The 101441-nt window shown below is 64.4% G+C and overlaps 2 protein-coding genes across 5 annotated transcripts; one reads left to right on the forward strand and one right to left on the reverse strand.

The window, feature by feature from the left end:
• The first annotated feature begins 6750 nt into the window (after window positions 1-6750).
• Window positions 6751-36836, forward strand: HK3 (hexokinase 3). The gene is given in 21 exon segments (XM_037907348.2): window positions 6751-6834; window positions 7227-7309; window positions 11624-11768; window positions 11860-12022; window positions 12623-12771; window positions 13023-13142; window positions 14848-14943; window positions 15225-15324; window positions 21529-21712; window positions 22093-22248; window positions 24935-25168; window positions 25602-25906; window positions 26269-26417; window positions 26700-26819; window positions 27909-28004; window positions 28493-28592; window positions 29737-29792; window positions 29794-29921; window positions 30380-30535; window positions 30726-30959; window positions 36422-36836. Coding segments are annotated over 21 exon segments (2988 nt in total). The 5' UTR covers window positions 6751-6765; the 3' UTR covers window positions 36567-36836.
• On the reverse strand, window positions 36819-99414 carry UNC5A (unc-5 netrin receptor A). 4 transcript variants are annotated; one of them, XM_043521243.1, is made up of 16 exons: window positions 99228-99414; window positions 70608-70829; window positions 64360-64503; window positions 63987-64090; window positions 63208-63388; window positions 62752-62919; window positions 61761-61925; window positions 50039-50227; window positions 49494-49793; window positions 49150-49237; window positions 48846-49014; window positions 47536-47769; window positions 40400-40549; window positions 39912-40076; window positions 39040-39218; window positions 36819-37560 (listed from the first exon to the last, which is right to left on the reverse strand). In XM_043521243.1, exons 1-16 carry the CDS (start codon window positions 99295-99297, stop codon window positions 37395-37397), a joined length of 2694 nt encoding a protein of 897 aa, XP_043377178.1. In that variant the 5' UTR covers window positions 99298-99414; the 3' UTR covers window positions 36819-37394. The 4 variants fall into 4 exon arrangements, with proteins under 4 accessions (XP_043377178.1, XP_037763277.1, XP_037763278.2 ...); XM_037907349.2 differs by lacking the exon at window positions 99228-99414 and adding an exon at window positions 90886-90906; XM_037907350.2 differs by lacking the exon at window positions 62752-62919.
• Between the last annotated feature and the right edge of the window lie 2027 nt (window positions 99415-101441).

Consider the following 101441-nt stretch of genomic DNA (forward strand, 5'->3'; position numbering starts at 1 on the left):
TTTTGCTGTTTGGCTTCGCTCACATTCTGTACCTGATTCTGCACGGTCATTCTACAGCCAGTATCACCTATTTGACTGGTATCCTCACTGCCCTTCCTCCTTATGTCCATTCTCCTACCTACGGCTGTATCCTTTCTTATTTCGTTTTCTTTCCTCTCAATGTTAAAATCTAACAAGGAGATTACCTGGAAATCTCCCAGCCATCTCCCCCAGATTCCTAGTTTAAAGCTCTTTTAATCAGTTGTGCCAGCCTCCATCCTAGAAGTCTATTTCCCTCCTCACTCAGAGTGAAGTCCGTCCGGAGAGGACAGTCCTCTGTCCATGAATGCCTCCCAGTGGCCATACATCCCAAAGCCCTCCTTATAGCACCACTGCTGAGCCATCCATTGAGCATCATAATCTTGTCACACCTTTGTTGCCCTCTCTAGGAACAGGCAAAATCCCACTGAAGGCCACCTGAGCCTCGATTTCCTTAAGCGTCTTCCCCAGCCTGGCGTAGTCGCCCTTGATACGTTCCAGTGAGAATCTAGCCATATAATTTGTTCCCACATGAAGGATAATCAGTGGATTCTTTCCTGCTCCCCTTAGGATCTTATTCAGCCTCAGGTCCACATCCTGTATCTTAGTACCCGGCATACAGCACACCGTTCTGTTCTCTGGATGTTACAGGCCTGTCTATTCTTCTCAGTAAGGAATCCCCGGATCACCTAGCCCTGCCTTTCCCTGGTGATGATGCTATTCTCCAGTCTATCCCCCGTTCCCTCTGGCTGCAAGTCCTCTCGATTCCAATTCTCCCTTGTAATCCTCTTCAACCCATCCTGTATCCTCCTGGGGCTCATATTTGGTGTTGTCTCCATTGACTCTTCCCCTTTTCCTATAGGACTAGCCACTCTTCTCTTCTTCCTTGCCCTTCTCACCTTCAGTGTCCACCTGCCGTACCCCTTCTTCATTTTCCAACTCTTCAAACCTGTTCTTGAGCTCTGTTTCTCCTTCACTAGCCTGTCTTTTCCTCTGCCTGGTGTGACGCAGCAGGGAGGGGGGAGTGTTGACCTGGGAATGTGGCAGGGGAGTTTCACTGGGGATGGGATACCTGAGAGCCTGTCACCTGAGCCAGGAGGAGGAGGGGTAGGTAACACCTCTGCCTAGGAAACTGGACAAAGGCTGCAGGAGGAACCCTGCTGGAAGGGTTTTGGTTTCAGTTTGGGGCTGGGTGGTTTCAGTTTTGGGCAGGGAACCTCAAGGCTGGGGTCTAAGCTCCCTGCCCCCCAGAAGGACTTGACTGAGGGGTCCTGGTTGTACCCACAAGCTCTGTTTTAGACTGTGTTCCTGTTGTCCAATAAACCTTCTGTTTTACTGGCTGGCTGAGATTCTCAGTGAATCCCAGGAAGAGGGGTGCAGGGCCTCGACTCCCCCACACTCTGTGACAACTGGTGGCAGAGGTGGGATGTACTGCACCCTGTAGATGGCGCTTCCTGCAGTAAGTGACTGGGGAGCAGTAAAACGAAGGGGGATTGACAGGGACCAGGCGTGCTGAAGATTCAGAGAGAGACGGTTTCCAGGGGGTGGTTAGCCTCCTGGGAGTATGTGACCAGAGAGAAGAACTTCTGCACTAACAGGGTCCCCCGGGGGATTGCAGCGAGCGGTCCCGGGACGGAGGAGTCTGCAGCTCGACCCTGGCAAAGAGGTGGTGACCTCGAGGAGGACTGGCACACTAGGGGTTTTTCCTGGAAACCGTGGAAAGTTGCACAGGCCTGCGAGTGCCCAGCAGGGAGATGTACGCTAAACGCCTTAACAGCAACCTGGTGGAGCTGTGCAGGCAGAGGGGGCTGCGCATCCGGAGGTCCACCAAGGAAACAGCTGATTGCCCAGTTGGAGGAGAGGGATCGCTTGGATGACCCGATCCCTGTCCCTGAGGGAAGCCGCCCGGGGGATGCAGCGTGGGCCCTGGGGCCTGACCGGGCTGGGAGGGGTCAGACTGCTGCCCAGGACATCCCGAGACCCTTCCTACCTTTGCCTAGGGGAGGGGTTAGGGGAAGCCCAGTGAATACCGAGGGCACCCTGACCCCAGCAGCCAGCAGGGGATCCTCCCGGCGGAGCTCCCCATCCCTGGAGCGGAGGCGGCTGGAATGGGAGAGGGAGATGAGAATGAGGGAGCTGGAGGATCATGAAAAGCAACGTCAGCATGAGTGGGAGGAGAAGGAGAAACAGAGGCAGCATGAAGAGAAGCAGAGACAGCATGAGCTGGAGCTGGCCAGGCTGAGGAGCAGTGGGGCCCCGCTGCGGCTGAGGGAGGGGGGACCCAAGACTGCAAGGAGCTTTGATAAGTGCCTCCTGGCCCAGCGGAAGGAGGGGGAGGACATAGATAGCTTCCTGACGGCCTTTGAGAATGCCTGCGAGATGCACAGGGTTGACCCTGCAGACAGGCTCCGGTTCCTCACCCCCTTACTGGACCCCAAAGCCGTGGAGGTGTACAGCCGGATGACAGGGGCAGAGGCAGGGACTATGAACTGTTCAAACAGGCCCTGCTCCGTGAGTTTGGGCCGACCCCCGAGATGTACCGGAGAAGGTTCCGGGGTCAGCGTAAAACGCCTGAGGTCACCTACCTACAACTGGTCAACCGGATGCAGGGATATGCCCGCAAGTGGACAGCGGGGGCCCAAGCTAAAGAGGACCTGCTTGACCTGATCGTACTGGAGCACCTGTATGAACAGTGCCCTTCCGACCTGAGGCTGTGGCTGGTGGACAAAAAGCTCGCGAACCCCCAGCACGCAGGGCAGCTGGCCGACGAGTTTGTGAACAGTCGGTCAGGGGGTAGCAGGGAGGAGTCCCAAAGGAACAGGCCCCCCACGATGCAAAGAGAGAGTCACCATGGGACCTCCCAGCGGGGAAATAGGGAGAACCCCCTCCCAAGGGGAACGCCTGGTGTCGGGCCCCTCCGACCCGCTCGAGGGGACCAAAGTGACCTGAGCTGCTATCACTGTGGCCAGAGAGGCCACGTACGGACCCAGTGCCCCAGGCTCAGGGACAGACTGAGCAGACTGAACCCGCACAGGGTTAACTGGGTAGGGACCCATCCAGATGAGGGGCAGGCTTCCCAGGCAAGGGGGGCTGGCAGCTTATCCCCTGCTCAGGAGGGAAGAGTACCCCAGCCAGCTCCCTCCAGAGGGCTGGATGCTCTGGACTCAGGGTTCTCGGTTTACAGGGTGGGCGTGGGACTGTCCCTGCAGAGCGAGTGCCTTGTTCCCCTGGAGGTGGATGGGAGGAAGGTCAATGGATACTGGGACACGGGCGCGGAGGTGACACTGGCCCGGCCTGAGGTGGTGGCCCCAGATCGGGTGGTGCCCAACACCTACCTGACCCTGACGGGGGTGGGCGGGACCCCATTTAAGGTGCCTGTGGCAAGGGTACACCTGAAATGGGGGGCCAAGGAGGGCCCCACGGACGTGGGGGTGCACCACCATTTGCCCACTGAGGCTTTGATGGGGGGAGACCTAAAGGACTGGCCAAGCAACCCCCAGACCGCCCTGGTTGTGACCCGTAGCCAGAGCCGGCGAGGGGCACTGCACCCTGCCCTCGGGGAGGGTACCACACCGGAGGCGCAGGACCCTACCCTGGTGGGGAGGGAGCGCCGAGGGGCACGGCTCAGAGAGGCGGAGGCCTCAGACGTGGCCACTGAGGGGGAACCGGGCCCCATCCCTTCCCCAGCCACTGAGTTCCAGGCCGAGTTGCAGAAAGATCCCTCCTTGCGGAAGCTCAGGGACCTGGCCGACCTCAGTGTGGGACGGACCATGAGGAGAGGCTGCCAGGAGAGGTTCCTGTGGGAGAAGGGGTTCCTGTACCGAGAATGGGCTCCCCCAGGGGAAGGGGAGTCCTGTGGGATCAGGAGGCAGCTGGTGGTCCCCCAGAAGTATCGCCGCAAGCTCCTGTCCCTGGCCCATGACATCCCCCTCGCAGGGCACCAGGGAATCCGGCGCACCCGGCAGAGGTTGCTACAGAACTTTTACTGGCCCGGGGTCTTTACCACGGTCCGGCAGTATTGCCGATCCTGTGACCCCTGTCAGAGGGTGGGGAAGGCCCGGGACAAGGGGAAAGCGGCCTTGAGACCTTTGCCCATCATAGAGGAGCCTTTCCAGAAGGTGGCCATGGACATCGTGGGGCCTCTCAGCAAGACGACCCGGTCGGGGAAGAAATACATTCTGGTGGTGGTAGATTTCGCCACCCGCTACCCTGAGGCAGTGCCCTTAGCTTCCATTGAAGCAGACACCGTGGCGGATGCGCTCCTGACCATTTTCAGCCGAGTGGGGTTCCCCAAGGAAGTCTTGACAGACCAAGGATCCAACTTCATGTCGGCCCTGCTCCGGTGCTTGTGGGAGAAATGTGGGGTCCGGCACGACTGGGCCTCAGCGTATCACCCCCAGTCCAATGGGCTGGTGGAGAGGTTTAACGGGACGCTAAAGATGATGCTGAAAACCTTTATGAACCAGCACCCGCAGGATTGGGACAAGTACTTACCTCACCTGCTGTTCGCGTACAGGGAGGTGGCCCAGGAGTCTACCGGATTTTCACCTTTCGAACTGTTATATGGCAGGAGGGTAAGGGGCCCCCTGGACCTGATGAGAGACGAATGGGAGGGGAAGGCCACTCCCGATGGAGAGTCAGTGGTGGAGTATGTCCTGATCTTCCGAGAGAGACTGGCTGAGCAGGGAGATGACCCTTTAGTAGATCTATTCGCTGGGACCAGAGCTGGTTCCCCCCTGGAAACAGTTCCCCTCTCGGATCAGCTCACCCCTGCCCAGCAAGCTGAGGTCAGGGGGGTGCTGCATCCCTACCGACAGCTGTTTTCCAACCAGCCTGGACGCACTAATCTGACTGTCCACCGGGTGCAGACAGGGTCGCACCCGCCGATAAGATGCTCCCCCTTCCGAGTCACAGGGAAAACTGCTCAGGACCTGGAAAGAGAGGTCCGGGACATGCTGGCTTTGGGGGTGATCCAGCCATCGGCCAGCCCTTGGGCCTCGCCGGTGGTGCTGGTCCCCAAAAAGGACGGGTCGGTCCGGTTCTGTGTGGACTATCGGAAGCTCAATGCCATCACTGTATCTGATGCCTACCCCATGCCCAGGCCGGACGAGCTCCTAGACAAGCTGGGAGGAGCTCGGTACCTTACCACCATGGACCTTACAAAGGGCTACTGGCAAGTGCCGCTGGATGCAGATGCCCGGCTGAAATCGGCCTTTATCACCCCTCTGGGGCTCTATGAGTTCCTGACCCTGCCTTTCGGCCTCAAGGGAGCGCCGGCCACCTTCCAGCGCCTGGTGGATCAGCTCCTGAGGGGGATGGAGAGTTTTGCCGTGGCGTATATTGATGACATCTGTGTCTTTAGCCAGACCTGGGAGGACAACATGTCCCAGGTTAGACAAGTGCTGGACCGACTCCAGGGGGCTGGGCTGACTGTCAAAGCGGAGAAGTGCAAGGTGGGGATGGCTGAAGTATCTTACCTGGGCCATCGGGTGGGGAGCGGCCGCCTAAAGCCGGAACCAGCCAAGGTGGAGGTGATCAGAGACTGGCCCTCTCCCCACACCAAAAAGCAGGTCCAAGCCTTTACTGGGATGGTGGGGTCCTATTGAAGATTTGTGCCCCACTTTAGCACCATAGCCACCCCCATCACTGAGCTATGCAAGAAGGGGAAGCCAGACAAGGTGGTCTGGACCGAGCAGTGCCAGGAGGCTTTCCGCGCGCTGAAGGAGGCTCTGGTCAGTGGCCCAGTTCTGGCAAACCCAGACTTTGACAAGCCCTTTGTGATGTTCACCGACGCCTCAGACACGGGACTGGGGGCGGTGTTAATGCAGGAGGATGAAAAGGGGGAGAGACACCCCATCGTGTACCTGAGCAAGAAGTTGCTACCCCGGGAGCAACACTACGCGGCCATCGAGAAGGAGTGCCTGGCCATGGTGTGGGCCCTCAAGAAACTAGAGCCCTATCTCTTCGGGCGACACTTCACCGTCTACACCGACCACTCTCCCCTGACCTGGCTGCACCAGATGAAAGGAGCCAACGCCAAGCTCCTGAGATGGAGCCTGCTCCTGCAGGATTACGACATGGACGTGGTCCACGTGAAGGGAAGTGCCAACCTGATAGCGGATGCGCTGTCCTGGAGAGGGGGCCCCGAACTTCCCCAGGTCACTGGTCACAGTGACCCCGCTCAGTTCAGTCTTGAAGGGGGGAGAGATGTGACACAGCAGGGAGGGGGGAGTGTTGACCTGGGAATGTGGCAGGGGAGTTTAATTGGGGATGGGAGACCCGAGAGCCTGTCACCTGAGCCAGGAGGGGGATTGGGGCCAGGTGACACCTTTGCCAGGGAAACTGGACAAAGGTGGGAGGAGGAGCTGGGGGGAGGCTGGGGGAGATGGCTGGAGGGGTTTCCAGTTTTGGGGAGTTGGCTGGGGAAGAGGAGGGAGCCCCAAGACTGGGGTCTAATCTCTCTGCCCCTCAGAAGGGCCTGACTAAGGGATCCTGTTTATGCCTGCAATCTCTGGGTTCCTGTCACCTCTAATAAACCTTCTGTTCTACTGGCTGGCTGAGAGTCCCGGTGAATCGCAGGAAGTGGGGGTGCAGGGCCCTGACTCCCCCTCATGCCATGACACATTCTTACTGGAGCACGTCCGTGCGTCTGGAACATGCGTAACACTGACAGACCCTGGTCGTCGGCAGGCAGGATCGAACCTGGGACCCCTGGAGCTCAGTGCAGGAGCAAGCTGAGGCTGTAGAATGGACTCATTCAACCCTCTCTACGTGGTCCCGGTGCCACTAGATGGGCCAGAACTCCACATCCAGCAGGTGTGTGGGCTACACCTGCAGGCACCTGTGATTAACCTGGGCTGGGCAGGTGTGAGTTCCTGCGGCAGAGGGGGGTCCTGTGCATGGCCCCGGGCCCTGGGCTGCTCCAGGCTTTCCTGAGCAGGCGTGCATGGGAGCTGGGAGGAGAACCCAGGCATCCAGCGGGTGCCTGTGCAGGGCTGGGCACGGCTGTCTCTGGTGGATTCAGTGAGCCCAGGGGTGATGCCCCTACGCCAGGAAGCGAAGTGTGTGGCTGGGAGGGCAAGACCCGCGCTGTCCACGGGGGCTGCGTGGAGCAGCAGGCAGACGAAAGGGCGGAGTACGTGCAGGAAGGGAGTATGTGTGGTAAAACTTTATAGCTTGTCACAGGCTACTTTCACTTTTGATATTAGGCGACAGCTGGGAGAGTGAGTGGAGCGAGCACACGCAGCAGTGCCAGGAGCGCCCGCAGCCCCGAGCGCCCACCCCAGCCCCGGTGAGTCAGGGCTGGGCACCAAGCAAGGTGCCAGCACATTATGGCAGGGCTGGTGATTGTCACCTGGGCAGGCTGCAGCCGTAGGGGGGTGGGGAGGGAGATACTGGGCTCTGGCGTCGGCTTGGTCGGGGGGCCGCTTTCACGTCTGACCCTAACGGTGCCAGCTGCTGCTCTGGCATATGGGGAGGTGCCGGCTCAGACACGAATTCATGAGGGCACCCTCCCACAGGCCCGGTGTGAGGAGCTGTCGGGCCATGTTGCAGGCCGGTGAGCAGGGGCGCAAGTGCCAGGTTCCTCAGGGCGGGGCCGGGATGCTCCGAGCCTGTAGAGCCGGATCCGCACCCACCGATTTACCCGGCAGCTCCTCAACAAAGGGGCGATCTGGGGCAGCCCCGCTGGCTCCCTGAGCCCCTGGGCAGGGCTTTGCCAGGCTGGCACTGAGCCCTGGTATGTGACTACGGTCAGGTCCCAAAGCCCAGCGCCCTGGGTTCAAACCCTGCTCTCCCTGCCGAGCCACCCGCTGCTACCAACTGCCAGTTGGGAGGGGGAGGGCTCATTAATGAGGCTGCCTAATTAATGGCACAAATAATCGCTGAGCTAATTAAAACATTGGGCTCAAATCTACAAGTGCTAATTGGAAGTGAAGGTAAATGCAAATTGGCCTGGAAATAGTCTGTCCCGGCTCGGCAGGGGGCAGCCCCACACTCCGCCTCCTCCCCCGCAGTCTGAGCCGGCCCCATGTGCCAGACGCCCCGCCAAGGAGCCACGGTTCTGCCGCCCTCTCCTCTGCCGGGGCACTGGGAGGGCGGCGCCAGGATCGGGTGCTCGGGCTGCCTGCGGGCGCCTGGCCCCCTCAGTGACCACGGCCCTCTCGCCCTGTGGCCCCCAGCCACTGCTTCGGGACAGACCTGGCTCCGGGGCTGCAGCGCCCGAGGAGCAGCTGGGGCTGGTGTCCCGGAGTCCCCGGGCGATGCTCTAGAACTGCTCCCCATGAAGCCAGGCAGGACCTGGGGCAGTCTCCTCTCTGGGAGCAGCCTGTCTGCAGGACACACAGCTCACCTGGCTCCACCTTCCTGGGTCTGACCTCGGAGCCTTCAGCCTCCTCTGCCCCTCCGTGCGCTTCCCACAGCGAGTCCGCCCAGGCGGGGCTCCTGGGGAAGCCAGAGGGTCCTGCCCCCCAACTCCGCAGTCAGACGTGACCCTCAGCCAGCCAGTAAAACAGAAGGTTTATTAGACGACAGGAACATGGTCTAACACAGAGCTTGTAGGTGCAGAGAACAGGACCCCTCAGCCGGGTCCATTTTGGGGGGCAGTGAGCCAGACAACCACGTCTGCCCTTCACTCCATGTCCCCAGCCAGCCCCAAACTGAAACTCCCCCCAACCCCTCCTCCTCTGGGCTTTGTCCCTTTCCCGGGCCAGGAGGGCACCGGATTCCTTTGTTCTCCAACCCTTTAGCTCTCACCTTGCAGGGGGGAAGGGCCCAGGCCATCAGTTGCCAGGAAACAGGGTGTCGGCCATTCTCTGTGTCGAGACCCCTGCCCACACCTGCCCCCTAGGGCTCTGCAAGGATCATACAACCTTATCCCACCCCCTAGACACTTAAGAACTGCCTAGGGGAAACTGAGGCACCCCCACAATATTCAGAGGAAACATTAAGAACAGTCCCGCTTCATCACAGAGCCTCAGCCTGCAAACTGGCTCCCAGGCTGCCCCCACTTGCTCTGCCCGGCCACACAGTCCTGCAGCCCCCTGGGCCATGGCAGCGTGAGTGCTGGGGCTGGTGTGGCCTCGGCCCTGGGCCGCATGACAGAACCAGGAGGGGAGGGCTCTGGCAACCCCAGTCAGGGCATGTCTCTCCCTGGTGCCCTGCCCTGGGGTGGGACTGGAGCCTGCTGTCAGAGCTGGCGAGAGACCCTGGGCCAGGTAGGCAGGTGCCCACCTGGGCTTTGCCCCTCGTGCCTGCTGGTGCACGCGGGGCTCTGGCTGGGGCTGGGCCCCCTGCAGGGACCCTGGGGAGGGGGGATGGCAGCTGCTTTCAGGGGCCGGGGAGGGGGTGCAAGGCAGACGGTGGCCAGGCGAGGACTGACCCCTGGCTGCCCCCAGGTTAGGGCTGAAATCAGGCCTGGGCGAGGGTGGGGGGGAAGGGGCAGGGCGAGGTGGGGAGGGGCAGGGCGAGGCAACGGGCAGTTACACAAGAACACAGTGACAAGCAGTTTCCTGTTCCCTGCCAGCTCGCCCTGTTCCCAGAAAGGGCCGGGCCTGACCCTTCCTGGGCTGCGTGGGTAGGGGAGGAAGCTGTGGGGTGAAGCTAGTGCCAGCCCCACAGCCAAGCCCTGGAGGGCAGCTGCTGCGCCGTGGCAGGGGAGCTGGTCTCTCCGGCAGCTCGTGCTGTTCACGCATCGCCAGGGCCAGGTCCATGCTGGGCACCAGTGGGTGTCCTGGGGGTGGCGCTGGCCGGGGGTGCTGTGTGCCCCCAGGCTGTGAGTGGGTCTATCGCTTGGTGCAGGGGGTGCAGCGTCATCAAGCCTTAGCTCCCCAAAGCCGCAGCCCCGGGCTGGGTTATCGCTGGGGGCAGCCAGGAGGTGACAGCACCAGGCAGGGTTCGGTGGTTTGCCTCGGCTTGCCAGACTCACCTCTGGGCTCCTGCCACTGGGGTGGATTGTCACCAGCTCCAGGTTGAGTTCCCGTGGCCCGGAGGGCAGTGCCCGGGGCGAGTTGTCCTGAAGGACCCAAGTTCCCCCGGCCCATGTCCTGTGGCCTTCCTCAGTGGTACTGGGGGGGTTGCCGAGGCAAAGCTCCGGCTGGTGTGCCCATGAAGTGGCCATTCTGGGTCAGGCACCTGCTTTCCTCAGGTGGCTGTTGGTGCCCAGGTGGGCGCACAGTGCCATGGGGGCTGCGTTTCTGTGAGTGGCTCTGGGACAGTCGGGCAGCGTGTGCCTGTGTCACGGCCTCCCAGGCCGCGGGCTCTCGGCTCCTGTTACGAATTATACCTGGTAGGACACGCACACAAGTGCTACGAATTACACCTTGTAGGACACGCACACAAGTGCTACGAATTACACCTGATAGGTCACGCACAGTTCGAATCTAGGCTGAGGCACAGAAATAAAGTCCACAACTGCAGAGTTCCCAAAAGACACTAAGTTTATTACGCTCGAGCGTGGTGCCCCCCTGCTAGCCAGGAGGGGACCCTGAATACAGATTATACAAAGGTTATATACTTTTTAGCAAAGCATGTTGCCCTCGTGCATCGGAAACCTTAGCCAATAAACAAACCCTTGTCTTATTTACCACCTATCCCTGCTTGGTGCATTCCTCGTGCTAAACTAGTATGTTAATTACACAGCATGGTCCTAAAGCCATGCATCAGTAACTTTTATTATCAGGATGGGAGGCCTCACATCAAGGCCAAGCGACAGGGAGTTAGAGACTGACAAAAACCAGATACTGGGAATCAAGGCAGGCTGGAGACAAGGAGGAGGATTTTCACAGGGATTCAGTATCTAAGGATCACTCCTCCTGGTGTATGATGTGCTGGCATTTAAACAATGGTGGGCCCCAAACCAAAATGGAGTCACATGTGCTAACTTTTCCTTAACACTCCGTACGGCCTTTGGGAGGAACCCCCTTCAGAGTGACAGCCCTTCTCGGGGGTCCGCTCTCTCTCGGGGGTTAACCCGTAGGCCCCTCTGGCTCCCAGCACTTCACCCCTCTGAGCCTGCAGCATGCCTGGGCTCTGACATGGGCCCCCTCAGGGAGTCCACTCGCCTCCACCCCCAGAGGGAATAATGCCCACGCCGATCTCCAGCCTGCAGTGACTCTCAGCCAGCATCAAACAGGAGGTTTTTGAACATCTGAACCCAGCCCAGGCCGCTCTGAGGGCCCTGGGGCCTGGCCAGTCTCAGCACCATCCACCTGGGCATGTGCTGGGTGTGTGCCAGGCTTTATGCTCTCCAGTTAATCAGTGCTCAGGGATCTGTCGCCCTCTGCACTCACAGGGGTGAGGCTGAGGATTCGCATCCTGCCGGGGCTGAGGCACTGGGGTGAGGTGTGGGGGCTCATGCTGGGGCCGCTCCACATGAATTATTGCAGCTGCTGAGCTCTGGGGGCGCTGGCAGGGGCTGGCAGCTGGGGAGCCCCCGTGGCCCCCTGATTGCGGAGGGGCTCTGGGCTCTAGGGCAGGGCACTTGCAGGTGCCTGATCTTCCCAGAGCATGCCGGGTGCCTGGCCTGCAGGGTGGGGGCTGGGGGCCATAGGCTGGCTCTGCAGCTGCCCCTTGGCACAGGGAGCTCACCCTGCTCTCTGCCCCTCAGGCCCCAGATGAGTTCCGGCCAGGAGAAGCCTTTGGTGGGGAAGCCCCCCGCGAACCAGCTGAGCCCCACGTGCCCTGGCCATGGGCTGGCTGGTGTCAGCGAGAGCAGCAGCCCCCAGGCCCAGAGCCGGCACCTCACCACAAAGGTAAACCCCCACTCGCTGCCCCCCACTCGCTGCCCTGCTGCCAGCGGGCTCTGCTGGGGTGCTCCCTGACCAGCCCTGCCTCCCCTCCCAGATGCAGAGCTCCCTGCAGCCCCTGTGCCTGTCCCTGGAGAAGCTCCATCGGGTCAAGGACAGCATGCTGGAGGCCATGGACCGGGGGCTGAGCCGCCGGACACACGCCCAAGCCACAGTGTGCATGCTGCCCACCTTCATCCGCTCCACCCCGGACGGCACCGGTAAGGGACCGGCTGTGGGGGCCCGGGGCTGGGGGCCCTCCTGGTACCAGCCCCAGGCTCCCCATCCATGGCCAGTGCTCTGGGGTGCTCCAGAGCTTGGGTGTCAGCACCTGCCCCCCCATTCCAGCTGGGCTGTGGCTGGGGGAGGGGAGCCATGCTGGGCCCCACACTAAGAACAGGGGCTTAGAGCTGCAGCCCAGAGGCAGGGCCCATCCCATCGTGTGCAACTGCTGGGGGCCTGCACTCCTGCCTGCTTGCATGCCCATGGGCACCTTTGTCCCCGTCGCTGACCACGCCGCCCCTGGCATCAGGCCTGCCCTGGGGACCTGCAAGCCCAGCGCTGCAGCCTGGTCAGTGAGCTGCGCCCAAGAGACCCCGGTGGGGGTGCAGAGCCAGCACTGGGGGGGACGCGGCAGCACAAGCCGGTGATTGGAGCCCATCAGGGATGGTACCGCTGAGCGACTGGGTCCCTGGATCTGCCGGGCATGAGCGGCTCCTGCAGAAGCCAGGCAGGGCGCAGAGCACCGGCGACCTGGGGGTGCCCCCTGTATGCCGGGCTGGGGCGCCCGGGCCCTGACGCCACGTCTGCTTGTCGGGCAGAGAGAGGCGAATTCCTGGTGCTGGAGCTGGGAGACACCCATCTGCGGGTGCTGCTGGTGGAGCTGTCGGGGGACACGCGCCAGACGGTGACGGTGAAGGACCGGCGCTTTCCTGTGTCAGACGCAATCTCCCAGGGCCCTGGCGAGAAGGTACGGGGGCAGGGCCCCCTCGTGCCTCCTGGACACGGGGTGACCCACCTGGCAAGTGGGGGAGCAGGAGGTGGGACTGCGGCTGGCTCCATGCCAGCCAGGTCTCCGGGCCACCCCCAGAGGGTGCGCCAGGAGTGGGCAGCCTGGGGCTGGTGGGAGCTGGGAGCAGAGCCGGGAGCCGGCAGAGGGGCAGGCCTGGCCACGGGCGCGGGGCGGCCTCTGCCCTGCTAATTCCCAGCCTTGCTCCCCAGCTCTTTGCCTTCATGGCGACAAGCCTGTGTGAGTTCCTGGACGGGCTCCGCTTGCCCCAGAGGGCCTTCCAGCTGGGCTTCTCCTTCCCCTTCTCCTGCAGGCAGACGCGGCTGGACCAGGTGAGCCCATCGCTCGGGGCCTGCGGGGAGCGCGGTAGGGGGGTTGGCCGGGAGCACTGGGGGCTCCCAGCTGGGGGCGCTGAAGGGGGGGTTGGCCGGGAGCGTCGGCTGGGGGCTCCCAGCAGGGGGCGCTGAAGGGGGGTGGATGCGAGCATCGGCTGGGGGCTCCCAGCAGGGGGCGCTGAAGGGGGGGTTGGCTGCGAGCGTCGGCTGGGGGCTCCCAGTAGGGGGCGCTGAAGGGGGGGTTGGCCGGGAGCGTCGGCTGGGGGCTCCCAGTAGGGGGCGCTGAAGGGGGGGTTGGCCGGGAGCGTCGGCTGGGGGCTCCCAGCAGGGGGCGCTGAAGGGGGGTGGCCGGGAGCGTCGGCTGGGGGCTCCCAGCAGGGGGCGCTGAAGGGGGGGTTGGCCGGGAGCGTCGGCTGGGGGCTCCCAGCAGGGGGCGCTGAAGGGGGTTGGCCGGGAGCACTGGGGGCTCCCAGCAGGGGGCGCTGAAGGGGGGGTTGGCCGAGAGCACTGGGGGCTCCCAGCTGGGGGCGCTGAAGGGGGGGTTGGCCGGGAGCGTCGGCTGGGGGCTCCCAGCAGGGGGCGCTGAAGGGGGTTGGCTGGGAGCACTGGGGGCTCCCAGCAGGGGGCGCTGAAGGGGGGGTTGGCCGGGAGCGTCGGCTGGGGGCTCCCAGCAGGGGGCGCTGAAGGGGGGATGGCCGGGAGCGTCGGCTGGGGGCTCCCAGCAGGGGGCGCTGAAGGGGGATGGCCGGGAGCGTCGGCTGGGGGCTCCCAGCAGGGGGTGCTGAAGGGGGGGGTGGCCGGGAGCGTCGGCTGGGGGCTCCCAGCAGGGGGCGCTGAAGCGGGGTGGCCGGGAGCGTCGGCTGGGGGCTCCCAGCAGGGGGCGCTGAAGAGGGGTGGCTGCGAGCGTCGGCTGGGGGCTCCCAGCAGGGGGCGCTGAAGGGGGGGTTGGCCGGGAGTGTCGGCTGGGGGCTCCCAGCAGGGGGTGCTGAAGGGGGGGTTGGCCGGGAGCGTCGGCTGGGGGCTCCCAGCAGGGGCGGCTGAAGGGGGGTGGCCGGGAGCGTCGGCTGGGGGCTCCCAGCAGGGGGCGCTGAAGGGGGGTGGCCGGGAGCGTCGGCTGGGGGCTCCCAGCAGGGGGCGCTGAAGGGGGGTGGCCGGGAGCGTCGGCTGGGGGCTCCCAGCAGGGGGCGCTGAAGGGGGGGTGGCTGCGAGCGTCGGCTGGGGGCTCCCAGCAGGGGGCGCTGAAGGGGGGGTTGGCCGGGAGCGTCGGCTGGGGGCTCCCAGCAGGGGGCGCTGAAGGGGGGGTTGGCCGGGAGCGTCGGCTGGGGGCTCCCAGCAGGGGGCGCTGAAGGGGGGTGGCTGCGAGCGTCGGCTGGGGGCTCCCAGCAGGGGGCGCTGAAGGGGGGGTTGGCCGGGAGCGTCGGCTGGGGGCTCCCAGCAGGGGGCGCTGAAGGGGGGGTTGGCCGGGAGTGTCAGCTGGGGGCTCCCAGCAGGGGGCGCTGAAGGGGGTGGCTGCGAGCGTCGGCTGGGGGCTCCCAGCAGGGGGCGCTGAAGGGGGTGGCTGCGAGCGTCGGCTGGGGGCTCCCAGCAGGGGGTGCTGAAGGGGGGGTTGGCCGGGAGCGTCGGCTGGGGGCTCCCAGCAGGGGGCGCTGCGGGACGTGGGGCAGGGCTGGCTGACCGCAGTGCCTGGGCTCTTTCCCTGCAGAGCTACCTGATTTCCTGGGCCAAACGCTTCAAGTGCCCTGGTGTGGAGGGGAGAGACGTGGTGGAGTTACTGCAAAATGCCATCAACAAGCAAGATGTAAGAGGGAGTCCCAGGGGGAGGGGGAGTACAGGGTGGGGACCCCCTGGGTAGGGCTGGCAGTGTGTGGCGGGGCCCCCTGGGTGGGGTGGGGCAGTGTGGGGCGGGGTGGGGGCCCCCTGAGTGGGGCAGTGTGGGTGGGGCAGGGTGGAGGTCCCATGAGCGGGGCAATGTGGGGCGGGTTGGGGGCCCCCGGGTGGGGTGGGGCAGTGTGGGGCGGGGGCTCCATGGACGGATTATGGTGGTGGCTGCTGATCGTGCCCCCTCTCTCTGCCGGCCAGCGCTACCGCATCGAGGTCATCGCTGTGGTGAACGACACCACTGGCACCATGATGAGCTGCGAGGCCAGTGCAGAGCCGTGCGAGGTCGGCCTGGTTGTCGGTGAGTGGCCCCGTCCTGGCCGGGACGCCCCGGGAGCCTGGCAGAGCCAGATGGGCCAGACGTGGCCCGGGGCTGGCTCCAGCATTGCCTGGCACAGACTGGCCATGCATCTGTGACGCAGCCGGGAGGGGGGAGTGTTGACCTGGGAATGTGGCAGGGGAGTTTCACTGGGGATGGGAGACCTGAGAGCCTGTAACCTGAGCCAGGATGGGGAGGGGGAGGTAACACCTCTGCCCGGGAAACTGGACAAAGGCTGCAGGAGGGAGCCTGCTGGGGGGGGTTAGGTTTCAGTTTGGTGCTGGGGGGTGGAACGCAGGGAACCCCAGGGCTAGGGGTCTAAGCTCTCTGCTCCCCCAGAAGGACTTGACTGAGGGGTCCTGGGTGTACCCACAAGCTCTGTTTTGGACTGTGTTCCTGTTGTCCAATAAACCTTCTGTTTTACTGGCTGGCTGAGAGTCTCAGTGAATCCCAGGAAGAGGGGTGCAGGGCCTGGACTCCCCGCACTCCGTGACAACTGGTGGCAGAGGTGGGATGTACTGCACCCCGTGAATGGCGCCTCCTGCAGTAAGTGACTGGGGAACAGTAAAACGAAGAGGAATTGACAGGGACCAGGCGTCTGAAGATTTAGAGAGAGACGGTTTCAGGGGGCAGTTATCCCCTGGGAGTGTGTGACCAGAGAGAAGGACTTTTGCAGTAATCGGGTCCCCCAGGGGATTGCAGCGAGCGGTCCAGGGGCGGAGGAGTCTGCAGCTCGACCCTGGCAAAGAGGTGATGACCTCGAGAAGGGCTGGCACACGAGGGGTTTTTCCTGGAAACCTTGGAAAGCTGCCCGGCCTGCGAGTGGCCAGCAGGGAGATGTACGCTAAACGCCTTACGAGCGACCTGGTGGAGCTGTGCAGGCAGAGGGGGCTGCGCATTGGGAGGTCCACCAAGAAACAGCTGATTGCCCAGTTGGAGGAGAGGGATCGCTTGGATGACCCGATCCCTGTCCCTGAGGGAAGCTGCCCGGTGGAGGCAGCGTGGGCCCTGAGGCCTGACCGGGCTGGGAGGGGTCAGACTGCTGCCGAGGACATCCCGAGACCTTTCCTACCTATTCCTGGGGGAGGGGTTGGGGGAAGCCTGGCGAATACCGAGGGCACCCTGACCCCGGCATCCAGCAAGGGATCCTCCCGGCGGAGCTCCCCATCCCTGGAGCGGAGGCGGCTGGAATGGGAGAGGGAGATGAAAATGAGGGAGCTGGAGAATCATGAAAAGCAACGTCAGCATGAGTGGGAGGAGAAGGAGAAACAGAGGCAGCATGAAGAGAAGCAGAGACAGCATGAGCTGGAGCTGGCCAGGCTGAGGAGCAGTGGGGCCCCGGCTGCGGTGAGTGAGGGGGGACCCAAGACTGCAAGGGGCTTTGATAAGTGCCTCCTGGCCCAGCGGAAGGAGGGGGAGGACATCGATAGCTTCCTGACGGCCTTTGAGAATGCCTGCGAGCTGCACAGGGTTGACCCTGCAGACAGGCTCCAGTTCCTCACCCCCTTACTGGACCCCAAAGCCGTGGAGGTGTACAGCCGAATGACAGGGGCGGAGGCAGGGGACTATGAACTGTTCAAACAGGCCCTGCTCCGTGAGTTTGGGCTGACCCCCGAGATGTACCGGAGAAGGTTCCGGGGTCAGCGTAAAACGCCTGAGGTCACCTACCTACAACTGGTCAACAGGATGCAGGGATATGCCCGCAAGTGGACAGCGGGGGCCCAAACTAAAGAGGACCTGCTTGACCTGATCGTACTGGAGCAACTGTATGAACAGTGCCCTTCCGACCTGAGGCTGTGGCTGGTGGACAAAAAGCTCGAAAACCCCCAGCACGCAGGGCAGCTGGCCGACGAGTTTGTGAACAGTCGGTCAGGGGGTAGCCGGGAGGAATCCCGAAAGAACAGGCCCCCCCCAATGCGGAGAGAGAGTCACCATGGGACCTCCCAGCGGGGAAATAGGGAGAACCCCCTCCCAAGGGGAACGCCTGGCATCGGGCCCCTCCGACCCGCTCGAGGGGACCAACGTGACCTGAGCTGCTATCACTGTGGCCAGAGAGGCCACGTACGGACCCAGTGCCCCAGGCTCAGGGACAGCCTGAGCAGACTGAACCCACACAGGGTTAACTGGGTAGGGACCCAGCTGGACGAGGGGCAGACGGCCCAGGCAAGGGGGGCTGCCAGCTTACCACCTGCTCCGGAGGGAAGAGTACCCCCAGCCAGCCCCGCCAGAGGGCTGGAGGCTCTGGACTCAGGGTTCTCGGTTTACAGGGTGGGCGCGGGGCTGTCCCTCCGGAGAGAGTGCCTTGTTCCCCTGGAGGTGGATGGGAGGAAGGTCCAGGGATACTGGGATATGGGCGTGGAGGTGACGCTGGCCCGGCCCGAGGTGGTGGTCCCAGATCGGGTGGTGCCCAACAACTACCTGACCCTGATGGTGGTGGGCGGGACCCCATCCAAGGTGCCCGTGGCAAGGGTACACCTGAAATGGGGGGCCAAGGAGGGCCCCAAGGATGTGGGGGTGCACCACCATTTGCCCACTGAGGTGTTGATGGGGGGGGACCTAGAGGGCTGGCCAAGCAAGCCCCAGACCGCCCTGGTTGTGACCCGTAGCCAGAGCCAGCATTGCGCCCTGACCTTGGGATGGGTACCACACCGGAGGCGCAGGACCCTACCCTGGTGGGGAGGGAGCGCCGAGGGGCACGGCTCAGAGAGGCGGAGGCCTCAGACCTGGCCACTGAGGGGGAACCGGGCCCCATCCCTTCCCCAGCCGCTGAGTTCCAGGCCGAGTTGAGGAAAGATCCCTCCTTGTGGAAGCTCAGGGACCTGGCCGACCTCAGTGTGGGACGGACCATGAGGAGAGGCTGCCAGGAGAGGTGCCTGTGGGAGAAGGGGTTCCTGTACCGAGAATGGGCTCCTCCAGGGGAAGGGGAGTCCTGTGGGATCCGGAGGCAGCTGGTGGTGCCCCAGAAGTATCGCCGCACGCGCCTGTACCTGGCCCATGACATCCCCCTCGCAGGGCACCAGGGAATCCGGCGCACCCGGCAGAGGTTGCTACAGAACTTTTACTGGCCCGGGGTCTTTACCACTGTCCGGCAGTATTGCCGATCCTGTGACCCCTGTCAAAGGGTGGGGAAGGCCCGGGACAAGGGGAAAGCGGCTTTGAGACCTTTGCCCATCATAGAGGAACCTTTCCAGAAGGTGGCCATGGACATCGTGGGGCCTCTCAGCAAGACGACCCGGTCGGGGAAGAAATACATTCTGGTGGTGGTAGATTTTGCCACCCGCTACCCCGAGGCAGTGCCCTTAGCTTCCATTGAAGCAGACACCGTGGCGGATGCGCTCCTGACCATTTTCAGCCGAGTGGGGTTCCCCAAGGAAGTCTTGACAGACCAAGGCTCCAACTTCATGTCGGCCCTGCTCCGGTGCTTGTGGGAGAAATGTGGGGTCCGGCACGACTGGGCCTCAGCGTATCACCCCCAGTCCAATGGGCTGGTGGAGAGGTTCAATGGGACGCTAAAGATGATGCTGAAAACCTTTATGAACCAGCACCCGTAGGATTGGGACAAGTACTTACCTCACCTGCTGTGCGCATATAGGGAGGTGCCCCAGGAGTCTACCAGATTTTCACCTTTCAGACTGTTATATGGCAGGAGGGTGAGGGGCCCCCTGGACCTGATGAGAGACGAGTGGGATGGGAAGGCCACTCCCGATGGAGAGTCAGTGGTGGAGTTGTCACGGAGTGTGGGGGAGTCCAGGCCCTGCACCCCTCTTCCTGGGATTCACTGAGACTCTCAGCCAGCCAGTAAAACAGAAGGTTTATTGGACAACAGAAACACAGTCCAAAACAGAGCTTGTGGGTACACCCAGGACCCCTCAGTGAAGTCCTTCTGGGGGAGCAGGGAGCTTAGACCCCAGCCCTGGGGTTCCCTGTGTTCCTCCACCCAGCCCCAACCTGAAACTAAACCCACCCAGCAGGTTCCCTGCTGCAGCCTCCGTCCACATTCCTGGGCAGAGGTGTTACCTCCCCCTCCCCCTCCTGGCTCAGGTAACGGCTCTCAGGTCTCCCGTCCCCAGGGCACATTCCCAGGTCAACACTCCCCCCTCCCTGCTGCGTCACATCATCACAGGAGTATGTCCTGATCTTCTGAGAGACACTTGCTGAACTCATGGGCCTGGCCAGGGAGAATCTGGCCAGAGCCCAGAAGAAGAAGAAGATCTGGTATGACCGCACGGCGCAGGCCCGTGCCTACGCCACCGGGGATCAGGTGATGGTTCTCATCCCCGTGAGAAAGAACAAACTACAGGCCGCCGGGTGTACCATGTGAATATGATGAAGCCATATTATGCCCGGGGAATGTGGTGTTGGCCACGTGTGGACATTGGGAGGAGCAGGGAGACAACCTTTTGATAAATATATTCCCTGAGACCAGGGCTGGCTCCCCACTGGAAACAATCCCTCTTGGCTCAGCTAACCCCTGCCCAGCAAGCTGAGATCAGAGGGGTGCTGCATCTGGACCCACAGCTGTTTTCCAACCAGCCTGGATGCACTAATCTGACTGTCCACCGGGTGCAGACATGATCGTGCCCAAAAAGGACAGGTTGATCCGGTTCTGTGTGGACTATCGGAAGCTCAATACCATCACTGTATCCGATGCCTACCCCATGCCCAGGCCGGACGAGCTCCTAGACAAGCTGGGAGGAGCTCGGTACCTTACCACCATGGACCTTACAAAGGGCTACTGGCAAGTGCCGCTGGATGCAGATGCCCGGCTGAAATCGGCCTTTATCACCCCTCTGGGGCTCTGTGAGTTCCTGACCCTGCCTTTGGGCCTCAAGGGAGCGCCGGCCACCTTCCAGCGCCTGGTGGACCAGCTACTGAGGGGGATGGAGAGTTTTGCTGTAGTGTAATTTGACATCTGTGTCTTTAGCCAGACCTGGGAGGACCATGTGTCCCAGGTTAGACAAGTGCTGGACCAACTCCAGGGGGCTGGGCTGACTGTAAAAGCGGAAAAGTGCAAGGTGGGGATGGCTGAAGTTTCTTACCTGGGCCATCGGGTGGGGAGCGGCCGCCTAAAGCCGGAACCGGCCAAGGTGGAGGTGATCAGAGACTGGCCCGCTCCCCACACCAAAAAGCAGGTCCAAGCCTTTATTGGGATGGCAGGATACTACCGAAGATTTGTGCCCCACTTTAGCGCCATAGCCACCCCCATCACTGAGCTATGCAAGAAGGGGAAGCCAGACAAGGTGGCCTGGACCGAGCAGTGCCAGGAGGCCTTCCGGGCGCTGAAGGAGGCTCTGGTCAGTGGCCCAGTTCTGGCAAACCCAGACTTTGACAAGCCCTTTGTGGTGTTCACCGACGCCTCAGACACGGGGCTGGGGGCAGTGTTAATGCAGGAGGATGGAAAGGGGGAGAGACACCCCATCGTGTACCTGAGCAAGAAGTTGCTACCCCGGGAGCAACACTACGCGGCCATCGAGAAGGAGTGCCTGGCCATGGTGTGGGCCCTCAAGAAACTAGAGCCCTATCTCTTCGGGCGACACTTCACCGTCTACACCGACCACTCTCCCCTGACCTGGCTGCACCAGATGAAAGGAGCCAACGCCAAGCTCCTGAGGTGGAGCCTGCTCCTGCAGGATTACGACATGGACGTGGTCCATGTGAAGGGAAGTGCCAACCTGATAGCGGATGCGCTGTCCCGGAGAGGGGGCCCCGAACTTCCCCAGGTCACTGGTCACAGTGACCCCGCTCAATTCAGTCTCGAAGGGGGGAGAGATGTGACACAGCAGGGAGGGGGGAGTGTTGACCTGGGAATCTGGCAGGGGAGTTTCACTGGGGATGGGAGACCTGAGAGCCTGTCACCTGAGCCAGGAGGGAAACTGGACAAAGGCTGCAGGAGGGAGCCGGCGGGGGGGAGGGGGGGGTTAGTTTCAGTTTGGTGCTGGGTGGAGGAACGCAGGGAACCCCAGGGCTGGGGTCTAAGCTCCCTGCCCCCTAGAAGGACTTGACTGAGGGGTCCTGGGTGTACCCACAAGCTCTGTTTTAGACTGTGTTCCTGTGGTCCAATAAACCTTCTGTTTTACTGGCTGGCTGAGAGTCACAGTGAATCCCAGGAAGAGGGGTGCAGGCCCCGGACTCCCCCGCACTCCGTGACAGCATCCCAGCCCCTCACTGCTCTCCTGTACCCGGCAGACGCTGGCACCAACAGCTGCTTCATGGCGGAGGCGTGGCGCGTGGAGGCGGTGGAGGAGAGCCTGGGCCGGATGGGCGTGGTCACCGGCTGGGGTTCCTTCGGGGACGACGGCAGCTTGAGCGACATGCTGAGCCCCTACGACCGGCTGGTGGACGAGACCTCCCTGAACCCAGGGAAGGAGAGGTGGGGTCAGGGGCAGGGGGCGTCCCTGGCAGGGGAAGGGCGCAGAGCATTGGCTTCCTCTGGTTCCCCATCGGTGGCATCTGCTCCCCAGTGCCTGAGCCAGGCTGCCCATGCCCCGGGCTCTCTGGGCCTGCCGGGCCCAGCCCTACAGCCGCCCATGCCCCGGGCTCTCCGGGTGTGCCACACCCAGCCCCATGGCTGCCTATGCCCCGGGATCTCCGGGTGTGCCAGGCCCAGCCCCACGGCCGCCCATGCCCTGGGCTGTGCTGTGCTGGGTTGTGGCCATGCCCAGGGAGCAGTGGCCCTGTGGCCACGCCGAGTGGCTGGTGCATGGCCCTGCCTGCCCAGCGCGCTGCTCACGCCCCTTCGCCCCCGCTCAGGTTCGAGAAGATGATCAGTGGCTTGTACTTGGGCGAGATCGTCCGGCACATTCTAGCCGAGCTGGCCACTCAGGGCGGGCTCTTCAGTGGGCGCACGACCCCTGCCCTCCTGACCAAGGGGTCGGTCCAGACCCGGGACATCCTGGAGATCACAGAGTAAGTGGGTCCCCGAGGCGTGGGATACACCAGCAGCACCCCCTGCTGGCCAGACCTGGCCTGCCCTGTGCACAGAGCCTGGCAGCCAAAAGCTGCTGAGACCTGCAACCTCATTCCACTTGTGACCGAGTGACACATGAGCCCACCTGTGCAAGTGGAGAGCAAGTGCCCCCGTCCCCGCACCCCAATGTCAGGGCTCTGCCCCTGCGCCCTCCCGGCACCCTAGGGGTGCTGGGCACACAGCCAGATGGAAGACTCTGTGACCCCTGTGCCCTCCCCTGCCCGAGGGGCACCGGGCCTGGAGACTGATGGCAGGGCTCTGCCCCGTGCCCTCCCCATGCCCTGGGGGTGCCAGGCCTGGAGGCCGATGGCAGGGCTCTGCCCTGTGCCCTCCCCGTGCCCCAAGGGCCCCAGGCCTGGAGGCCGATGGCAGGGCTCTGCCCCGTGCCCTCCCCGTGCCCCAAGGGCCCCAGGCCTGGAGGCCGATGGCAGGGCTCTGCCCCGTGCCCTCCCCGTGCCCCAAGGGCCCCAGGCCTGGAGGCCGATGGCAGGGCTCTGCCCCTGTGCCCTCCCCCTGCCCCAGGGGCCCCAGGCCTGGAGGCCGATGGCAGGGCTCTGTCCCTGTGCCCTCCCCGTGCCCCAAGGGCCCCAGGCCTGGAGGCCGATGGCAGGACTCTGCCCCGTGCCCTCCCCGTGCCCCAAGGGCCCCAGGCCGGAGGCTGATGGCAGGGCTCTGCCCCGTGCCCTTCCCGTGCCCCAGGGGCCCCAGGCCTGGAGGCAATGGCAGGGCTCTGCCCCGTGCCCTCCCCGTGCCCCAAGGGCCCCAGGCCTGGAGGCTAATGGCAGGGCTCTTCCCTGTGCCCTCCCTCTGCCCCAGGGGCCCCAGGCCTGGAGGTGATGGCAGGGCTCTGCCCCGTGCCCTCCCCGTGCCCCAAGGGCCCCAGGCCTGGAGGCCGATGGCAGGGCTCTGCCCCGTGCCCTCCCCGTGCCCCAAGGGCCCCAGGCCTGGAGGCCGATGGCAGGGCTCTGCCCCGTGCCCTCCCCGTGCCCCAAGGGCCCCAGGCCTGGAGGCCGATGGCAGGGCTCTGCCCCTGTGCCCTCCCCCTGCCCCAGGGGCCCCAGGCCTGGAGGCCGATGGCAGGGCTCTGTCCCTGTGCCCTCCCCGTGCCCCAAGGGCCCCAGGCCTGGAGGCCGATGGCAGGCCTCTGCCCCGTGCCCTCCCCGTGCCCCAAGGGCCCCAGGCCGGAGGCTGATGGCAGGGCTCTGCCCCGTGCCCTTCCCGTGCCCCAGGGGCCCCAGGCCTGGAGGCAATGGCAGGGCTCTGCCCCGTGCCCTCCCCGTGCCCCAAGGGCCCCAGGCCTGGAGGCTAATGGCAGGGCTCTTCCCTGTGCCCTCCCTCTGCCCCAGGGGCCCCAGGCCTGGAGGTGATGGCAGGGCTCTGCCCCGTGCCCTCCCCGTGCCCCAAGGGCCCCAGGCCTGGAGGCCGATGGCAGGGCTCTGCCCTGTGCCCTCCCCGTGCCCCAAGGGCCCCAGGCCTGGAGGCCGATGGCAGGGCTCTGCCCCGTGCCCTCCCCGTGCCCCAAGGGCCCCAGGCCTGGAGGCCGATGGCAGGGCTCTGCCCCTGTGCCCTCCCCCTGCCCCAGGGGCCCCAGGCCTGGAGGCCGATGGCAGGGCTCTGCCCCTGTGCCCTCCCCTGCCCCAGGGGCCCCAGGCTTGGAGGCTGATGGCAGGGCTCTGCCCCGTGCCCTCCCGTGCCCGAGGGGCCCCAGGCCTGGAGGCCGATGGCAGGGCTCTGCCCCGTGCCCTCCCCTGCCCGAGGGGCCCCAGGCCTGGAGGCCGATGGCAGGGCTCTGTCCCGTGCCCTCCCCGTGCCCCAGGGGCACCAGGCCGGAGGCTGATGGCAGGGCTCTGTCCCGTGCCCTCCCCGTGCCCCAAGGGCCCCAGGCCGGAGGCTGATGGCAGGGCTCTGCCCCTGTGCTCTCCCCTGCCCCAGGGGCCCCAGGCCTGGAGGCCGATGGCAGGGCTCTGCCCCGAGCCCTCCCCGTGCCCCAAGGGCCCCAGGCCTGAAGGCTGATGGCAGGGCTCTGCCCCTGTGCCCTCCCCGTGCCCCAGGGGCCCCAGGCCTGGAGGCTGATGGCAGGGCTCTGCCCCGAGCCCTCCCCGTGCCCCAAGGGCCCCAGGCCTGGAGGCTGATGGCAGGGCTCTGCCCCGAGCCCTCCCCGTGCCCCAAGGGCCCCAGGCCGGAGGCTGATGGCAGGGCTCTGCCCCTGTGCCCTCCCCGTGCCCCAAGGGCCCCAGGCCTGGAGGCTGATGGCAGGGCTCTGCCCCTGTGCCCTCCCCGTGCCCCAAGGGCCCCAGACCGGAGGCTGATGGCAGGACTCTGCCCCTGTGCCCTCCCCGTGCCCCAAGGGCCCCAGGCCGGAGGCTGATGGCAGGGCTCTGTCCCGTGCCCTCCCCGTGCCCCAGGGGCCCCAGGCCTGGAGGTGATGGCAGGGCTCTGCCCCGTGCCCTCCCCGTGCCCCAGGGGCCCCAGGCCTGGAGGCTGATGGCAGGGCTCTTCCCTGTGCCCTCCCCGTGCCCCAGGGGCCCCAGGCCTGGAGGCTGATGGCAGGGCTCTGCCCCGTGCCCCAGGGGCCCCAGGCCGGAGGCTGATGGCAGGGCTCTGCCCCTGTGCTCTCCTTCGCAGCGAGCAGGTGGGACTGGCCAGGGCGCAGCGTCTCCTGTGGCAGCTGGGGCTGGAGGCGAGCGACCAGGACTGCTTCAGCATGCAGCAGGTGTGCAGCGCCGTCTGCATTCGCGCCGCCGGCCTGTGTGCCGCCGGCCTGGCCGCCATCCTCAGCCACATGCGCAGGAGCCGGGAGCTGACCCGCCTGAAGACCAGCGTGGCCGTGGACGGAGCCGTGGTCCGGGACCACGCCAAGTAAGGGCCCCAGGACGGCGCCGGGCACCAGGGAACACGGGGCCTGCTCCCAGCCGTGCCGGCCGCCCCTCCGAGGGGCGGAGCTGTGGGGACTCGGGTAGTGGGGCTGGTGCCCTGCCCTGGGCTCCGTGGCCCCAGCCGGGCCCCATGGCGACAGGAGGGAGCTGTGGGCCCAGCACCCCGGTGGGGGCTACGCTCCAGCCGGCTGGGGGCCTGGCTCCCCCACTCTGCCCCGCTGCTGCCCCCTGCTCTAGGCCTGGCCCCTCGCCTGGCCTGGCCCCTTAGCCCCTCCAGACACTCCTGCGAGGCTGGGCCTGGCTCCTCGCCCCTCTCCCTGCCCCTCGGCTGCCGGTGCTCAGGGCGGGCCCCGTGGGCAGCTGGCTGCTCAGCCAGTCCTGCCAGCCCTGTGCCAGGCTCTCCCTCGGCTCCCCAGGTTCAGCCAGACGCTGCAGCAGCTGGTGAAGCAGCTGGCCCCCGAGTGCGACGTCACCTTGGTGCAGGCGGAGGATGGCAGCGGCAAGGGGATTGCCATGGTGACCGCAGTGGCATCTAGGCTGGCAGCCCAGCGCCTCCAGGTGAACCAAAGCCTGGCGCTGCTGAAGCTCTCGCCCGAGGCCCTGGGCAAGGTGCAGGCCTTGCTGAGACGGGAGATGGAGCTGGGGCTGAAGAAGGAGACGCAGGCCACGTCCTCCATCCGCATGCTGCCCACCTACATCTGTGCCACGCCCGACGGCTCGGGTGAGGGGCCGGCGGGCTGGGGATCTGCGGGGGGCATTGGCAGGGGGAGGCTGCGTGGGGTCGTTCCTGCCTTGGTGTGGCTGGGGCCTGGACTGGCAGCCCAAGGGTGGGCACAGCCCGGGCAGCCGCAGCACCAGCTCCCCCCAGTGCTTCATCCCAGCCTGGGGTCCCTGCGGGGAGATGGGGGCACCTGGGCCTGGTCAGTCTGTGGCCTCCGCGGGGCGAAGGGTGGGGGCCTGCAGGGCTAGGTACGGGGCCGGGGGTGCGCCAGGCCGGCAGGCTCTGGGTGCCGGGAGCAGGGAGCTGGTGCCGTGGCCCAGCCCAGCGCCTGCCTGGCTCTGACCTCTCCGTGCCCGTTGCAGAGAGAGGCGACTTCTTGGCTCTGGACCTGGGCAGGACGAACTTCCGGGTGCTGCTGGTGCAGGTGGGCGCCCGGGAGCAGGGCGGCGTGCGGATCGTCAGCGAGGTGTACTCCATCCCGCCCCAGGTGGCCCAGGGCCTGGGCAGCCAGGTACTGCGGGCACACGGGTCCTGGGGTACGGGCGCCAGCTGGGGGGCTTCCTTCCCGCTCCGGGGGGGCTGGAAATGCTGCCCCTGCTGCTGGGTGGGCTGGGGCTGCCTGGGGTGAGCGCCACCCTGCTCCCAGAGAAATGAGTCTCCCCCTCTCACTTCCCAGCCCCTAGGCAGGGCCTGGCTTGGGGCTGAGCCCCCAGCGTCCAATGGCCCCAGGTGGGTGCCAGTGCCCTGGGCAGGCTGCACCCCCACTGACCCCGCCCCCGCCAAATCTCTGCAGCTGTTTGACCACATCGTGGAGTGCATCGCGGAGTTCCAGGCCAAGCAGGGCATGACGGGCCAGACGCTGCCGCTCGGCTTCACCTTCTCCTTCCCCTGCCAGCAGACCAGCCTGGACCAGGTGAGGGGCCGGGGCATCCGGCGCTGCGCTGGCTGAGGGGACGTTGCGCAGACACCCTGCCCGGGGCAATTCAGCCGCTGCCCCGAGCTTCCCCCTTGTGGGGCTAGGCAGGGGAAACGTTCGGGCCGCAGCCCCAGGAGAAGGCCGGGACGTGCCGGGGGGAGGCTGCGGGGGCTGCGGCCCCAGGAGGAGGCCGGGACGTGCCAGGGGAGGCTGGGGGGGCCGTGGCCCCAGGAGGAGGCCGGGACGTGCCAGGGGGAGGCCACGGGGGCCGTGGCCCCAGGAGGAGGCTGGGACGTGCCGGGGGGAGGCTGCGGGGGCTGTGGCCCCAGGAGGAGGCCGGGACGTGCCAGGGGAGGCTGGGGGGGCCGTGGCCCCAGGAGGAGGCTGGGACGTGCCGGGGGGAGGCTGGGGGAGCCCTGTGGCCCCAGGAGGAGGCCGGGACGTGCCAGGGGAGGCTGGGGGGGCTGTGGCCCCAGGAGGAGGCCGGGATGTGCCGGGGGGAGGCTGGGAGGGCTGTGGCCCCAGGAGGAGGCCGGGACGTGCCGGGGGGAGGCTGGGGGGGCTGCGGCCCCAGGAGGAGGCTGGGATGTGCCGGGGAGAGGCTGGGGGGCCGCGACCCCAGGAGGAGGCCGGGATGTGCCGGGGGGAGGCTGGGGCGGCTGTGGCCCCAGGAGGAGGCCGGGACGTGCCAGGGGAGACTGCGGGGGCTGTGGCCCCAGGAGGAGGCCAGGACGTGCCAGGGGAGGCTGGGGGGGCCGTGGCCCCAGGAGGAGGCCGGGATGTGCAGGGGGGGAGGCTGGGGCGGCTGTGGCCCCAGGAGGAGGCCGGGACGTGCCGGGGAGAGGCTGGGGGGCCGCGACCCCAGGAGGAGGCCGGGACGTGCCAGGGGAGGCTGGGGGGGCTGTGGCCAGGGAAGGCAGCGTTTCCGTCCCTGCCTGTCTTCCCAGCACCGCTGGTGTGCAGCAGCCTGATGCGAACGCCAGCGGGCTGGGTGGGTGCCCGGCAGACAGGTGGGACTAGCCAGGTTGCTTCTAAGTGGAGTGTTCTGTCGCTTGTTAACTCTGAACACTAATGACTGGTCCCCAGGGCATCCTGCTGAGCTGGACCAAAGGATTCAACGCCTCGGGCTGTGTGGGGCAGGACGTGGTGAAGCTGCTCCGGGAGGCGGTGAAGCGCAAAAATGTATGGCACGGGGGCCTGGGCAGGGGGCCCGTGAGCCGGGCGGGGCGGGACGGGGCGGGGCGTTGTACTGGGCAGGTGGGCAGGGGTGGGGGGAGGCATCGTAGCGCCCGGCCGGGCATCGGGCCAGGCAGGGCGTTAGGTTCCCGGGTGGGGGGGTCAACGGGGGCATTGTGCGAGGCCGGGCATCGCGCCAGGAGCATCGGGCAGGGGGTTAGGTTGCCGGCGGGCTCAGGGCTGTGTGATGCTCTGTCTCAGCCTGACGGTGCCCGGCGATGGCCTCGCACAGGACGCGGGCGTGACGGGGGCAGGGCCGGAGCCCTGTGTCCCTCGCCCCAGTCAGCAGGTGGGGAGCAGGTGGGGAGCAGCTCCCCCCAGGGAGGCGCAGAGGGAGGGGCCGTTTCCCAGGAGACGGGGAGGGCAGTGTGCCCGTGCCGTTGCCCTGGTGATGGGGAATTGTGTTACCGAGTAACGGGTCTCATTCTTCCTAGCACTTTGCGCTGGACGTGGTTGCCATAGTGAACGACACCGTGGGAACCATGATGTCGTGCGGCTACGACGACCCCAGCTGTGAGGTCGGCCTCATTGTGGGTAAGGGGCAGCCCCCCCAGTGCGCAGCGGGCAGGCACACCCCCCCAGTGCCCAGCGGGCAGGCGCACCCCCCCCCAGTGCGCAGCGGGCAGGCACACCCCCCCAATGCCCAGCGAGCAGGCGCCCCCCCAGTACCCAGCGAGCAGGCGCACCCCCCAGGGCCCAGCGGGCAGGCGCACCCCCCAGTGCCCAGCGGGCAGGCGCACCCCCCCAGTGCCCAGCGGGCAGGCGCACCCCCCCCAGTGCCCAGCGGGCAGGCACACCCCCCCAATGCCCAGCGAGCAGGCGCCCCCCCAGTACCCAGCGAGCAGGCGCACCCCCCAGGGCCCAGCGGGCAGGCGCCACCCCCCAGTGCCCAGCGGGCAGGCGCACCCCCCCCAGTGCGCAGCGGGCAGGCGCACCCCCAGTGCCCAGCGAGCAGGCGCACCCCCCAGGGCCCAGCGGGCAGGCGCCCCCCCAGTACCCAGCGGGCAGGCGCCCCCCCAGTGCCCAGCGGGCAGGCGCACCCCCCCAGTGCCCAGCGGGCAGGCGCACCCCCAGTGCCCAGCGAGCAGGCGCACCCCCCCAGGCCCCAGCGGGCAGGCGCACCCCCCCAGTGCCCAGCGAGCAGGCGCCCCCCCCAATGCCCAGCGGGCAGGCGCCCCCCCCAATGCCCAGCGGGCAGGCGCCCCCCCAGTGCCCAGCGGGCAGGTACACCCCCCAGGGCCCGGCGAGCAGGCACACCCCCCCAGTGCCCAGCGGGCAGGCGCACCCCCCCAGGGCCCAGCGGGCAGGCGCCCCCCCAGTACCCAGCGGGCAGGCGCCCCCCCAGTGCCCAGCGGGCAGGCGCACCCCCAGGGCCCAGCGAGCAGGCGCACCCCCCAGGGCCCAGCGGGCAGGCGCCCCCCCAGTGCCCAGCGGGCAGGCGCACCCCCAGCCCCAGGACCAGGCGCTGCCCAGCAGCTGGGGTGTGTGTGTGTGCAGGAGCTAGGACAGTGTTCAACCTGCCCCACACTGCCCCCCCCAGCAGTGCTGGCCCCTTGGCATCGCCCCACTCCAGGGGCTAGTGCAGCAGGGGAGGGGTCTCGGCCCTGGGCTGGGTCTGCCCCAGCCGCAGCAGCCTGGCCGGGAAGGGGCCTGAGCTGATGCCCCGTCCCCCCCTCAGGCACGGGCACCAACGCCTGCTACATGGAGGAGCTGCGGAACGTGGGCACCCTGGCGGGGGGGGGAAGGGCGGATGTGCGTCAACATGGAGTTGGGGGCGTTCGGCGACAACGGCTGCCTGGACGCGTTCTTCACCCCCTTCGACAGACAGGTGGACGAGGCCTCGCTGAACCCCGGCAGGCAGAGGTGGGCAGGGCCAGGGCCACACCAGGGCTGGGCCGGGTGGCAGGGGTGGGGCACTGGGGGCAGAGGGACAAAGCAGGGGCTGCGCTGGGGCCATACTCGGGGGGGGGGGGGGAACAATGGCCATGCCACGCCGGGCAGGGGTCCATACCGGGCCTGGGCAGAGGCCGCACCGGGGCAGGCCTGGGCAGGGAGCTGGACTGGGGTGGGGAAGGGGCTGGCCGGGGCCATCGTGGGGCAGGGCAGGGCTGGCCAGGGGCTATACCGGGGCAGGCCTGGGCTGGGGGCTGTACCAGGGCAGGGCTGGCCAGGGGCTGTACCGGGGCTGTCCTGGGACAGGGCAGGGCTGGCCAGGGGCTGTACCGGGGCAGGCCTGGGGAGGGGGCTGGGCAGGGGGCTGTACCAGGGCAGGGCTGGCCGGGGCCCTGCAGCTGTGCTGACGGCCTCTCCTTCCGGGGCAGGTTCGAGAAGCTCATCAGTGGCATGTATCTGGGCGAGATCGTCCAGCACATCCTGCTGGAGCTCACGGCCAAGGGGCTCCTGTTCCGGGGCCGCCCGTCCCCCAAGCTTCAGACCCGGGACATCTTCCAGACCAAGTTCCTGTCGTCCATCGAGAGGTGAGCGCGGGGCGGGCGCAGGAGGGGGAGCGGGGCAGGCGCTGTTGGTGCCGATGGCTCCTGGGACGCCGACTGCCAGGCAGGGCAGGGGCTCCAGCCCTAGATGCGGAGCTGCTCCTAGGGATGGCAGCATGGGGGGTGGGGGCGAGGGCCCGAGGCCGCGCTGACCGTGCCCCTGGGGTCCCCACAGCGACGGCCTGGCCCTGCGGCAGGTGTGCGCCATCCTGGAGGAGCTGGGGCTGCACGTCACCTGCGAGGACAGCGTGCTGGTACGGGAGGTGTGCCAGGTGGTGGCCCGGCGCGCGGCCCAGCTCTGCGGGGCAGGAGTGGCTGCTGTGGTGGAGAAGATCCGGGAGAACCGGGGCCTGGAGCAGCTTTCGGTGGCGGTGGGCGTGGACAGGACACTCTACAAGCTGCACCCACAGTGAGTGGGGGCGGGAGGGGCGGCCGGGGCCTGCTGGCACACGGGGGATCACAGAGGGTAGGGGCTCGGGGCCCCCCACAGCTGTGCCAGCAAATGGGTGCAGAGCAGCTGCTTGTCCCTGTGGGGGAAGTGCCCATGCTGGCGAGTGGGGCAGGGATGAGTTGCAGTAGGTGCTGCCAAGGGCAGGGACACGGAGTTTGCTTGTGAGTGAGCAAGGGACAGCTGCAATGCCTGGCTGCAGGGCGCGGCGGGCGGTGAAGGGGGGCGGGTTGCAGGGCGCGGCAGGCAGTGAAGGGGGGGCGGGTTGCAGGGCCCGGCGGGCAGTGAAGGGGGGGCGGGTTGCAGGGCGCGGAGGGCGGTGAAGGGGGGCGGGTTGCAGGGCGCGGAGGGCGGTGAAGGGGGGCGGGTTGCAGGGCCCGGCGGGCGGTGAAGGGGGGGCGGGTTGCAGGGCCCGGCGGGCGGTGAAGGGGGGCGGGTTGCAGGGCCCGGCGGGCGGTGAAGGGGGGCGGGCTGCAGGGCCCGGCGGGCGGTGAAGGGGGGCGGGCTGCAGGGCCCGGCGGGCGGTGAAGGGGGGCGGGCTGCAGGGCCCGGCGGGCGGTGAAACGGGGCGGGCTGCAGGGCCCGGCGGGCGGTGAAGGGGGGCGGGTTACAGGGCCCGGCGGGCGGTGAAGGGGGGCGGGTTGCAGGGCCCGGCGGGCGGTGAAGGGGGCGGGTTTCAGGGCGCGGCGGGCGGTGAAGGGGGGCGGGTTGCAGGGCCCGGCGGGCGGTGAAAGGGGGCGGGCTGCAGGGCCCGGCGGGCGGTGAAGGGGGGCGGGCTGCAGGGCCCGGCGGGCGGTGAAGGGGGGCTGGTTGCAGGGCCCGGCGGGCGGTGAAGGGGGGCGGGTTGCAGGGCCCGGCGGGCGGTGAAGGGGGGCGGGTTTCAGGGCGCGGCGGGCGGTGAAGGGGGGCGGGTTGCAGGGCGTGGCGGGCACTGAAGGGGGGCGAGCTGCAGGGCCCGGCGGGCAGTGAAGGGGGGCGGGTTGCAGGGCCCGGCGGGCGGTGAAGGGGGGCGGGCTGCAGGGCCCGGCGGGCGGTGAAGGGGGGCGGGTTGCAGGGCGCGGCGGGCGGTGAAGGGGGGCGGGTTGCAGGGCCCGGCGGGCGGTGAAGGGGGGCGGGTTGCAGGGCGCGGCGGGCGGTGAAGGGGGGCGGGTTGCAGGGCCCGGCGGGCGATGAAGGGGGGGCGGGTTGCAGGGCGCGGCGGGCGGTGAAGGGGGGCGGGTTTCAGGGCCCGGCGGGCGATGAAGGGGGGCGGGTTGCAGGGCCCGGCGGGCAGTGAAGGGGGGCGGGCTGCAGGGCCCGGCGGGCGGTGAAGGGGGGCGGGCTGCAGGGCCCGGCGGGCGGTGAAGGGGGGCGGGTTACAGGGCCCGGCGGGCGGTGAAGGGGGGTGGGTTGCAGGGCCCGGCGGGCGGTGAAGGGGGGCGGGTTTCAGGGCGCGGCGGGCGGTGAAGGGGGGGCGGGTTTCAGGGCCCGGCGGGCGGTGAAAGGGGGCGGGCTGCAGGGCCCGGCGGGCGGTGAAGGGGGGCGGGCTGCAGGGCCCGGCGGGCGGTGAAGGGGGGCTGGTTGCAGGGCCCGGCGGGCGGTGAAGGGGGGCGGGTTGCAGGGCCCGGCGGGCGGTGAAGGGGGGCAGGTTTCAGGGCGCGGCGGGCGGTGAAGGGGGGCGGGCTGCAGGGCCCGGCGGGCGGTGAAGGGGGGCGGGTTTCAGGACGCGGCGGGCAGTGAAGGGGGGCGGGCTGCAGGGCCCGGCGGGCGGTGAAGGGGGGCGGGTTTCAGGGCGCGGCGGGCAGTGAAGGGGGGGCGGGCTGCAGAGCGCGGCGGGCGGTGAAGGGGGGCGGGTTTCAGGGCCCGGCGGGCAGTGAAGGGGGGGCGGGTTGCAGAGCGCGGCGGGCGGTGAAGGGGGGCGGGCTGCAGGGCCCGGCGGGCAGTGAAGGGGGGCGGGTTTCAGGGCGCGGCGGGCGGTGAAGGGGGGCGGGCTGCAGAGCGCGGCGGGCGGTGAAGGGGGGCGGGTTTCAGGGCCCGGCGGGCAGTGAAGGGGGGCGGGTTGCAGAGCGCGGCGGGCGGTGAAGGGGGGCGGGCTGCAGGGCCCGGCGGGCAGTGAAGGGGGGCGGGTTTCAGGGCGCGGCGGGCTGTGAAGGGGGGCGGGCTGCAGGGCGCGGCGGGCAGTGAAAGGGGGCGGGTTTCAGGGCGCGGCGGGCAGTGAAGGGGGGCGGGCTGCAGGGCCCGGCGGGCGGTGAAGGGGGGCGGGTTTCAGGGCGCGGCGGGCAGTGAAGGGGGGCGGGTTTCAGGGCGCGGCGGGCAGTGAAGGGGGGCGGGCTGCAGGGCCCGGCGGGCAGTGAAGGGGGGCGGGTTTCAGGGCGCGGCGGGCAGTGAAGGGGGGCGGGCTGCAGGGCCCGGCGGGCGGTGAAGGGGGGCGGGTTTCAGGGCGCGGCGGGCAGTGAAGGGGGGCGGGCTGCAGGGCACGGCGGGCAGTGAAGGGGGGCGGGCTGCAGGGCCCGGCGGGCAGTGAAGGGGGGCAGGTTTCAGGGCGCGGCGGGCAGTGAATGGGGGCGGGTTGCAGGGCGCGGCGGGCAGTGAAGGGGGGCGGGTTGCAGGGCGCGGCGGGCAGTGAAGGGGGGCGGGTTTCAGGGCGCGGCGGGCGCTGAAGGGGGGCTGGTTGCAGGGCCCGGCGGGCAGTGAAAGGGGGCGGGTTGCAGGGCCCGGCGGGCAGTGAAGGGGGGCAGGTTTCAGGGCGCGGCGGGCAGTGAAGGGGGGCGGGCTGCAGGGCGCAGCGGGCAGAGAAGGGGGGCGGGCTGCAGGGCACGGCGGGCAGTGAAGGGGGGCGGGTTGCAGGGCCCGGCGGGCGGTGAAGGGGGGCGGGTTTCAGGGCCCGGCGGGCGGTGAAGGGGGGCGGGCTGCAGGGCGCGGCGGGCAGTGAAGGGGGGCTGGTTGCAGGGCCCGGAGGGCGGTGAAGGGGGGCGGGCTGCAGGGCCCGGCGGGCGGTGAAGGGGGGCGGGTTGCAGGGCGCGGCGGACGGTGAAGGGGGGCGGGCTGCAGGGCGCGGCGGGCACTGAAGGGGGGCGGGTTGCAGGGCCCGGCGGGCGGTGAAGGGGGGCGGGTTGCAGGGCGCGGCGGGCGGTGAAGGGGGGCGGGCTGCAGGGCCCGGCGGGCGGTGAAGGGGGGCGGGCTGCAGGGCGCGGCGGGCAGTGAAGGGGGGCGGGTTTCAGGGCGCGGCGGGCAGTGAAGGGGGGCGGGCTGCAGGGCCCGGCGGGCGGTGAAGGGGGGCGGGTTTCAGGGCGCGGCGGGCAGTGAAGGGGGGCGGGTTTCAGGGCGCGGCGGGCGGTGAAGGGGGGCGGGCTGCAGGGCACGGCGGGCAGTGAAGGGGGGCGGGTTTCAGGGCCCGGCGGGCAGTGAAGGGGGGCGGGCTGCAGGGCCCGGCGGGCAGTGAAGGGGGGCAGGTTTCAGGGCGCGGCGGGCAGTGAATGGGGGCGGGTTGCAGGGCGCGGCGGGCAGTGAAGGGGGGCGGGTTTCAGGGCGCGGCGGGCAGTGAAGGGGGGCGGGTTTCAGGGCGCGGCGGGCGGTGAAGGGGGGCTGGTTGCAGGGCCCGGCGGGCAGTGAAAGGGGGCGGGTTGCAGGGCCCGGCGGGCAGTGAAGGGGGGCAGGTTTCAGGGCGCGGCGGGCAGTGAAGGGGGGCGGGCTGCAGGGCGCGGCGGGCAGTGAAGGGGGGCGGGCTGCAGGGCGCGGCGGGCAGAGAAGGGGGGCGGGCTGCAGGGCACGGCGGGCAGTGAAGGGGGGCGGGTTGCAGGGCCCGGCGGGCGGTGAAGGGGGGCGGGCTGCAGGTCCCGGCGGGCGGTGAAGGGGGGCGGGCTGCAGGGCGCGGCGGGCAGTGAAGGGGGGCTGGTTGCAGGGCCCGGAGGGCGGTGAAGGGGGGCGGGCTGCAGGGCCCGGCGGGCGGTGAAGGGGGGCGGGTTGCAGGGCGCGGCGGACGGTGAAGGGGGGCGGGCTGCAGGGCGCGGCGGGCACTGAAGGGGGGCGGGTCGCAGGGCCCGGCGGGCGGTGAAGGGGGGCGGGCTGCAGGGCGCGGCGGGCAGTGAAGGGGGGCGGGCTGCAGAGCGCGGAGGGCAGTGAAGGGGGGGCGGGTTGCAGGGCGCGGCGGGCTGTGAAGGGGGGCGGGCTGCAGGGCCCGGCGGGCGGTGAAGGGGGGCGGGCTGCAGGGCGCAGCGGGCAGTGAAGGGGGGCTGGTTGCAGGGCCCGGCGGGCGGTGAAGGGGGGCGGGTTGCAGGGCGCGGCGGGCGGTGAAGGGGGGCGGGTTGCAGGGCCCGGCGGGCAGTGAAGGGGGGCGGGTTTCAGGGCGCGGCGGGCAGTGAAGGGGGGCTGGTTGCAGGGCCCGGCGGGCGGTGAAGGGGGGCGGGTTGCAGGGCCCGGCGGGCAGGGCCGGTGAAGGGGGGGCGGTTGCAGGGCGCGGCGGACGGTGAAGGGGGGGGGCGGGCTGCAGGGCGCGGCGGGCACTGAAGGGGGGCGGGTTGCAGGGCCCGGCGGGCGGTGAAGGGGGGCGGGCTGCAGGGCGCGGCGGGCAGTGAAGGGGGGGCTGGGTGCAGGGCGCGGCGGGCAGTGAAAGGGGGGGCGGGCTGCAGAGCGCGGAGGGCAGTGAAGGGGGGCGGGTTGCAGGGCGCGGCGGGCGGTTAAGGGGGGCGGGTTGCAGGGCGCGGCGGGCGGTTAAGGGGGGCGGGTTGCAGGGCCCGCCGAGCGGTGAAGGGGGGCGGGTTGCAGGGCCCGGCGGGCGGTGAAGGGGGGCGGGTTGCAGGGCGCGGAGGGCGGTGAAGGGGGGCGGGTTGCAGGGCCCGGCGGGCGGTGAAGGGGGGCGGGTTTCAGGGCGTGGCGGGCGGTGAAGGGGGGCGGGCTGCAGGGCACAGCGGGCAGTGAAGGGGGGCGGGTTGCAGGGCCCGGCGGGCGGTGAAGTGGGGCGGGCTGCAGGGCCCGGCGGGCAGTGAAGGGGGGCGGGTTGCAGGGCCCGGCGGGCGGTGAAGGGGGGCGGTTGCAGGGCCCGGCGGGCGGTGAAGGGGGGCGGGTTGCAGGGCCCGGCGGGCGGTTAAGGGGGGCGGGTTGCAGGGCGCGGCGGGCAGTGAAGGGGGGCTGGTTGCAGGGCCCGGCGGGCGGTGAAGGGGGGCGGGTTGCAGGGCCCGGCGGGCGGTTAAGGGGGGCGGGTTGCAGGGCCCGCCGAGCGGTGAAGGGGGGCGGGCTGCAGGGCCCGGCCGAGCGGTGAAGGGGGGCGGGCTGCAGGGCGCGGCGGGCAGTGAAGGGGGGCGGGCTTGCAGGGCGCGGCGGGCAGTGAAGGGGGGCGGGTTGCAGGGCCGGCGGGCAGGTGAAGGGGGGCGGGCTGCAGGGCGCGGCGGGCAGTGAAGGGGGGCTGGTTGCAGGGTTTACGGCCTCACTCCCCCCTCTCTCTGCAGCTTCGCGCAGGAGGTGCAGGGGACTGTGCAGCGCCTCGCCCCACGCTGCAGCGTCACCTTCCTGCAGTCAGAAGACGGCTCGGGGAAAGGGGCCGCGCTCATCGCAGCTGTTGCCTGTCGTGTCGCCCGTCACCAGCGGGTCTGAGCCTGCCCGGTGTAGGGAGGAGCTCGGGCTCTCTGCAGGCCATTTGCACCCCCGCCCGAGGCTGCTGAGTGGGCAGGGACCGGAACCCCCCCCATGGGGCAGCACCCCTCCCCGTCCCCTGTGCCTGGCGGCCGGCGCGAGCCCCAGCTAGCAATATAGATCCAATTTATTTACATGGTGCCCGCTAGCCCCCCGCCGCGCGGTGCCTGCTATGTACATAAGGCCAAGTGTAAATACGCGAATGCACTTGAATACAGAATTAAAAACCGATCTTTACACAACATGGGACGGGGCCTGGCACCGCCCGGCCCCACACGGTTACAGCACGCACGACGCACAATGCCCGCTGCGCACACAGCGCCCGGCTGGGCTGGGCTGGAGCCACGCTGCCCATCCCAGCACCCGCCAGAGCCTCCCACCCGCAGCCCCTGCCATGGCCTGTTCTTTGGCTCCAAGACGCCCCCCGGGGGGACTGGCTCTGGTGTCGGGCAGCCCCTTGGCATGCGGGGGGCGGAGGGGGCGGCAGGGGAGTCCTCAAGGGGTCCTGGGGCAGCAAGGGGCACAGCCCCCCACACTCAGTCAGTGCCAGCACTGGGGAGCTGGTGCCCACCCAGAGGTGGGGGCTGCAGCTGAGGGGCAGCCAGCTCCCTGCCCCCTGCGCGGGCAGCAGGGGCGCCAGAGACCCGAGTGGAGCAGCAGGGGCAGGAGCCCAGCACAGGCCCCCCGGGGGACGGAGCTGGCACCTCTGGGGCAGCAACACCCACACTGCTGCCCCGGGGCCTGTGCTCCCCGCTCCGCAGGGCCCCAGCCCCACCCCGCCCTGGCCCCTCAGCACTCGGCCTCCGAGACGGCGAAGAGGGCACTGTCCTGTTTGCCCACCTCGGCCACGGCTGCGGCCAGCTGTGCCAGGTTCCCGCTGGGGAAGTGCCGCGCCTCCCACAGGTTCAGGATCATGGCGGTCGGGCTGGCCTTCGAGGCAAAGAAGCTGAGATGGCTGCAGAGGAGAGGGGAGGGGGCGTTAGCCGGGAGCTCCATCCCCGCCCCCGCCCAGGGCACTCTCTGCTCTCACGGGCTGGTCGGCCATGGGGGGGTTGGGTCCACAGGCCCAGGTGGGGCCCACTTCACCGAGTGGGGTGTGCTGCCTGGGTCTCCTCCCAGGTGGGCCACTGCCCGCCCGTTCCAGGAGCCCTGCCAGCTTCAGGGGGTGCAGAATGTGGCCAAGCAGCCCTGCTCCCCACCTCTGCTCCCTGTGCTCTGCCCTGGCTCCTGGGGGCCGCGGCGGCTGGGTGAGAGATCTGGCGCTGGGATCACTCCCTGCCCCCAGTGCCCTGCCCCCGGGATCGCTCCCTGCCCCCAATGCCCTGCCCCCGGGATCGCTCCCTGCCCCCAGTGCCCTGCCCCCGGGATCGCTCCCTGCCCCCAGTGCTCTGCCCCCGGGATCGCTCCCTGCCCCCAGTGCCCTGCCCCTGGGATTGCTCCCTGCCCCCAGTGGCCTGCCCCTGGAATCATCCCTACCCCCAGGATCGCTCCCTGCACTTGGTGCCCTGGCTGGGGGACACTCCCTGCCCCTGGTGCCCTTACACCGGAATCACTCCCTGCCCCCAGTGCCCTATGTGACGAAGTGGGACTGTTCTTAATGTTTCCTCTGAATAGTGTGGGGGTGCCTCAGTTTCCCCTAGGCAGTTCTTAAGTATCTAGGGGGTGGGGTAAGGGTGTATGATCACTGCAGAGCCCTAGAGGGCAGGTGTGTGCAGGGGTCTGGACACAGAGAATGGCCGACACCCTGTTTCCTGGCCACTGATGGCCTGGGCCCTTCCCCCCTGCGAGGTGAGAGCTAAAGGGTTGGAGAACAAAGGAATCCGGTGACCTCCTGGCCCGGGAAAGGGACAAAGCCCAGAGGAGGAGGGGCTGGAGGGAGTTTCAGTTTGGGGCTGGCTGGGACATGGAATGAAGGGCACACGGGGTTGTCTGGCTCACTGCCCCCCAAAATGGACCCAGCTGAGGGGTCCTGTTCTCTGCACCTACAAGATCCAGTTTGGACCATGTTCCTGTCATCTAATAAACCTCTGTTTTACTGGCTGGCTGAGAGTCCCGTCTGACTGCAGAGTTGGGGGGCAGGACCCTCTGGCTTCCCCAGGACCCCGCCTGGGCGGACTCGCTGTGGGAAGGGCACGGAGGGGCAGAGGAGGCTGAATGCTCCGAGGTCAGACCCAGGAAGGTGGAAGCCGGGTGAGCTGTGTGTCCTGCAGACAGGCTGCCCCCCGGGATGCTCCCTGCCCCCAATGCCCTGCCCCTGGGATCACTCCCCGCCCCCAGTGCCCTGCCCCTGGGATCGCTCCCTGTGTCCTGCCCTGGGAGCGCACCCTGCCCCCAGTGTCCTGGCAGGGGGATGCTCCCTGCCCCCGGTGCCCTGCCCCCAGGATCGCTCCCTGCCCCCGGTGCCCTGGCGGGGAGACGCTGCCTGCCCCTGTACCTGTCCAGGTGGAGTTTCTGGGCCAGCGTTCTCCAGTCAGCCCCACGGGCGCAGGGCGTGTCCAGGCTGCTGATGATCTTCTGGCGGATGAGGAAGGGGATCTTGAAGGCACTGGGGCCCACCAGGGCTGGGCAGCCGGCCTCGCTGTCGGGCACCAGCCAGTCCGAGAAGCTCGTATCCTAGGAGTCCAGCAGGGAGAGGGGTGAGCAGGGAGGGGACCCACAGCCCCGAGCGGCAGGGCCCCAGGCCTGGGGGTGGGGCTGGGTGGCAGCACCCCCTGCGGCTCTCACCTCTGCTGCCAGCTCCTGCGGGGCCTTCGGAGGGGCTGGCACCCGCCTGCATCGCGGCAGCCTGGCCCTTGGGGAGCTGCTGCCCTCTCTCGTCTGCTGTGCCCCGTGACCGGCGGGGGGCCATCCAGTGCCATGGCGATGGTCCGGGATCCCTGCTTCCCTGGCACTGGGGCCTGGCGCGTGCCCGCAGGCAGCCCCCCGCCCCCGCACTGGGTCCGGGGCAGCCCCCCCGCCCCCACACTGGGGCCTGGAGCACGCCCGCAGGCAGCCCCCCGCCCTGGAGCCTGGCACGCGCCCGCAGGCAGCCCCCCGCCCTCGCACTGGCTCTGGGGCAGCCCCGCCCCCGCACTGGGGCCTGGCGCGCGCCCGCAGGCAGCTCCCTGCCCCCGCACTGGCTCCGGGGCAGCCCCCCCCGCCCCCGCCCTGGCTCCGGGGCAGCCCCTGCCCCCACACTGGGGCCTGGCACGCGCCCGCAGGCAGCCCCCCGCCCCCGCACTGGCTCCGGGGCAGCCCCTGCCCCCACACTGGGGCCTGGCACATGCCTGCAGGCAGCCCCCCGCCCCCCGATCCCGGCCCGCTCACCTTGGCGATGTTGAGGTTGATGCTGAAGCTCTGCCCGTCGCCCTCCACCTGCCAGACCCAGACCTTGCAGGCCAGCTGGCAGGTGCTGGGGCTGAGACGCTCCAGCGAGAAGGTGCAGTGCAGGAAGGGCTGCAGCCCGCTCCACAGGTGGTAGAAGGGGATCTCCTGCGGCGGAGGGAAGCCGAGGGTCACTCCCGCCTGCCCTGGGTCTGCTACAGGGCTCTCGGGCTTCAGGGGAGGGGCAGGAATCCCCCCAGCCTCCCCAAGAAGCACCAGAGACTGGCCCCCACCCCAGCCGAGAGCAGGAGCTCGGGGCAGGATGGGGGGCAGGGAAGAGCAGGGTGTCCCTGCCAGTCCCTGGGGCTCGGTGCCTGCTCGGCCATGGCGCTGCTGCAGGGCTCACCTGTCCTGGCGTGGGCAGAGCTGGGCCTTGCCCTGGAGGCTGGCGGGGGCAGAGTGGGCGCCGTAGGCACGGCTGGCTCGCCTACCTGGTAGCTGGCGAGGAGTTTGCTCTTCCACAGCGAGCTGGGCATGTCGTGGATGGAGAGGCGCAGGTTGTGGTAACTGTCCTTGAAGTGCAGGACACGGGGGGCTCCGATCAGCTGCCCCCCCAGCTGCTTCTCCAGCTGCATCACCTCCTGTTGGGAGACGGACGCTCAGCCAGGGAGTGAGCCCCAGCCTGGGCCACCCCCTAGCCCCAGCCGGGCAGCCAGCCAGGGCCAGCCCCTAGCCCCAGCCGGGCAGCCAGCCAGGGCCAGCCCCTAGCCCCAGCCGGGCAGCCAGCCCGGGCCAGCCCCTAGCTCCAGCCGGGCAGCCAGCCCGGGCCAGCCCCTAGCCCCAGCCGGGCAGCCAGCCCGGGCCAGCCCCTAGCTCCAGCCGGGCAGCCAGCCCGGGCCAGCCCCTAGCCCCAGCCGGGCAGCCAGCCCGGGCCAGCCCCTAGCCCCAGCCGGGCAGCCAGCCCGGGTCAGCCCCTAGCCCCAGCCGGGCAGCCAGCCCGGGCCAGCCCGTAGCCCCAGCCGGGCAGCCAGCCCGGGCCAGCCCCCAGCCCCAGCCAGGCAGCCAGCCTGGGCCAGCCCCTAGCCCCAGCCGGGCAGCCAGCCTGGGCCAGCCCCTAGCCCCAGCCGGGCAGCCAGCCCGGGCCAGCCCGTAGCCCCAGCCGGGCAGCCAGCCTGGGCCAGCCCCCAGCCCCAGCCGGGCAGCCAGCCTGGGCCAGCCCCTAGCCCCAGCCGGGCAGCCAGCCTGGGCCAGCCCCTAGCCCCAGCCGGGCAGCCAGCCTGGGCCAGCCCGTAGCCCCAGCCGGGCAGCCAGCCTGGGCCAGCCCCAGCCCCAGCCGGGCAGCCAGCCTGGGCCAGCCCCTAGCCCCAGCCGGGCAGCCAGCCCGGGCCAGCCCCTAGCCCCAGCCGGGCAGCCAGCCCAGGCCAGCCCCTAGCTCCAGCCGGGCAGCCAGCCCGGGCCAGCCCCTAGCCCCAGCCGGGCAGCCAGCCTGGGCCAGCCCCTAGCCCCAGCCGGGCAGCCAGCCCGGGCCAGCCCCCAGCCCCAGCCGGGCAGCCAGCCCGGGCCAGTGCCCTCTCAGCACGGGTCCTGGATCCGGCTGTGCCCAGCAGCCAGCGGGGGGAACAGAGTACCCCTCACCCCTCAAGTGCCTCCTGGCTGACCCCCCGCCCTAGGGTTCACAGCCTGTCCCTGGGCAGCCCTGGCCCCAGTGACGGGGTGGGCTGAGCAATGCAGCTCTGGGGGCCTCGTGGCATGGGGGGAGCCCGTTGCCTTTCTCTGCAGGGCTCAGCTCAACCCATCCAGGGCCCAGCCCTGCCAGGTCAGGGGGCAGCTGGGCACTGACCAGCACGGCCCTGCTGCCATAACAGTGCCAGGAGGGAGGGGAGATTGGCAGAACTGCAGGGTCTCAATGCGTGGATGAGAAGATGGGGTAGATTTATATACACAGAGAACATGAAACGATGGGTGTTACCATACACCCTATAACGAGAGTAATCAGGTAAGGTGAGCTATTACCAGGAGGAGAGCGGGGGGGAGGGGGGGGGACCTTTTGTAGTGATAGGTTCCCCACCCCCACCCCACCCCGCTTTCCTGCTGGTAATAGCTCACCTTACCTGATCACTCTCCTTACAGTGTGTATGGTAACACCCATTGTTTCATGTTCCCTATGTATATAAATCTCCCCACTGTATTTTCCACTGAATGCATCCGATGAAGTGAGCTGTAGCTCACAAAAGTTTATGCTCAAAGAAATCAGTTAGTCTCTAAGGTGCCACTAGTCCTCCTTTTCTTTTTGCAATTCTTACATTGTGTAACAAAATTTTCTAACCAATTATATCCCACCACCTAAATTAATTTACACCTAGAAAAATTAATTATATAGCAGACAGAAACAATTAAAGAACCAGACAGAGATCATACAGACAAACAATAGGGAAGTGGGGACCGTAAAAACAAAACAATAAAGAAATGAGGATTTCACAATCCCAACTATTGAGAAGTGATTTCTTGCCAGGCAGACGCCATCAAACTAAGTTTTCTTTAACCATCTTAAGATCTGTTTCTTTATCTGGTGATGGTGGTACTATTAGGCCAGGATCTCCCTTTTAACAGCCTGATATGACATTGCTTTAATGTAATTTAGATGGAATGTGAGGATGTGACTCCTGCTTCTTAGCTAATGGCTGCCGCTTGGCTGCTCTTTTAATCTGGCTGCAAACGAAGGCCTTAAGCCAGGGGTTCTCAAATTGGGGGTCGGGACCCCTCAGGGGGCTGTGAGGTTATTACATGGGGGGTCACGAGTTATCAGCCTGCACCCCAAACCCTGCTTTTCATCCAGCATTTATAATCGTGTCAAATATATAAAGAAGTGTTTTTAATTTATAAGGGGGGTCTTGTCACGCAGTCCCCGGGCGATGCTCTGGAACTGCTACCTAGTAAAGGGGAGAGGATAGACGTTGATAAAGTGCAGGTAGGAATGAGGAGAAACAGTCAAATGAAAGAGTCCCATTCAGTTATCTCACATGAAGCAGACAACTAAATACTGACAACTATAGACATGCTAGAAGTGTAAATACTAAGATGCGTGAACTCGAGTGCTTGGTATTAAATGAGGACATTGACATAGTCGGCATCACAGAAACTTGGTGGAATGATGATAATCAATGGGGCACGGTCATACCAGGGTACAAACTATATAGGAATGACAGAGTAGATTGCACTGGTGGGGTAGTGGCATTGTTTGTGAAAGAAAGCATGGAGTCAAATATAGAACAAATCTTAAATGAATCAAACTGTCCCATAGAATCTCTCTGGATAGAAATTCCAGGCTTGACTGACAAGAGTATAGCAGCAAGGATATACTAAAAAGAAAAGGAGTACTTGTGGCCCCTTAGAGACTAACCAATTTATTTGAGCATAAGCTTTCGTGAGCTACAGCTCACTGGATATACTACTGACCAGGGTGGTGACGATGATTGTGAAATGCGCCGGGAGAGTAGAGAGACGATAAAAACAGAAAACAGAATAATAATGGGGGATTTAAACTGTCTCCACATTGACTGCGTCCATGTCCCCTCAGGACGGGATGCAGAGATAACATTTCCACACACGATCCATGACTGGCACCCATCAGAGGGGAGGCAATTCTTGATTTAGTCCTAAGTGGAGCACGGGATCTGGTCCAAGAGGTGACTAGAGCTGGACCGCTCGGTGATAGCGACCATAATGTAACTACATTTCACATCTGGGGGGGAGGGAGGGGACACCAAAGGAACCCACCGCAGCAGCATTTAACTTCACAAGGGGGAACGTCACAAGAATGCAGCGGCCAGGGAAACGGAAATTGAAAGGAGCCCAAGAGTGAAATGCCTCAAGCTGCACGCAGGAACCCGTAACAGAGGCTCAAACTACCTGCACACCCCAAATAAAAAACCAGTAAGAAGTCCAAAACAATGTCAGCGTGGCAAACAGCAGAGTCTCAGAGGTGGTTAGAAGCAAAGAGGCACCCTTTAAAAATTGGAAGTCAACTCCTGCTGAGGAAAATAGCAAGGAGCATAAACTCTGGCGCGTCAGGTGTAAAAGGATAGTTAGGTAGGCCAAAGAATTTGAAGAGCAGCCAGCAAAAAACTAAAATACATCCAAAGCAGAAAGCCACGTGAACCATCAGTGGGGCCACTGGATGATCGAGGTGCTAAAGGAGCACTCAGAGAGGACAAGGCCGTTGCAGAGAAACCTAAATGAATTCTTCGCATCAGTCTTCACTGCAGAAGATGTGGGGGAGATTCCCACACTTGAGCCATTCTTTTTAGGTGACAAATCTGAGGAACTGTTCTAGATCGAGGTGTCATTAGAGGAGGGTTTGGAACAAATTGATAAACAGTAATAAGTCATCAGGACCGAAGGTATCACCCAAGTTCTGAAGGAACTCAAATGTGAAATTGCTTAATTACCAACTGTGGTATGTAACCTATGGCTTAAATCCCCACGCCCTCCCTGCGGGGCTCTGAGCAGGAACCCACCCCCAGCCTCTGTACGAGATGACTGGAAGTTAGCTAAAGTGACACCAATTTTTAAAAAGGTCTCCAGAGGTGACCCCGACAATTACAGGCCGGTAAGCCTGACTTCAGAATCATGCAAACTGGTTGAAACTATAGTAAAGAACAGAATTATCAGAAGCAGAGATGAACACGATTTGTTGGGGAAGAGTCAACAGGGCTTTTGTAAAGGGAAATCATGCCTCGACAATCTACTAGAATTCTTTGGGCGGGGGTGTCAACAAGGGGGGTCCAGTGGATATAGTGTACTTGGACTTTCAGAAAGCCTTTGACAAGGTCCCTCAACAAAGGCTCTTAAGCAAAGTGAGCAGTCATGGGATATGAGGGAATTGCGTCTCATGATCAGTAACTGGCTAAAAGATAGGAACCTAGAGGTAGGAATCGATGGTCAGTTTTCACAGTGGAGAGAGGTAAAGAGTGGTGTCCCCCAGGGGTCTGTACTGGGACCAGACCTATTCAACAGATTGATAAATGATCTGGAAAAAGGGGTAAACAGGGAGATAGCAAAGTTAGCAGATGATACAAAATTACTCAAGACAGTTAAGTCCTGGCAGACTGCGAAGAGTCACAAAGGGCTCTCACAAAACTGGGTGACTGGGCAACAAAATGGCAGATGAAATTCAATGTTGATAAAAGCAAAGTAATGCCAATGGAAAACATCATCCCAACTATACATATACAATGCTGGGGTCTAAATTAGCTGTTACCACTCAAGAAAGAGATTTTGGAGTCCTTGTGGAGAGTTCTCTGAAAACATCCACTCAATGTGCAGCCGCCGTCAAAACAGCTAGAGAATGTTAGGAACTATTAGGAAAGGGGCAGATAATAAGACAGAAAATACCATGTTGCCTCTACATAAATCCATGGAACGCCCACATCTTGAATACTGTGTGCAGATGTGGTCGCCCCATCTCAAAAAGATCTGTTGGAATTGGGAAAAGTACAGAAAAGGGCAACAAAAATGATAAGGGGGATGGAACAGCTTCCGTAAGAGGAGAGATTAATAAGACTGGGACTTTTCAGCTTGGAAAAGAGACGACTAAAGGGGGGGATATGACTGAGGTCTATAAAATCATGACTGGTGTGGAGAAAGTGACTAGGGAAGTGTTATTTACCCCTTCACATAACACAAGAACCAGGGATCATCCTAGGATATTAAGAGGCAGCAGGTTTAAAACAAACATAAAGAAGTACTTCACACAATGCACAGTCAACCTGAGGAACTCATTGCCCAGGGATATTGTGAAGGCCAGAAGTATAACTGGGTACAAAAACAAGGAGATAAGTTGTTGGAGGACAGGTCCACAGATGGCTGTGTGACGAAGTGGGACTGTTCTTAATGTTTCCTCTGAATAGTGTGGGGGTGCCTCAGTTTCCCCTATGCAGTTCTTAAGTCTCTAGGTGGTGGGATAAGGGTGTATGATTGTTGCAGAGCCCTAGAGGGCAGGTGTGTGCAGGGGTCTGGACACAGAGAATGGCCGACACCCTGTTTCCTGGCCACTGATGGCCTGGGCCCTTCCCCCCTGCAAGGTGAGAACTAAAGGGTTGGAGAACAAAGGAATCCGGTGCCCTCCTGGCCTGGGAAAGGGACAAAGCCCAGAGGAGGGGGGGCTGGAGGGAGTTTCAGTTTGGGGCTGGCTGGGAACATGGAGTGAAGGGCAGACGGGGTTGTCTGGCTCACTGCCCCCAGAATGGACCCAGCTGAGGGGTCCTGTTCTCTGCACCTGCAAGCTCTGTGTTAGACCATGTTCCTGTCGTCTAATAAACCTCTGTTTTACTGGCTGGCTGAGAGTCCCGTCTGACTGCGGAGTTGGGGGGCAGGACCCTCTGGCTTCCCCAGGACCCCGCCTGGGCGGACTCGCTGGATGCCAGGGTACGAATCACTCGCCCTTGCCCTTGCCCTGTTCTGTTCACTCCCTCTGAAGCACCTGGCACTGGCAGCTGGCAGCAGACAGGACACGGGGCTGGACGGGCCATTGGGCTGACCCCGTGTGGCCGTTCTCACGTAGATGGGACGGGAACTGGCTGGGGGGCTAGGAACATGACTAAGGGCCAGAACCCTGCCAGGACTGGAGTAGCAGGGAGCTCCCCCCATGACAGCACTCCCACCCTGCTCCCTACAGCACCCCCTGGTGGGAGAGGCTGGGGCTGGAGTGGCCGGGAGTCCCCCCACTGCCAGAGCTCCCCCCGCTCTCCATGTGCCCCCCGGGGCTGGCACAGACATCTCTCAGCTGGGTTGGGGGCACCGGCTCCTCTTTGGCAAAAGTGAGTTGGGGACAGGGCTGGGGTCAGAGCAGGGGTCAGGGCAGGGCTGAGAGGCAGGTCTGGGGTCAGGCCAGGGGTCAGGCTGTGGGGCAGGGAAGGGTGGGGGTCAGGCTGTGGGGCAGGCCGTGGGCCAGGCTATGGGGCAGGGCAGGCCGTGGGGCGGTACCTGCAGCACGTCGGGGGTGTCGCGGAGGCAGTACACGCGGACGCTATACTCCAGGGAGCTGCAGGAGGCCGGGCGGGGAGCAGGCCGTGGGGCAGGCCGTGGGGCAGGCCGTGGGGCGGTACCTGCAGCACGTCGGGGGTGTCGCGGAGGCAGTACACGCGGACGCTGTGCTCCAGGGAGCTGCAGGAGGCCGGGTGGGGGGCAGGCCGTGGGGCAGGCCAGGGGGCAGGCCGGGGGGCGGTACCTGCAGCACGTCGGGGGTGTCGCGGAGGCAGTACACGCGGACGCTGTACTCCAGGGAGCTGCAGGAGGCCGGGTGGGGGGCAGGCCGTGGGGCAGGCCGGGGGACAGGCCGGGGGGCAGGCCGAGGGGCAGGCCGTGGGCGGTACCTGCAGCACGTCGGGGGTGTCGCGGAGGCAGTACACGCGGACGCTGTACTCCAGGGAGCTGCAGGAGGCCGGGCGGGGGGCAGGCCGGGGGGCAGGCCGTGGGCCAGGCCGGGGGGCAGGCCGGGGGCGGTACCTGCAGCACGTTGGGGGTGTCGCGGAGGCAGTACACGCGGACGCTGTACTCCAGGGAGCTGCAGGAGGCCGGGCGGGGGGCAGGCCGTGGGGCAGGCCGTGGGGCAGGCCGGGGGCGGTACCTGCAGCACGTCGGGGGTGTCGCGGAGGCAGTACACGCGGACGCTGTACTCCAGGGAGCTGCAGGAGGCCGGCGCGAAGAGCAGGAGCTTGAGGCGCTTGGCGGCCGCCATGCTGAGCGACTCCCCGACCAGGGCGAAGCGCCCCAGCTGCTCCGTGAAGACGTAGGCGGCCTGGCCCTCCAGCTGGCAGAAGTAGAGCCCCGAGGCCGGCTGCTCCCCGACCTGCAGCACGTCCTGCGGCAGAGACCCACCGCTGGGCACGCGCCCGCCCGGCCCCCCAGCCCTGCTGGGGGGCTCCGAGCGGGGACCCTCCCCCTCCCCCTGCCTGGGGGGCTCTGAGCAGGGACCTGCCCCTGCCCGGGGGGCTCCGAGAAGGTACCCTCCCCCTGCCCTGGGAGGCTCCAAGCGGGGACCCTCCCCCTCCCCCTGCCCTGGGAGGCTCCGAGCGGGGACCCTCCCCCTCCCCCTGCCCTGGGGGACTCCGAGCGGGAACCCTCCCCCTCCCCCTGCCCCAGGGGGCTCCGAGCGGGGACCCTCCCCCTGCCCTGGGAGGCTCCGAGCGGGGACCCTCCCCCTCCCCCTGCCCTGGGGGGCTCCGAGCGGGGACCCTCCCCCTCCCCCTGCCCTGGGGGGCTCCGAGCGGGGACCCTCCCCCTCCCCCTGCCCTGGGGGGCTCTGAGCGGGGACCCTCCCCCTCCCCCTGCCCTGGGGGCTCCGAGCGGGGACCCTCCCCCTGCCTTGGGGGGCTCCGAGCGGGGACCTGCCCCTGCCCGGGGGGGCTCCGAGGGGGGACCTGCCCCTGCCCTGGGGGGTCTCCAAGCAGGGACCTGCCCCTGCCCTGGGGGGTCTCCAAGTGGGGACCTGCCCCGAGCTGGGCTCACCCACCCCCTGCCCTGGGGGGTTCCGAGCAGGGACCTGCCCCTTGCCCTGGGGGGCTCAGTCAAGACCCTCCCCCAGCCGGGCTCACCTTTCCCGTGCCCTGGGGGGTCTCCGAGTGGGGACCGGCCCTGAGCTGGGCTCACCCACCCCCTGCCCTGGGGGGCTCCGAGTGGGGACCTGCCCCTGCCCTGGGGGGCTCCGAGCAGGGACCTGCCCCTTGCCCTGGGGGGCTCAGTCAGGACCCTCCCCCAGCTGGGCTCACCTTTCCCTTGCCCTGGGAGGCTCTGAGCAGGGACCCCAGGCCTGGCTGGTTTCTTTCCCAGACTGTGTCGGGGGAGGGGAGGGGATGTTCACCCCTGTGAGTGCCTTCGGGGTCCCTTCAGCACCCCCAATGTCAGCCCCCCCTTGTGGGCCCCGTCCTGGGCACTCACCTCCCAAGTGCCCTCACACGACTGCTTTTTCAGGCGGATGCTCCAGTCAGCGGCGTTGGCCTCCACGCAGTGCCCCAGGGCCAGGATGGCGGGGCGCGTGAGCAGCACCCCCGGGGGCCCGCAGCTGACGATGGGGCTCAGCAGGGTCTGGCAGCCGGCGAGGGGCAACCTCCACAGGGAGAGGAGAGAGGATGGGAGAGGGGTGAGAAGGGGGCACTGCCAGGGCAGGGGGCTGGCGCCAGCTACAGGGAGCTCCATGCCCGTGGCGCAGGGGCTGGCAGAGCTGCCGGTTTAAAACGCCTACCTCGCGTCCTCCTGCTTGTGCAGCGTCAGGTAGACCTCGTAGATCTTCCCCCGCGGGATGGCGTCAGGCGGGATGAGCAGGCTGATCCCTGCAGCAGGGCAGACGGTGCGGGTCAGCGGGTGCTGCCCTGATCCCAGCACCAGCCATGGGGCCCGCCGGTCTTTCTGGCTCCAGCCCTGCCCCGTGCCCCCCATGGGCGGTGCCGGCCCGTGCTGGAGTGCAGGCCTGACGTGGCTAGCCCCGACACCCCCGGCACCCACTGCCTGGGGGCAGGGGGACGGACTCTCGCGCTGGCTCGCAGGCCGGGGCCCCAGGGTGCCGCCCCACCCCCGCGCCAGCCGCACCTGTGTTGGGGATCAGGAGCCGCCCCCCCAGGAAATTGAAGGTGCCGTAGGCCATGTTGGCAGCGCCCCGGGGCAGGGAGCGGAAGCAGCTCCGGGCGGCGAAGCGCGAGACGAAATCCATGCCCTCGGCGGCGGGCGAGCTGTGGTGCAGGGTGTGGCGCCCGGTGCCCAGGGGGCTCAGCAGGTGCCCGTTGCTGAGCTGGAGCTTGCTGTGCCTGTCCTGGGGCGAGCACAGGGAGCCCTGGTAGGTCATGGTGGTGGTGCTGAGGTCGGGCTGGATGGTGAGCAGCTGGGACGTCCCTGTGAGCGGGCAGAGGATGAGCAGGTCAGTGCTGCCCCCACATGGTCAGGGGGCTCCCGAGGGGCAGAGAGCCCCACCCCCAGGGCAGGGAGGTCCTGCCCCTTGCCCAGGCCAATGGGAAGGGTCCTGGGCCTGGCTCTGTGCCAGCAGGCTGGCAGGGACAAGCCCTCCGGGACCGCGCTGCCCATCCCCGTGGCAGCTGCACCCCGCCCAGCGCTGCCCGTGCCCCCCATGCCGCACGCACCTGCCTTGGCTGGCTTGCTGCTGACGGGCTGGAAGCCGGCGGTGAGGATGGATGAGTCGGCCACGTCGGGGTCCAGGCCCCCCTTCTTGCGGCAGCAGACCAGGACCACCACGAGAAGCAGCAGCACCAGGCAGACGGCCACGGCCACGAGCCCCACGTACAGCGCCACGTCCTCGGGGCCAGAGGCAGCTGGGGGGAGAACTGCACTGAGCCAGGCTTTGCTCCGGCCGGAGCTGCGGGGGCCTGTACTGCAGCACCCCCCACAGGAGGGGACAGGCAGGTGCCCAAGGAGGCTGGGGCTCGGCGTGAGGGTGTATCCCTGCGCAAGTGCCCGATCAGGGCTCAGGCCTTCTGTGGGGCTTGTGCCAGGGCCAGGCTCCCCACTGGGCCCCTGTGACGTTATGAGTGTAATATAATATCGCACTGAGAGGTGACAGGGCCAGAAAGAGTTAATTACCTCCCACACTGCCCTGACCCAGGGCCGAGCTTTAAAGACTGGTTAGGGAGAGATGGAAATGAACAGAGCTGTGAAATGCAGCCGGCATGGTGAGAGAGAGAAGGGGAGACGCTGGCTCAGGGCTTGTGATGTCAGCAAACGAGTCTTGTCTATGGCTGTGGCTTTGATTCGAAGATCAAAAGGAAAAAGGAGGAATATTAACATTTAGGAAGACACTGGAGGGCCATAGTATTATGGTAAATATGTCTCTTTGAAGGTTGTGGTAACCGGTGTCTGAACTGCTCAATGGATGAATGACCCTGTGCTAATTGCCGGGATGTTTGGAAGAAGGAAGCTTGAGCCGATTGTTTTCTCAGGCCAAAAGGCTGCTCGAAATGTATAAAAACCCTGGAGACACGATCCTCCTTCATCTCCGATCGGCTTTGGGTTTCAAGAGGGGGAAACCTTAAGCCACAAGAATTGAGATCCCCAGTCACTGACTGAAGCCACCCTGAAGATCGACATTGGACTGTAACCTCTGGACTATTTCTAAAAGGACTTTTGGCAACTACAAGCTCAGGTCTGCTCTGTATCTGGACCTCGAGAATTGAACTCAAGTCTGTCTGTATATTGCTCTTTCAACCAACTCTCTCTCTTTTCTTTTCTAATAAATGTTAGTTTAGTTAATAGGAATTGACTGTAAGCGTGTATTCAGGCTAAGATCGAAGTTATAGCTGGACCTGCGTGTGGGGCTGAAAGAACCTTTTCTTTTATATGACGAGATAAGATTTTCAGTGATCATCATCACATCTGACAGGTGTGTCTGGATGGAGGCCTGAGGCTGGGCACATTAAGGGAACTGCATTATTTGGACGTCTGAGTAACCAGGGAGTACTATAGAAGCTGTTTTGGGCTGGCTGGGTAAATCTAAATGTTGGACTATCCACCAGCCTTTGGGGTTTGTCTGCCCCGTTCTGTTTACAGTTCACCCTAATTCAGTGACCTCAGCTGGCTCCCACAGGCACCATTGTCACAGCCCCACTCCTGGGACCTGCATTCGCAGAGCGGCTCTGTCCACATGGGAAGCACAGCTGAGGCCCTGTGAGCATTGGCCTGACATAGAATCACAGGACTGGCAGGACCTCGCGAGGTCTCTAGTCCAGTCGCCTGCCTCCTGGCAGGACTCAGTGTTATCTAGACCACCCCTGACAGGTGTTTGTCCAACCTGCTCGTAAACATCCCCAGTGATGGAGATTCCACCACCTCCCTGGGCAATTTATTCCAGAGCTTAACCACCCTGACAGGAAGCTTTTCCTAATGTCCAACCTAAACCACCCTTGCTGCAATGTAAGCCCATTGCTTCTTGTCCTGTCCTCAGCGGTTAAGGAGAACAATTCTTCTCCCTCTTCCTTGTAACAAACTTTTATGTACTTGAAAACTGTTACCATGTCCCCTCTCAGTCTTCTCTTCTCCAGAGAAAACAAACCCAGATTTTTTAATCTTCCCTCATAGGTCCTGTTTTCTAGACCTTTCATCATTTGTGTTGCTCTTCTCTGGACTTTCTCCAATTTCTCCACATCTTTCCTGAAATGTGGCGCCCAGAACTGGACACAATATTCCAGTGGAGGCCTAATCAGCACAGAGTAGAGCGAAAGAATTACTTCTCGAACTCAAATGTGAAATTGCAGAACTACTAACTGTAGTCTGTAACCTATCATTTAAATCAGCTTTTGTGCCAGATGATTGAAGGTTAGCTAATGTGATGCCAATTTTTAAAAAGGTCTCCAGAGGTGACCCTGGCAATTACAGGCCAGTAAGCCTGACTTCAGTACCGGGCAAACTGGTTGAAACTATAGTAAAGAACAGAATTGTCAGACACAGAGATGAACATTGTCAGGCATGTAGATAAACATAACGTGTTGGAGAAGAGTCAACATGCTGTTTGTAAAGGGAAATCATGCCTCACCAATCTACTAGAATTCTTTGAGGGGGTCAACAAGCATGTGGACAAGGGTGATCCAGTGGATATAGTGTACTTAGATTTTCAGAAAGCCTTTGATAATGTCCCTCACCAAAGTCTCTTAAGCAAAGTAAGCAGTCATGGAATAAGAGGGAAGGTCCTCTCATGGATTGGTAACCGGTTAAAAGACAGGAAACAAAGGGTAGGAATAAATGGTCAGTTTTGAGAATGGAGAGAGGTAAAGAGTGGTGTCCCCCATGGGTCTGTACTGGGCCCAGTCCAATTCAACATATTCATAAATGATCTGGGAAAAGGGGTCAACAGTGAGGTGGCAAAATTTGCAGATGATACAAAACTACTCAAGACAGTTAAGTCCTGGCAGACTGCGAAGAGCTACAAAAGGATCTCTTAGAACTGGGTGACTGGGCTACAAAATGGCAGATGAAATTCAACGTTGATAAATGCAAAGTAATGCACATCGGAAAACATCATCCTAACTATACCTATAAAATGATGGGTCTAAATTAGCTGTAACCACTCAAGAAAGAGAACTTGGGAGTCATTGTGGAGAGTTCTCTGAAAACATCCACTCAGTGTGCAGCGGCCATCAAAAAAACAATGTTGGGAATCATTAAGAAAGAGAGAGATAATAAGACAGAAAATACCATGTTGCCTCTACATAAATCCATGGTACACATGTGGTCGCCCCATCTCAAAAAAGATCTATTGGAATTGGAAAAAGTTCAGAAAAGGGTAACAAAAATGATTAGGGGGATGGAGCGTATGCCATATGAGGAGAGATTAATAAGACTGGGACTTTTCAGCTTGGAAAAAAGACAACTACGGGGGGATATGATAGAAGTCTATAAAATCAAGACTGGTGTGGAGACATAAATAAGGAAGTGTTATTTATTCCTTCTCATAACACAAGAACTAGGGGTCACCCAATGAAGGCAGCAGATTTAAAACAAACCAAAGGAAGTATTTCTTCACACAAAGCACAGTCAACCTGGGGAACTCTTTGCCAGGGGATGTTGTGAAGGCCAAGACTATAACAGGGTTCAAAAAAGAACTGGATAAATTGATGGAGGATAGGTCCATCAATGGCTACTAGCCAGGATGGGCAGGGAGGGTGTCCCTAGCCTCTGTTTGCCAGAAGCTGGGAATGGGCGACAGGGGATGGATCACTTGATGATTCCCTGTTCTGTTCATTCCCTCTGGGGCACCTGGCATTGGCCACTGTCGGAAGACAGGATACTGGGCTAGATGGACTCTTGGTCTGACGCAGTATGGCTGTTCTTATGTTCTCGTGTCTTGCTTACAACAGCGTTACACTGTTGACTTATATTTAGCTTGTGGTCCACTATGACCCCCAGATCCCTTTCCGCAGGACTCCTTCCTAGGCAGTCATTTCCCATTGTGTGTGTGCAATGGATTGTTCCTTCCTCAGTGGAGTACTTTGCATTTGTCCTTATTGAATTTCATCCTATTTACTTCAGACCATTTCTCCAGTTTGTCCAGATGATTTTGAATTTTAATCCTATCCTCCAAAGCACTTGCAACCCCTCCCAGCTTGGTATTGTCCGCAAGCTTTAGAAGTGTTCTCTCTATGCCATTATTGAAATCATTGATGAAGATACTGAACAGGCCCAGACCCAGAACTGATCCCTGCGGGACCCCACTCGTTATGCCCTTCCAGCTTGACTGTGAACCACTGATAACTACTCGCCGGGAACGATTTTCCAACTAGTTTTGCACCCACCTTGTAGTAGCTCCATCTAGGTTGTATTTCCCTAGTTTGTTTATGAGAAAGTCATGCAAGGTTGTATCAAAGCATTACTAAAGTCAAGATCGACCACGTCTACCGCTTCCCCCCATCCACAAGACCTGTTACCCTGTCAAAGAAAGCTATTAGGTTGGTTTGACACGATTTGTTCTTGACAAATCAACACTGACTGTTACTTATCACCTTAGTATCTTCTAGATGTTTGCAAACTGATTGCTTAATTATTTGCTCCATTATCTTTCGCCTTGTTCCCCTTTTTATAGATGGGCACTAGATTTGCCCTTTTCCAGTCTTCTAGAATCTCTCCTGTCTTCCATGACTTTTCAAAGAGAATTGCTAATGGCTCAGATATCTCCTCAGTCAGCTCCTTGAGTATTCTAGGATGTGTTTCATCAGGCCCTGGTGACTGGAAGACATCTAACTTGTCTAAGTAACTTTAATTTGTTCTTTCCCTATTCTAGCCTCTTCTGATCCTATATCATTCACTATGTTAGATGTCCAATCACCACCAACCTTCTTGGAGAAAACCAAAGCAAAGAAGTCAGTAAGCACATCTGCCATTTCCACATTTTCTGTTATCGTCTTTCCTGCCTCATTGAGTAAGGGGCCTGTCACGGAGTCCCCGGGCGATGCTCTGGAACTGCTCCCTACAAAGCCAGGCAGGACTCTGGGGAAGTCTCCTCTCTGGGAGCAGCCTGTCTGCAAGACACACAGCTCACACGCCTTCCACCTTCCTGGGTCTGACCTCGGAGCATTCAGCATCCTCTGCCCCTCCGTGCGCTTCCCACAGCGAGTCCGCCCAGGCAGGGTCCTGGGGAAGCCAGAGGGTTCTGCCCCCCAACTCCGCAGTCAGACGGGACTCTCAGCCAGCCAGTAACACAGAAGGTTTATTAGACGACAGGAACATGGCCTAACACAGAGCTTGTAGCTGCAGAGAACAGGACCCCTCAGCCGGGTCCATTTTGGGGGGCAGTGAGCCAGACAACCACGTCTGCCCTTCACTTCATGTCCCAGCCAGCCCCAAACTGAAACTCTCTCCAGCCCCTCCTCCTCTGGGCTTTGTCCCTTTCCTGGGCCAGGAGGTCACCGGATTCCTTTGTTCTCCAACCCTTTAGCTCTCACCTTGCAAGGGGGACGGGCCCAGGCCATCAGTTGCCAGGAGACAGGGTGTTGGCCATTGTTTGTGTCCAGACCCCTGCACACACCTGCCCTCTAGGGCTCTGCAATGATCATACACCTTTATCCCACCCCCTAGAGACTTAAGAACTGCCTAGGGGAAACTGAGGCACCCCCACAGTATTCAGAGGAAACATTAAGAACAGTCCCGCTTTGTCACAGGGCCTACTCTGTCCTTGGTCTTCCTCTTGCTTCTAATGTATTTCTAGAATGTTTTCTTGTTTCCTTTTATGTCTCTAGCTAGTTTGATCTCATTTTGTGCCTTGGCTTTTCAATTTCCAATTTTGTCCCTACATACTTCTGTTATTTATTTATACTCATCCTTTGTCATTTGACCAAGTTTCCACTTTTTGCAGGACTCTTTTTTGATTTTTAGATCATTGATGATCTCCTGGTTAAGCCAGGCTGGTCTCTTGACAGACTTCCCGTCTTTCCTACGCAGCGGGATAGTTTGCTCTGGTGCCCTTAATAACGTCTCTTTGAAAAACTGCCAACTGCCTTCACTTGTTTTTCCCCTTAGACTGGCTTCCCATGGGGTTGGGACCAGGGGAGCGTGCCCCTGAGAGTGGGGTGTGTGTGCCAACGGGCCTGGTGATTGCACGCCAGGCTGCCAGTTCACGTGTATGTGTGCATGTGCATGCGTGTGCACGTGTGTGTGCGCGCGTGTGCACGTGCTTGTGTGCATACGTGTGTGCGTGCATTTGCAGCACAACTCCTGGCACTCCCCAGTCACCCACCCACCCACCCACCAGCTGGTTCCGGGGGATGGGATGGCGCTGGGAGAATTTGTGATTTGATGTAAATGGCAAAGCTAACGAGCTGAGCACTGATGGGCCCTGCTGCTCCCTCTCAGGCCCCGGGGACTGCCCCGGTGCTCCCTCTGCAGAGCCTCGGGCAGTGCCCCCCACCCGCCGCATGCATGTGGGCACCAGACCCCACAGCACAGCCCTGGCCCCACCTGAGCCCCCAGACTGGCTCTCAGAGGGCCAGGATCAGAGCTACACCTGGCGGGGCGTCCCCTCTGTCAGACATGGGCCAGGGGTGCAGAGGATGCAGGGAATGGGGTGGGGTGGCCAAGGGGTCAGCTAGGGGCTCCTACTGGGCGCAGACGCTGGCAATCCTGCTAACTGATGAGCCAGGACTGACAGGCCCAGCCCCACTCGCTGGCCTGGCAGCTGGCACATGCCACCCCCCAGGGCCATGGCACCAGGCAGCTGTGACTAAGGGGGAATTTTCTTAATGTTTTGCATGAACATGGTGTGTGCCTCAGTTTCCCCCACATGTTGCACAAGTGTCTGATTGGCTGCTAGCCTGCAGGGGGCGGGCATTAGGGTGTCTGTGTGTTTGCGTCAGGGAAGCCTGGCTGTTTAAAAATAGCCAGAGCCTCGCGAACCAGCTGAGCGGCAGCGAACCAGCTGAGCAGCGGGGACAGCAGAGCAGCTCACAGCAGGAGTTTGCCTGGGAGTTCGCCTGGAGTGAGCCCAGTGAGGCTTACATCTTGCCAACGTCTCTGAGGAAGCTCATAGTAGGTAGGTGATATGGAAGGGGGGGGTTCAGCTGTTGTGACCTGCACTGGATGTGCCATGTTTGTCTTTCTTCCACAGGACAGAAGCGACTTTGTCTGTACAAAGTGCAAGCTGGTCTCCATATTGGAAGAGAAGATTGAAGGTCTGGAGCAACAGGTAACGACCCTGCGTTGTATACGAGAGACTGAGGATTTTCTGGACAAAACTCAGGATAGGCTTCTAGGGGCACAAAGCTCTAAAGATATAGAGCAGGTTGCACAGAGGAGCCAAGAGGCCAGTGAAGAAGCTTGGCAACATGTGACCTCCAGAAGAGGTAAGCGGAATGTCCGGGTTCCAGTAACACAGACACAGGTAACTAACCGCTTTCATGTTCTCTCCACAGGTATCATTGCGGAGAGTGGACCAGATGATATGTCTGGGGGGAGAAAGCAGAAGGAGACTCCGCTGGTTGGAAGGCATGAGATGCGATGTCCTGAGGTTGTGGGTTCCACGACCACCACTCCCAAGAGGAGAAGGCGGGTGGTGGTGGTCGGGGACTCTCTCCTCCGGGGGACTGAGTCATCTATCTGCCGCCCTGACCGGGAAAACAGAGAAGTCTGCTGCTTGCCAGGGGCTAAGATTCGCGATGTGACGGAGAGACTGCCGAGACTCATCAAGCCCTCGGATCGCTACCCCTTCCTGCTTCTCCACGTGGGCACCAATGATACTGCCAAGAATGACCTTGAGCGGATCACTGCGGACTACGTGGCTCTGGGAAGAAGGATAAAGGAGTTGGAGGCGCAAGTGGTCTTCTCGTCCATCCTCCCCGTGGAAGGAAAAGGCCTGGGTAGGGACCGTCGAATCGTGGAAGTCAACGAATGGCTACGCAGGTGGTGTCGGAGAGAAGGCTTTGGATTCTTTGACCATGGGATGGTGTTCCATGAAGGAGGAGTGCTGGGCAGAGACGGGCTCCATCTTACGAAGAGAGGGAAGAGCATCTTTGCCAGCAGGCTGGCTAACCTAGTGAGGAGGGCTTTAAACTAGGTTCACCGGGGGAAGGAGACCAAAGCCCTGAGGTAAGTGGGAAAGCGGGATACCGGGAGGAAGCACAGGCAGGAATGTCTGTGAGGGGAGGGCTCCTGCCTCATACTGGGAATGAGGGGCGATCAACAGGTTATCTCAAGTGCTTATATACAAATGCACAAAGCCTTGGAAACAAGCAGGGAGAACTGGAGGTCCTGGTGATGTCAAGGAACTATGACGTGATTGGAATAACAGAGACTTGGGGGGATAACTCACATGACTGGAGTACAGTCATGGATGGTTATAAACTGTTCAGGAAGGACAGGCAGGGCAGAAAAGGTGGGGGAGTAGCACTGTATGTAAGGGAGCAGTATGACTGCTCAGAGCTCCGGTACGAAACTGTGGAAAAACCTGAGTGTCTCTGGATTAAGTTTAGAAGTGTGTGCAACAAGAGTGATGTAGTGGTGGGAGTCTGCTATAGACCACCGGACCAGGGGGATGAGGTGGATGAGGCTTTCTTCCGGCAACTCACGGAAGCTACTAGATCGCAGGCCCTGGTTCTCATGGGTGACTTTAATTTTCCTGATATCTGCTGGGAGAGCAATACAGCGGTGCATAGACAATCCAGGAAGTTTTTGGAAAGCGTAGGGGACAATTTCCTGGTGCAAGTGCTAGGGGAGCCAACTAGGGGGGGCGCTTTTCTTGACCTGCTGCTCACAAACCAGGTAGAATTAGTGGGGGAAGCAAAAGTGGATGGGAATCTGGGAGGCAGTGACCATGAGTTGGTTGAGTTCAGGATCCTGACACAGGGAAGAAAGGTAAGCAGCAGGATACGGACCCTGGACTTCAGGAAAGCAGACTTTGACTCCCTCAGGGAACAGATGGCCAGGATCCCCTGGGGGACTAACATGAAGGGGAAGGGAGTCCAGGAGAGCTGGCTGTATTTCAAGGAATCCCTGTTGAGGTTACAGGGACAAACCATCCCGATGAGTCGAAAGAATAGTAAATATGGCAGGCGACCAGCTTGGCTGAATGGTGAAATCCTAGCGGATCTTAAACATAAAAAAGAAGCTTACAAGAAGTGGAAGGTTGGACATATGACCAGGGAAGAGTATAAAAATATTGCTCGGGCATGTAGGAAAGATATCAGGAGGGCCAAATCGCACCTGGAGCTGCAGCTAGCAAGAGATGTCAAGAGTAACAAGAAGGGTTTCTTCAGGTATGTTGGCAACAAGAAGAAAGCCAAGGAAAGTGTGGGCCCCTTACTGAATGAGGGAGGCAACCTAGTGACAGAGGATGTGGAAAAAGCTAATGTACTCAATGCTTTTTTTGCCTCTGTTTTCACTAACAAGGTCAGCTCCCAGACTGCTGTGCTGGGCATCACAAAATGGGGAAGAGATGGCCAGCCCTCTGTAGAGATAGAGGTGGTTAGGGACTATTTAGAAAAGCTGGACGTGCACAAGTCCATGGGGCCGGACGAATTGCATCCGAGAGTGCTGAAGGAATTGGCGGCTGTGATTGCAGAGCCCTTGGCCATTATCTTTGAAAACTCGTGGCGAACGGGGGAAGTCCCGGATGACTGGAAAAAGGCTAATGTAGTGCCCATCTTTAAAAAAGGGAAGAAGGAGGATCCTGGGAACTACAGGCCAGTCAGCCTCACCTCAGTCCCTGGAAAAATCATGGAACAGGTCCTCAAAGAATCAATCCTGAAGCACTTAGAGGAGAGGAAAGTGATCAGGAACAGTCAGCATGGATTCACCAAGGGAAGGTCATGCCTGACTAATCTAATCGCCTTTTATGATGAGATTACTGGTTCTGTGGATGAAGGGAAAGCAGTGGATGTATTGTTTCTTGACTTTAGCAAAGCTTTTGACACGGTCTCCCACAGCATTCTTGTCAGCAAGTTAAGGAAGTATGGGCTGGATGAATGCACTATAAGGTGGGTAGAAAGCTGGCTAGATTGTCGGGCTCAACGGGTAGTGATCAATGGCTCCATGTCTAGTTGGCAGCCGGTGTCAAGTGGAGTGCCCCAGGGGTCGGTCCTGGGGCCCGTTTTGTTCAATATCTTCATAAATGATCTGGAGGATGGTGTGGATTGCACTCTCAGCAAATTTGCGGATGATACTAAACTGGGAGGAGTGGTAGATACGCTGGAGGGGAGGGATAGGATACAGAAGGACCTAGACAAATTGGAGGATTGGGCCAAAAGAAATCTGATGAGGTTCAATAAGGATAAGTGCAGGGTCCTGCACTTAGGATGGAAGAATCCAATGCACCGCTACAGACTAGGGACCGAATGGCTAGGCAGCAGTTCTGCGGAAAAGGACCTAGGGGTGACAGTAGACGAGAAGCTGGATATGAGTCAGCAGTGTGCCCTTGTTGCCAAGAAGGCCAATGGCATTTTGGGATGTATAAGTAGGGGCATAGCGAGCAGATCGAGGGACGTGATCGTTCCCCTCTATTCGACACTGGTGAGGCCTCATCTGGAGTACTCGGTCCAGTTTTGGGCCCCACACTACAAGAAGGATGTGGATAAATTGGAAAGAGTCCAGCGAAGGGCAACAAAAATGATTAGGGGTCTAGAGCACATGACTTATGAGGAGAGGCTGAGGGAGCTGGGATTGTTTAGTCTGCAGAAGAGAAGAATGAGGGGGGATTTGATAGCTGCTTTCAACTACCTGAAAGGGGGTTCCAAAGAGGATGGCTCTAGACTGTTCTCAATGGTAGCAGATGACAGAACGAGGAGTAATGGTCTCAAGTTGCAGTGGGGGAGGTTTAGGTTGGATATTAGGAAAAACTTTTTCACTAAGAGGGTGGTGAAACACTGGAATGCGTTACCTAGGGAGGTGGTAGAATCTCCTTCCTTAGAGGTTTTTAAGGTCAGGCTTGACAAAGCCCTGGCTGGGATGATTTAACTGGGACTTGGTCCTGCTTTGAGCAGGGGGTTGGACTAGATGACCTTCTGGGGTCCCTTCCAACCCTGATATTCTATGATTCTATGATTCTATGATTCTAAGTATCTCGGTGCTGGGACAAGGGTGCGTGACCCTTGCAGGGACCCCAGAGGCAGGGGTCAGGCTGCCTGGGCCCAGACAATGGCTGACCCTCTGTATCCTGGCAGCTGAGGGCTGGGGCCCATCCTCTGCCAGAGCGAGCCAGAGGAGCTGGAGAACAAAGCGAGGGGTGGCGGCCAGGTGACCGGCTGGCCCCGGAACGAGCCAGAGGATGGGGGGGCGCCCAGGAGCGGCTTAGACTGGGCTGCTGGAGGCTGCTCAGTCTCCTGGGCGGGACTCGGGGGAGACTTTGCTGAATCTCCCTGTGCTCACATGGCCTGTCCTAGCCGTGCTGCAGGCGACTAGTAACCTGTCTGTGCCACACGCCGGCTGGGAGTCACGGCCGGCTGCAGAGCTGGGGGCAGGGCCCTTTGGGGGCGTGAGGCTCCCCCACGTGCCCATCAGGTGGCCCCCCGGTGGGGAGCTCTCGGTGGGAACAGGGGGCCGATTGCTCCGAGAGGCCTCCCAGTGAGCGGGTGCCCTGGGGGTGTCGGAACCTCATTCCCAGCGGCTCCAGGGCACCGAGCCTGAGCACTGTGGGGGCAGCCCGGGCCGGCTCTGCCCAGCCACCCCTGGCTCCGGGAGCTGCCGCTTTTCCAGTCCCCATGGCGGGCGGCTGAGCCCCCCTCGGCGGGGCGGCCCCTGCCAGGAACCCCGCTCACCACAGAGCACCCCCCTCCTCCCCCGGGCTGTGTGTGTGCGGAGGGGGGTCCAGCCCTGGGGCTCTGTGCCGGGGGGGGCCAGGGCGGGGGACGGGCAGGGCCCCAGGGAGGAGACACTCACGGTGGCTGCAGAGCTCGGTGGTGCAGTTGCGGGTCTCCAGCTCGGCTCCTGGGCACTCCTGGCCCCCGTTGCGAGGCGCCGGCTCCGAACACTCGCGGCTCCGCCAGTGCGTGCAGTCCAGAGCGCACAGCGACCACCGGCTCCAGCCCGACCAGCCGCCGTCCACTGCACACAGCAGCCAGTGAGCGCGCGGGGACCTTGGCCAGACCTCTGCCGCACTGCACCCCACCCACTGGCCCCCACTGCCCTGCCCCACTGCCCCCCACCTCCCCTCCCTACTGCCCCCCTGCCCACTGCACCCCATCCCTCTCCACCCTAGTGCCTCCATGCCCACTGCACTCCTTCTCCTCATGACCTCCCAATAACACCCCCTGCACCCCCACTGTCCCATGCTCTCCCCCCATTCACGCTCCATCTGCACTTCTCCTATCTTTTAGTGACCCCAACAACACCCCCATGGCCCCAGCCCTGCCCCATGTGCCAGCCTGAGTGGGCACCTCTCCTCTGCATGCACAGACCCGCTTCCTGTCCCCAGCATGGCGCAGAAAAGGCCCCACCGTGGGGCAGACCAGGGGGCACCCACGTGGAAGGAGGCCCTGAGCTTGCGAGCGGGAATCCCGCCCTCCATGGCTCTGCCCAGCGGGGCCCTTGGCTCCTTGCCCGGGTTTCTAGCGGGGCCGGGACCACTGACATGGGACGGCACACGGACACGTGGGGGTGGAGATGACACAGCCGGGAGGGGAGGGGCTGGGCACAGAGTGGGGGGACTCACAAAGGGAAGGAAGCTGCTGCCCTCAGCCTGCCACCCCGGCTCAGGGCGCGGGCGACCTCCCTCCAGTCACCACACCCCGCAGCACGCCTGGGACAGCAGGGGCTGCGGGTCGGGACTGAGGGGCACCGGCAAAGCTGGCGGGAGCTTGCCCCGTCCCCCATTCGTTTCAGAGCGTGGCTCTCCCTGGCGTGAGCTGCAGAGCCGTGGGCGCGGGGGTACCTGGGCACAGGGTGGTGCAGGCGTTTTTCTGCACGTTCTGGCCCTCACAGAACGTCCCCCCGTTGAGGGGCGCGGGATTGGTGCAGCTCCGGCTCCGCTTCTGCCAGCCCCGTCCACAGCTGGCGCTGCAGGCCGACCAACCTGCCCAAGTCGACCAGCCGCCGTTCACTGGGGTGGGAAAGGGACAGAGTCAGCGCGAGCCCCGGGCGCCCTGGGACGGCGGGCTGCGCTCCCGGCCGGGGCTGCCCTGGCTGGGGAAGGCGGCGCCCGGGGGTGCCCTGCTCCAGGGGGATTCGCTGGCTCCAGGGGAAGCTTCGGGGCTGCAGGGAGGTGCCTGGCTGTGGGGAGATAGACAGGGAGACACGGGGGGGGGGAGACACAGCTGGGGGGTCCTGTTTCCCTGCGTCACAGCTGGCTGCAGCCCCCGCCCCACGCTGCCCCCCTGCGGCTCCTCACCGTACACGGTGACGGGGGCGGAGGCGCTGCGGCGACGGGCCACCATGTTCTTGGCCACGCAGGTGTAGTTGGCCGTGTCGGCCAGGCGCGCCCGCGGCACCACCAGGCTGTGCTCCGGCGTCACGTACACGCTGGCGTCCAGCGCCGGGTCCACAGGCTCCTCGTTGCGCAGCCACTCCACCTGCGGGCAGCGGGCGTCAGGCCGGGGCGGACACGGGGCGCTGGGGCCGACGGGGGAGGGGAGGACACGGGGCGCTGCAGCAGGGGGCGAGGGGAGGACACGGGGGTCCTGCAGTAGAGGGGGAGGGGAGGACACGGGGGCGCTGCAGTAGACGGGGAGGGGAGGACACGGGGCCGTTGCAGTAGAGCGGGAGGGGAGGACACGGGGGTCCTGCAGCAGGGGGGAGGGGAGGACACGGGGGTCCTGCAGTAGAGGGACTTCCCAGGCCAGTCCCCACCCTGTCCGCCCGGCCTGCATTCCCTGGGCCCAGCCCAGAGCGCTCCATGCAGACAGTTTCCAATGCCTGCTTGCGCCCGGCTTTCCCAGTGACCCAGTTCGCCCCAGGTCAGGACCTGGCTCCCCGCTGGTCCCCACTCCCACCACCTTTGTGTCAGCTGCCAGCTGGATCCGGGAGGATTCAGTGTCCTTGCAGGTGACGCGGTTATGGAGCACGGGGCCCAGGACCCCGCTGGCGGCCCCGGCCGCGGCTTGTTCCCGTTGAGTTTCAGAGTGAGGCCTGGCCCTTGCCAGCCATGGGAGGCGTGGACCCTGCACTCACCTCGGCCGGTGGGATCCCCTCCGGGGGCCGGCATGCCAGCACGATCTCCTGCTCGATGGAGACCTCCCTGCCCATCGGCTCCTCCTCAAAGTTCTTCCTCAGGTCTGGAGAACAGGGCGAGAGAGCCGAGGCGGCTGACATGAGACGCGCCCCCAGGCCAGGTGGCTCTGCCCACCGGCGGGGAACACCCAGACCCCCCGCTGCTGGCAGAGCCCAGTAACCCTGTGCAGCCCGGGACGGCTGCCTGGGTGCGGGGATGCCAGACAGGTGCTGGCAGGGCTCCTCAGGAGGGCTCAGCCCCCTCGGGATCTGGAGCCAGGGAGCGCCGTGCCCCATGCCCAGGGGGAGGAGGGGGCGGGCCAGGGGCACTCACAGGCAATGCGCACGTAGGCCTTCTGGCTCTTGGTGGTCCCCGAGGAGCTCCAGGCAACGCACTGGCACCAGTACTCCTCCAGCCCAAAGATCCGCTCCACCTGCTGCCTGGAGATATCGATCCGGACGTCCAGGAGGGGCAGCCCTGGGTGCAGGCCGGGGAGAGAGCAGTGTGTCAGGGATCCGCCGCGGCAGGGGAGGAGGGTGACACGCTGGGGTGGCACTGCCCCTGCCCCCCAGACCTCACAGGGGCCAGCCCATTACAGAGCACATGCCCAGACGGGCCCCCTGAGGTCCCAAGGCAGCTCGGCCCAGGGGCTCCCCCAGATCCACGGCGTTCATGGCGAGGTGGGTGCAGAGCTGTCATCCCATCTCCAAGCTGGGCCCCCGAGACCAGGGAGAGCTGTCTGTAATGTTTTATGAATCCTGTGTGTGCCTCAGTTTCCCCTATATTGTGCATGGCTACGGGGTTGTGGGCAGGAGGGGGATAAGAGCTGGCTGGTGGGAGGAGCTAGGTTCTGGGCTGTCCAGGCTGGGCTGTGCTCTCACCTGCCCCTCTCTGGGCTCCCCTAAGGACTCCCTGTGCTGTGCCCGCTGCCTGCCCAACCCCAGCTCTGGGTGAGTGTCGCTGCAAACGCTGGGCGAGGGGCATTGCCCCTGCGGAGGGGACACGTCTCTCCCGGCGGCGTCTGGCTCAGCTGGACTCAGCTGGAGAGCAGGGGGGCTGGAGCCCAGAGGAGGCGGTGGAGTCCGAGGAGGCGGTGAGGCCGCGGGGCCCACCCTGGAGGAAGCGCCAGCAGGAGGCAGCGCGGCACTTTGGTGCGGAAAGGCTGATTTCCCGGTTCCCAGGCCCAGCCCCGGTTGTGCAGGGGCTGATGGCACCTCGGATCGTGGGCACTGAGAGATGCCATGGCTGGGGCGGGGCTTTTTTCCTCAGGGGGTCTGGCTCCCTGGGAATCATCGAATATCAGGGTTGGAAGGGACGTCAGGAGGTCATCTAGTCCAACCCCCTGCTCAAAGCAGGACCAAGTCCCAGTTAAATCATCCCAGCCAGGGCTTTGTCAAGCCGGGCCTTAAAAACCTCTAAGGAAGGAGATTCCACCACCTCCCTAGGTAACGCATTCCAGTGTTTCACCACCCTCCTAGTGAAAAAATTTTTCCTAATATCCAACCTAAACCTCCCCCACTGCAACTTGAGACCATTACTCCTTGTTCTGTCATCTGCCACCACTGAGAACAGTCTAGAGCCATCCTCTTTGGATCCCCCTTTCAGGTATTTGAAAGCAGCTATCAAATCCCCCCTCATTCTTCTCTTCTGCAGACTAAACAATCCCAGTTCCCTCAGCCTCTCCTCATAAGTCATGTGTTCCAGTCCCCTAATCATTTTTGTTGCCCTCCGCTGGACGTTTTCCAATTTTCCACATCCTTCTTGTCGTGTGGGGCCCAAAACTGGACACAGTACTCCAGATGAGGCCTCACCAGTGTCGAATAGAGGGGAACGATCACGTCCCTCGATCTGCTGGCAATGCCCCTACCTATACATCCCAAAATGCCATTGGCCTTCTTGGCAACAAGGGCACACTGTTGACTCATATCCAGCTTCTCGTCCACTGTAACCCCTAGGTCCTTTTCTGCAGAACTGCTGCCTAGCCATTCGGTCCCTAGTCTGTAGCGGTGCATGGGGTTCTTCCGTCCTAAGTGCAGGACTCTGCACTTGTCCTTGTTGAACCTCATCAGATTTCTTTTGGGCCGATATTGAACAAAACTGGCCCCAGGACCGACCCCTGGGGCACTCCACTTGATACCGGCTGCCAACTAGACATGGAGCCATTGATCACTACCCGTTGAGCCCGACAATCTAGCCAGCTTTCTATCCACCTTATAGTCCATTCATCCAGCCCATACTTCTTTAACTTGCTGGCAAGAATACCGTGGGAGACCGTGTCAAAAGCTTTGCTAAAGTCAAGGAACAACACGTCCACTGCTTTCCCCTCATCCACAGAGCGAGTTATCTCGTCATAGAAGGCAATTAGATTAGTCAGTGTGATACAGCGTGGCCAGAAGGCAGCAGGAGAGTGATCTAGGAGAGAGACATAAATCCCAGGATGAGGAGAAGCCTCATTCCCTGTAGAGGGAAGAAAGGTTTCTATAGATTAATTAAAACCACCTGAAGCCAATTAGAGCACCTGAACCTAGTCACCTGATAAAATCCCCCTGCTTCAATCAGCCAGGGGAAGGAGCAGGAGCAGTCTGAGCAGAGGAGAGATTGGAGAAGTGCTGTGGCTGGCTAGAAGACCAAGACCCTAGGTAAAGAGACACCCGGCTTGTGCAGAGAGAGGGGGCAGGAAGCCCCACAAGCTGAAGAGCAGGAGAGGAAAGTAGCGCCGGGGAAGGAAGCACTAGTTCAAGTGGTTTACCACTATCCCTAGGGCGCCCGGGCTGGGACCCAGAGTAGAGGGCGGGCCCAGGTCCCTCCCTCTCCACTACCCTTCTCTGGGTTACTAGTGCGACAGTAGATACCCTAGTTCAGGGGCAGGAAACTGCACCCTGAACCCCCCCCCCCAAGAAGAGGAAGCGTGGGGACCCATCACAATTGTACTAGCAATTTGCCACATCAGGCATGACTTGCCCTTGGTGAATCCATGCTGACTGTTCCTGATCACTTTCTTCTCCTCTAAGGGCTTCAGAATTGATTCCTTGAGGACCTGCTCCATGATTTTTCCAGGGACTGAGGTGAGGCTGACTGGCCTGTAGTTCCCAGGATCCTCCTTCTTCCCTTTTTTAAAGATAGGCACTACATTAGTCGTCCGGGACTTCCCCCGATCACCAAGAGTTTTCAAAGGTAACGGCCAATGGCTCTGCAATCACATCCGCCAACTCCTTTAGCACTCTCGGATGCAGCGCATCCAGCCCCATGGATTTGTGCTCGTCCAGCTTTTCTAAATAGCCTGAAACACTTCTTTCTCCACAGAGGGCTGGTCACCTCCTCCCCATGCTCTGCTGCCCAGTGCAGTAGTCTGGGAGCTGACCTTGTTCGTGAAGACAGAGGCAAAAAAAGCATTGAGTACGTTAGCTTTTTCCACATCCAGTGTCACTAGGTTGCCTCCCTCATTCAGTAAGGGGCCCACGCTTTCCATAACTTTCTTCTTGTTGCTAACATACCTGAAGAAACCCTTCTTGTTACTCTTAACGTCTCTTGCTAGCTGCAACTCCAGGTGTGATTTGGCCTTCCTGATTTCACTCCTGCATGCCTGAGCAATATTTTTATACTCTTCCCTGGTCATTCGTCCAATCTTCCACTTCTTGTAAGCTTCCTTTTTGTGTTGAAGATCAGCAAGGATTTCACTGTTAAGCCAAGCTGGTCGCCTGCCATATTTACTATTCTTTCTACACATCGGGATGGTTTGTTCCTGCAACCTCAATAAGGATTCTTTAAAATACACCCAGCTCTCCTGGACTCCTTTCCCCCTCATGTTGTTCTCCCAGGGGATCTTGCCCATCAGTTCCCTGAGGGAGTCAAAGTCTGCTTTTCTGAAGTCCAGGGTCCATATTCTGCTGCTTTCCTTTCTTCCTTGTGTCAGGATCCTGAACTCGACCATCTCATGGTCACTGCCTCCCAGGTTCCCATCTACTTTTGCTTCCCCTATGAATTCTTCCCGGTTTGTGAGCAGCAGGTCAAGAAGAGCTCTGCCCCTAGTTGGTTCCTCCAGCGCTTGCACCAGGAAATTGTCCCCTGTGCTTTCCAAAAACTTCCTGGATTGTCTGTGCACCGCTGTATTGCTCTCCCAGCAGATATCAGGGTGATTGAAGTCTCCCATGAGAACCAGGGCGTGCGATCTAGTCACTTCCGTGAGTTGCCAGGAGAAAGTCTTGTCCACCTCATCCCCCTGGTCTGGTGGTCTGTAGCAGACTCCCACCACGACATCACCCTTGTTGCTCACACTTCTAAACTTAATCCAGAGACTCTCAGGTTTTGCTGCAGTTTCATACTTGAGCTCTGAGCAGTCGTACTGCTCTCTTACATACAGTGCAATTCCCCCACCTTTTCTGCCCTGCCTGTCCTTCCTGAACAGCTTATATCCATCCATGACAGTACTCCAGTCGTGTGAGTTATCCCACCAAGTCTCTGTTATTCCAATCGCATCATAATTCCTTGACTTTGCCAGGACTTCCAGTTCTCCCTGCTTGTTTCCCAGGCTTCTTGCCTTTGTGTATAGGCACTTGAGATAACCCGCTGATCGTCCTGCTTTCTTAGTGTGAGGCAGGAGCCCTCCCCTCTCGTGCTCTCCTGCTCATGCTTCCTCCCAGTATCCCACTTCCCCACTTACCTCAGGGCTTTGGTCTCCTTCCCCCGGTGAACCTAGGGGTCCCCCAGAGGCTGTTCCAAAGCTGGGACGTAGCACATCCAGTGGACCCCTGGCACCTCCCCCCAGCTCTGTCAGGGCCCCTCAGGCCCGACCTGCAGCCCCCGCTACCCCAGCCCTGGGCACAGCTGGCCAGCTATGCTGCTGTATCTCAGTGACTGAGGGGAGCTCAGACCTCTCCCCCTTGTTCCCCGGCTCCTCTCCCCCCGCGCAGAGCTCTGCATACACAACCCACTCCCCGGCTCCCTCTGACACAGGCTGGCTGTGGCAGCAGCCCCCCCCGGGACCCCTCCTGCCACGCACAGGCCTCGCTGACAGCTGCTGTCCCCGCCAGGCTGCAGAGACACCTGCCCTCGGCCCCGGGAGAGCCAGCAGCTGCAGGAGCAGATGGAGCCTCCAGCGGGGAGGAGGGACAACCCCGGGAGGACGGTGCAAGGACACGTGGGGCAGGGCTTCCCTCAGCTGCCCTGTCCAGCCTGACCTGGGCGCGGCCCCCCAGGAGCCTGCATGGGAGGGCGTCACAGGGACACCCCCGAACTGGGGGCTCCAGAACAAGCCATCCACACCCCGGAGTGGGCACAGTGTGGCCACCCCCACGGACTTGGAAGAGGGAGCGGGAGGGGGGCAGATGGGAGCCCCGCAGTTTGCATGCCAGGGACCCCCCCGCTGCTGCCTGTGTCCTGCCCCAGTGTGCCCTGCTTGGCACAGCTCTGCACAGACCAGCCCTTCCACTCCAGGGACCCCCGTGCTCGGCCCTAGCGCCAGCAGGGGGCAGCGCGGCACTTTGGTGCGGAAAGGCTGATTTCCCGGTTCCCAGGCCCAGCCCCGGTTGTGCAGGGGCTGATGGCACCTCGGATCGTGGGCACTGAGAGATGCCATGGCTGGGGCGGGGCCTTTTTCCCCGGGCAGCTCTGAGTGGGACCGGCCGGGCTGGCACGGCCCGGTTCACGGGGGAGAAGCACAGCGCTGCCGTTTAAGGAGACCCTCTGACTCGCTACCCCGCGGGGCTGCCCCACTCCTGGGCACTTACGCATTCACAGTGCTGGCTTCACACCCCCCACAAACCGGCCCAGCCCTGCATGCCAGGACACGGCACCCCCCAGGCTGCGCAGTGATGGGGCGGGGGACAGAGCCCACCCAGCTGTGCCATCCTCCAGGCCTGGGCAGCGTCAGGCCAACGAGCCGCCAGCAGGTTCTGCGCCAGGGTGTGACGCCCCGCAGTGCTCCGAGGAGCTGGAGCATGGCCTGGCTGCCGGCAGGTTCCTGCGCCACGGGACAGGCCTCGTTCTGCCAGCGAACGCAGGGTCCGGCCAGGTCGGGCCCAGAGCTGGAGCATGGGCTTGACCCGCTGCCTTCCCCATGTAGCCATGGGAGGAGCCCAGACACCCACGCATGCCGCACTCCCAGCCCAGTCCCCTCACGACATGGCGGGCACACACCCCGGCTCTGCTGCCCTGGGCCTCTCCAAGGCTCTGGGACAGCAACTCCTGGGACTCCTCTCCCCTTAGGGCTCCTCCTTCCAACCCCAGCTCAGCCACCCCCAATCTCCCTCGCCCGCCCCCCACTGCCCCTCCAGCCTGACCGAAGCAGGCATGTCCCCATGTTACAGCCTGGCCACCCTGCGCTGGGGGCATGTCACGCAGGGACCAGCAAACTCATCTCACTTGTGTCAGATTCATCCCAGACCTGGGGGTGCCTGGAGCCAGTGTCAGATCAGCCCAGCCCTGGCCAGCTCACGAGGTCTCCGATCGGGCACAAGGGGTGCAGGGCACCAGCTCTCCCTGCTTCCGGCCATGGGCACGGCCAGTTGAAGGGGTTTCGCTGCCCTTGCTGATCCAGCCCCGGTGCCCAGGCCCCAGCCCAGCCTGGCCGGCGCTGCCCTTACCGGTGCCCTGATCCGTGCTGCGCTGCGTGACGTGCTCGCCCTGGTGCACCCACTCCCCGTTGCACTTGAAGTAGATCTGGGTGGCGGGCGTCGCCCTGCAGGCCAGGCTCACGGGCTTGTTCTTTACAATGTAGACATCTTGGGGTTCCAGCAGGAAGTGGGGCAGCAGGTCCGAAGAGGCCCCCGGCATGGGGTTGGCCACTGTGGCGCTCTGCTGGGCACCTGGCAGGAGAGGAGAGAGGCTCAGAGCCCCCCAGGGACAGGGAGGTGGGGCAGGGAGCCAAGCTGTGCCCTAGAGTAGCCCCAAGGAGAGCATCTGGGGCAGCACCCAGCCTTTGGAGTCACCAAGTCCAGGGCCAGCAGGGACCCTGGGCTCACCCCGTCTGACCGGAGAAGTCACAGGCCAGGGACAACCCAGAATCACTCCTAGAAAAACTCCTCAAATGATGGAGAATCCACCAGGACCTCAGGAAATCCCCTCCCTGTTAAAAATGGGCCGCTACTGCCAGTCTGAATTCATCTGCCTTCAGCTTCCGGCCCCTGGGCCTGCCCAGCCCTTTCCCTGTGGGACGGAGGGGCCCATTAGTGAGTATTTGTTGCCCATGTAGGTCCTGACAGACTGAGACCAACTCGCCCCGCAACTTTCTCTTTGGTAGCTAGATCGATGAATCCCCTGGAGTCTGTCATGCTAAGGCGGGTTTCTAACCCTTTCATCATTCCTGGGGCTCGTCTCTGACCCTCCCCACTTTGCCAACATCCTTCTTGAACTGCGGGCACCAGAACTGGGCACCGGATTCCAGCCGCGGTCGCACCAGGGAAAATCACCTCTCTGCGTCTACTCTTGATCCTGTCCCCAGCACTGCTCTGGGCACTCACGTTCAGGTGATTCTCCACCATGGCCCCCGACCTTTTTCAGAGCCCCCCCACGCCCCCCGGAACGTATGGCCGCCGTTCCTGGCCCCTGGTGTACACAGTTACGTTCAGCCATACGCTGTGCAGCGTTCATGAGTGATCTGGGGGCTCTGTATCACTGACCTGGGCTCTTCACTACTTCCCATGCCCCAGGTTGGATGCCAACTGCCAGCTTTTTCAGGGGTGATCTTATGTTTTCTCCCAGGTCATTGATAAAGACGTTCCACGGGCAGGGCCAAGAACTGATCCCGCAGGACCCCCCTAGCACGCACCTGCGCCGTGACAATCCCCGTTACAGTTACTTTTGGAGACCCAGCGCGTGGCCAGGGTTTAAGCCACCTAATGTGGGCCACATTCATTTTCTATCACTGTTGTTTTCTAATCAGGACGTCGTGTGGCACCAAGTCTCTGACGTCAACAGGACCCCCTCTGGGAACTGCCCCTGGAATCTCCTGAGCAAAGACACGAAGGGACTTTGGCAGGGTCTGGTTTCCATAACCGCACGCTGATTTGCAATCATTACATCCCCTCGCGTGGAACACCTTCTGCCCTGCCCAGAGAGTCTGCACACATGCAGCTCTGCCAGTGCCAATCCAACCCAACCTGCTGCCCCAGCTCCACAGTGCCCCTCAATCCCAACCTGCAGCCCCCTGCTATCCCACACTGGTTGGGGACACGGCGTTTGCTTTAGCCCAGGATTTTCGCCTGGCAGAGCTCAGTGTGGACGCGAGGCTGCACGTTCTCGCTGTTTTACACCTGTCACCACCGTGGGCTCTGCCACCCTTCCTCAGCTTCATCTGTGCAGCCCAGCTACGGCGAGGTTCCCGGGGCCGAGAGGCGGGGTGACAGCGTGATCGCCCCCCGGGACAGCAAAGCCGGCAGTTACCGAGCGCAGATGCGGGCGACGGGCACAGAGCACAGTGCCAGGACAGGGGGGTTCACAGATTCCTCCAGGAGCAGGCTCCAGGCAGAGCCTGGAACAAGCCCCCCCAGGGCTGGGTCACAGTCCTGAGTAGCTGCCTCCTGCTGCCCCAGCCGGCGTGGGGGGGTCACCTGGCTCCATCAGCTGCCCCCACCCCGGCTAATTCATCAGCGCAAAGCCCAGCAGGGTGTGATGAAGTGGGACTGTTCTTAATGTTTCCTCTGAATAGTGTGGGGGTGCCTCAGTTTCCCCTAGGCAGTTCTTAAGTCTCTAGGGGGTGGGGTAAGGGTGTATGATCATTTCAGAGCCCTAGAGGGCAGGGGTGTGTGCAGGGGTCTGGACACAGAGAATGGCCGACACCCTGTTTCCTGGCCGCTGATGGCCTGGGCCCTTCCCCCCCCGCAAGGTGAGAGCTAAAGGGTTGGAGAACAAAGGAATCAGGTGACTTCCTGGCCCGGGAAAGGGGAAAGCCCAGGGGAGGAGGGGCTGGAGGGAGTTTCAGTTTGGGGCTGGCTGGGGACATGGAGTGAAGGGCAGACGTGTTTGTCTGGCTCACTGCCCCCAAAATGGACCCAGCTGAGGGGTCCTGTTCTCTGCACCTACAAGCTCTGTGTTAGACCATGTTCCTGTCGTCTAATAAACCTCTGTTTTACTGGCTGGCTGAGAGTCTCGTCTGACTGTGGAGTTGGGGTGCAGGACCCTCTGGCTTCCCCAGGACCCTGCCTGGGCGGACTCGCTGTGGGAAGCGCACGGAGGGGCAGAGGAGGCTGAATGCTCCGAGGTCAGACCCAGGAAGGTGGAAGCCGGGGGAGCTGTGTGTCCTGCAGACAGGCTGCTCCCAGAGAGGAGACTGCCCCAGAGTCCTGACTGGCTTCGTGGGGAGCAGTTCCAGAGCATCGCCCGGGGACCCCGTGACACAGGGCACTTGCTGAACCCGGTGTGACCCCCAGGCTGCAGGGGCCGCGACTCACTTCTCCGGCGCCCACAGCGCTGGGCAGGCACCTGCTCACGCCACCGCAGGGAGAGGTCAATGCCCAGGCCTGGGCGCTGGAGCCGTGGGGGAGCCGGGCTGTGCTGAGCCTGGAGCAGCATCGGGGATCCCAACATGGGGACTGCGGAGCTGGACCCCCTGGAGCCCACAGGGAGGAGCTGTTCCTTCACCGGGCAGCCCCTTCCCGCCCCAGCAGGGAACTGGCCCCACCAGCCTAGGGAGGGGGCTCAGGAATGTCTGAGAGCCCCTGGGTGACAGGGCTGGAGTGGGGCATGGAGTGCCCATCGCTAGGAGATCTGCACCCGGTCCCTCCCCTGACCCTCACGCAGCAAATATCTGTTCCTGGACACCCCCAGTCAGCCCATGCCTGCACCTGGACACCTCCCACCCCCCCGCACAGCACACTACCTGTCCCCCTTGGCCTGACCCCAGGGAACAGGAGTCTGGTGCTGCCCCAGCCAGGGGGGCATCCGTCTGTCTGTCCCCACAGCCCAGCCCAGCCCCCCCTGCACCCACCAGGCCACCCCGCGGGCTGCCCAAGCCAGGGTCCTTGGCTGCAAGGGAGTCCCGCGGCCCAGCCCAGCCCAGGCGTTCTCAGCCCCAGCTGGCTGGCAGCGCCAGGCCCCAGCTCAGACTCCCTAAAAACAGCCCTGCTGCGGGCAGGCCTGCGGGGAGCCGGGTGCCGTGGGGACAGAGCCCTTCCCTCCGGTGCCGGAGAAAATGCCCCAGCCAGCATTGCCAGCGTGGGTGGTGCGGAGGGCACGGGGGAGCACAGTGCCCCACACAGCCACCAGCCTGGGGCCTGGCACTGGGGCCGGGCTCTGGGCTCCCGTCCGGGGGGGGCCTGGGCAGGGGGCAGGCTGGGCACCGAGCACGGGCAGGTGCCTATGGGGCAGAGCGCGCCGTCTGTCCCTAGTGAGGGGAAGCCGTTTGCCTCATCCTGAAAGCAATGCCTGGGCCGGAGGGTCCCTGGGGGAATGGGGGAGTCGGGCCGAGAGATGGAGCTGGGCTCCACCACGGGGCTAAGAATGGGTGATGGGGGGGGGATCCAGTAGCCTGGCCCCCCTATCTGGCTGCCTCCCCTCCAGCCAGCCCCCGTCCCCGGAAAGAGTTACTGAAACTGCCCTAAGCGGTTGATTAACAAATGATAAACTAGCGATTGTGGCTCGGAGCTGTAATTGCTGCTGCTAATTGGCTGGTTAGGATTTAATCAGCAATTACATGGAGTGCAGGGCAGTAATTAGATGCCTCCTTGCACAGGCCCTGGATCCAGCCCCCGTTCTCCCAAATCACGCGCAGTCGCTCAGAGGGGCCTGGGGGCTGCACACACAGATGATGGGGGCCTAGAGTCTGGGATGCAGGAGGGTATACAGAGAGCCGGGGTGGGGCAGGGACAGGGTCGGGGAGCACAGACAGGCTGGGGACAGGGTGGGGATGCACGAATGGGGGGTCAGGGCGGGGGTGCACAGATGGGGAGGGGGCATAGAGGGGGGCACACAGACAGGTTGGGGGCAGGACGGGGGTGCACAGATGGGGTGGGGGCATGGAAGGGGCACACAGACAGGTTGGGGGAAGGACGGGGGTGCACAGATGGGGTGGGGGCAAAGTGGGCAAGCACATAGGGGCAGGAAGGGGAGGCTTCCCTGCAGTATATTTGTCTTTGCCCCTTTGCTGCGTTTGCCCCCAGCTCCCCATGGGGCAGCAGGCCATGGGGAGGGCTCTGAAGCAGCAAGGGGCCTGTCCCTGCCCCTCGGACACGTTGCTCGTGGGGCTGGGCTGTGTGGGTGGCGCTGCCCCCTGCTGCTCCAGGCGCTGAATGGAAACGGGCAGCATGAGCCATGTGGCAGGGCCCAGCCACAGGGCGATGTCAAGCAGGGTGCATTGGCGGGGGCGGCGCCTCTCTGGGAAGGGCAGGCCCCTTATCGATCCTGATGCTGCCCAAGCCCCCCAGCCCCAGAACAGTCTGTGCTGGCTGGGGGGGACAGCACGGGCAGTGCCAGGGCCAGCTGTGAGCGGTGGGAACGCTCAGCTCCCCCACTGTGGCCCCTGGGCCAAGCCTGAGCGTCACGGGGTCCCCGGGCGATGCTCTGGAACTGCTCCCCATGAAGCCAGGCAGGACTCTGGGGAAGTCTCCTCTCTGGGAGCAGCCTGTCTGCAGGACACACAACTCACCCGGCTTCCACCTTCCTGGCTCTGACCTCGGAGCATTCAGCCTCCTCTGCCCCCCCGTGTGCTTCCCCCAGCGAGTCCGCCCAGGCAGGGTCCTGGGGAAGCCAGAGGGTCCTGCCCCCCAACTCCGCAGTCAGACGTGACTCTCAGTCAGCCAGTGAAACAGAAGGTTTATTAGACGACAGGGACATGATCTAACACAGAGCTTGTAGGTGCAGACAACAGGACCCCTCAGAAGGGTCCATTTTGGGGGCAGTGAGCCAGGCAACCACGTCTGCCCTTCACTCCATGTCTCCAGCCAGCCCCAAACTGAAACTCCCTCCAGCCCCTCCTCCTCTGGGCTTTGTCCCTTTCCCGGACCAGGAGGGCACCGGATTCCTTTGTTCTCCAACCCTTTAGCTCTCACCTTGCAGGGGGGAAGGGCTCAGGCCATCAGTGGCCAGGAAACAGGGTGTCGGCCATTCTCTGTGTCCAGACCCCTGCACACACCTGCCCTCTAGGGCTCTGCAATGATCATACCCCCTTATCCCACCACCTAAAGACTTAAGTTTCAGAGTAACAGCCGTGTTAGTCTGTATTCGCAAAAAGAAAAGGAGTACTTGTGGCACCTTAGAGACTAACCAATTTATTTGAGCATGAGCTTTCGTGAGCTACAGCTCACTTCATCGGATGCATGACTTAAGACTTAAGAACTGCCTAGGGGAAACTGAGGCACCCCCACACGATTCAGAGGAACCATTAAGAACAGTCTGTGACGATGTGAGGCAGCAGGGAGGGGGGAGTGTTGACCTGGGAATGTGCCCTGGGGATAGTGAGCTGTAGCTCACGAAAGCTCATGCTCAAATAAATTGGTTAGTCTCTAAGGTGCCACAAGTACTCCTTTTCTTTAGACCTGAGAGCCTGTCACCTGAGCCGGGAGGGGGAGGGGGAGGTAACACCTCTGCCCGGGAAACTGGACAAAGGCTGCAGGAGGGAGCCTGCTAGGGGTGGGGGGGAAGGGTTTAGTTTCAGTTTGGGGCTGGGGGGAGGAACACAGGGAACCCCAGGGCTGGGGTCTGAGCTCCCTGCTCCCTCAGAAGGACTTGACTGAGGGGTCCTGGGTGTACCCACAAGCTCTGTTTTGGACTGTGTTCCTGTTGTCCAATAAACCTTCTGTTTTACTGGCTGGCTGAGAGTCACAGTGAATCCCAGGAAGAGGGGTGCAGGGGCAGCCGGGGACATCCCCAAGCCCCCCAGGAACACGCAGCCTGGCGGGGCGCCTGCTCTGGGATCTCTCGTCCCTCTGGAAAGGGCTCTGCTGAGGCAGCCCGGGTGGGGGGAGCCGGGCACCTGGCCCTGCAGGAGAGCTCTCCTCAGGCTGCTCCCCGACCGACCGGCCACGAGAGGCCTGTGCTGAGCCTGCCGCCCGCAGCCCTGCCCGCTCCGCCAGCCGGCCCCCCAGGGAGGGGACGCTGCTGGAGCAGAACCAGCAGCTCCCCGCTCCCAGCTGCGAGCCCCGGCCCTGCCGCCCACGCATGTCTGCCACCAGGCGAGGCAAGTCGCTGCAGCTAATTTCCACGGGGACGATAAGCAGCAGCCCTAACGCGCGGTAATCCCCATCAGCACTCCACAGCCTCACCGGCAATTAATTCAATTAACCCCCCTGTTCTGGGGAGAAAGGCATTTCCTAATCACAGATTTAACGACCCCCAGCTGCAGCCTGGGAAGCCGGGGACTCAGCCGCACGCACGCACGCACGCACACTGCGGTTACACCCATACGTACACACACGGCTGGCTTACACGTGCACACACGCACCCATGCACACTGTGATCTCACATGCACACACACTGCAATCTCACATGCACACACACTGTGATCTCTCTCACACACACACTCTACGCTCTCACACGCACGCACACACACTGATCTCACATGCACACACACACTGCAGTTTCACCCATACTTACACACACTGCTGTCTTACACACGCACACACTGCAGTCTCGCACATGCTGTGACGAAGCGGGACTGTTCTTAATGTTTCCTCTGAATACTGGGGGGGTACCTCAGTTTCCCCTATGCAGTTCTTAAGTCTCTAGGTGGTGGGATAAGGGTGTATGATCGTTGCAGAGCCCTACAGGGCAGGTGTGTGCAGGGGTCTGGACACAGAGAATGGCCGACACCCTGTTTCCTGGCCACTAATGGCCTGGGCCCTTCCCCCCTGCAAGGTGAGAGCTAAAGGGTTGGAGAACAAAGGAATCCGGTGCCCTCCTGGCCCCGGGGAAAGGGACAAAGCCCAGAGGAGGAGGGGCTGCAGAGAGTTTCAGTTCGGGGCTGGCTGGGACATGGAGTGAAGGGCAGACATGATTGTCTGGCTCACTGCCCCCAAAATGGTCCTGTTCTCTGCACCTGCAAGCTCTGTGTTAGACCATGTTCCTGTCGTCTAATAAACCTTCTGTGTTACTGGCTGGCTGAGAGTCCCGTCTGACTGTGGAGTTGGGGGGCAGGACCCTCTGGCTTCCCCAGGACCCCGCCTGAGCGGACTCGCTGAGGGAAGCACACGGAGGGGCAGAGGAGGCTGAATGCTCCGAGGTCAGACCCAGGAAGGTGGAAGCTGTGTGAGCTGTGTGTCCTGCAGACAGGCTGCTCCCAGAGAGGAGACTTCCCCAGAGTCCTGCCTGGCTTCGTGGGGAGCAGTTCCCGAGCATCGCCCGGGGACTCCGGGACACATGCACACACACGGTGGTGTGGTCTCACACACGCACACTGCACGCAGGCCGCAGTGCATGTCAAGTGACCAGAAAACACGCACCCTGCAGCCACCTGTTGCAAAGCACACACTACACATTAAACACGTGCGCACACCCATGCGCCCAAACGTGCTCCTGCTCGGGCCAAGCGGCTGGCGAGTTACAGCCAGGTGCAAACCCAGTCACAAAGCTTTCAGTCAGCACAGCAGTAAAAGAACCTCAGCCCCACCGGGCTGTGCCTGGCTCCCCAGGCAAACGGGCCAGTTGTTCTCCGGGGGGTGGGGCTTTGCTCACACGTGACATGAGTTAACCCGGGCGGCTAGCGCCAAGCTCGAGGGCCCCGCGAGGGAAAGCCGCTGCCCCCTGCTGTGGGGTGACAGGGAGGGTGCCCCATGCTGGGCACTGCCCCACGTGGTCCCCGCTCGCCCTGGCGTTGGGCCCCAGCTCTGATTGGCTCTTCCTCCCAGCTCACCTGCCTCTGAGTCGCCATGGGAACAGGCTAGAAGCTTTTGATGTCACCTTGGCGATAGATGTGAGCCGGGTTCCCTGCTGAGAGGCGGGCGCGTGTGTGGCGATGGAGAGGGCGGCGGGGCTGGCTCCAGAGCCTGGCGTGTGCGCTGCCCGCTGCTGATCTCTTCCATGCCAGGCTCAGGCTGGTGGAGCAGCCTGGCACTGGCAGCTAAATGGGTAACGGGGGGCGGGAGCCACTCTCAGCCCCTGCCAGGGCTAACGAGGGCAGCTCCAGCCTTAACGAAGTGAGGGGAAGAGAGTACCCCGCAGAGCCCAGCTCCCTGCCAGTCTATGAGGATCTGCCCTCCCCAGTACAGCAAAAGACCCCCCACAACATCCCATTCCCAGCCCCCTCCTTAACCCTTGCAAACTTGCCCCAGTCACTCCCCCGGCCCTGCCCCTTTGCTGCAAGGCAGGGCCCATGGTGCTGGGCTGGACCCACTGGCTCCCTTTGCCAGGGGGAGGTGGCAAGACCTCCCCATTTCCCATTCATGCACTGCCCCCGGCATGCGGTGAGTGCCCAGGAACACACAGCACCAGCGGCCTCACCGGGCTGGGGGGGGGGGTCCCCTGTGCTCCGCACTGCACAGGAACCTAATTATCCCTTGGCCCTGGGAACGGGCACCCGCCAGCCTAGACCCAGCCCAGGGGCTGGGCCCGGGACCCTGCGCCCTGGCCCAGCCCAGCCCCACTTCCCTCTCCCAGGGGCCAGGCAGCCTGAGGGCGGGAGGGGGATGGGACCCCAAACCCTGCTCCCCCTGCCCATGGCTGCTGCCCCCTCCCCTGCCTGGTCCCACCAGCTGCTGCTCCACCCTCCTTTGTGCCTGCAGCGGGGGCCGGGCAGAGGCCCCACTGTGGGGCAGGGGCCTGGGGCTGCAGCCCCGTGGGGGAGAGATTCAGCCCCCAGCAGGGCCTGAGGCCGGCAGGACAGGGCCAGCTCGTGCCCCAGCCTGCTCTGGCTCCAGCCACCCCCTCTCCAGTGCCGGGCTCTGGCGTCGGCAGCTCGCTCCAGCCTGCGTCACCTCCTGGCTCACACGCTGGGGGATCCCAGCCCAGCCTGCCCCTGCCCCTGCCCCTCTGCCCGCAGCACGTGGCAGGGGCCGGCTGGCCCCCGCCTGCCCATCGGTCAGTCCCTCGTGCTCCCAGCCAGGCTGCCTAGCGGCTGTGTGTCCTCAGCCGGCCTTGGCCACCTCCCTGGTGAGCAGCTGCCATGGAGCTGGCCCAGCGCTGCCTGCAACCCCCACGGCCTCCCCCGCACGCCTCGGCCAGGGCCAGCAGCGCTGCCGGCGCCCCACAGACACCCCGGAGCTCGGCTCCAGCATTTCCCTGTGTGGGGCTGGCCCCACACTGACCCTCCTGGCCCTGGGAATGGGGCCCGTGACAGACGGGCTGGCAGCAAAGGGGGGGGGAGGTGAAAGGCTGGTGCTGCAGGGGGTCAGCGTTACGCACGGCCAGGCTGCTCCGTGGGGCAGCGGGGCAGGCAGCAGGGACAGGGGAGGAGGCCCCCTGCTGGCTGACACGGGAGCCACGACCGGTGCACCCCCCCGCCCTCCCCCGCGGGGGGGACAGCTACGCATGGCGCCAAGGGGATGCCACGGGGGCAGGTCACTTCTGGGAGCCCACGAAGCTCCTGGTGCCAGAGCTGCCCAGGGCACTGCTCCCACCTGCCCCCCCCCCAGCCTGGCTTCCGCCTGGCCCCTGGGGGCTGGTGCCCCGGGGCCCGGGCTGAGCTCTGGGTGGGAGGACTCAGCCCAGGATGGCAGCGAGGTCCGGGCACTGTCCATGGTGCTGAGGCTGGGGGGAAGGAGCCCTGGGAGCTGCCAGACCTGCCCCTTTCCAGCCAGCTGGAGGTGGGCACATGGCCAGAGCCAAGCGGGGGCTCGTTGGAGGCAGCCGTGCCAGGCGGCGAGCGCGTATCCTCTGCAGTCTGGCTGCTGGCACCACGTGGCCCCCCAAGCTCCCACCCACCAGGGCTCCAGGGACAAGTGGGGCTGCCCCGGGCTCCGGCCTAGGCGCGCTGGCTGAGCACCAGGGACGGGGCTCCCCGGCTCTGCAGCTCATCTCCGAAGCCCGGGGAGGAACAAGCCGCCAGGCACTGGGAGCTCCGGGGGGAAGGGGTCCTCACGCACACACGCTCCCTGCAACAACCTCCCGGGGACAGGCAGACACCGGCAGGGCAGCGGGCAGGAGGGGCTGGGGGAACGGGCCCTGGGTGAGGCGCAGCGTGGGAACGGTGGGAGCTGTTCCTTGGCACCACAGCACCACACTGGGGATCCAGGCCTGGGGGGGAAAGAAGGGCTGCCCCACCCCAGTAGATAACGTTGGATCACTAAGGGCAGGCGGTGGGCCCAGGGCTCCCCCTCTCAGAGAGAACCCTGGGGGCCGCAGGCAGGGCAGGGAGCGCAGCTCCCCAGCCCAGCCTTCCCCAGGGTCCCCCAGCATCCCTACCCTGGCCAAGGGCGTCACTGTGTGTGGGATGGGCCAGTCCCCCGCAGCTCAGTAGGGCTCTCGGGAGGGAGAGCAAAGAGATGGGGGTGGGCAGAAGGGTCAGGGAAGGACATGGGTAGAGCAGACAGATGCACACGTTGTCAGACAGACAGACAGACTGGGGAGGGGCTATGTGGGGGTTTGCCCCCACCCTGGCTCACGAGGCCACTTCCAGTAGAAAATAAATTAGCCTGGGGAGCAGGAGCAAAGGGTGGGGGCAGACCAGGGGTCAGCGCCAGGAGCACAGCGGGCCCCTCTGAGGAGCCTAGATGGGGCGACCAGCTCTCCGGGGCAGGGACTGGGAATGCACTTGCAGCGCTGCACCATGCAAAGCAGGGGGTGGGTGTGTGTGTGTGTGTGCCTTACACAGAGTGTGTGTCTGTGTGTCCTTGTGCATACACGCTTGTACAGACAGTGCGTGTGTGTGTCTGGGTGCAGGTCCGTCTGAACACAGGCTTGTAGGTGTGTCCGTCCGTGTGTGTCTACGCTTATACAGACAGTCCGTGTGTGTGTCCATCTGTGTCCATGCATGTGTGTGTAGGCTTATACAGACAGTGTGGATGTGCATGCTAGTGCAGCGTGCGTGTTACACAGCGTGGGTGCAGGGTTGCACAGATGGCACAAGTGTTAGCATGTGCGTGTGCAGGGTTGCACATACAGCGCGTGTGCATTACACAGCATGGACGCAGGCTTGCACAGATGGTGTGTACGTGCACGTTACACGCCCTACACAGGGCTGCAGAGAGGGCGCGTGCGCATTACACAGCATGTGGCGAGTCGCACACATGGTGCGTGTGCGTTACACAGCATGTGTGTGTGCCGGTTGCACAGACAGCGTGTGCACGTGAGTTACACACCGCGTGCGAGCGCAGACACCGGAGGGAACAGGCGCCGTCTCTCCGCAGCGCGGATGCTGGCAGAGGCTGGGCCTGGAACCTCCCACGGTCCCTGCTCGGCAGCAGCTGTCGGCGGAGACGAGAGCCGGTGCCCTGTCCCCGGGGCCCTGCAGGGCCCTGCGCTGGGGTGGCTCTCGGAGACGTGGCTTTTCTCGCTTTCTGCCAGACTGGCTGGGTCAGTCAGCTCAGCTCCGCGGGGCCCCGGTGACCCAGCCGACACCCGGCCCCACCAGCCGCTGTGCCGGGCAGGGAGCCTGCAGGCTGCAGACGCCATCGCGGGCCCAGCACGAGGGGCCTGGCTGCAACACGCCTGCCCCAGGGCTGGGCACGGGGAGGGGGCGGGCTGGGCACCACTCAGCCAGACACCGAGCGAAATGGGGGTGGGGGGGAGCTGGGGGGAGCAGCACCTCTGTCCTGGGGCACGGCCTGGGACTCCGGCCCCTGAGCTCTAACCCCCGTCTGCCCCGCCCCCAGGCCTCACTCCCCAGCCACAGGGACAAGCCCAGGAGGGGTCCCTGAGCTCCAGACCGGCTGGGGGCGGGATGCAGAGCTGGGAGCCCGAGGGCAATGGGGCCACTGGGAGGGACACGCAGCCACCTCCCCACAGACATGGCGGGGCCGTGCCAACCCTCCCGCCCGGGCCACGCCACCCCTCCCCCCACACTCCCCCGGCACCCTTTCAAGTCGCAGCGGGTTTCCCAGCAGGTGAATGAAGTTGCCAGCTGGAGCCCCATAAATCCGGCAGCGCCCGCCTGGCACTCCGCCGCAAGGCACGACGGGTCCCACTTTACCAGCATGCGGCCCGTGCCCTGCCAGCAGGTAATCAAAGCCCCAATTGCAGCTGATGGCACCATCCTTACTGGGGGGGGGGCTGCCCCCTCATGCCTGGCCCCCAGGGAGAACACAGAGCAGCCAGCGCCAGCCACAGGGCCTCCTGCCACCCCAGACACCCCGGGGGTCTTTGTCTCCAGGTCCAGGAGCCTGGTGCCAGGACCGTGCCCCACACCTTGCCTCCTCCCAGCTGGGACCCGCCGGGCACAGACACTGTCCAGAGGGGTCCCAGCGCCCGCCGTGGGCAGGGGATCCCCTCCCCCACAGCCAGCGCCCCCACCCCACTCCCCACAACGTGCCCTGCTGGGAGCTCCCCCACAGCCAGGCCTCTGCCCGCCCCCAGTGCCCTGCTCCACTCTGTCTGGCCAGGGGATCCACCCGCCAAGGCCAAGCCATCGGGTGGGCACATGTGGACCTCCCCTCTTCCCAACAAGCGGGTACCACGGAGCCCCCTCCCCCCCCACTCCACCTCCCCGCCCGTCTCCGCAGGGCCGTGCCCCGCCCGCCTGCCCTCCTAGTCCGGCCCGCTCAGGGTGCTGCAGCCTGGCACCGCCCAGCCCCCGGCCCGACGCCTCCTTCCCAGAGCCTCCCGCCCCGCAGCGCCTCCCTCTGGAGCACGGAGCCACACGCTCCTGCCGCCTCCCGGTACCTGCGCCACGACCGGGAGCCGCCTGGAGCCAGCCGGGCACAGGGCAGGCTGGGGGCGAGGGTCAGGCCGTGACCTCCTGCAGCGGGGCACCGCGCTGCCCCCCGTGTCCCCCCACAGATGCCCACAGCCGGATCAGAGGCACCCCTTGGAAACAACCACACGGGGCAGCCCCCTCCCCCCCCGGCATCTCAGGCAGCGTCTGCCAGGCCGCGACGGGACCCGCTCTCTGCTCCAGCCACGGCCCGCACGCAGCACGCCAGGGAGGCTGGCACCCAGCTTGGCACTTGGGTGTCACACGAGAGGGCAGGGACATGCCAGGCTGAGCTGCCAATCCCACCCAGGCCGAGCTCCAAGACAGGCAGCTGACAAGGGCGGCCTTTTGAGGGGGCTGTCAGGCCTTGGCGAGCCAGGTCTTGGCAGGCAGGCCGCTGGCAGGGCTGGAGGCCAGACACCAGCCAAGGCCAGGGAGCTCCCCTGGCCTGCTGGCCCAGCTCCAACAGGGCTTGTGCCAGGGCAGCTTCCCGACTGCATTGCCCCCACCTGGCTCTGCAAGCTGCCCGGCTGCGCTGCTCCGGGGCTGGCAGCAAACGGGGGCAGGGCACCGGCAGGAGCAGGAGCCCCCCCACGGGGCAGGAGGGCAGCTCTCCAGGGGGCTGCACATCACAGAGCAGGCGGCCCAGCGGGGACGGGACATTAGCACAATCCAGGCTCACAAGATCTCCCCTCCCAGAGCCACAACCAGAACCCAGGAGTCCTGACGCCCAGCCCCCTGCTCCCTCCCCTACATAAGCGCAGGAGAGGGCTGGTCGGCAGCGGGCGCAGGCCAGATTCATGAGCCACGGGGAGAGGCTGGGCTCTAGGGGCAGCGTCGAGCTAGGGAAACACGGGGGCCATACCAGACCCACGTAAGGATGGGCCCCTCTGGAGCAGGGAGGCTGGGTTTGGTCTGGGGCAGGGAGCCCAGGGCCAGGCAGGAGTGTTGGCTACTCTCTCATGCCCCATGGCACCGTACCCTGGCACTGCCATGAACCCACAAACAATCCTGGGCATGTGGCAATGGGCAGGTACCCACCGCTCCTGCGCCCCCGCCACGTGCCAGCCAGCGGGACCCAGGCCAGGAGCAGGGCTGCTGCCCCGGGACGGCCAAGCCCACTGTGGGTTTGCCGGAGGAGCAGGGGAGTTGCCCAGGAGAGTGGCCCACTTGGCTCTTGATGTGACGCCAGGTCGATGCCGGGGTCCCCACTCCAGGGGCTCCCTGGTGAAGGCTGGCGGCAGGCATCTCCTTGGCCGGAGTCCACGGGCGATGCCCTGGAACTGCTCCCTATGAAGCCGGGCAGGACTCTGGGGAAGTCTCCTCTCTGGGGGCAGCCTGTCTGCAGGACACACAGCTCACCCGGCTTCCACCTTCCTGGGTCTGACCTCGGAGCATTCAGCCTCCTCTGCCCCTCCGAGCACTTCCCACAGTGAGTCCACCCAGGCAGGATCCTGGGGAAGCCAGAGGGTCCTGCCCCCCAACGCCGCAGTCAGACGGGACTCTCAGCCAGCCAGTAAAACAGAAGGTTTATTAGACGACAGGAACATGGTTTAACACAGAGCTTGTAGGTACAGAGAACAGGACCCCTCAGCTGGGTCCATTTTGGGGGGCCGTGAGCCAGACAACCCCGTCTGCCCTTCACTCCATGTCCCAGCCAGCCCCAAACTGAAACTCCCTCCAGCCCCCCCTCCTCTGGGCTTTGTCCCTTTCCCGGGCCAGGAGGTCACCTGATTCCTTTGTTCTCCAACCCTTTAGCTCTCACCTCGCAGGGGGGAAGGGCCCCGGCCATCAGTGGCCAGGAGACAGGGTGTCGGCCATTCTCTGTGTCCAGACCCCTGCACACACCTGCCCTCTAGGGCTCTGCAGTGATCATACACCCTTATCCCACCACCTAGATACTTAAGAACTGCATAGGGGAAACTGAGGCACCCCCACACGATTCAGAGGAAACATTAAGAACAGTCCCACTTCGTCACATCTCTCCCCCCTTCAAGACCGAACTGAGCGGGGTCACTTTAGCCGGTGACCTGGGGAAGTTCGAAGCCACCAGCGTTCCCATGGATGCCCCAGCATCTCTCCCATTCCTTGATGGGAGTTACACCAGGCCCTTCCAGTTTCACGCCCTCCCTTAGGTCGGGGGTGGTCAATAACACTCTCATGCCGCATGTGGGAAGGTTTATGCGGCCCGTGCCCTTTGGCCACCCCAAAACCCCCGGGCTCAAACTGGGTCTTCTCCCAGCGCTCCGGTCTGGAGGGCTGCAATTTGGGCTCTCTTGGTTAAGAGCCCCCATCTTGACCTGGGCCACATACTGTTCACTTACAGAACTAACATCGAGACATCCCTTTCTCAACAACCTTGTCTCCCCAACAAGCTGGCCCAACACAGCCACTTGGTTATCGGACTGTTTAACTTTCTTAACAGCTTTCACTCCATCTGAGGCCTTCTCAAAGCTATCCACACTGGATCCTTCAACAGGAAAGTCAGTGGATCCATTCACAACAGAAAATTTCTGGCTGTTAGGAACTGAAACTTTCTTGATTAAATCACTTTCACACCCTTCAGTGGCAGTAAACTGCTTGCAAAGACTCTATGAGGATTCCTTTCCCCAGGGCTTTTCTATGCAACAATTCACCCCTCACAGAAATTCTGCCCTTACCCTCTTCAGCTAGGGCTTGCTCTAGAGGAACACTTTCCTGAGCAACGACAGACTCTTTCTGGGTCTCCCTTACATCCAGAATTACCTCTGGCCCATCCGGCAGATTCCTACACAATCCCCTTTCAGGCAAACTCACAGACTTCCTAGATAAAAGGTCAAGAAGAATTCGCCTTCCCTTTGCCACACACAAGTTCAGGAATCTTTTCCTTCTTGCTGCAGGTTTCCACACCCTCAGTAGGTAACACAATCAAATCACCTTCATGCTCTCCTTGTGCCCTGGCTAGGATCTCACCCTGATCAGACAGAGTTGCGACACCCTTTCCCAGCCACACACGAGCAACAGGCAAAATACAAGCACCAGAATTGTCTGGTCTCTGGGATTTTACATATACACTAACTGGATGCGACCTAGTTACAGGGCCATTCTCCCGAGCAGACACAAACTTAGGACCCTTCCCTTCCTGGGCTTTAGCTGAATCCAGAACCAATTCTGAGACAACTGCACCATTCTCAACCATCACAGGCTGCAAGGCCCCTTCTGTCTGCTCCACCGACAAAGAAGAGCCGGACACACTTTCTCCTTTCCCAGACACACAGCTTGGGATCTCATTCCCCTGGTCCCAGCACACAAGGCTGGTCACAGACAACTGCCTGGAGATCAGGGTAGCTCCCTCCACAGGCAAGTCAATACCCCTGACAGACACAGGCACGTTTCCTTCACTGTCACACTTCTCCACCCAGCTAACAGGTAAGGTCCAGGGACACCCATCTTCCACTCTCCTCGCCTTCCCACACTGCTGACGAGACACAGCCATCAGCTCACAAGGCTGCCTAGGCTCATCCAAACTTTCCTTACCAAGCACCTTGCCACTCCCCACAGATCCCCTGCCCTGCCCATGTCTCCCCCCACTCAGCTGGGGTCTCAGCTCCCACTGTGCTCAGCGCTGCCCTTGCTGTCCCAGGGGGGGTAGGCAGCGAGCTCCCTGCTTTCCTCACTGCATCAGAGCCAGCCTGAGCCCCCCTCTCCGGTGTGCAAGGGGGCGGGGAGCATCTCTCTGTCCCACCCAGCCCCAGGGGTCTGGTTGCAGGCAGGCAGGTAGCCCAAGCCTAGCCGCTACTCCCCGCTGCCAGCCAGGTCATCTGCATTTTCACTGACCATTTCCCTCTCCACTGATTGGTTCCCTGGATTCAAATTCAAACCCTCGGCAGTTACCGGAGCAGGGCCTGGATCCTGCCCCAAAGAAATACAGTCACCCCACAACAGGGTCTCGCAGCTGGTATCCTGGAGAACCCCAACGACCAGCCAGCCCCACCCCTCCTTGGTCTGCACAGGGATCTGGGCCATAGGCAGAGCGAGGGGCTTCGTCCCTGGGACCCTCACCCAGCTCACACAGCCCCTCAGCATCTGAGGCTGCACCACCCAGGGCCTGACACCAGTTCTCTCTGTCCCAGGATCTCGCCGTCCCAGGAATGTCTCCCCATTGACCATCCCCTTTCGCTCCCACTGGGGGTCCGAGGGGCCCAACCCCCGGAGACTCCACCGAGACATATAGGTTGGGGTCAGGAGTGGGAGCCTGTCCACCTTCCCACCCATCTGGCTGACGGAGTCTATGGCCTTGGGACCCAGCAAGGGAGCTAGACACCAGGGCTTTTCTGCAGGGTCCCCCTGGTTCAAATCTCCAGCCTGCTCAAAGGCAGTGAGGTGGGCATCCACATCCCCCCCTCCCCCTTAACCAGGGGCAGCAATTTAGTCTCGAGGTTCCCTGCGGAACTGGCCCCCCAGGGTCTATCTCCACTCACCCTGGGAGGTCCCCTAGGCCTCTCCGCTCCCCCACCGCCAGTTCATGCTGCTGCTGCTTCTGCAGCTCTTTCTCGGGCTCTCGCTGTCTCTCACAGTCCTCTTGCTCTCTCGGACTCAGCTCCAATCCTGTCCGTCTCCGATCCCTGGATGGGGAACCCGATTGTGAAGACCCTCGTCTGGTCGGAGACAGGAGTCTTGGCGATGCCTGGCTACCACTCCAGCTGCTCCCAGATCCTGCTATAGCCCCATTTGGGTCAGAAATCTGTTCCTTCGAGCGGTCATCCTCCTCCAGCTGCACGATGAACTGCGCTTTGGTGAACTTCCCAATGCTCTACCTTCCTTTCTGCACAGGGTTACAAATGTCCTTCTTAAGGAGACGGTGACAGGCCATCACTCCGCTCTTCCCAAGTTGTTGTGGACTCACAGGCCTGTGTGCTCTCACCTCCCCATGTTTTCCAGGGAGAACCCCTAGGGTGCCAGCCCTTCTCGAGGTCACCACTTCTTGCCAGGGTCAAGCTGCAGACTCCTCCGCCCCTGGGACCGCTCGCTGCAATCCCCAGGGGAACCCTGTTACTGCAAAAGTCCATATCTCTCCCTGGTCACACACTCCCAGAGGTTAACTGCCCCCCGAAACCGCTCCTCTCTGAGCCTTCAGCATGTCTGGTCCTCGTCAATCCCCCTTGGTTTACTGCTCCCCAGTCACTTACTGCAGGAAGTGCCATCCACGGGGTGCAGTACATCCCACCGCTACCACCAGTTGTCACGGAGTCCCCGGGCGATGCTCTGGAACTGCTCCCCATGAAGCCAGGCAGGACCCTGGGGAAGTCTCCTCTCTGGGAGCAGCCTGTCTGCAGGACACACAGGGTGTCGGCCATTCTCTGTGTCCAGACCCCTGCACACGCCTGCCCTCTAGGGCTCTGCAACGATCATACACCCTTACCCCACCCCCTAGATACTTAAGAACTGCATAGGGGAAACTGAGGCACCCCCACAATATTCAGAGGAAACATTAAGAACAGTCCGACTTTGTCACACCCTCCACTCCCCCCAGCGCCAGCACCCCCCACAGCACCCCCACAGCCAGCACCCCCGGCTCCCCAGAGCACCTCCAGAGCCAGCACTCCTGCCCTGCTCCCCACAGCATCCCCAGAGCCAGCACCCCCCGCTCCTCACAGCCAGCACCCCCAGAGCCAGCACCCCCGGCTCCCCACAGCCCCCCCAGAGCCAACACCCCGCCCTGCTCTCCACAGAGCCCCCACAGCCAGCACCCCCGGCTCACCACAGCACCCCCAGAGCCAGCACCCCTGCTCTGCTCCCCACAGCACCCCCAGAGCCAGCACCCCCCGCTCCCCACAGCCAGCACCCCCAGAGCCAGCACCCCCAGCCGGCGTCCGGCTCCCCACCCCACTCCCCACAGCGCCCCTGCTGGGGCCGGCAGAAGTGGAGTCGTTGGGCGCCCCCTGCTGGGCGAGGCGGGAGGGGGCTGAGCAGCCAGCGCAGGGGCTGGGCGCGGATTCGGTCAGGGACTGTGATGAGTGAATTTCTCCGCGGTTGTTTTGCATCACAATGGAGCGGCTCTAATTAAGTATTTCAGCTGATAACGCTTCCCCATTACACCCAATTAGCATGTGCCGGCAGGGCTCTGTCTCCGCAGGGGGCTGGACCAGCACCCACTGGAGCGTGCTGGGTCGCCCAGGGAGCAGCGCCCGTGGGTCAGGCCGGTCCCGAGCCCCCAGCGCGTCTGGGCCCGGGCGCTCCCAGGGCCGGCTCCAGTGGGGCCCTGGGCCCCACAACCTGAAAACGGCGACAATGGGGGGGTTGGGGGCAGAGCAGGACCCTCCTCAGGCACTGGCTTGCCAGGGGCACCGAGCTGGAGCCGGGGGCTCTGAGGGGAGAGCCGGGGGGGCTCCCCCTCTGGGCACCAGGCAGCTTTTGCTAACAGCTCCTAGCAAAGCCGTGAGCAATGCAGGGGGGGCTCCTGCATGCCCCCGGCCGGGCAGCACCAGGCCAGAGTGTCGGCACAGCGCCCGGCCCCCTGTGCTGCCAGGGCGCTTTGAACCATGGTCACTGTGGGGCGGGAGACTCGCTGCCAGCCCCACTGTGACCCCCACAAGCCACCTCCACCCAGGCCTCGTTAATGGACTCAGGCTCATTAGCAGGAGGCTGCACCTGCTAATTGCCAACCACTGCCCAGTCTGATTACCGCCACCCGCTTCCCTGCCAGCGAGTCCCCACTGTGTGCCCCCCACCGGTCCCCACGCGCCAACCAACTGCGCCCCCCCCAGAGCTCAGCCCCCCTGGTTGCCCCCGGCATCCCCCCCAAAAGCTCCCCTGGGCCCAGCCACATGGGGCTCCCCTCATCTGCCTGGCGAGCAGCCAGCTAACCCCTCCCCCCATCAGGGAGCAGAGAGACGAATACCGACCGAAACCTCGCACAGCCGGTGCCCCTCAGTCCCGACCCGCAGCCCCTGCGATCCCAGCGCAGGGCACCCCCCTCGCACAGCCGGTGCCCCTCAGTCCCGATCCCAGCGCAGGGCACCCCCCTCACACAGCCGGTGCCCCTCAGTCCCGATCCCAGCGCAGGGCACCCCCCTCGCACAGCCGGTGCCCCTCAGTCCCGACCCGCAGCCCCTGCGATCCCAGCGCAGGGCACCCCCCTCGCACAGCCGGTGCCCCTCAGTCCCGACCCGCAGCCCCTGCGATCCAGGCCTGGCGCTCGGCTGTGGCTCTTTGGGAAGCCGAGCGAATTCTCTGGCTCCTGTAACTCACTGCGAAGATCGTGCTCTCCTGTCGGCTTCACTCCTGCCAGGAGCCTCAAGGTCACCCTGAGCCCCGGGGCCTTTGGCTGTGGAGCGGGGAGGAGCCCTGGGGCAGGGGAGCTGGTGGGAGCTGCAGCAAGGAGACCCGTGGGGCAGGCAGGCAGCCCAGCTGGGGACCCCCTCAGTCCCTCTGTCCTGGGGCTGGCCAGGCTGGGGATGACTCCCTCATGCCACGGGGTGGGGGGCTCCTGCCCCTGGGCCAGGCCCACCCCCTCCCAGCCTGCAGCCCTCAGTGCCCGACTCTGCTGGGCCCAGCCGGCCCCAGCCCTGGGCCTGGCAGACAGTGTCTGTGGCTCCTGCCCACTGTCCCCGGGCACTGCCTGCCCGCCCTCAGCCGCAGCGCCCAGCCACAGCGCCTGCCCTTGGGCCGCTCTCTGAAGCACCCTGCCACGGGACACCCCTGTGCCCGGCTCGGAGGCTGCAGGGTGCTGGGGGACAGCAGCCCAGAGGGGGGGGAGGTTGCGCATTCCCAGCGCTGACCTGCAGGGGGCAGGCAGGAGCAGGGGGGCTGAGCTCCTGGGGGCTGGGCGGCCCCGAGCCAGGAGACGTCTCTGGCCCCAGCTGCGCGTGGGGGCGGGGAGCTGTGCAGCCCCCAGGCCCCCCACTGGGAGCTGAGTGGCCCAGCACGCTCACGCCACGCTCCCCCACGCTGCCCGGGCACCCGCGTAATGCACGGGGGCACATCACGCCTGTGGCCTAGCCAGGGCGGGGGCAGACCCTGGTTACCTGGTGAGCTGGGGCCCATCTCGGATCTGGACAGAGCCTGCACGGCGGGGCCAGCCTGGAGCCCCTGGCCCGGCGCTGGGGCACTGCTGGGGGCAGGGTGCAGCCCGGGGCTTTCACCCCCCTGCCTCACCTCGGAGCTTCCCCTCGCGCCTGCACCACAGAGCCCCCCACTCTCCTGCTGCAGCCCGGCTGGGCCGCTCCCCCCTCACCCAGCCAGAGAAGGGCACCAGGGGAGCCTGCCACCCCCCAGCCGGGGCGGGCGCCAGGCCCCAAAGCCCTGGGGGGGATTTCCTGGAGTTCTAATTTAAAGGACAAAAGGGAGAAACAAAACTGCCCCCACCCTCACAGCTGCCCCTCCCCTGCACAGCTGCCCCAGCTGGGGCCCCAAATAAGCTGGGGGCCTGGCCGCGGACGCGGAGCGGCCATGTGCCATTGTGCTGACTCGAGCTGGGCCATGCAGAGTGACAGCACCCGCACTGTGCCCCCCCTTCCCCTTTGCTGTTGAAACCCAGAGGGGGCAGATGAGGTGGTGCAGGGGGCTGGCCCCTCCCAGCGTGCCTCGGGGGAGCAGGAGCTGCACTCACATGGACCCGTGGAGCCATCCGGGCAGCACCAGCGCCCTACCACCAAAATGCAGCCACCTCGGGGTGGGGGGAGGCACCTGTTAACAGCATCCTCGGCAGGGCCCCTCCCCCCTCACTACCCGCTCCCCTTCACCCGCATTCCTGCCCCACCGCCCCCTTGGCAACACCCCCGATCCCATGCCCCGGGGCTCTGACGGACCCGCAGAGAGCGGCAGGGACCCCAGCCAGCACCACGCCCGTCGGATGGCCCAATGCCTCAGCCCAGCAGGAGACACCAGCCCGCGCCCGCCTCCCGCTGCGCCAGGCCCAGCCGCTGGCAGCCGGGGACCCAGGGGCGACGGAAGCTCAGACAGAGACAGGACTTAGCCCCTCAAAGGCTCCCCGCTGGATCTGCAGCTCAGTGGAGCGGGGCAGGGGGAGCTCTCGCCTCCCAGCCGCGGGGCCCCCAGCGCCGAGCCCAGAGGCGGGTGGGTGGCTCCGCTCTGGGTGGCTGGGGCGCGGCTGGGGGGGGTGGGCACAGATCCCCATATGGGGCGAAGGGCCTGGCTGGACCCCAGCGGATGGGGGCTCAGTAAGGGGGCGACAGGAGGCGTCAGACAGACCGAGCAGCCAGGATCGGAACCAAGCCCGCTCCCCGGACAGCGGCACCAAGGAGCCACCGGACTGGGCACTGGGCGGAAGTGGCTGTGCCCAGAGCAGCCCTGGCCCTGGGAGCGGCTATGGCAGTTACCAGAGCCCAGACCCCCCTCAAACCCCCGCAAGCACCTGTCAGGCTCCGGGAGGTTTGATTCAGAGCCAGCTCCACGTGGCACAGAGCCAGAACAAACAGCCCTTGGGCAGCCTGTGTCTACCGTGCACCGACAGCCTGGCGCAGCACCTTCCCCCGCCTGGCGAGAGCCACGCTGCCGGGCCGCAGCAATCACCGGCCGCAGGGCCGGCTCGGCCCCAAGGCCACCCTGCCCTGCTCTGCGAGTCGGCGTGAGACCGGCCCGTGGGAGCCGCCCGTGCCCGCTGCCTGCCCAGCCTGCGCCCCGCAGAGCACCTGAACTGAGAGTCACTGACAGGTCTCCTGGGGTCTGAGCCCCCCGGCACTTCCAGGACACTCAGCCTCTGCAGGGCGGTGTCTGCCCCAGGACCACACCCGGGGGGGCCTGGAGACCCCCTGCAAGAGGCCACCTACGCAAGGCACCTTCAGCCCCTCAGGTGGCACCGGCAGCTGGAGGGGGTGGCACATCGGCGCTTGGCTCACGTCCCACCAGGGGAGCGTAACAGCCCCGGGGGCCGGGACCCCAGTGCCTGGCAGGCCAGGCCTGTGGAGCCACAAGGGCCCAGGAAGCAGGATGGTCAGTGGGCAGTGCCCTGGCTCTGGAGTCCCGGACGGTGCAGACGGGCAGAGCGCTGGGGATGGGCAGGTGGAGGCCAGGGGCTGCTGCTTTTCCCCCATCCTAATCCCAGCCCTGGCCCCTTCCCCAGCAGCCAACCTGGACGTGCCCACAGGCCCCCCCAGACCCAGGAGCTGCCATGGGGAGCCAGACTCCACTCCCACCTCCAGACCTGATCCCCAGCTCGCTGTGGGCTGCCTCCCTCCAAGCCTGTAACCAGTCACCGCCCGCCCCAGCCCTGCCCAGAGACCCACAGCAGTGCAGAGATCAGCGCCTGCTCCAAGGGGCGAACATGCTCCGGGTGGCCCGACCGCCAGCAGCCAGGGCTGGGTGCCAGGGACGGATCACTCGCATTGGCCTGGTCTGCTCATTCCCTCGGAAGCACCTGGCACCGCCCGCTGTCGGCAGGCAGGCCTGAGCCAGGCTGGCAGTTCGGCTAAGCACGCCCTGGGGCCGTGCCAGCTAGGCCAGCCTGCAGCCTCCTGTGGGTGCCATCAAGGAGCTTTGGCTGGAAGGGCTGCGAAGGGCTCTAGGAGCCAGGACTCCTGGGTTCTGTTCCCGTTTGTCACAGAGCGTGGGAGAGTCCGGGCCCTGCACCCCTCTCCCTGGGATTCCCTGGGACTCTCAGCCAGCCAGTAAAATGGAAGGTTTATTGGACGACAGGAACACAGTCCCAAACAGAGCTTGTAGGTACAACCAGGACCCCTCAGTCAAGTCCTTGTGGGGGGCAGGGAGCTTGGGGTTCCCTGCGTTTCACCAGCCAGCCCAAACTGAAAACAACCCCCCTCCAGCCATCTCTCTTCCCCTCCCCTCAGCTGCTCCTCCAGCCTTTGTCCAGTGTCCTGGGCAAAGGTGTCACCTGGTCCCAACCCCCCTCCTGGCTCAGATTACAGGCTCAGGTATCGTTCCTCAAGTAAAGTCACTTCCTGCTCTCCCATCGCCCATGCAGTCCCAGTAAAACCAGACGACATTCCTAGGTCAGCCCACCCCACTCAGTCCCCGCTCTGTCACACCATTGACTCACTGGGTGGCCTTGGCAAGGCTGGTCAGTGCCTCAGTTTCCCCGTTGGCCGAGGGGCTGGGAGAACTGAGGGCCGTGTGCCAGGGCCCTGCCTGAGGCCCGGATGACACTTAAGTTAGATCAACGTCGGTACGGCGCCCAGGGTGGGGAAAACTCAATCCGAGCGTGCCCCTGTGCCGAGCCCAGCTGCGGTGCAGCCAAGCAGCGAGGGAATCCTTACACCCAGCTACCGCTCTTGGGCTGGGCTCCTGGCAGCACCGGCTCCTCCATCGCTGCAGGCCGCTAGGCCAGGGGCTGCAGAGCCGGAGCACGGAGCGGAGCCGCGGCCTCCAGCTCAGTGCCAGGCAGGTGAACGGGTCAGTCGCACCCAGCAGAGCGAGCAGCCAGGGACCCGCTCACCACACAGACCCGGGCAGAACCAGAACAGGCCAAGCAAAGGCATCTGCAGCCTCCATTCCCAGGGCCATCTCCGCCCTCCGAGGATGAGTGAGGGGATTTGGGAGGCCCCACGCTCGCGACTCCCCCCACCTCTGGGTGCGAGCCCCAGCTCCCCGGCCCCCTGCCCAGCACCAGATGCCAATGCCCCCAGGGTGCCCTGCTGCCATCACCCCACACTGGGCTCCAGGGTGCCCCAGCAATGCCGCCTGCACCTGGGGCTCCAGCATCCCCGCTGGTGCCAGCTGTGGTAGAGAAACTCGGGGACTGCCCCGGCCATGGGCTCCGGAGAGAAGGGAAAGGGCCCTGCTCTGCAGCACCCGCTCTAGGTGTCAGGGTTGCCATGGGCAGGCTCCCCCCCGGCGGTGGACCTGGGGAGGATGGGGCACCTGCAGGGTCAGAAGGGCCCAGGGTCAGATCCCTTCCCCCCAGGCACAGGGCAGCAGCCACTTGGGGTCCTGGCGCAACCCTGTCCCCTCACCCAGCCTGGCTGCCAGTGGACAGGCAGAGGGAGAACGGCCCCTGCCTGTGGGACCTGCTCCGAGGGGTGCCCGGGGACGCAGGCAGCAGGGCCACGACCCACCCGGAGCTCGCAATGGGAGGGAAGGCGCAGCCCCTCTATTCCCCCGCCAGACACAGGCAGCTCAGACCTTTGTCTGCAGCTGCCAGGTGTGGGCTGCCAGGACCCAGCCCAGGGCCCCTTCCCTGCCCAGATCCTGCTGCCCACGCACACCAGGCTCTGCACCCGCCGGTGACACGGACCCCGGCCCAGCGACCCCCATTCCAGGGGACTACCAGCAAAGCTCTGGGTGCGTGTGCATGTACGGGGGTGTGGACAGCCCAGGGCCGGGATAGCAGGGGCTGCAGGTCAGGATTGAGGGGCACCAGCAGAGCAGTGGGGGGAGCCCAGGGCCGGGATAGCAGGGGCTGCAGGTCAGGATTGAGGGGCACCAGCAGAGGAGTGGGGGGAGCCCAGGGCCGGGATAGCAGGGGCTGCAGGTCAGGATTGAGGGGCAGCAGCAGAGGAGTGGGAGGAGCCCAGGGCCGGGATAGCAGGGGCTGCAGGTCAGGATTGAGGGGCAGCAGGAGAGCGCGTGGGGGGGAGCCCAGGGCCGGGATAGCAGGGGCTGCAGGTCAGGATTGAGGGGCAGCAGCAGAGGAGTGGGGGGAGCCCAGGGCCGGGATAGCAGGGGCTGCAGGTCAGGATTGAGGGGCACCAGCAGAGGAGTGGGGGGAGCCCAGGGCCGGGATAGCAGGGGCTGCAGGTCAGGATTGAGGGGCAGCAGCAGAGGAGTGGGGGGAGCCCAGGGCCGGGATAGCAGGGGCTGCAGGTCAGGATTGAGGGGCAGCAGCAGAGGAGTGGGGGGAGCCCAGGGCCGGGATAGCAGGGGCTGCAGGTCAGGATTGAGGGGCAGCAGCAGAGCGCGTTGGGGGGAGCCCAGGGCCGGGATAGCAGGGGCTGCAGGTCAGGATTGAGGGGCAGCAGGAGAGCGCGTGGGGGGGAGCCCAGGGCCGGGATAGCAGGGGCTGCAGGTCAGGATTGAGGGGCACCAGCGGAGCAGTGGGGGGAGCCCAGGGCCGGGATAGCAGGGGCTGCAGGTCAGGATCGAGGGGCACCAGCAGAGCAGTGGGGGGAGCCCAGGGCCGGGATAGCAGGGGCTGCAGGTCAGGATTGAGGGGCACCAGCAGAGCAGTGGGGGGAGCCCAGGGCCGGGATAGCAGGGGCTGCAGGTCAGGATTGAGGGGCACCAGCAGAGCAGTGGGGGGAGCCCAGGGCTGGGCTAGCAGGGGGCTGCAGGTCAGGATTGAGGGGCACCAGCAGAGCAGTGGGGGGAGCCCAGGGCCGGGATAGCAGGGGCTGCAGGTCAGGATTGAGGGGCACCAGCAGAGCAGTGGGGGGAGCCCAGGGCCGGGATAGCAGGGGCTGCAGGTCAGGATTGAGGGGCACCAGCAGAGCAGTGGGGGGAGCCCAGGGCTGGGCTAGCAGGGGGCTGCAGGTCAGGATTGAGGGGCACCAGCAGAGCAGTGGGGGGAGCCCAGGGCCGGGATAGCAGGGGCTGCAGGTCAGGATTGAGGGGCACCAGCAGAGCAGTGGGGGGAGCCCAGGGCCGGGATAGCAGGGGCTGCAGGTCAGGATTGAGGGGCACCAGCAGAGCGCGTTGGGGGAAGTTTTCCCAGCCTCTGCCCGCGCTGGGCCTTGCTGCCAACAGCGTCTCCGTCTCCCTCCCTCCGAGACGTTCCAGGAGCCTGGGTGAGCCACGGCTGCTGAGGAGCAGGGAGGTGGCTGGATGGGGCTCAGCTCCCTGGGTCCTGCCAGCGCAGGGCACGGGAGGCTGCGAGCCGGGGGCCTTGCGCCATCGCTCTGGCTGGGCAGGGGACAGGCCCAGTGATGGGGCAGAGCAGGCGAGGGGCTGGGCCATGTGCCGGGGGAGCTGGGGCTCTGGAGGGCTCTGCCGTGGGAATGTCACCGTTGGCTCAGACGTGTGGGGCCCTGCATGGGGGTCTGGGGCTCCAGAGATGGGGGTTTAATACTGCTGTGCCACAGGCCCCAGGACCTCCCAGGAGCAGAGCCTGCCCTACCCCACGGGGCTCAGGGGCCGAGGGACCCGCCGTGGGGACCAGGGCAAAGCCTCCAAGTCAAACAGCATCAGTGCTGCCCACCTCTGTGCCCAGCCAGAGCCAGCCTCAGGTGTGGGGCCAGGAGCCAACACCCAGCCCCTGGGTTCAGCTACCCGCTAGCGCCCCCCAGACGTGGGACCCCGCAGGACACACACACCCCAGCCAGGGCCCTGCACCCCCATGCCAGCAGCAGCGCCAGCCGGGATCCTAGCCCAGCCCCCGGGGGGGCGACCCCGCAGACCTCACTGCTCCACGGAGCCAGTGCCCAGCGGACAGGTGCCCCTGGCAGGGTGCAGGGCAGGCACATGGCACCCGGTTCTCAGTTCCCTGCGCCAGCCACGGGCAGAGCTGCAGGGTGCAGCGTCCAAGGACACGAACAGCTTGTGCCCGACCCAGAACCGGGCACCACAACTGACCAGAAACAGGAGAGCAACTGCCAACCCGCGGCCCCAGGGAGAGTCCAGAGCCCCCGGATGGCCGGCGACTGTGGGGGGCGCACAAGCGGAGCTGGCTGGGGGCTGCAGTGAGCGGAGGGGGTGCGCAGAGCTGACGGGGGGCTTCGCGGGGGGGGGGGGGCGCACAGCTGGCAGGGAGGGTTGCGGGGGGAGAGAGACCTGGCGGGGGAGGGTGCAGGGCTGGCCGGGGGCTGCGCGGTGGGGGGGCGGCGCGCAGAGCTGGCCGGGGGCTGCGCGGCGCGGGAGGGGGGCCGGGCGCTGCGCGGAGGGGGGTCGGGCGCGCGGAGCTGGCCGGGGGCTGCGCGGTGGGGGGGGCAGAGCTGGGCGGGGGCGCAGGGCTGGCCGGGGGCTGCGCGGTGGGGGGGGGCGCGCAGGGCTGGCCGGGGGCTGGGCTGCGCGGCCCGGGGGACCGGGCGCGCAGAGGTGGCCGGGGGCTGCGCGGTGGGGGGGGGCGCGCAGGGCTGGCCGGGGGCTGCGCGGCGCGGGGGGGGGGGGCGCGCAGAGCTGGCCGGGGGCTGCGCGGTGGGGGGGGGGCAGAGCTGGGCGGGGGCGCAGGGCTGGCCGGGGGCTGTGCGGTGGGGGGGGGCGCGCAGAGCTGGCCGGGGGCTGCGCTGTGTGGGGGGGGGCAGGGCTGGCCGGGGGCTGCGCTGTGTGTGGGGGGGGCGCGCAGAGGTGGCCGGGGGCTGCGCTGTGTGTGGGGGGGCGCGCAGAGGTGGCCGGGGGCTGCGCTGTGGGGGGGGGGCGCGCAGAGCTGGCGGGGGCTGCGCTGTGTGGGGGGGGGGGGGGGCAGCGCTGGCCTGGGGCTGCGCGGTGGGGGGGGGCGCGCAGGGCTGGCCGGGGGCTGCGCGGTGGGGGGGGGGCAGAGCTGGCGGGGGCTGCGCGGGTGGGGGGGGCGCGCAGGGCTGGCCGGGGGCTGCGCTCTCCGATGCGGGGGCTGCACAGGTGGGGTCCGTGCCCGGCCCCCCCGACCCCCCCCGGCCCCACTCACCGGCGGGCGGGCGGGCGGCGAGCAGGGATCCGGCCAGCAGGACCCGCCAGAGCGCAGCGGCCGCGGCCATCGCCGCCCCGCTCAGCGCCCCAGCCGGCGCGGGGCTCGCGGCGCGCGGCAGCCCATGGCCGGGCTCGCGGGGAGCGGGCGGCGGGTCCCGAGCCCGCAGCTGCCGGGGAGCGACTGGCCCAGCCCGGTGCCGGCGCTGCGGAGGGGGCGAGCCCGGCAGGGCTGCAAAACGCGGACTGGATCCGCCGCGGAGCGGAGCGCAGCGAGCAACAGCTGGTGCGGGGCGAGCCCCCCCCCCGGCCGGGAAACCGGCCAGTCCCCCCGGTACCGCCCGGATCGGGGAAACCGACCCCCGCGGTAGGCCCACATCGGGGCAACCGGCCCAGACACCCCAGGACAGCCCAAATCGGGGAATCCGCCCCCCCATATCGACCAGATCAGGGCAACCAGCCCATCCCCCCCAGTACTGCCTGGATCGGGGCAACCGGCCCATCCCCCCGGTACCGCCCAGGTCTGGACAACCGTCCCGACCCCACATCCTCCTCGGTTCTGTCTGGATCAGGGCACGGGGCCCCTCCAGACTCATTCCCAGTACCAGGTAGGAGCCATCTCCCCTGGTTCACAGACACCCCTTCCTGGCTGCCCAGGTGGGCTGTCAGGCCCATTGCACCCATTGTGAAGATGGGGAAACTGAGGCAGTTAAGGGCAAGTGATCCCAGGGTCATAGAGCAAGTCAATGTCAGAACAAGGTCTGAGCTCCAGCGCCGGGCTCCCAGCCTGTGCCGAGACCCCTGGGCCAGGCCGTGGGACGCAGAGGGACAGCAGAGACCTGCAGGGGGGAGTCGCACTGGGATCGGCTCTGTGCCCCAGCCAGTCCAGGCAGGGGGGAGCATGGGGCCGTGGAGCTGACTTCTCCGGCCTGGGAGCGACGGAGCTGGAGCTACCTGCCCGGGCCCTCCCCCCAACCCCGGCCTCCGGGTCTCGGTCCAGCTCCACGGCTGGGCTTCTCTAGAGCAGAGGCTGCCAATCACCCATGCCAGGGAGCAGCCTGGGCACCCCAGACACATGCCGGGGGTGAGGGGGAGCCTGATAATAAACGCACCGGGCGCCCATGTGCTGCTACCCACGGCTAACGGCACGGGCGATGATGGGGTCCAACGGGGGGGGGCTCACAGATGGGTGCAGAGACCCCCATGCCGCCTGTAGAGCCCCCCCGAGGCCGCCCACACACCCAGACCCCCCCACCCATCCACCCACCCAAGTACACCCTTCCCCTGGGCTGCAGGCCTTGGCTGGGGGCTCTGCTCTCGCTGGACTCTGGCCTTTGGGCTGCAGGTGCTGCTGCTCTGAGAGCCCCCAGGGACACCTCTTGGCCCCCAGCCAGGCCACACTGGCAGTGATGGCTGAGTGCACGGTCCCCTGGGCCCAGCCGTGCGCAGCCCCGGCAGGGAAGGACCCTGCTGCAGCTCTCCCGTGGAGCAGCCTGAGCCGGGCAGCTGGGCAGGGAACCGGCCTCCGGCGGGCGCCTCCCTCTGCCCTGCTGGAGCAGCATTAAAGAGCAAACGTTGCGGCGTGTTGCACTTTAAATGTCATGGAAACTGGGCCATTGTGGGGAAGGGAACCGCACTCCCCTCTCCTGCCCCCCACAGGCTGCCCCTTCGCCGGCTGCACGGCACGCCGTCGGGCAGCACTGATGCCAGGCCGAGTCGGGGTTTCCATAGAAACCCACATTTCCTGGCCCGGGTGTTCCGGAGCACGCTGACCTGCGCTGCCTTGCACGGGTCCCCTGATGGGGGGGCAGCAGGGCCCCTCCCCGCACGGGAAGGGACGCACCAGAACGGGGACAGTGCAGGCCAAGGCAGGTGGGCACCATCTCAGCTCGCTGCTCCCTGGGGCGGGTGCTGCAGCCCTGGGCTGGTCTCCCGGGAGCAGGTGCAGCCCCACGCATGGCGCCCCACGGCTGTGCCTTGCGCAGGGCTAGCGCCGGCTGGGGTGGGACCCCTGCGCCCTGGATTGGCTTGTGGGGAGCCTCTGGCTGCCAGCTCCAGCCTGAGCTGCGAGATGGCTAATGGCTGGGGCAGGCGCTTGGGCAGCGCTGGGCTGGAGTACATTCTCTGCTGGGGTCCCAGGTCACGGGCCGACACCCCCCCAGGCATCTGACACAGGAGAAGATTGGGGGCTGTTTCTTTCTAAGAGGTGGGGGCA

This window comes from Chelonia mydas, chromosome 8 (assembly GCF_015237465.2).
Source record: "Chelonia mydas isolate rCheMyd1 chromosome 8, rCheMyd1.pri.v2, whole genome shotgun sequence".
In the NCBI taxonomy this organism is placed as follows: Eukaryota; Metazoa; Chordata; order Testudines; family Cheloniidae; genus Chelonia; species Chelonia mydas.

Excerpts from the sequence above, each read along its gene's own strand:
- UNC5A (XM_043521243.1), bottom strand. The coding sequence starts at position 99,297 with ATGGCCGCGGCCGCTGCGCTCTGGCGGGTCCTGCTGGCCGGATCCCTG. Across the intron at positions 62,920-63,207 it reads CGCCCCCGTCACCGTGTACG|TGAACGGCGGCTGGTCGACT; the intron begins GTGAGGAGCCGC and ends TTCCCACCCCAG. Across the intron at positions 40,550-47,535 it reads ACACCCCCGACGTGCTGCAG|GAGGTGATGCAGCTGGAGAA; the intron begins GTACCGCCCCCG and ends GTCTCCCAACAG.